Source organism: Numenius arquata, chromosome 18 (genome assembly GCF_964106895.1).
Source record: "Numenius arquata chromosome 18, bNumArq3.hap1.1, whole genome shotgun sequence".
Classification (NCBI taxonomy): domain Eukaryota; kingdom Metazoa; phylum Chordata; class Aves; order Charadriiformes; family Scolopacidae; genus Numenius; species Numenius arquata.
Genome location: NC_133593.1, coordinates 5456938 through 5572849, shown reverse-complemented (window position 1 = coordinate 5572849; position 115912 = coordinate 5456938). Strand labels below are relative to the sequence as shown.

At 53.3% G+C, this 115912-nt stretch overlaps 7 protein-coding genes across 10 annotated transcripts in view; 4 read left to right on the top strand and 3 right to left on the bottom strand.

The window, feature by feature from the left end:
* Positions 1 to 4032, bottom strand: part of TAF15 (TATA-box binding protein associated factor 15) — a 22492-nt gene extending 18460 nt beyond the window's left edge. The window contains exon 1 of the mRNA XM_074160561.1: positions 3906 to 4032. Within this exon, the coding sequence (XP_074016662.1) occupies positions 3906 to 3915 (10 nt within the window). The 5' untranslated portion in view covers positions 3916 to 4032. The remainder of the gene's footprint in view (positions 1 to 3905) is intronic.
* Positions 4033 to 6465: 2433 nt separating this feature from the next.
* On the top strand, positions 6466 to 13534 carry RHBDD2 (rhomboid domain containing 2). The gene is made up of 4 exons (XM_074160931.1): positions 6466 to 6626; positions 7880 to 8281; positions 8665 to 8815; positions 10980 to 13534. The coding sequence occupies exons 1-4, from the start codon at positions 6491 to 6493 to the stop codon at positions 11410 to 11412; spliced, it is 1122 nt and encodes a 373-aa protein (XP_074017032.1). The 5' UTR covers positions 6466 to 6490; the 3' UTR covers positions 11413 to 13534.
* Positions 13535 to 23970: 10436 nt separating this feature from the next.
* Positions 23971 to 48154, top strand: POR (cytochrome p450 oxidoreductase). Of its 3 annotated transcripts, none has more exons than XM_074160927.1 (16): positions 23971 to 24010; positions 29061 to 29253; positions 36542 to 36590; positions 37449 to 37577; positions 38200 to 38349; positions 39241 to 39365; positions 40282 to 40371; positions 41333 to 41431; positions 42104 to 42220; positions 43043 to 43161; positions 44691 to 44872; positions 45036 to 45185; positions 45737 to 46004; positions 46440 to 46585; positions 46826 to 46911; positions 47134 to 48154. In XM_074160927.1, the coding sequence occupies exons 1-16, from the start codon at positions 23971 to 23973 to the stop codon at positions 47276 to 47278; spliced, it is 2088 nt and encodes a 695-aa protein (XP_074017028.1). In that variant the 3' UTR covers positions 47279 to 48154. The 3 variants fall into 3 exon arrangements, with proteins under 3 accessions (XP_074017028.1, XP_074017029.1, XP_074017030.1); XM_074160928.1 differs by lacking the exon at positions 23971 to 24010 and adding an exon at positions 36390 to 36403 and having other exon boundaries at positions 29075 to 29253; positions 36553 to 36590; XM_074160929.1 differs by lacking the exons at positions 23971 to 24010; positions 45036 to 45185 and having other exon boundaries at positions 29075 to 29253.
* TMEM120A (transmembrane protein 120A) lies at positions 48015 to 57002 on the bottom strand. Its single transcript, XM_074160930.1, has 12 exons — positions 56878 to 57002; positions 54385 to 54503; positions 53926 to 54042; positions 53370 to 53429; positions 52538 to 52633; positions 52164 to 52253; positions 51680 to 51745; positions 51305 to 51366; positions 50961 to 51053; positions 50184 to 50248; positions 49469 to 49537; positions 48015 to 49380 (listed from the first exon to the last, which is right to left on the bottom strand). The coding sequence occupies exons 1-12, from the start codon at positions 56941 to 56943 to the stop codon at positions 49267 to 49269; spliced, it is 1017 nt and encodes a 338-aa protein (XP_074017031.1). The 5' UTR covers positions 56944 to 57002; the 3' UTR covers positions 48015 to 49266.
* A 1027-nt stretch (positions 57003 to 58029) lies between these two features.
* On the bottom strand, positions 58030 to 69032 carry STYXL1 (serine/threonine/tyrosine interacting like 1). Its single transcript, XM_074160764.1, has 9 exons — positions 68930 to 69032; positions 67511 to 67572; positions 66982 to 67108; positions 66586 to 66642; positions 65520 to 65665; positions 63761 to 63906; positions 62617 to 62711; positions 60371 to 60480; positions 58030 to 58161 (listed from the first exon to the last, which is right to left on the bottom strand). The coding sequence occupies exons 1-9, from the start codon at positions 69030 to 69032 to the stop codon at positions 58030 to 58032; spliced, it is 978 nt and encodes a 325-aa protein (XP_074016865.1).
* A 139-nt stretch (positions 69033 to 69171) lies between these two features.
* MDH2 (malate dehydrogenase 2) lies at positions 69172 to 78307 on the top strand. 2 transcript variants are annotated; one of them, XM_074160480.1, is made up of 9 exons: positions 69172 to 69301; positions 71005 to 71173; positions 71967 to 72050; positions 73064 to 73173; positions 73714 to 73839; positions 74514 to 74591; positions 75802 to 75901; positions 76346 to 76497; positions 77489 to 78307. In XM_074160480.1, the coding sequence occupies exons 1-9, from the start codon at positions 69239 to 69241 to the stop codon at positions 77618 to 77620; spliced, it is 1014 nt and encodes a 337-aa protein (XP_074016581.1). In that variant the 5' UTR covers positions 69172 to 69238; the 3' UTR covers positions 77621 to 78307. The 2 variants fall into 2 exon arrangements, with proteins under 2 accessions (XP_074016581.1, XP_074016582.1); XM_074160481.1 differs by lacking the exon at positions 73714 to 73839 and having other exon boundaries at positions 69239 to 69301; positions 77489 to 78301.
* A 14809-nt stretch (positions 78308 to 93116) lies between these two features.
* On the top strand, positions 93117 to 112628 carry SRRM3 (serine/arginine repetitive matrix 3). The gene is made up of 14 exons (XM_074160638.1): positions 93117 to 93340; positions 96464 to 96565; positions 100296 to 100430; positions 100597 to 100677; positions 101096 to 101125; positions 101534 to 101602; positions 101920 to 101955; positions 102159 to 102209; positions 102316 to 102420; positions 103015 to 103186; positions 109121 to 109449; positions 109986 to 110213; positions 110466 to 110603; positions 112412 to 112628. The coding sequence occupies exons 1-14, from the start codon at positions 93117 to 93119 to the stop codon at positions 112626 to 112628; spliced, it is 1917 nt and encodes a 638-aa protein (XP_074016739.1).
* Positions 112629 to 115912: the final 3284 nt, after the last annotated feature.

Here is a 115912-nt window from a genome sequence, read left to right as displayed (position 1 = left end):
TATTCCTCTACTTTCTACAAGAGGAAGAAATCTGGGGAAGAGGGAGAAGGGTCCAAATACACTGGATAACGTGGCTATTTTCTCTGCAGAATGAGACAGCTTCCTTTGTATTACCAGAATAGAAAATGCTAAGACCAGGAGAACAGGAGCACAGGGTGTGGGGGACATGAAACAGGTGTTGAACTTTCCTTTTGAAGGATGTGAATTCCATTTTCAAGGCATCTCTTCAAATATTTGGGACTGCACAACCCCCTCTAACAGCTATGATCAATGAACAGAATGCAGCAGCTTAATTACTCAAGCGAAGCTAAACACGCGAGTCCTAGAATCCCTTTTTAAGATGCCATAAGAAAGTTCTGCCTAGCAAAGGGCATAGACACGGCCAGAATTTGGAGATGTAAAATGCGGGACAGAGGAACCACGACATTTCCCTTCTTCTCCCATATTGCAAAAGGAGAAACATTACCGATAGCTCAAACCATGCAGCAATTAATTCATTTACACACCACCCAAGTTGTTCAGGCAGGTATTATAAATATTATTTCCAATTAATATAAACTTCCCTTATGACGGAAATTGATTCCCGAAACACATTAGAAGAATGTGAATTTCAAAATCTGACCTCAAGTTAAAAAAAACAGATAAATAAATTCATTGAAATTGTTTGACTTGTATTTAAAGTAGAGTATGTAATTTGTAAAAGCCATCATAATGAAAAACTCTACTACCTGCTAGCTGGAATTCAGTTCTTAAACAAAATGCTTTACCTTTACTGATTTAGCTTATGCCGGTATTTTATCTTGTTAATTGTATGATGATGGATTTCCTTGTCTTCCGCAAAACTGCAAATTTTTATTTGTTAAAAGCTCTAACTATGCAGGGGAAAACACACATTCCTACTGATTTAGTTTCCCAATCCAGCTGTGTGTAACAAATGCACAAAACATACATGCATTGCCCCATCAACCCTTCCAAATTCAGATGGTCCTGAGGAGGCTTCACCTCAGAGACACCCACACTCCCCGAGCTGCTCTATGTCCTCCCAACTTCTTACCCACACGGACTCTGTCGATCTTGCTTTTTATGCAGGAGTCTCAATTCCTCTTGACATTTTTGCTTGTAATTCCCACCTTCTTGTCAAAACCCAAACACTTTCTTCCTTTCTCTGCCAGTCTCACCCGTACCATCACTCTGTGTAACAGCCCTGCAATTTTCCTGTTCCTTTCAAGAATTTGTACAAATACTGTGGTGCCGCGGTCTAATAAAAAACTATCAAGAGCTGCTCTGTTTTCATCCCTGATTTCAGCCTTTCTCCCACTCACACTCTCAAATTTCTACACCTACAGCTGATTAAAAAGCTGAAACCATGAATGAATTACCATGTCATAAACTACAAACAATTATAACCATCTTCCAATCAAAACACACATCAAATTGCTCAAAGTCTGTTCATTATACCTCTCTCATCTGGTTGTAAGTCCAACCCTGCCAGTACTTACACATATAAACACATGCATATATACTTCCAAGACAAGGATTATCACCTAAGCTATTCAGACACGAAGCAGCATTTTTAATGGTGAAGTACGTCCTCAAGGCAATAAAAAAGCATCAAATATCACATTCTGTAAGAATAATATTTACCAAAAGCTGAGACAAAATATTTCATTTCACATATCCTATAAAGTGGTTTCACTCAGATGTGAAACATTCTCCTCCTTTTGCTCTGCTACACAATGATTTCCTTGCCTTTTCACAATGACAAGCATTTTAAAAAGTTTGACTCAAACATATTTATTGTTTTTAATGAGATGAAGGTCAATTTTTTACATTATTTCAATTTAAATGATCATAAAGATTACTATTAAATAGATAATGGCATTTTAAAATTATGGTTTCACTCTAAAATGTATATGCCATTAGTGCTGCTAATTAAAACAAAGAATATTAATGGTTGTACCAGAAAGAATTCTTCAGTAAGGATGTAATTAGCTTTAAATGAAAGGACTACATTTAATTCTCCTTAGCTTCTCCCTTATGAACCTCTGCCAAACCACAAAATTTTGGAAAAAGTTTGAAAGCAAACAGATAAGGCGCCTGTAAAACATGAATACGTAGAATCAGAGGAATTTCCTTTATTTATACACTTTTCTACATCCTTTGTTGGACTGCTTAGTCTACAGACTTCTGATCAATTTATTTTGGTGGGCTCAATGGGAATGAGAGTCTGTAAGTATTTTCGGAAACAACAAATAGTTTATTCTGGAAATTCCTGGATATGCAGACATTTTTCTGAATGTTTAAAAAGCTCATGGAAAAAAATTTCCTGTGAATGAAGTGGGGCACAGCAGACGAACCACCTTGCACTGTTCAGGAAGCGCATTTCTCTTAAAATAGAAAAATCTGCTGTGAACATTCAAAAAGTGAGGTTCCCATACAAAGTAATTCATATAAAGAAGCAGCATTGCTTCTGTAGTATTTCTCAACTGAAACAATCTCATGTTTGAGCATCACCATAGAGTAAGAGCAGAGGAGACACTCTCAGGTGCTTGACTGGTAAGTACCTGAGGTCTAGGAAGAAAGTGTTTTTAGTTTGCTGCACAACTTTACTCGTTTAGTAAAGACTTCATGGTCTGAACACATTATACAATAGCTTCAGATGTGTTTTCGTCTCACGGCAAATGGCTGTCCTTGCACTTTAAGAGTCCTTTAACATCCCTTGCTTTGTTTTGTTTTTATTCTCTATCATGCATATACATGGTGTGAGACAACACTAAAATGGAGTGAACCACGAAGATGGTTCACTCCACAAAACACTTACAGCCCTCCCATTCTGGGGTACGCTACCTATCCACGGCTTCACAGGGGCATCGCTGCTGGTGGGACGGAAACATTTCTGCCTCAAATGGGATGAAGAAAAAAGCACACAACATACTCATAGAAGCCCCAAGAGAAGCTGGGCTGTGTCACGTCATCTGGGGCAGCAGACATACTGTCTCCATACTCAACTAAAGGCCTCCACTGGGAAAAGAATTACAGCCAGGGCATTTTTAAGCACATATGAGGGAGGCTGTGAAGTTACCCCCTTCACTATGCTGGTATCCTCAGTGGGGGTTGCTAGAGCAGAATACAAAGCAGATGCAGCAGATACAGAGACACAAAGGTGGGTCCCATGCTGGGGGGCAAGGAGGGCATGTCCCATGGCAGGGGGGTGTTCACATTCCATGGAGGGTGTTGACCCAAAGCAGAGAGCACACAAACCACGCTGAAGTGAGTGGCATGATCAAAAGGCAGGCCCACATCTCACACCGCGGGGATGAGACACAACCCAAAGGGGGGGCCCACAGCGGGGAAGGGCCATGACCGAAAAGGAGGGGGGAGAAGGTACATGACCCAAAGGAGGGGGGGAGGGCTACACCAAAAGGGGGCCCACATCTCACACCGCAGGGGGTGAAACAACCCAAAGGGGGGGGTGGGGGTGCGCCAGACCCAAAACGGGGTGCCTACGACCCACGCAGCACCTGAGCAGGCGGCTCCGATGGGATCTTGCCCCCACGCCCCCCACCCCATTGCAACACGGGGAGAGTGTGTGGTGTGGCGGGGGGGGGCGGACTGATCACGCCCCCCAGCCACAAAGGGGCGTGGCTCCCGGGGGCGCGGCCTCAGCGGAAAGGGGGCGTGGTCAGAGGGGGCGTGGCTCCCCTCCCCCTCTCCGTCGGCAGGGCGGTAAACGGGGGTGAGAGGGGGTGGAAACGGGGCCGCGTCTTCCCCCCTAACATGGCCGCGGCCTTTTCCACCTGCGCCACATGGCGCCCGCCCACCCTCCCTCTCGCGCCCACCACACCCGTACGGGAAATATGAGCCACCGCCGCCCCCTTCAGCCCGCCGGGCCTGGAAGCACCTACCCGAAGCCATGGCGGCGGCGGCAGCAGCCGTTAACCGGGGCTGAGGGAAATAAGGGGGTGGGGGGAAGAGAGGAAAAAAAGAGAGAGAGCGAACGTGAGGGAGACCAAGCGCCGCGCCGGCCGCGCGCACACTGAAGGACCCGCAGCTCGCGCGGACTGCGGGGCCGGGCAGCCAATCAACGCGCGCGGCGCCTACCACGTGGGGCAGGCAGGCGGGGGGGAGAAGGGCCGTACCAAGTCACGGCGGAATGGGGGGGGGGGAATTGGGGGAAGTGAGTGCTCGGCGCTGTATGGGTGCGCTGGGTTGGATGAGGCTCTGCAGGGAGGCCGGGAATGGCTTAAAAGATTAAATTAGTTTAATTAATAAGCACGCACGCAGGGCACGGCCGGGGTGCCGAGAGGGAACTGGGGGCAGAGGGGGAGCTGCTGGTGTGGAAAGCTGGGCGAGCGCCGCTTTTGCATCGCCATTTGGGCCAGAGGGTGTTTGAGGCTGCCCAAAGGACAATTTACCACCCCAAACTTCACAGCCAGGAGAAGAAGCGAGATGCTAACATGGAGTTAAAGAAAACATCCAAAATCTGGAACTTAAAGAGAAAAAAAAACAAGGTTCACCAGGGTGTGACACTTAAAAAGCCAAATACTGACTTGGAGAACGGCTTTCCAAGAAGAGGGATGGTGATCTTGGGAGCCGCTTTATGACACGAGGGGAGACATTGCTGCAGAAAGGAAGATCAATGAGGAACGAACTGAAACGACGGCGAAAGCAACTTTTGATTATTTCATCCGATTGGCTTTTTTAGCAGTCATGTTTCTTGTTCCAGGTCAAGGTACCTTCTTGTGAGAGCCGGAGAGGGAAAGTTAACAGCTGCACACTTTCTGTCTGCCACAGTCTGCGCGTCCATCAGCAGGGGAAATAGCAAGTGCTGTAAAACCTTGAGCGCTGCAAGGTTTTACCCTTGGGTTTTGTGTGGGTTTTGTTGGGTTTTTGTTTTTTTTTTTTTTTAAAAAGGCAGTGAAGAGCATTCTCTGATTTCAGCTGAATGGATCGAGCAGATTTGCAAACAAGTTGGGCCATTTCTTTCCCCGCCCCGGGCAGGAGGCAAATCCCACTGCCACAACCTAAAATAAGTTTCTGCAGAACAAGCAGTGACTAGAATGATTAATTTAAAAAAAGGGGATTGAGCTCTCTGCCCGTCTTTTGGTTTCTCCTTGAAAACCTTCATCTCCTCCAGCCATGACATCTTCTCCCATGCCACGAGCCTTCCTGTCTCTGCGACAACTTGGGACCTCTCACAAAGGCTGCCTTTGCCATCGGGATTAGGGCAGATCCCAAACAATGCTCCGTAGCCAGGGGCAGGGCAGCGGAGGTGGGGAGATCATAGGGCCTCTCAGTGCCTTTGCATTCCTCAAGAGATTGAAGGATTCTCATAAATGGCATTAGTTGAGACAGAGAGACAAGCTGACGTGTCTGATTGCCTGCTGATAGATCTGTGCTGTGCTTTCCCGTTGCTCCCAACCAAAAGCTTTGAAGCTGGGGTGGGGAAAAGATGTCAGGGGGGACGATGGAGATGCGATGACTCTCAACCCTCTGCTGTTCCTTGGCTGAAAGAGACCCAGCTGCCTCAGACGCTTTCTCTGCTTTGCAAAATCAGAGGGGGTGTGGGAAGGTGTGTTTCTTCTAATCCCTTCCGTGTAGATGAGACCTCACAGGTCTCTTATTAGACCCGAGCCAGCAGCCCGCAAGTAGGGTTTTGTCTGGAGGAGGAGCTGGTGGCAGGGGAGGGTTTCTGCCACGTAACTGCTCATGGCGAACAGATGCAGGTCCAAGCACCAGGAACTGGGCAATGGGAGCCACATCCTCTGCTCACTGCTGAGGGCCTCCCACCACTCTTGGAGCAAAGCCTCCATTTCTCCCTGCTTCTCACTTTTTTCCTGCTCATCTCTCTCCACATGCAGGGGCTTCTCAGGGCAAGAAGCTCCCGTGCTGGAGCACCTCCCAGTCTGCCGCTTCCCTTCAGGCCATGGTGTGTTTGGCTGGTGCATGCACAACTTCGTAGACAAACAGCAAAGCTGATGCCATTTCTAGCAGGTTCAGCCTGGCTGGAGGAGGCCCGTCTTTGGGGAACCCCTCCATTCATGCCAGTATGGGTGGGCAGACGTGGCTCTGGTGCAGACAATCCTCTCCACCTCCATCTGCCACACCTGAAGGGAAAGGCGTGGCCTTTCCAAGCAGCCTAACCCCGCGAAACGGCAGCAGGGAGCGGCCGGGGGTGTATGGGGCCTTCCTGGCTCGGCGTGGCTGCCAGGCCTCCTGTGTCCTGTGGGAGAGCCAGCAGTAACCCAGCCTGGGGCAGGCTTCCAGCCATAGCTCACACCTCTCCCCGGGGATATTTTTTCCCTTCTGGGGAGGTAAATAATAATAATAATTAAAAATTTTAAACAGGATGGGAAAAAAAAAAACCAAACCACGAAACACCGCCCGCTCGTCTCTATGGTAACGGGGGCGCCGCAGCGCCTCGCGTTGCCACGGCAACGGTCCAGGCCTTCCGGCGGCGGCCGGAAGTGGGGCCGTGCGCGGCGGCAGCATGGCGGCGGGGTGGGAGCGCCCGCCGGCCGCCGCCGCCCTCACGCTGCTGCTGTCGCTCGGCGCCTCCGCCCCCGGGCTGCTGTGGGGAGCCCCCGCCTCCTCCTTGCGGCCCGCCGCCCTGAGCGCGGGGGAAGGTGAGCGGGGGCCGCCGGGGCGGAGCAGCCACTGGCCCCTTGCCCCCCGCGCCGGTCCTCCATTTCGGGCCTTCCCCAAATCCCCACTTTGCTTCTCTCCTCTCACGGCCTTCCTCATGACCTGCACTGTTCCCCTTGCTCTCCCCTCTCTAGGCGCTTCCCCTGACCTGCACTGAGCCTGCTGGGCATCCACCTCAGCCTATATCAAGCTGCTTTCCCCTCGGCCCCTACCTGAAAGAGGGTAGATATAGATTAGATACTAGGAAGAAATTCTTTACTCTGAGGGTGGTGAGGCACTGGCACAGGCTGCCCAAAGAAGCTGTGGCTGCCCCATCCCTGGAGGGGTTCAAGGACAGGTTGGACAGGGCTTTGAGCAACCTGGTCTGGTGGGAGGTGTCCCTGCCCAGGTCAGGGGGTTGGAGCTAGATGACCTTTAAGGTTCCTTCCAACCCAAACTGTTCTATGATCTCTGGCCCTTGGGACTATGCAGAGTGTGGGTATGCTGCTAGGCACTTGAGGGATTTGCTTTCCTCAGTCCCTGTCGTATTCCCAGAAGGATTTTTAGCACGCTTTTAATTCCCATGCTCCTGCTTACCTCCATGCACTGATTTCTTTTAGCAGTACAGTGCTCTGAGATGATGGGTGAATTCTGCCATCTCCTCATGTGGCTCCAGGCAGGCAGTCAGATTGCACCGGACTGTACTCTTAACAGCTATTTTGCTGGCTATGGGACTGAGGTTGATAGAAGGGAGATGGAGAACTCTGCCTCAGTCCTCCCTGATTGCCCAGGAGACCGGCTAATCAAAGGGCCTGGGAGCACTTCTGAGGGCTGATAACCTCCAGGCATTTTTTTTTTTGTGAGAAAAATCTCCCTTCTAGCAGTTTAAGAAGTGTTTATCTTTTGAGCAAAATCATAGTTACTGTGACAGTTGTTTTTAGGTCTCTTGCCTTCTCTTTTAATGAGGCTGAAATTTACTACAGATACTGTCGCTTTTTTCCAGGCAGCTTCCCAGAAAGCAGCAAGAGTCAGTCCATATGTCTGCGATACCCAAGATAGCACTTGTTTTAACTCTATTCGGTTATTTACACCTGGTTTTAAAGGCCTCAAGTTCTTTCTCTTCTACACCGGGATAGAAACGAAAGCGATTAATTAATCCTGTAGGTTCACTCTCCCTCTGCTCAAGGATGTCATTGGAGTAGTTTAAGACAAATTCATTGCTGCCTCTGCCTTTCTGACGTTCTGGTGTGCTCAGTTCACAGGTTAATTACCTACATCTTTGTCTACGAAGACCTGATATCCTTGACCTGTGGTGCCATTATCATCTGGTATTTTGCCGGCAGCTTTGAGAAGAATGTTGGCACTGCAAAGCACTGCTTCCTCACCATCACGTTTGCCATCCTCTCTGCCCTCCTGTACCTCTTACTTGAGCCCGTTGTCTCGAGGGTGTCGAAGGTGGAAGATGCCAAAGGATTCATGCCAGTAGCTTTTGCTACGCTGGGAGTCTCCACCACCCGCTCGCAGATGAAGAGTACTTTGTTTTTGGGGGCTAGAGTTCCAGTGGTGCTGCTGCCGTGGTTTATGCTCTGCATAGCATGGTTTATCCCCCACTCTTCTCTCTTGAGTAACCTGTGTGGACTTCTAGTTGGGGAAGCCTGTATCCTTTCTGACTGCAAAGCCCTGGACCAGAGTGGGGTCGCTGGTTCACAAGGGGGAGGACGTGCTGTGGTTCTCGTTGCCAAGATGCACCAGCTTTACGGTGTTTCCTGGGCTCTTCCTCTGCATTAAACTCCCACTGGCTTTGCTGATCCTCATCACACCCAGTTCTGTGTTTGTTTTTCACCTCACACTGCCACTTCCCCTGTGGCTTTAGTGCATGTAGAGAACATGGAGCTGAGAAGGGTGATGTATGTGAAGATGGCGCTGGGTAGAACTGGGAGAATTCTCCAGGGAAAGTGGTTTGTGGCCAGAGGGGGACTGTGTGTAGCTGTGTTGGAAATGTGTTTTGTCTGCAGTCCTCCTTAACGTTGCTGATTTCAGATGGTTTGGGCTACTGTTTCTGCTTGGATTTTCCGGAGTCGGTGGGCTCTAAGCTGGACCAAGTGTTCCCTTTCAGCCTGCTAAAGAGGATACCAGGGCTGAAATACATACCAGGGTCCTTAGCAGAGAGAAGAGCATTCCAAAGCCGCAAGTAAGTACAGAAGTTCCTGTGAAAGATCTTACAATATAGGGAAATTTGGAGGCATTAAACTGCCTTTAAAAGCTGTATTGTGCTTCTCCTGTTCATATCCTGGGTGTTAAGGGCAACATACTGACCATTAGACTTTACATTGGTGACATTACTGTGAGTAATATGTTGTCACACGTTAACTCAACCAGGTCTTTCAGTGAAAGCTAAATTGAGGTGAAAGACCTCTCATTTGCTGCAAGGGCAGTGTGTACACATGCAAAGGTATTGCAGCTGGGCTGACATGAAGGCTAAGTTGTGAAGTTTTGCCCTACATTAGGACTTACGGTGTTTGTTCCTAGCTGTATTGCTCCCTGGGGCGTGATCTTTATCTTTCCTTGCCCCACCTTGCCTCCCAGGAATGCTGTGAAGTGAGTCGTGACCAAATCTGTGTCGGAGCGGAGCATTATAAATTAAAGATGTCAGTTATGAAGTTCTGTGTAGACCTTCCAATGCATGTTTTCAGTGTCAAGATTGCTTTACTGAAAAGAAATCTTGGGGGCTGTGGCTGACGTTCAGGAATGGTTTTGAGTTTGTGTATATTACAAGCCGTGAGAACTCACTTGTATTATAAAAACCCTGGGAATGTAGGTCAATTTTTTCCCTGTTCTAAGATGCCATTTCACAGAGGAAGGGTGGTTTTCTATGAAGGGTTAAATTCTATGTATTGTTTAAGCCATCAGCTCACTGTAAAGCATTCTTTGAAGTGGAAGCATTCCCAAGTGTTTGCATCTGCCCTCAGCCATGGGGAAACCAGAGCAGAAACCCCTGCCTGCAGCAGGAGTGTACCCCAGACCCATTAGGGAACTTGCGGGGGGGGGGGGGGGGGGGGGGGAAGGGGGAGCAGGCAGATCCAGCAGCATTTGTGTTTTTACTCTCTTACTTCCGTGCAAGTTTGGGAGGAGGGACCCTCTTGCTGCGTGCTGAGTCTGTGTCTGCATCAGCCTAACGCTTCTGCTAATAGCTCTTGTGCACAGCCTCTCAGCTCTGTGTCTAAACCTGCTTTCTTTAGGTGAGATGACATAAATAGACTGTTCTGGCTCAAAGGTATTTACATAAACATTTGACTATCAAGCAGGGCGTGGGAAGGTGTTTCTAGGATGTTTCCATTTCTGCAGCTATATTTGCATGTCTCTGTGTCTTAGACACAAGTTCTGTATGTGCTTCTGGGCCTTAATTTTTATTATTTTGATTCTTATTCCCAAGTAAGAGCTCCTCACGGTTTGGGTTTTGGGTTGTTTTTTTTTTTTTCCAAATTTTTCCAGGCATCAACTTGCCACCAGACGGAAGGCATTTCTAGGAGGTCCAGGCTTTGACATTGTGTTTATGTCCACAATTAAAAGAAAAAGCAAAACCAAACCCACACCCCACATGGAAAAAAAAATAAAATAAAAAAACCCCAAGCCTGAAAACCCCAGCATGAGCCAGTATCTTATTCTTGCTGGGAATCTGGTCTTCATGAATATTGTCTTGATTGTCAGCACTCATCTTGGTGGTGTGCGTGGGCTGAGCAGTACTCCTTAAGTCCCAGAGGCTTTGGCTTCTAGGCAGATTGCCTCTCTCTTGATACATTTCGGCAGGATGAGTCATGCCTTCTGTTGGCAAAGGCTGTTTCTAAGCCTTGCTTCTGAATGATTAATTTTATTTGTAAGTCCCTCCTCCTTCCCTTTTTGCTCTATACCCTGGGCTCTTACTCGTACCAAAGGCCTTTATGGCTTCTTGATAAATAAGACTTGGCAGCTGTGACTTCTCCTGATTAATAACTTAGCAGATGTGTCATTCAGGGGAAGGCAGGGAGGATGCGTAGGGAAGTCTTAAAGCAGATTGCACTTTGGCTTGTGCGTTCCTTGCACAAAGAGACTCGGGGCCAAGAACCACTCTCGTTCAGTGGGTGTGGAACTGGTGTGGGTTGGGAGTGGGAACATCTGTCCTGGGAGGCCAGTAAACCTATTTTACTCCACTGCTGCTTATAATACAAGCTTTTCTTGTTGCAGCGGATCTCTCTGATGGATTGCAGTGACCTTTCCCAGCAGTGGTCAGGAGGAAATTACCCCCAGGGCACTTCCAGCCCTAATTAAGCAATGCCAGTTGTGAACACAGTGTAACCTCCTGTTTTCTTCCTGCCCAGGATTAACCCTGTGCCGGGCGCTTACCCCACCCAAAGCTACTACTGCTCTTCGCCTCCAGCTCTTCCTGCTTTCCAGGTGCAGCGGCTCCATGCTCAGAGCCAGGGGTTTCAACACAGCTGTGCTCCGGGATGCGGCCATGCTCTGGGACACGAGGGGTATCAGCACGGCCATGCTGCAGGGCACAGCCTCCCTTCTTCCCCCTGCCAAGCCAGAGGTGCCTTTGGAGGGTGCCACGTGCCAGCCCACGCTGGAGCCTCGCCTGGACAGTGCTGCCAGCTGGGCACGTTCTCTCCCCCGCAGCGCGTGTGCCCCACTGATCCACAGACACCTGCAGGCGTGGGCCCCCTGGCTGGGGTTCAGCAAGCATCAGGGTATCCAGCAGCCACAGTGGCTCCCGTTTCAGCTGAATTTTTGAGAATCCAGATGTACTGATCCTCCAGAAAGCAGCAGAACTCTCATATTGTGGCAGGACCATTGTGTGACGCTCACGCAGCAGTGCGTTGCTGACATCTTTACTGTTTCTGGGGTGAGTAGTGGAATGGGTTGGTAGCTCCAGTGTAAGCCGTTCCCCTGCTTCCTGGCACAGGCTATTTTAATTATATTTCCTTGATAATTTTTTTTTTTTTTTTACTTTTTTGATACTGCTGGGGAATGGGGACTGTATCACCCCTGTGTGCTTCTCATCTTTTTGGAGTCTTTTTTCGGTGCTGCATTTCGCAGCTGCTTTTCCACACTGCCATTGGAGTTATAGTACATCAGCTCCTTGGCTCAAGCTAGGAACCTAATTGTCAAAACACTGGACTAATCTGGGATTCAACTAAGCTGCAGCAATAAGGACATGTCCCACCTACTCTGAAGCTCTTAGCTTCCTGTCTTGTTTACAGGTGTGAGGTAGCTAGGACTCAAAAGAGGTTGAAATCATGGAAGCCTTAGTTTATAACTTAATATTTGAGTGGAGAAGGACAGGTGTCTGTTCTACTAGTGGTTTTTCTACAAGAGTGTGCCTGGAAGGGGGCTTGTTAAACCAGGGCTGGGGCAAGAGGACAAAACACCCTTTTCTGCCCCATAAAACACAGGTCTGAAATGCTGAAGGCCCTTCTTAGCTGCAGTCTGTTCCTTCATGTTCCCTTCATTTTCTGATAGCGCTACACTTGCTCAGCCTCTGTTGCCAGCACGTGTCGATAGGGAACCTCAGATGCATGCAAAGGAGTGGAAGACTCTTCAGTAAGGGATTTTGGCCATTTGTGGAGCAAATATATGTAAATCCAAGGAGGTGGGAGGGATCTTAACGGTGGGTTAGAAGAATTAACTGGAATGTAGCAATCCCATTGGGGGTGTTCACACTGCTCAGCTTTAGATGTCACACCCACCAGTTCTAGCACAGTCTCTCTCTGTTTTCTTCAGAGCTGGAGGAAAGGTGTGTGGGAGACGGGAGTTTTCAGCAAGGGATTTGGAGCAGGATGCGGTGTTTGGTGCCTGTAGCAACAACACAGGAGTTTGGTTGAGTTGGTGGGACTCGAGCTTTATTTCCATCTATGTTACCGTTCCATGCCCAGGAGGAATCTGCTGTCCCTGTGTCCGTAAATCAGCCAGGATCTCAACTATTGTCCTTGACTCTTTGCTTAGAGTTTTGTTGTGCTCAAAAAAAACCCCACCAAGGTGCTACATGAAGCACAAAGTGCCGTTACTGCTCTTGGAGATGTTCTTGCAGCGTTTAACCTGTTCCTCAGAACCCATGGTAGCCTCAGGACCCTCCCATGCTCTCAGCGAGCCGTGGTCAGCACAGGCAGCACTGGCAGATGCCTGCTCCGAGGCACGTACATGCCTCTCTCTTTTTCTCCTCAGTGTCTGAAGAAGCCCTGTGTTGCTGTACAGCTGCTTTCTTCAGCAGCCCTTCTGGGATGACTGGTCTAGTGGGAGGTGTCCCTGCCCAGGGCAGGGTGTTGGAACTAGATGATCTTTACAGTCCCTTCCAATCCAAACCATTCTATGATTCTGTGACTGCCACAGTTATATGTGGCCTCGCAGGGGCTTGCTTTGGGACAACACCAAAGTGAATGCTGAGGACTTAGACCTCAGATGCACATTAGTAAGAAGCTCTGCTCTCAAAGGTGGGCACCCCTGGGCAAGGGCTTTCTGCAGGAGGGTGCAGCAATTTGGGAACCAGCCTGGGGTTGGTGGCCAGCTCTGTCTCATCCCTGATCATTTCACTCCTCCATGGGATCACAAATGGACTTGTTATGGTCCTGTTTTTCCTGCTGACAGCAGTTGCATTGTTACATGTTCAGTGTGGAGCAATAGCAGGATAAGGTGCTTGTTTGGAAATTAAAAGAATGCTTTTAATACCAGGAAAGAAATGCTGGAGGTAACACTGAAATGTGAATACTCCACTCTCATTAGTGCCTTGGTTTTCCTCCTTGTGAGATCCTTGCCTCTAAACCCAGGAATTTTATCACCGTGGTTTTTTTTCCAGAAATGTGCAGAAAGGTGACGAGGACTGGTAGCAATCACAAATGTTGTATATCTTCAAATTGTAAGTTTGAAACATGATCTGAAAGACAAACTACTACGTCTCTGGGTTTGCTTTCACCTGGGGAGCTGGAGTGTGCCCCTCCAGGTGGGGAGGGGCTGGAGGAGGGCTGTGGATGTCTGATGGGTGATCGCTGCATGTCTGGCTGGTGACAAAGGACACGCACTGGGAATGAGCGGTATTGCACACTGGAAAACACTCATGGGGCTGGAAACCAGTTATTTTTCCTTTCCAACTCTTATCGGTTGATCTGGTAAGAGATTCGCTCTCCCTGCACAGCCGTCAAAGGGATGGTGTGTTTCCAGGGAGTAGTTTCATGGCTTTACAGTGGTAAAGGAAGCCCTGGCCTGTAAGAGTCACCATAGTGTCACTGCCAGCAGCGAGAACAGCCCTGAGCCCGGCTGGTGCAGGGAACAGACAGTAAAGCTTCTTCCAGGAGGTAAACTGGGTCCCTTGGTGCTGGCAGCGGGGGGACATGTCCATGTGCGAGGGACCAGGTACCAGCCATTAACCTTTTCATGCTGGGACAAGGCAACTGCCACAGCCTTGTGGGTGAGCCCTGGGGATGGGACATGGTGGGATGGGCACAAAACCACAGTTTGGGGCTTTGTCCTTCTTCTTCCAGCTCTGTCGTGAGCTACCTGGTGACCTTGGCAGATCACATGCTCTCTGTGATCTCTGTGACTTCCAGCGTGTCCCTGGGGCTGCTCCGAGTCCAGCTGCATGACTGCCTAGTGCCTACCTGTCACTTGAAATGTGTCGTTCCTGTGTTCAGCAGCCTTCAGATGGATGTTTGGAAAGATAAGGATGATTTCTAGTGAGTTCTGTTCCCTGCCTTTCCCGAGGGCGGCCGTTGCACAGTGCAACGCTGTCGTATAAATCAACTGAAGACCTTCTGCTTCTCCAGCAGTGGAGTCTAAGCAAGTTCCAGTTCCCCAGGGCTGGTGGCAAACTCGGAACTCCTCGCCCCAGGAAGGGAAATTGTTGGGAGAGAGGGAAGGGGTTGGGATGAGACATTTGCAAGCATGTTTAAGGCTGAAAAGAAGAATTAAATTTGTAATAGGAAGGTAAAAATCATCAGCTCATTGGCCCTTGTCATTTGCTTAACTGAGCTGACAGAAATGTTACTGATCGCGTGTTGCAGTACCAGGTTATTTCCTTGGAGGGGAGACAGAGAATTAAAGTTTCTAAAGCAGAAAGGGGAAAAAAAAAATAAAAATCAATAACCCCCCAGTTCAGCCTGGGATGGCTGGCCCTGGGGAACGTGCTCTCCCTGAAGGTTTGTTATTCTGTGCTCTTGGTGCGTTCCCAGTAAAGCTGCCGCTTCTTTGAAGGTCAGGATTGCTTCTGCCCTGGAGGCGGGGTGGGTGCGCAGTGACTTCAGAAAGCCCTTTGGGTTGTCCCTTCTTTTTCCTGGGGGGGTCCCTGCAGAGTGATGAGGTTCTGGGGAGAAGCACTGGGATCTGAGCTGGCCGTTCCCTGGGTAACGGTCCTGGTGGGACACCCCAGTGCTGCTGCGGGATGGATGCTCCAGGAGGGTCCAGCTCCTTCGTCTCTGCTCTTCCACACCCACCGTGGTGTGAGATAACAGGAGTTGGAGGTACATGGAGATGCAGAACCAACGCTGAGCTACACCACCACCCCGTCTGGGGGCAAGGGGGGTCCTGCAGCATGGGGAGGCTTGGCAGGAGTCACTGATGTCGGAAGAAAAATGGGTCTGTATTCACTTTCCTGTTGCTTGTTCATTTGTGGTCAGGCACACGTGAGCAGACGGTTATCTGGCATCGGGGGCCAGGTTAGCTGGGCCAGGGCACTGCCGAACACGGCCACCATGGCTGTCCCATTGAGTCCTGGCTTGTTTGCCGGTACCGTGGAGGCTCTATGGCCAAAAGTTCAGCCCCAGCCTGTGCTGGGGATGGAGGAGAGCTGGAGAGGTGTGAGCTCACACATACCCTGTGGTGAGGGGGAGAAATATGTGTGGGGGCAAATCCCCAACCCAACAGGTCCCTGCGGGCTGGCCGGGCTCGGCTTCCCCATCTGCCGGGGGAATTTGGGCTGGGTGCGATGAGAGCCTGGCCCCTTCCTGCTGGGAACAGAACGGGACGGGCTGTGCTGTAACGCCTCCTGTCCCTGCTCTGGGTACCCGAGGGGCCTGATGACCCCAAACCATGGACCAGCTCTGTCCTGCCAGGGCCAGTGTGGGCACATCCCCAACGCTGCCGTCTTTAACCCGCGGCCGTTCACCCCGCGGGGGACGGTCATGGACCGGAGTCACCCCGGGAAGCTCCTGCGGGGTCGATCCCGGAGCCAATGCGGTGGCGGTGATGCCTGGGCCGCCCTGCACACCTGAACCCTCTGCTTGGATGCCATCATGAAAGGCATCACTGCCCCAGAGCTTTTCGGGCCGGTGCCCCCTCCTTGCACCCCTCCTGTCCCCTGGGGGGCTCAGCCGGCGCAGACTTTGCCCCTTTCCCCAGGGTTTTATTGACTCTGAAGTGAGCATCGACATGGTGATAGCGGGAGGGCTGTGACCTCTGGCGTGCCAGCGCCTGGCTGGGGGTGACCCCGTGGTGGGGTTGGCTGTGGGGCTGCTCCGGGCTGGGCCCGGCGGGGCCGGGCACGCGGCTTCACAAAATAAAAAGGAGAGGGGAGAGCGTCGGACCCTCCGTGTCTGTGGGAATCGGGTTCTGGGGGTCTGGCTTGTGAAACCTCTCCTGCTTGGGACCTCTGGGGATGGTTCCGGAGCTGCTCGTGCAACGTCCCCTGGGAGCGAGGCCTGCCCGAAACATGCCAATCGCCCCGGTTTTGGTTAAATCAGGAGTGTTGGCTCACTGAGACGTGAGCCGGCTGGGCAGAGCAACTGCTCCTTCCCCATCGGGGGTGGCGGTGACCGGCTGCTGGGTGCCAGCCTCCACCCTGGGGTCCCGCCGCGGGCCCTGACACCCCCCTACCGCCCCCAACCTTGACCTTTGACCCCAGCCCCCTCCCCAGTGCTCCCTGTCCCTTTAAGGCCCCCCCCCACGCCGGGCGCGGTGGGGCCGTACCAATCGCGCCGCCGCAGGGGGGGGGTGGAGCTCCTCCAGCGAGCGCGCTCGCAGCCCATTGGCGGGTGGAGGGGGCGGAGCGTGTCTGTGTCCTCCCCCGGCGCCTGTGCACGGGTGGTGTGATCCGCCCTACGTGCCGGCCGCGCCGGGGCTGCGGGGCGCCAGCGGCGGACGGGCCCGGGCGGTGGGTGCCGGGAGCGCCGCTCCCCCGTGCTGCGGCCTAGGGCGGGGGGGGCGCGGGCGGGTTCGGGGGAGCCGGGGCCCGGGGTCGGTCCCTTGTGGCTGAGAGGGCTGGGGATCCCCTGTGGCTGAGGGGAGGCCCGGCCTGGGGTTCCCCTGTGGCTGAGGGGGAGGCTGTGCCTCATGGGGGGACCGGGTATGGGGGTCACCGGTCTGGAGGTCCCCTGTGACTAAGCAGGGGGCTGGGCTTGGACACCTGGGTCCTCTATGATGGAGAGGGGAGGGTCAGCTCCCCCTGTTTGGGGGTGGGGGTGGATGAGTGGCCCCCCTGCTACATGGGGGGGGACGGACTGGTGTGATTGGGCCACTTGTTATTGGGAGGACTGGGATGACTAGGGTCCCCTGTATGGGGAGAGGGGCTGGTGCGAGTGGTCCCCCTGTTATTTAGGGGGAGACTGATGTGACTGGACCCCGTGTTATTTGGAGGGGGACTGGGATGACCAGAGCCCCCTGTTATTGGGGGATCTGGTGTGACTGCCCCCCCCCCCCCCCAGTTATCTGGGGGGTGGGAGGATGCCCCTATCATGCCTGGCTCCCCGGGGGCTGTGGGGCAGAGGGCTTGCCAGCACCCAGGTGCCAGGATCCTTGTTGTGGGGCTGAGGAGGGGGCGGGAGCCAGCGCATGGGGCCTCCTGGTCCCAGCAGCCTGGGAGAGGGGTGCTTGGGATGGTGTCTGCCCTGCCTTGCTTCTGAAGGGCTGCTGGTACTTACCCTGTCCCAGGCTGTTGCTAATTAAAAACCTTCAACAAACCTCTTTTTCTGCTCCTTCTCTGCAGAAAGTTATTCCCGGCATCTCACTGACACCTCTGCTGCACGCTGGGCTGCCTTGCTCATGTTCCGCTTATTTCTCTTTATAAACTTTTGTGGTGTTGGAAGACTGTTTATCCCTGTCTTTTCCTGATGGCGTTGCTTTGGAGAGTGAAGTTATCCCCTTAGGGAATGCGCTTGTTGAAGGAAATAATGGAAAACCCCCTTTTTGGGAATATTAAAGCTGGAGGGGGCGAAGACACATGGATCGTAGTATTGGGAGTTAGTCATCAATGTGGAACTGATTCTTAGGAAGTCAGTTTATTTGCAGGAGTAAGCTCATTTGGTGTAGCTTGGAGCGTACTGTGGACTGCCAGTGTTTAGTCCATGGGTTAGCTTGGGTTAGCTTTCAGTGCGTGAAAAGAAATAGTAATGCTTGGAATGCATATAGGGAAGAGGGATCACTGAGGTTTTCTGCCTAATCTGGATGACTTTGGAAAACTGAAATGAGTTTGCACTTCTACAGCTCTTTTTAAAAAGCAGAAACATATATCCAGTTGGGAAGCTGGAAAAGTATAAGGAAGGATCAAGTCTGTTTCTAAATTCTGAAAGTGAAACAGTGTTCGTGGGGGCATCCCTCCTTCTGTAGGGCTTCAGACTTCACGTGGAACATAGTGAGGAGCTGTGGGACTTAATTTTTTGTTGTTGTTAGCCAGCAGAGCTGTGCTTAGTGGGGTGCACTGATACACACGTCCTTTTGCTAGGTAGAAGGGAATGTGCTTTCTTTCAGTATTTCTGTAGTTCTCTGAGAAATCATGATGAGCTGTTGTGGACATGCAAAGTAAACTTGCAGATTAATCTGCTGCAGGTGAGGAAACTGGTGTTTTGTCAGGGAAGGTGAGCCACGCTGCTCTTGGTTTTCATTCATGTGCATCTTGTGCTGATTGATTGCTCTGAAACAGCATGTGCATGGCACAAAGTGTCTGGATTCAGAGAGTCCTCTGTGTTGCGTGTGGATGTGATGGTGCACGAGAACTGTATTTGCAAAACGCCTTCCCATAAAGCAGGGAAGAAGCAGGGAGGATACCAGTGGCAGAGGAAAAAAAAACAACTGACACAACCGAGTACTTTCTTTTAATCTCTGAGTGTAAAAGCCTTGGAGCGTAAGGTGAAGAGTGGGCAGGAAGGAGGAGGTAGTGTCACACAGCTGGCTTGACTGTTAATTAGTCCTGCTCTAATTGTGACAGAGTAAAACCTTTTACTTTGTCATCACTTTGGAGTTGCCTCCTGTTTAGTCAGTAATCTCTGGGGTGGTGCCTTCTGGGTAGCCAGGGTTGAGTAAGTAAGTGCCTTCTGCAACTTTTATTTTGTTTCTTCCAGAGCAGCAGGAGGAGCTCCACGGGGCCATACAGCCAAAACTCCTTGTCTTGAGGGAAGCTTTCCCCGCTGCTTGCCGCCCTTTGTGCTGGAGCTCACAGACCCCATCAGCGCTTGCTTGCAGAGCCGTTGGTGCAAGGTAACCCCTTTCTTTTGAGCGTCGCAGGTTGTGGAGCATCTGTGGGCGCAGCTGGGTTTGGGGAGGGCGGGTGGCAGCGAAAGCCAATGAGCTGGGAGTGATGGTTTCTTTATCGAGTTCACCTGCAGTGAAAGCAGCGTGTGGAACCTTGTCCGGTCTGAAATATCATTTGATCTGTACTCTCCCCTTTGGCTGTTGCCATGCAGCCAAGATAATGTGTTTACGCAGTCCTGAAGGACTGGGGAAAAGGCTTCCCTGCTCAGGTCTGTGATCCTGCCATCTCCTCCCCATCCCTTTCCTCTGATATAACAGAAAAGCCACCCGGCAGTTACCTCTGCTGACACTGAACTTTGTTCTGCGTGACGTGTGCTCTCCTACCTCTAAAAACACAATTCGTAGAACTTGCATAAGTTGCTTTCCCAATGTGATCATTTGATCCGAGTGATGAGATTGCTTTATACACGCTATTGTTGAGAGTGAGTCATGAGCCCTGCAGTGACAGGTGCACCTCTGCCAAGATTGTTTTTTTTTTTTAATAGAGTTTGAAATTTCATATATCAGAACAAATAATTACAGGCTGCTCATAATCTCTTGCTGCTTCTCCCCAAGTAAACATGCAAGTCAATTGTGTGCTCCTGGTAGCTCACAGAATCCGGAAAGAGTGATAGAGGAGAGCTTGTATCTCTGGTGGCTTCTCTAGGTCCACAAGTCCAAAGAGTGACTGTTTGACCTACGGTGGCAGATTATTGCTTAGTTATTGGCCACTTCTGGGCCTCCAGTTACTCCTTTGGAAGGAATAAGGTAGAATTATTGGCTAATTTTCCTTTCCATTCTTGCTGTGTGGAGTAGGAGATGAGGAGCTTTGGAGTTAAAGATGGGGTTGGATTTTTCTCCTTGGAAAATCTGGCTCTGGCAGTGCGTATGCAAGTCTGCTGGGAAGGTTTAGTAACCAGCTTAAGGAGTTGTTGGGTCTGTGTGGCGCTGGTAAGTACACTGGATCTTGCTGCTTGTGAAATGCATCTATTGACTTGCTTTCACGGGTCATCGCCAGCATCTCTGGGTTCTAGCTAACTCCAGGCTTTGGAGGAGCAAGCTGATAAAATGCCTGCGAGGATTGTGCAAGCCCTGATTGTGTAACAGGGCTGTACCCATAACTGCTTGAGGTAAGAGGAGCAGCTCGTGTTACCAAGGGAAAGAAAAAGCCTGTATCAAGTATCTTCTGTTTATGTTGACCGTACTGGGATGGAGTTGGAGAGCTGCAGTTTTGGCAACTCGGGGTCAGCCTTTCCGCCTGTGACCCCACTTACTCCCTGCCTCATTTGTCTGTTGTCCTGCGGCCCTTTTTGGCACGGGGGGCGTCCGCTTTTGGTATGGAGCTGATGTGCTGGGGTCTGTGAGTGCATGTGGTTGTGTGTCATTGCAGGGGATGTGGTGGGGACCTGCCTGTATTTCACAAGTATTCAAAAAAGCAAAGTACAGCTCAGATTGCCTTACCCGTAGTGGGCAGGGAGGTTCACAGGGTGACTGCACACACTTCTAATAGGGCAGCTAGATATGTAGCCTGGGTCTGGGACCTGGAGGACAGTTCTTTTTCTGTGTTGTAAGGACTGTGCAGTAACACCTTCTTCCCTTACAGCAATGCAGGAGACAGGCATATAATGACTGAAACGCTTCCACATCCTCAGAGGAAAGCTACCTTATAATACAAAATGTCCCATTTCCAGAGGAATAGTGCTTTTCTTTAAATAAATAAATCCCTAAAACATACTGTTCTGATCTGAGGTCTTTACATTTCTTAAACCTTTGTAGGATCTATTTAACCACATCCCTGTGATGTTCTTCCAGCTGTTAGTTTCAAAGGAAGTCCCCCAAACAAGAACAGTGTTAGAGGATTTTGCTGTCCAAAATCTTCCCGATGGAAGAGGTCAAAGTCTGTAGTGCTCCTCTCCCTTTACTGGCTGCAGGCAACACCAGTTTGTCACACAAACCCCTGACAAACAGGGTGAGCAAATGGCCAGTTTGGAGGAGGATGGTTTTCTCTGAACTTCCAGCTGTGGCAGCTTTGGGTACAACACTTGCAAAAGAGGCTGCTGAAAAAATACCATATTCCCCTCTTAATCTTAAAAAAACCCAAACATCTTCAGCAGGACCTGAACCATGCAAAATCCATGCCTGAATGGGTTGCTCCTGAGATTTTTTCAGCATAGCCCTCTGAGCAGTGCCCACGGTAGTTGGCAAAAGAGTGATCTAAAACTCCTTCAGTCTTGTCCCAACTCACAAATGGTGGTGGTATTGAGACCCCTGTTCCCCTTTTAAGCGATGCCTGAAGCAGGATGCACTGATTTTGTCCCTCCCTGGGAAAGGAGGCTGGGGAACAGTATGAGTTAGCAGGGGGTTCAGTTTACCTGCCGTTCTCAGGTTTTGTTTATCCTGTAATCCTCAACAGTTGTTTTTCTGTGCTGGCTCATGTTAATTGGCGTGAAGGAAGGTGTTCAGGTGCCTAAGCCGGTGAGATGCCTCACATCCTTGTTTATAGGTTGAGAGACGGGCTTTTACCTGGTGAAAGGAAGTGTGCAAATTCAGTAATGCTGGGTTGCTTTCTTTTAAGGCAGCTTGGTGAGTTTGAACAAAAATGTGTTAGATAAAGTCTTAAGTCCATTGTACTGGGCTTACTGTGTAGCCCCACCTTGGCCTATCTGTAGGGGAGAGTTGCTTTCTGCCTCAGTAAAACTGCTTCTCTTCTTGTTCTCTTCCTTGCTTTTACAGCTGCTGTCCTTGAGTAAGACCCATTGGCCAGAAAAAAAAATATCCGAGTGTGACGGTGAAAGCTCAAATATGCAGTATTTCAAGCTCCAGTCTGACTGATGCACGCTCCACATCTGTCTCGTGCCTAGAATAGAAGCTCTGCCGATGTGTAAGCCGGTGTGTCAAGGTCTGGTTAGAAGAGACCTTGCACAACGAGAGTCATTTGTTCTCTTCCACAAAAAAAATCCAGCTTTTGTGTTTCTTAACCCCGCTGGAGGGGCTGCTGCAGCCAAGTCCTCTGTAGATTGGGGTTCCTGAGTTGGTGAAGTGCCGAGAGGACTGTGTGGAGAGGCACTTTCCCAGTATTGTGTGTGAGACTGCTGCTTTCTACCCTTCTTGATGGAGCTGGTTAAAATGGGAAGCTGTGGGCTATGCTGGGATTTTTTTTTTTTTAAATATGTGGGAAGAAAATGGTAAGGAAGCGCTAGGCGTAGCGAGCCTTCGTGTGTAGTGAAAGCCAAACCCCATTGTCGCAGCGGTGACTGTCAGCCCCGGATCGCTGCTCGTTATCACTGTGATGAGGAAAGCTCGTGTGCAGTGAGCACCAACACGGGTGCTCGAGCTGAGGCTGATGGGGCAAGGAAGCCATGAGGTTTCCCACCATGGCTTCTTTCCCCAGCGCAGCCCACCGGGACCCCCAGGAACTCTCGTAGGGTGAGGTCACCCAAAGCAGGGACCCCGTGCAGACCAGGGTGACCAAAGGCCTCTTACTGAGGGGAAATGTGATCTCTGCGCAGCAGAGCTATGCAGAAAAGCCTGATTCAAGGGCTGTTGAAGGCAGTGTTAAATAACCTGCGTCTGAGCGCCAACTTCAATGGTCTGCTTTTGTTTTGGAAAGGACCGCTTTTCTTGCCAGGTCTCCTTTTACAAAAAAGGAAGGGAAAGCGAGCTAATTTGAGACTTGCCTTGGCCAGTAACTGGCACAGGCTGGTGTAAACAGAATTTTTTATTCCAATCGGTTGCATTCATACCTGAAGAGGAACGAGAGAAGATCTATTTCTGCCCCAGGATCTCCTGGCCTAGTACCACACACCAGCACGCAGGAAAGGCTTCACTGCAGTGGGGTTCAGAGGAGTCTGGGCAGAAATGCCATCTCCACGGCAGCCTTGCTCTCTTTCTGCTGCTGCCAACCCTCCTCCTTCCTCGTGGGCTCGTGTCTGTGAGTCTCCTCTTCCTGACACACATCAGTAACCCGCCTGTCTTGTATCTTTAGTGGGTGAAAGAAGAAAATGCTTTGCTGGTCACAAGACCCTATTCCTGTTTGTAAGAAAGTCTCTTCCTTCTCCACTGCTGCGTGGAGCGATGGAGCTCGCTGTGGCTTCCTTTTGGTGCCGCTGTGCATGTGAGCTCTCGGCAAGCTGTGGGAATAGGGACCTGTGAGAGTTCTGCCGAGTGGTTTTCTTTATTTACCTCCCAGGTGTTTTAGTTGTTTTTTAAGTTAATTTCTATTTACAGTCTTCCCGTTTTGCCGTTGTTTCTAAACTCGGGCTGCAGGTCGGTGATGTGCAAAGAGGAGTTTCCATTTGCTTTGGCCGCTCATTTCCACAGTGTCTCCCCTCTGTGATGCCAGCAGAAGGAACTGATCCCTAATTTAAAACTGCGTTTTTTTTAAGGTCTCTTCTCAAGGCTGCTGCTATCCCTGATCTGTGTCGTGCCGTGGTCCCTTGCAAGGATGGTCAGAAAGGGTGATCCCTGGGGCAGGCCAGGCACGTGGCGGGGAGAGGGGGGGGGTCTGGTCATTCAAAGCCACCTGTACTTAGGGAATTAGAGTTGGTCCTTTTCCAGCAGAAGAGTTGCTCTTGCAGATCTCGTAATGCTGACATCCCCAGCCGTGCAGAGCTTCCAGCGCTAGGGATCGTGACAGCTGTGTTTCCGCTCTGTTCGCTAATGCAACCCATGTGCTGAGTCAGTGACACGAGGGTCATCATGTGGTTGCAGGGAGCAAGAGGAGCGCTCTGCCAGGGCGGCTCTGCCAGCACTGCCCCTTTGTCCCCTTCCCCGCTGTGGCTGTGTGGGGCTTTTACTGGGAGCCTGGAGTGGAGAAAGCCAGTCTGAAAGAACCAGTGGCTTTTTGAGCCTGTGCTGCTGCTAGAGGTGGTGGTGACTTATATGAATTCCTGCTTACAAGAAACCAGAAAGCATTCCTTTGGTAAGTGTCCTTGATGGATATGAATGGGGTGGCTAGCATGGAGGAACTGGCTACTCCAGGGCTTGTGTTGGTGGCGTGATGGTATTGCAAGATGAGATGCGTGGTGAGCTTGTTCCTGCAGGCATGGTTTGACTTCAAACGGGCTACCTGCTGTCCCGCTAGCAATTAGCTGAGGCAGCCTGGACCTTGCTGCGGGCTGGGGAAGGCTTGGCTGCCTGCTCCCTTTGAACGGTGCCTGGCACCGGTGCGAGTGTGGGGTGACTAATGGCATTCCCTGTGTTTGTGTCACTCATTTCCTGCTTTCCCTCGGTCATCACGGATTTTTGTGTGTACGTATTACAAAATAGAGCTTCTGCATTTATCTGCAGGTGCCCAAAGGGTGCTGATGCCACTGGGTTCCTGTTGGGAAGACTCTGGCTGTTTCTATAAGCACAGGGACATAGGGGTGCAGATTCTGTGCTGCCCCTTGCCGGGGCAGGCAGAGTCCACAGGGTGCAGCATGACTCATGGCTATCACATGGGTGTTGGGGGATCAGGAGTGTGCTGTGTTGAGCTGAACTTGGGAGATTGTTGCTGCTACAGGCTGTGATCAGCTGGAGATTGGGTTATTGGAGGTAGGAGCAGTGAGCAGACCGGGCTGTGCTTGGTCAGCAATCTTCCTTCTCCTTTCCCTCTCACATGAGCAGGGCTGACACCGCGGGTCCCACCGTGCTATTGGTGGCACAGGGCAAAGGAGAGTCAAGCACAGAGCTTGATCACTCATTTTGGGAGCAAGAGTTGCAGGGTGAGTCCTGGTCTGGGACTGGGAAGTCAAATTGTCCCGGGGTACTTGAAACAGACATCATGTTAAAAAAAGGCTACTTCAAGTTTATGAAGAGCTAACTTCCTGCCCAAGTGACCAACTTAGCTTTGGAACCAAGGCTTTTTGGTCACTAGAAGATACTACAGTGTGACTTGCAGAAAAATCCTTGCACTGGGCAGAAAGGGAGACCTCTCAGCCACGTTTCATGACTGTGATGCTGTGCTCCAGTGTGTTTTTGGGGGCATCTGTTGCACCATTTCCTAATGCTGCTGTCAGCTCTGTGCAAGAGAGAGCGGGGGAAGAATAGATCTCTTCAGGTTGCTGACAACTTGGTTGTTCAGGCACTCCCAGTACTGTCTTGTTTGTTGTAATACTGTTTTTATTTCTATTTTGGTATTGTTAACCTTGTGATGTGATAGCACCTTTAGTCCACGTGGAAATCGTGGGGGATTTGAGGATGCCTGGTGCTGACAATGCTTCCAATCCTTTGCTTCAGAGATGTGCATGAGAATTAGGAATATATTTTTTTAATATGAGAAGGAAGTGCATCTGTTTGGTAGCGTGGAGATGTGCCAAGAGGGTCCCCAGTGATCGGAATGATTGTATCAAACAAATTCCCGGGTTTAGGAGCTACATTCAGAGGCTGAAAGCTGTGCTAAAATACACCATTGCTTGATTGCAATGTTTCAAAATGTGACTTTCCTGTGTAACGTAGATGCCTTACACCTTGTCTGAGACTGATTGCTTTGCACCAGATACTGTGTGAATAAACAAGGATCCAGGAACTGGAGCCCTGATTTAAAGAAGAAAAAACCACACCACCCCAAACCAAGACATACTTCCATTTCCCCTTTTTTATCTTGATTGAAGGTACAATAAACATTGGGGATAAAATAACTGCCCTTGAAAGTGGTGTCAGGGGAACTTCTACTTCTGATTCATAAATTTATTTCTTTTTTTCCCCACCTTGAAAAAAACACAACAGTCTGATTCTATCAGGGTCCTTCCAGAGACTGTGGAATTCCCAGGATAGCTAAATTCTGAGTAAGAATCAGGTTTCATTTCACTGAAAGTTAGAAAATTACATGTATTTGAAAATGAATTGCTGTGAACTTTCAGAAAATAATTGTTACAGCCAACTAGGTAAGACAGATAAATTGAGGAATAATATTCCTGTGCTATGTGGGGTTAAAGAAATAGTTCCTGAGCTATGACAGCCTTTAAAAAAAAAAGTGAGGTCTAATTCCACATCCTTTGCCTTTCTCTTGATACATCTAAGCAAACCTTTTCCTAGGAGTGAGTAGCAAAAAGAAAAACCTGTAGCTAGGACTCAAATAACTGAATGTCCAGGACCAGGTGGTGCCCATCATCAAAATTAAAGCAGTTCTTGTGTCTCTGGTTCCATCACTAGAGAATGCCTGTGTTTCCTTCCAGAGTTAAGAGGTCAGTGTATAATCTTCATGCTACGGAGACTTGTGAATGAGGAGACCAAGTGAAGACTCTGGTCTGTGCACCAGACCCAAAAGCCTCCAGAAATGGTGCTCTTCCCTCTGGTTGTGGGGAGTGAGCGGGTGGTCCAGCTGCAGCTGGAGGGTTCCCCTTTGAAGTGCTGGAGAGCTGCAGCATGGTGAAGGCCAGGAGATAGCACAGCTTCCTCCCCCGTGTCTCTCCACGCTGTGTTCCCAGAAGCTTCTCTCCCAAGGATGCCTCCTTCCAAGGCATTGCTGCCTGGGAGAGCAGACCACCTCTGGAGGCTTGAAAAAGCAAAACCACTTGCAGCTCCTGATTGTTCCTTCTGCTCTGGGAGGCTGGAAGCTCTGCTGCTTTGGGCATGGTGATGAATTGGTGTTGGAGGTGTAGCCCTTGCTTCGCTGATTAGCCCAGGAACTCATTCCCTCGGTCCGTCTACGGGCAGCTGGGGAATGTCCACATCCAAGTTCTCTGGAGCTGGGAGGGGAGTTGCTGTGGGGCCAGGGGTGTGCAGCCTGTGTGCGTTCCACCCTGGGCTGGCTGCTCCTCACCAAAGACTGGAAACTCCTCCACGTGCTGTTTGTTACAGGGGATGCTGTTGTCCTCTGTGCAAGGAGGATTTCTTAGGGCTTGGCTGCTGTGGGTGCTGGACTTGGTGCTCGGAAAGGAAGGGGTGCAGCCCAAAACCCGCTTAGTGTGGTCCCCATCAGCCTTGGTTTTTTTACATGGCTTCCTCAGAGCAAAGGTTTGTCATTGCCTTATGTGCCATTGGAAAGGACTTGTGAAAGCAATAAAACCAGCAGCATTTTTCCCCCCACCAGTGCGTTCCCTCGGTGTCAGTTGCTGGACCTGCTCCTCATTGATTTACTGGAACACAGCACGGAGGGGGAGAGGGACCCTGCTGGGAACTGTGCATTGTTGGCAGCTGAGCTCCAGTTGTGGAGGCTTTAACTTAACAGTTTAGTCTACAGTTGTACAGAAATAACACCCAGTTCTCGCTTGGCTCTGAGATTCAGTGATGGAAAGCCTGTCTGCAAGGGAGAGAGGACAGGGTGACCTGCCTGATGGAGAGGAATGGGCAATTTGCTTGTCTGCAGTCGCATCGCTAACATTTTTCTTCCATCCTCCCTGCTTAGTGTCATCTCTGGGAACCTAATGGGAAGCTTCACAGTGGTGTTTTAGTGCCCTTCGTAGTACAGTCACTTGCCAAGTTCTCATCTAAATTAAACTTCTCGTGGGGCTGAGAGCTTGTTGGGCTGCAAAAATACCCAGTAGTCCATCCATGATTGCTGCCAGGTGGCGGTGGACTTTTCCCTGCACTCCACAGGGCTGACTTTTATAGCTGGTGGCCTGTGGCAGAGTACTTGGTGTTCTCTGGAGCTGGGCTTTTCCTTGCTGGAGTAACAACAAAGGGTTCTTTTTTGCTGAAGACCTTACCTGGTGTCTCTTGTTAGTGCATCCCTAGTTAACCATCACCCTTTTTTCCCCAGCTCCTGAATGCATTAACATAACCTTAAATTTCAGTCAGTTTTATCTCTCAGCCCAGGCACAACTTGGAGTTTGCTGCTTCTTTCAGCTCCCCAGCAGAAAGCTGCGTGGGAGCGTTTCTCTGCCAGGCACAGGTTTGCTAAACATGTTAACTGTCCCCTCATGGCTCAGCCAGGGGACATGTCCTTTCTCTCTGGTGGCACCCCCACAGCTCTGAGTCACTTTTCTGTGTGTAAGTTCAAATGTCCATGGTCTCCTGGGTTGGCAGGATGCCCAAGTACAAGAACAGAGTCACTTTGCCCTTACAAATCAAGTTTTGAGTTAATTATCTGTTTGCTTGGACAGAGTGTGTCCTTGCGTATTGGGAAGATAATCTTGCGATTGGGACTAGGGTCAGAGGAGTTCAGAGCTTTGGCAGAGCAGCGGGAGGGAGGGAGCGAGCGATGGGTGGCTGCCCAGGGGAAGGACAGGGGGCATAGGGTTAGCGGGGGACTTGAGGGCTGGCTGCTCATCCTTGCGCTACCGTAGACTCAGGGTATAGCCATGGGCAAGTCACAAGTTGCTTAAAGTCTGTCTGGGCAAGTGGAAAGGAGTAACTCAAGGAGATGGAAGTTAAACTGGGGAAAATAGTGGAGGGGACTGGGAAGCCAGAGGCCTAAAAAGAGGTGGATGGTAAATCCAATCTGCATGTGGAAATGGATAATAAATCAGAAGTATTCATCATTTGTGTTGTAATAATTTAATGTAGGGATGTTGACAGAAGTACCATGCCACGGTCCTGCTCTGCAGTTTATAAGCACAGCAGCAGGTCCGGGGCGTCATACCATCTTGCGGAAAGGAGGGAGAAAGCCCCAGATCTGTGGGGTGACTGGAAGAGCGCGATCTTCCTCCGCTAACACCCCGTGGGCTCTGTGATGAGTAAGGGCTTTAGTAAAGGCTGGTCATGAGTCCCTGTTGAGTCTTGCTGGGGTGTTAGTAGGAGCCAGGTTGGGCTCCCTGGCTGGAATGTGGGGCTGCTCTGCTGATGCTGGTGGAGGGGGAGCAGAAATCACTTCTAGTAGACCAGTGTGGATGCCATGGGAGGGGAAAAACTTGGTGGGACAGTGATATACCTTGGGATGCAAAAGTATCTCGCAGTATTGTAGTGCAAAGCCTTTCTCTAAAGAGTTGTTGGGCTGCCTTGTGCTCCTAGGAGTAAGTGTATAGTGGAAAAGCATGCTCTGAATGTCCCTTAATGCTCTTCTGTGGCACTGTGACTACTGGTGTTAATTTGTTTTTCCTTGCTTACAGTGCCTCTGACCAACATGGGGGATGCCGGCATGGAAGCGAATATCTCCCCTCCCGACACCACTGCACAGCAAGACTCCCTCTTCAGCATGACAGACGTGTTTCTCATCTCACTCATCACCGGGCTTTTTACTTACTGGTTCTTCTTCCGTAAGAAAAAGGAGGAAATCCCAGACCTCCCCAAAATGCAATCAGTGTAAGTAACAACTCCCAGGCAGCACGGAGTCCTGTCTTGCTTATGGTGGGTCCTTGGAGGCTGTGCAGGAAGTTCAGCTGGATTCTGGGAGGACTTCAGGTGATGATACTTAGTTCCAAAGTGCGTTTCTCTCCCCTCGTGTTTCTTCTGAGCTGTTCACCTCGCAATGCAGAAATCCCCGTGGAAGAGCCAGGCTGCAGTTCTGCCTTACCCCACCGTGTGGCCCAAATCAGTACTTTGCCTTTCCCAAGCGAGGCAGGAAAAGGCAAGGCAGAAAAGCCGCTGGCTGTACTTCAAAACTCTTAAGGATTGCTTTGGCTGTTCCCTGTGTTTTCTGATAAAAGTAATATTTAGATAAATCTGCAGAAGGGTGGACTTGCTCTTAAGCAGGTTTCCTATCGGAAATCTTATCTACCCTTAGCTATGAAGAGAAGAAATAGTCTTGGGGAGCTGGGAGAGAGTTCCTGGGCATGAGTTGCTTGGCAGCTCTTGTGAAACTTGCTTGGCTTTGATGCCAGGTTACTGCAGCAGCAGGAGACTGGATTTGGAAAGGGAGAGGTCCTTGTTCCACCTTGTCTTCTGCAAAGCGCTTAGGGGCAGGAGTGAGCCGCGTTGGTGGAGGTCTGGGTGCATTTGGTTCATTGTCTCAGTCACGTACCAAACTTGACATCAGTTTTCTGCTGGGCTTTTTCTCCCACTCCTTCCGTTTCCTCCTGGAGTGTTGGTAAGAGCAGGAAAGAAGCTTGAAACCCACTGCAGCAGAGACCGTAGGAGCTGGCATTGTGCAATACCTCTCCCTTCAGTCTCCTGGGATCTGTTCCCTGCCTGAGTGCAGTTTGCCCCAGAGAGAAGGCAGCCTCAGCCTTAGCCCAGCTCTGTGCTTTCCAGTATTCGGCCTTTTGCAGAAGGGAACCACACAACGAAGGGGAATCCTCTGGGTTTGTAATGCCGGCTCCAAACTCATTGTAGGCCCCCCCAGTCCTGAGGGGGTGGTTGTGAGGCTGTGCCACAAGGAGGGAAAAGCGATGGCTGACTGCTCATAGTAGGTTTGAGATTTAACGCATACAGTTGCACCAGAAAGGCGTCCTGTGTGAAGTGGGTTTCTCCCCATGGCGCTTAAAGGGTGCTGCTCTGGCAAGAAATACTTGTCAGCCTTTCATTTCAAAGGCCCACACCATTACAGCCTGGTGTGGAAAGAAGCTGTGGCAGGACCTGTCCGTAGGCTGCTCGGATGAGGACATTTGCTGATAAGCGAAGGCATTTCAGCAGGGGGGATTGATGCTCCTGTTACCCTCTGCGTAAAAGCTAAACCAAACACAGCAAGCAGTTGTGGGTCTTGTCTCAGACTTATACATCCGCCTTATGCTGCTTTCAGTTTTCAGGGCTCGTTGTCCAGTGTTTGTGTTGTAGTTCGGGTTATAATTGAAAAGGAGCAGGTTTGGTCACATCGTTTCCGCTTTGGGCAGATGTGGTGGCAGAGCCCTCTGCTTGAAGGCAAGCCTGGGATGGATACCGTGTCTGTTGTGAAACCCCTGGGTAATGGGAAGAGAGCACTCAGCTCAGAGCAAACCCTCAGGCAGGCTGCGTGCAGTGGTGTTGCCAGAGGATGGAAAGTAAGTTTTCTGGCTGGGAAGGGTTTAAAAGGAAGAAATATCCCTGGCTGTGGTACCTTGTGACAGAGCTCCTGCATGCGAGGCCGGTAGCAGCCCATCTCTCTATGCTTCCGTGGCTTTATCTTGGGAATTTGTTTTGTTGGATCGGCCGGATACTTTCCCTCATGCCTGCAAGAGAGGGCTGTGTGTGTGTCAGTGTGTGCAGTCGCCTCTGGAGGTTGTAACAAGACTGGCTGTGTTGCGATGAGAGCTGAGCTGGCGGGAGAAAGGGCCCTATCAATCTGAAATTAGATCCTGACACGACGCAGATCAACTCAGAGAGCTCCCGTGCTCACCGTCCTTGTGACTGTTTCCACCCATCACGTGCAGCTCTTCCAGAGGCTGTCATGACCTTGCAGAGAAGTCATGCTGCAAAGGGGCTTGCTGACCACCCCGGGGGGATGTTCCCACCTTCTCCTGCTGCAGGACTTCAGCATATGGGCTTCTGACTGAGACTGGCTGGGGGTTTTGGCTTTGAGCTGACTCACGGGGATTTTGCTGGCGTTTCCTGCGTGGGGTCGGTGCTCACTTCTCCATCTGCGTGGGAGGCGGCTGGCAGGGAGCACTGTGACACTGCTTCTTGTGAGAGCTGTGGAAGAGCAGCTCCTCCCGTCACCGATAACTAGCAGGGAGAGATGAGGTTGCTTCTGCTCCAGACCTCGTCTGACACAATTGCATTTTGGAAAAGTGACAGGCAGGCAGGCAGGTGAGGAAGGAGAGGAAGCTTTCACATATTTTTTTTCCCCATACATTAAGTCTGACCCTGCCATTGCCTGCTGCAGCCCTGCTGTGGTCCGAGGGCAGTGTGGACCCACAGGCCAAGGCTGTGGCTGGTGGCACATCCATCCTCTGGGACGGAGACAGCAGCTTCCTGCAGCTTTTGCAGCGTTATTTTATGGGACAGTTGAAACTGGGCGGGAAATGAGTGGGGGGGGGGAAACAATCTTATTCAGCCTTGGGTTTCCTGTCATCCTTGAGTCTGGGGTGGAGTTTCCTTTCTGGTGAGCAAGTAAATCGGCAAGATAGAGGATCACACTGTCAGCTGCTGCCTGTGGCTAGATGGATGGCAAGCTGGTCCATGGGCAGGCCCATCTGCAGGCAGGGAAGCTGCCCTGGACCCATGAAGGCAGAAGGACCACAGTAGGGCTGTCTCTGGCTGAAGTGGAGAGCCTTGACCTTAAGAGATGTTGCTTTTCTTCAGCATGTTCTCCGCAGCCCTGCCTTGACTTGCCAAACTGTCCTGAACTGCTTTATCTGATGGTACTGGTGATGGTTTCTCATCCTGTCACTTTGGCTCCCAACTTCAGCTTCAGCCTCAGAAGACTGGAGGATGGAAGTGTTGAACAGCAATTCAGAGGCGTCATGGTGGCTGCTGCTTTAATGGCTTTGCTTGCAACGTGGGATAGCGCAAGTGGTCTCCGACCTCAACGCAGTGTCCAGTACCTTGGTGCCCTCCTGGGGTTTTTGGGAGCTGCCGCTGAGCAGCATGCCTCGCTCAACCCACATCAGCTCAGCAGGGCTTCCAAAGGAGATGCTGCTGCTGCAGCTGCCCTCGATTGTGGAAGAACAGACGCATGGTCAAAATACCCTGTTTTGGATGGCGTTTGGGCTGGCTTTGCTCTGTGTGGCTCCACCAGCCTGCGTGGCCTGGGAACGGTCACGGTCTTGCCCTGACGATGTGTCTTGGGTTCAACTTTGGCTCAGGTGCTTGCTGATCCCTTACCCTCGCAGCCAAGCGGACCCGTTCTCCTGCCCGAAGCCCCCGGAGAAGGGGCAGAGCCCAGCACAGGCAGAGTCTTGCTCCGCACAATCAGTGCTGAACCTGTGTTGTGTAACGCGCGCAGGCGTGGGGCAGACCGGGATACCGCCGGCTGAGGATTGCTTGTGTTTTGACCGTTTTCAGACTTTAATTGAAACCACCGGAGCAGCCTTCCCCACAGCCTGCTCTGCAGATGTCATTAGGGAGACCGGCTTTCAATCGCCACGCAGCCGAGGCCACCGTGCTTCCTCGCGGTGGCATTGCTGGGGAATGCACTAATTTATTTTTATTCTTTGGCTGCGCTGCCTCTGCATGTTTCTCAATCACAGATTTCTTTCCTTTCTTGTGTCCCCACTCCGGAGTTGTGCAGACTGTCACCCTGGGGAGACTCAGGCGAGACATCGATTGGTACGCTGGGTGTCACCCCCTCCTTTCTTCTCTCCCTTTTTAACATTGTTTGTGGCAGAAATTGGCTTATCTCTATTCTGCAGCTATAGAGAAATACATTCCCTGGTGCTTGTAGGGCTTCCTGCGGCAGGAATTGCTCCAGCTCCTCAGCCTGATTAGCTCTTTGCTGCCTGCGTGTGTGTTAGAGAGAGGGAGACCATCTCTAATTTAATTTAATAGGATCCTGAAGAGAACAAACTCCTTTGAGCTGCCTTCGTAATGGCACTGCCATAGTTACCCGTAGCGCTGCTCACGCAGTGTCTGGAATAGTTTCATTCAGCTACAGCATCGACTTTTTTTTTTTTCTTTTTTTAAAAAAAAGAATATATATAAAAGCAGCTGTGATATAAACAGTTTCCAAGGTAACAAGACTGGGGGAGGGTTTTGTGTCCCGTCCCCCTGCTCCACGCGGATGGGAGAGGGACGTGTGCTGCGGAGGATCCTGGGAGGTTTCATTCTCCACTCCTAATTCCTTTCTGCCACTGCTGCCAGATGTTGCAGTTTCTCAGGACTGCGCGGATCCACTTGGTAACTTCCAAAGCCCTGCCACCAGGATCTGAGCGGACAGGACCATTCCGGCTATGACCCGTGCCGGGACCTTTTGTGCTGGCTCTCTTCTCCTTAACAAAAGGCTGACGCTTGGCTTTAATGCCCAGGAGGAGCAGAATGGAAAGGCCTGCGTGCGTGTTGCTCCAGAGCTAAGTTAGATCCGTCCGTCCTCCCCCCACACCTCCCCTTGCAGACAGACACGGCTGCCCTGCGACTCTTTGTCTGCTTCTTCCCTGCCCCAACCATGGGCTGCGTCTACTCGGCTCCGCAAGAAGAGGCGGCTGTGGAAAGGTGAGTTAATCTGCCCGATGGGATGGCTCTGACACGGAGTGTTGCTCCTGATGCCCCAAATCTGGGCAGAATGGGGTGCCTCTCCCTGCTCAGGCAGGAGGAGAGGGAAGAGGAGAGGCTGTGCTCGGAGACGGGCTGCTCCAGAGGAGACCCTGCTGTCGGCGCTGGGTTTCTGTGCCACGTCCAGACTGCGTTCTCACTTCTGGATGTACGAGTGCTTTTGGGAGGAAAGCCACAGGCACAGGAGCTTTCTGAAGGAGAGGGGTTCGGCTGAGACGGAGACTTTGATATCGTTGCTGAGCTGTTGGTAACTTCCTCCCCCTTCCTTTTTTCCCCTTCTGAAATCGAAGTGACAGAGAGCCCTGGGAGTTGCTTGTGCCGTGGGCTCTCACCAAGGGTGGGCAATCTGTACAAGCTAAAGACTTGCTCCGATAATGGAGTTAATCCCTTTTCCTCCACCCGTCACTTCTAACTCTCTTAGTTGCTACCCTGAGCTATCTAAGCTGTAAGAGCAGTTGTTGCTGAAAACATGCTTTTTCTTCTAAGTTTTCCTGGCTGAGTGGTGAAAATGAGTGTCGTGCCTGTCTTCAGCGTTTGTGCTTTTTTGCAGCTCAGATTTTTCGAGCCACCCTGATGAAGCAATCTCAGGGACTTGTGTAGCCTTTTTTCAAAAGCCAGACTCGTTATTTCTTCTGTGCCTGAGCCACAGACTGTTCTTCACCACAGCGCTCCAGTGCAGCATTGCCTCCTTTGAAAATGGACGAGCTCCATGTGCTGTACCCTTTTCTCTTCCAAAGGGAGCTTGCTGAAAGGATCTAAAACTTTGTTTTTCCCCTTCTTTAAAAGCGTTTTGTTTAGCAGTTGACCCAACAGCTATTTTAATTGGACCTTATTTGCAGAGGGCAGTAAACCGAAGAGGTTCACCAGGGAGCCCAAAGCTAAGAGACTCAGAGAGCTGAGTCTGAGCGGGCTGGGGACGCAGCTCTCCTGAGTCCCTGTCCCGGCAGTGGCATGGGCAGAGTTTTGGGGCACTCTCGAAGGTGCTTGTGATATCCCTGTTCACAACAGGGAGCAAATGACAACATGGGGAGATGGTTAACTGCTGGGAGAGCAAAGTTTGGGGTGTGGAACAGCACTCCCCTGGGATCATGGCAGCCTTGGTTAGCTTTTGGGTAGGGTTTGCTCATCTTCTGTGTGCTCTGTATGAGACCATGTTGGTGCTTGGAGCTGTCAGACCTGCTTATGGAGCTCCTTGATACCTTTGGGTAGAAGAGGGTGCTTGAGAAAGTGCTTTCCTGAACGTCCCCCACCCTCCCGCTCTGTCTGTGTGTGTGCGCTCTCAGCAAATGTCTCTGCACATCCGCAGAGATCCCTCCCTCTGGGCTGCAGAGTTTAGGAAACTGTTAGCGAGCTCTGCACATTCTCACATGGGCCGGAGCCAAAACCATTTTTTTTTTTTGCCTGGAGGCTTCTCTCTTCCCACAAGAGACCCAGCCTCGCATTCTTCCATTGTGAAAGAGAAACGGGAACGGGTCCCACGTTCCTCCTCCCCGCTACTGAAGCTCCAGCGGGGAAGACAGCGAGTGAGCTCCTGGCACTTGTCCTCCTGCCCTGCAGGGACCCCAGCGCCTAATCTGACTGTGGCTAGAGCCACCTCTGCTTGTGGGACTCCTGGGGTCCCCGGGGCTGGGTTGCTTTCACCTTGTGACACTGAAAACCCATGGGTGCGCTTAGGATGGCAAAGGTCTTCTGGCTCCCCACCGAATAGGGTAGCCATAGTGGTGTGAATCTCCGCCGCAACATTTCTGGTGCTGCTGTGATTTGTCCCTCTTTTGAGACAAAGCCACCTCCCTGTGATAATTCAAACTCCCTCTGTGCCAGAGATGGAAAGAGCATGGGAATGAGCCCTGCGGGACCTTGGCAGGCAGCGATTGTCTTGCTGGAGGCTCTGTGGGTCTGATCAGCTGCATCTGTCTGCTCTGTGGGGCTCTCAGCTCTGGGACTCACGTCTGGCATGTTGTTTTGAGGTTGGAACAGCTGGTTTTTAGCCCTGTCTGACTTCAGGCTTGGGGAATCCACCCTGGGGGGCATGGCTCAGGACTGATTCCCTGCCTGTCCCCTGCGGTATGGGGAAGCAGGGAGCTCTTTGTTTCCTTCTCTCCCACCGTGGCTTGGCCCCTGAGATTTATCTGGAGACCTACTCTTTTATCTTAGCTCTACGAGATCCTTGTAACTTACTGGGCTATGAAACCTCTCAGAGAAGTTGATAAAGGTTTCCTGACGCCTAGGGCTGAGTGCCTGGGCTTTGCCTAGGGGGGGATTTACCAATGGAGGAAAAGCAGGGGGACAGCTCTTCCCCTGTGCTCTGAGAGTCTCTGGTCCATGGCTGTGTGCAGAGGAGAGGCCCTGCAGCTGAGCCATGGGCATCCCTGGGACAGGGTAAATAAAAGTGGTTGATGGGGACTTGCACCACTTTGGGTGACCTTCTGAGATCTGGGGTGGTTTGGGGGCCTCTTTTTCCTCAGTTGCTTATTCCTGACCTTAAATAATGAACATGCTCATCTGAAAGGAGGTTCCTCCTGTCTTTCAGAGCAGCTCCAGTGAGAGACAGCAGCTTCATTGAGAAGATGAAGAAGACGGTAAGCTGATTGCTCTGGCTACATGGGGTGCTGGGAAGGTGGGGGAGCTCGTGTCCTTCCTGGTTTCCTCTGGAGACTGTCCGGCTCCCAGCAGGGGGGACTGGTTTGGATATAGACACAGGTCTGCTGTGAAGAGCATCCAGAGGAAGGCTGTGTGGGCAGGCAGGAATAGCTCTTTCAGTCTATGCCCGAGAGTTGCTCTCAGAGGAAAAATTAAAGTGAAAATTTGGTGCAAAAAAATAAGTGTAAAATGAGATCAAAGTCAGGAGGGAAATGGCAGAGACTTTAAAGTCATTGGCTGGCAGCGGTTTATCTGCGTGGTTGGTTCCCAAACTGTCTCGCTCTGGAATGGGAATTGTTGTACACAGAACTAGCAGCTTTTGACTCTGCTGGACTGGACGCAAGAGGAAGCAGAGGAAGACGAAAGGGCTGGATATATTTTCCGTTTTACTTCAAAGTATCTGGCTTGCAGCAGAGCAGGAGCTCCGGTGCTTAGGCACTTTACCAAGGCTTAGGCAAGTCTTGTTTTCTCTTCCAGGGAGTTCCCTGTTTCCAGGAGTCAGTCCCTGGGGGCTGAGAATAAATCTTGATGGTTTATTCTTTGCTTTGGGTTTTAGTCTGACCTGAGTCACCTCTCTGAGATTGACAAGTCGTGTTCTTAGTAACAGCTTAGCCTTGAGTTTTCTGTCGCAAACCCGGCGTGGAGTCCCGTATGAGTGCGGGCTCCGAGTTGCCTTTAGGTTGCAGTCCAGTGCTCCTGTTCTTGGGCGTTTTTTTTGTCTCTGACAAGATGTGTTTTCTCCGTGTGTTTGCCAGATGAGTAATTGCCGTTTAACAGGGTTTTCTTTTTCTCACCAGGGGCGAAACATAGTGGTTTTCTATGGTTCCCAGACGGGTACAGCAGAGGAGTTTGCCAATCGCCTCTCCAAAGACGCTCATCGCTATGGCCTCCGGGGCATGGCTGCGGATCCAGAGGAGTATGACTTGGTAATTTAGCTGTGAACAGTCTCAGATAGGTAACATCCTTTGTGTCCCCTAAAAAACCAGGAAGGACCTAGCCAAGGGACAGTTGTCCTTTTAGTAGTGTGATTTAGGGGAGAAGAGGAAATGGGATTGCCCTGAGAGGTGCAGAGGTGGACTTTGTCCTTGCCAGTCTATGGATTTGGGGTGAACACTGCTACGCAACTGAAAGAGGAAGGTGGCCTGGAGTGTTTGGGATCGAGAGTCATCAGTGGCAGCATGAAACTTGCTTTGTACTCCTTGTGTAGTTAGCGTTAAACCCAGAGTGCTGCAGTCCTGCACAGAGGCATTGACATTGTGTTGCTCTCCAGGGTGAACAACAATCCTGGGCCCTTAAAGCCTTGTGTAGAAAATCCCATTGCCTTTCTGGTGGGATAGAAGTATTGACTTGCAATCCAGTGAGAGTGGTTAGCTTTTTTTACCCTGCTATTTTGGCTGGGTTTCACCTTTTCCAACCCTTTTTGTAATTAGCTGTTTGACATTATGTGGTGCTGCTCTGCACGCCAGAAGTAGCTGTACTGTAGGAACAGACTTGCCCAATAACCACGTTGTGGGATTCTTGAGGGCTTGTTCTTTCCTTTGGTTGTAGTCGGACCTGAGTCGCCTCTCTGAGATCGACAAGTCCTTAGCTGTGTTCTGCATGGCCACTTACGGCGAGGGGGATCCCACGGACAATGCCCAAGACTTCTACGACTGGCTGCAGGAGGCGGACGCTGACTTGTCGGGTCTCCGGTTTGCAGTAAGTGGCTCGGTTCCAGTTTGTGTTGAATTTGGGCAGGAAAATCAAAAGGCCTCCCCTGTGCCTGCACGTGGCTTGGGTAAAGGCACACCATGACGTCTGTGCCTTGTACGCCTGTGTTGGATGCGGTCTCTATTGTCTTCCTCTCCAAGCTTCCTGGACGCTTGCAAACATATATCTGGGAGCTTTAAATGAAGATGTCGGAGTACTCTCTCCACTTCCTAAATCACAAGGGTTCACTGGTAATGTCTTGCCACAAACAGCCCAGCAGGCATTGAATACAAGGCCTGTAAATGAGTTACAGGCTGATGATGCTGTTCAGAAGCTAATTGAGCAGCCCTGGGCCAGATCTTCTCCCGCAAATTAAATCACTTGGCGGAGCATATAGCTCTTTTCCTGTGTTGAACTGAATAATTGGCTGAGATACAACCGCCTCACCTAAACCCCGGCCAAATTCCTTAGGCAGCATAATAATTGCAAATGAGGAGAAAATCCACTGCTGGAGATGTTAAGCTGCTCTGTATAAAGCAGTGAGCAAACATTTGCTGAGCGGTTTGTGGGAGGCAGGGGACAGCAATTAGTCTCTAGGCGGTCCAAGCTCTTACTGGTCCCTTGAGGAGATGGCGCAGGCAGCTCTTGTACGTGCGTCCTCTGGACATGCCTGAGGCCTGGCTGCAGGGAGGTGGTGGTGGCTACTGGCCACGCTCCGGTGGTAGGTTCTTACTCAGGAGGTCCACAAATAGCTGATGGGGAGCTGGGGGAGGGTCTTGCTGTCTATTTTCCATGCTTTTTCTTCAGCATCCTTTGGTGGGTGCTACTGCCAGAGGATGCTGGTTGAATGGGGAAAATCCAGCCTCTGCTTCTCCATGCTTAATCAGCGTTCCCTTCCAGGTCTTTGGGCTGGGGAACAAGACGTACGAGCACTTCAATGCCATGGGAAAGTATGTGGACAAGAGACTGGAGGAGCTTGGAGCGCAACGCATCTTTGAACTTGGGCTAGGAGATGACGATGGCAAGTGAGTAGCGTGGCTTGAGAGGCTGGTGAGAGCTGGCTAAAAGCATCATGGACGGGACCTTGGCAGGGAGTTGGTTCTACCACTAAGACAAAAGTAAACTCTACAGGGCTAGTTGTGAGAGCTGACATGTCTCTGTGTGTCTGTTCTCTCTCCCACAAGTAGATCCCTGTACACTTAGGACATCCTAGGGTATCCTGTGCCTGGTGAAATCCCATATCATCTTTAAATGACCATAGTTGTACGCTTGGGGAGGCTTTGCAGCTTCTGCCTTTGTCCTGCTGCAGCTCCACTGCGAGCCCAGCCTATCTGGATAGGCTCACTCATCCCTGTGGAGGAGACAAACTCTGTCTTTTTGTGAACTTTTGTTTTATGGTGAAAGGCAGCAATTTTCCAGTTTGGACAATGATTTTTTTTTTTTTTTTTTTTGACCTCTCTGTGCTCACCTGAGCACCCTGCTGGTAGTGGCTTAACCTGGGAAATTACATCAACCTGTGACTTTGCCTTTAAGGGCTGCAAGATCTGATGAGAGGGATGTGCTGTGTGTGGGATGCTCTGAGCCCAGAAAAATAATCATTGCCATGGTGGAATCTGCATTTTGGGAAGGTGACCTAATGCCAGGAGTGGCCAGGGGGAAGCTGAGTTGCCTAAAGACCGAGCCTGAAAAGCAAAGCCTTCCTTGGCAGACCTGGTGAAGGGAGGGGTGGCTGGTATAAGTTCCTTCCCACCCACATAGTGATTTGAAGATGTTCTTCTGATCTGTGGGCATGTGGAGATACCAAAACTGCCTGGGTCTAAAGGCAAATGCCTTTTCCCATCATGAAGGGAGGAAGTCTATAAGGATCTTGGATGCCTCCTCTGGGAATGCCCTTTGCTCCCTCTAAGGCAAGTTATTGAATCTTTCTTTTGCCCTGGCTAGCCTGGAAGAAGACTTCATCACCTGGAGAGAGCAGTTCTGGCCAGCGGTGTGTGAGCACTTTGGGGTGGAGGCTACAGGAGAAGAGTCCAGGTGGGTATGGGAGTTGGTTCTTTTGGGTGCCAGAGAACTTGGCCACCTTTGACTGGTGGCTGGGCTGTCAGCCCTGAGCTGCCGTCCCCTTTGCTCTGTGCTTCCTCCCTTTCCAGACTTGAGAGGGTGCATGCATTTTGGGCACCTCAGTACAAGAAAGGTACTGAGGTGCTGGAGCGGGTACAGAGGGGGGCAAGAAAGCTGGTGAGGGGCCTGGAGAATAAATCATAGGAAGAGTGATTGAGGGAGTTGGGACTGTTCAGTTTGAGGAAGAGGAGACTGAGGGGTCACCTCATCACTCTCTATAACTACTTGAAAGGACATTGTAGAGAGGTTGGTGCTGGTCTCTTCTCACAAGCAAATAGTGATAGAACAAGAGGGAATGGATTCAAGCTGCAACAGGGTAGGTTTAGACTGGACATTAGGAAGAAATTCTTTACAGAAAGAGTGATCAGACACTGGAATAGGCTGCCCAGGGAGGTGGTTGAGTCACCATCCTTGGATGAGTTTGAGTCGCTTAGCTGTGGTGTTGGGGGATATGGTGTAGGGAAGAACTTTGTAGAGTAGGGTAGATGGTTGGACTCGATGATCCCAAGGGTCTTTTCCAACCTAGATGATATTATGTGGAGTAGAACAATGAGTGGGGCTGTTCGGACTGAGCCTGTCCCGGTGTGAATCTGAACCCAGCTCTGGATTTCTGTTCTGGATGGGTGATGAGATGGGTTTGGTTCCTCTATGGATGGCTTTCCTGGGTTGTGATGCTCCCTGTGGAGCTTATGTTTCATCTTGGTTTGGGCTTTCTGCACGCTCTGCCTGCTCCCTGATCTCTCGAGGGGGGTGGAAGTTGCATTTGGTTTTGAAATGCCATAAATCCAGCAACGCAGATGATGGTTCCAACTGTACCTTCTGACCTTCTGACCTTTGACTTTTTTTCTCTTTTCTCTCCCCCTTCCTCCTCTAGCATCCGTCAGTATGAGCTGGTGGTGCACACAGATGTGAACATGAACAAAGTCTACACTGGTGAGATGGGTCGTCTCAAGAGCTATGAGAACCAGAAGCCGTAAGTGCCAAACCACCCTGGGCAGGGTGTACGTGGGCCAGGCTTCAGCTGATGGATCCTTTGTGTTTGTAACAACACCTGCTACGCAGGCAGTGTCATTTCTGCAGTGCAGCCATGTGGCAGGTTTCTGCCCAGGAAAAATGGGCTCAGATCTCTACTGGGACATGCAGGGATTCCCCAGTTAATGAATCATCAGTATTTGAGAAGGTGGCAGTGTTCACACGTGCTCTTTGGCTGGTGACTTTGCAGCATCTGTTTTGAGGTCACTCAGAGCCTTTCCTCGCCCAGGGTAGCTAATGAGTGGTGGTGGTTTGCAGTATTGCTGTGGGAAGATGAGCTGTATAAATTAATTCCAGCCTGAAATATTTCTTTGAGATGGGATTTCTTTGAGTCCTTCTGATCCATTTTTGCATCACATGTTCTTAATGAGACAGCAGCTCTTAACTGCTGGGCTGTGCTTAGAAGGAAAATTATCTGTTTCCTGTGCCAGTGTGGGCAGCAGCAGGATCATAGTTTGGTTTGTGCTGTGGTGTGCTTTGAAACGTGAACCAGGACATCCCTGGGCTCCAATCATGGGAGCTTGCTCTGCCTGCAGAGGGAACATGTCTGGATAGAAGCAGCAGCATGAGCCTGCAGGAGAGTAACCCAAAAGGTCCTTGTCTTTCCTTCCAGACCGTTTGATGCCAAGAACCCCTTCCTGGCCCAGGTTACGGAGAACCGCAAACTGAACGAGGGCGGAGAGCGACACCTTATGCACCTGGAGCTGGATATCTCAAATTCCAAAATCAGGTAGTTCCCCATGGGAGAGTGGTCCTCTATTTTGTAGGAGCATTCTGCATCAGGAGCAGAAAACAAGGATGTGTGCTGGCCTCATCCAGCACTTCAGAAGGGGACCTTATTCTCATAATTACTTAATGCTGCCCCTCTGGGCTTCTGTACCACATATCAGGTACCCCATGTCAGGACCTTCTCCCAGCTCTTTCACTGTGCCACCTGGCTGCCCTGTGCCCCTCCAGAGCTGGCCGTGTATGCCCTGAGCAGTCCCAGCTGCAAGAATTCTCTAGAGTCATTCAAAAAATAAGAGGACAGTTGAGCTATGAGAGAGGGGAGAGCTGGCGATGGCTCGTGCCTAGGTGTTTGCCTGGCTTAGTGTACAAGCATAAGGGAAATAAAGCCCTGTTGTTAAAAACCCTCTTGCTGGCTTAAATTCCTCTGTGTGTGCTTGTGAGAAAGCTATGAATCCAGGTGGCTTAACATAAGAAAATACTGCAGAGGTTTTGAGCCGCTTCGCTCCTTGCCTATCGGGGAGTTGGCCTGTCCTTGCTGGAAGTCTGGCCTCATTGAAGTCTTGGGCAAAACTGCTGTTGTTGTGGAGGTCCCTTGTGAAAAACCTGGTTCTTAAAACCATTGTTCCACAATGGTCCTTTCTGCTATGACTGCCGCCTCTTGAGGGTCCCTGGTTGTGCAGGGGCTGTGTAGCAGCTCAGATGTCAGTGTTGTCCTGCTGCCCCTTCCACCAGCCCGCTTGTCTTGTGGCTGAGCAGCTCAGGCTCAAGGTGAATGAGAAACAGTGCTGGTGTTTCATCTGCTCTCCTCTTGCTCTCATGCCAGGTATGAGTCTGGGGACCATGTGGCGGTGTACCCAGCCAACGACTCCTCTCTGGTGAATCAGATTGGTGAGATCCTGGGCACAGATCTGGACACAATCATGTCCCTGAACAATTTGGATGGTGAGTGTCATAGAATCATAGAATGGTTTGGGTTGGAAGAGACCTTAAAGATCACTGAGTTCCAACCCCCCTGCCCTGGGCAGGGACACCTCCCACTAGACCAGGTTGCTCAAAGCCCCATCCAGCCTGGCCTTGAACCCCTCCAGGGATGGGGCAGCCGCAGCTTCTCTGGGCAACCTGTTCCAGTGCTTCACCACCCTCACAGTAAAGAATTTCTTCCTAATATCTAATCTAAATCTCCCCTCTTTCAGTTTAAAACCATTACCCCTTGTCCTATCGCTCCACTCCCTGATCAAGAGTCCCTCCCCATCTCTACTGTAGGCCCCCTTTAGCTGCTGGAAAAACCATGGATCGCCCCTGATCATCAGCAGTTCGTCAGCTGTGGCCTCTACCCTTCCCACCAGAGGAGGGAAGTCACCTTCAGGTCCCGTAGGGCACTTTTGGGCAGAGGTGTCCCGTGGCCTCTCCAAATGCAGTGCCATTTTAGCAGCAGTGGCACAGAGCCCGCTTGCCGAGAGCCGGCTGAAGTGGGTCAGTTGTGAAGCGTATGTGGTGTGCCCGTTCGACAATGAATTATGTAACGGCACGCTCCTAATTACAGAGAGCATCAGCCCATTAGAGCATCCTGATGGGCCACAGCCGCCCCGGAGCTCAGCGGGTGCCTTCGTGTCTGAGATGCTGTTATTCAGTCCTTGGAGGAGGCTTAGGCGTGGGGACTGAGCTGCCAGGAGGGAGCACTTGTGCTGGTACAAAGAGCTTTTCTTGGGCAGCGTTCCCAACGGAGCTGGGCTCTGGGAGGAGGGAGATGGCAGCTGCTGCCCGTCTTGCTCCTGAAGCAGTGCAGCCTGACCCGAGGCATCGGAAGGTGCTGGCCCGGAAGCCCACGAGCTGGCTCCTGGTTTCCAGAGAGCCAAGTGGCTTCAATGCAGCGCTGGAGCCTGCGGCTTGCTGTGCTGTGTCCCAGGCTGTCTGGCCTCATGCTGTCATTCCGGTCCCTTAATGGGGCTCCTAGTCTGCTAAGCTGAGTGGCTCCAGCCTCAACTGCTGGCGCTTACCTTTCCCAAGGGGGCTTGTGAGCACAAGTGTCCGTGGCTGAAGGAGACTAAGGACGCTTTTGAGGCTAGATCTGGAGGAGATGTAAGCGTGTAAGGCCAAATAGCTGCGCAGAACAGGAGTTGGGCCGGGAGTTTGCTGGGTGCGTGGATATCTTGGGGCAGAGCACCCCACTGGGGAGCACAGGCTTTGGGTTTTTTTGACGATAGACTGTCGGGCAGCATCTGGGAAACACAAAACAGGCTACTGGGAGGCGTAGCTGCCTGGAGAGGGAGCTGCTTCAGTGCGGGATCGAGGCTTTGGCCAACACTGATTTAGCCCTAGGGCTGCTCTCTCCTCCCTGAAGCCAGATCCCCTGCTCTGTCCTCGGCTCTCATACGCTGCGTGTAGCTGCTGGCATGAAGTCTAACATAACAGTATGCGGTCACTGATTTTTAACTATTTTTTTTTTTTTTTGTCTCTCTTCTCTCCACCAGAGGAATCCAATAAGAAACATCCCTTCCCCTGCCCCACGTCCTACCGTACAGCCCTGACGTACTACCTGGACATCACCAACCCGCCCCGCACCAATGTCCTCTACGAGCTGGCCCAATACGCCACGGATGCCGGCGAGCAGGAGCGCCTCCGCAAAATGGCATCGTCTGCTGCCGAGGGGAAGGTGGGAGCTGCGGCCTTCCCAGCAAAGCTGCTGGGTTGAACTGGGTGCTGGGGGATCCCCCAAAAGGGATGCAGGACTGTTGGGCACCCCATGCGGAGAGCTGAGGGGGTGTTTGCCGGCTGTGTAGGGGAAGTAGTCATGCGTTTGCCCTCCTTGCCTGCAGGCTCTTTACCTCAGCTGGGTGGTGGAGGCCCGGAGGAACATCTTGGCCATCCTGCAGGACATGCCCTCGCTGCGTCCCCCCATCGACCACTTGTGTGAGCTCCTGCCCCGCCTGCAGGCCCGCTACTACTCCATTGCCTCCTCTTCCAAGGTGAGCGTGCTTCCAGCAGGGACTGGGGCTGCTGGGTGACCCCGGATGCAGCTCCACAGTGCCACTGTCCCCCCTCTCAGCTGGGGATGGGACAATGGGGGATTTGCCCTGGTGACACTTTCAGTGAGGGGGGAGGCTTTAGTTATCTCTGTGCACGAGAAGAGGGGCTTATCCCAACTTCCACTGGGTCTGCAGAGGGTCCCATGCTGCAGCCAGCTGTGCCACCCTCCCTGCAGCCCTGCTGCTCTTCACCCAGGGCTTGGAAACAAGGTGACATTTTAAGGATTGGTCAAAATTCACTCTGTTTTGTGCCTGAAGCCCTGAAGTTGGTGGCAATATTGAGGGAAGCTCAGTGGTCCTGTGGCGAGTTGGGCGCAAGACAGAAGCCCCATGTGGGGCATGCTTGGAGGCTTGATCTGCCAGGGGAGGAATAGCTGTCCCAACACTAACGATGGGTTAAACTTCTTCCCATCCGTGTCTGAGCTGTGGGGTTGCCCAGGACCTCATCTGGGGATCCTTCTCTGCCTACTGCTGACATCTCTTCCCTGCAGGTTCACCCCAACGCCATCCACATCTGTGCTGTGACAGTGGAGTACGAGACCAAGACGGGACGCCTGAACAAAGGGGTGGCCACCAACTGGCTGAAGAACAAGGTGCCTGACGAGAACAGGAGCAACTCCCTGGTGCCCATGTACGTCAGGAAGTCCCAGTTCCGACTGCCCTTCAAACCCAGCACGCCTGTCATCATGATCGGGCCGGGGACTGGCATAGCCCCCTTCATCGGCTTCATTCAGGAGCGAGCCTGGCTGAAGCAGCAAGGTGGGTGCCCAGAGACTTCCCTGTGGACCGGAGCTCCTTGGGACGGTGCTCTGCAGGGCCAGTTGGTGTCTCCAAGGTGCTGCTTGTGCTGCTCACATCGCTGACAGGTCCAGTCAAAAGCAGAGCAGGGTGAAGAGCAGCTGAGTGGTTTTGCCCAGCGTGAAGGCGCTTTGTCCTCCGCTCTTGGCCACAGAGGACATCTGGGGGAACAAACAGAACCGAGCCATTTCTCTGACCTCTGCCACCACATCTCCAAATAACCACAGTCAAGTCACTCATTTCTAAAGCATAGGGGTACCTCTGGGAATCAAGAGTCTCAAGCTTCCTCTTACAAACAGAAGCAGTTGCACAGCTCTGGGTTGGCAGGACGTGGGGAGGGCAGGGTTGGGGGCTGCGGGGACTCCATCAGCTGATGGGTGCTGTGTGACTCTGCAGGCAAAGAGGTGGGCGATACGGTGCTTTACTATGGCTGCCGCCGTGAGCGTGAGGACTACCTGTACCGTGAGGAGCTGGCCCGCTTCCATCAGGAGGGAGTCCTCACCCAGCTGAATGTTGCCTTCTCCAGGGACCAGGCCGAGAAGGTACCTCCCCAGTCCCCTGCTCGTGCTGCCCAGCGTCACTCCCAGCCATGGCAGTGGGGGAAGAAAAGGCTTCAAGGGCTGGAGACTCCCAGCTTGGGGCCTTGAGCCCACTCCTCTGCTGTCCCATGGAGCCACGAGCATGGGCTTGGCTTCCCCTCCCTGGCCAAGCTCCCTGTGACACAGCTCGGTGGTGCGGGGGCTCTGCCCCCCTCAGCTCACCTCTACCTTGTTTCTCGCCAGGTTTATGTTCAGCACCTGCTGAAGAAGAACAAGGAAAACATCTGGAAGCTGATTAATGAGGGGAACGCTCATATCTACGTGTGTGGGTAAGCCCAGTGGCAGGGAAGGAAGGGGCTTCGGGAAAACATTCCTATTATTGGGAAAATGAGCATGACTCAGTTTACCCACTTGTTACAAGCCCTGGAAGGATTGTGCTGTCCTTGTTCTGGAGGAGGGCGTGCGGCTGGGTAGATGGGGGCTGGGGTTTGGGTGTTCAGAGGCGACCAGACTCTGTGTTACCACCTCACTCATTGTCCTCTTGCTTCCAGTGATGCTCGCAACATGGCCCGGGATGTTCAGAACACCTTCTATGAGATTGTGGCCGAGTTTGGGAACATGAGCCAGCCCCAGGCCGTGGACTATGTAAAGAAACTGATGACAAAGGGCCGGTACTCTCTGGATGTCTGGAGCTAAGAGCAGGGCTGGCGGGGCTGGGGAGACAACGGGTCCCCAGGCGTGGGCCCGCAGGAGATGGAAAGTGCCTGCTCGCCCACTGCTGCTGTGGGTGACAGCGTCGTCCCCAGCCCACAGCTACCCCAGTGTCACTCCCAACTCCTTTGGCTACAGCAGCCCTCTGGGGTAGGCTGTGTACCCTGGGGGGTGGAAAGGGTTGAGAGGGGCAGGGGGTGTAGCTGAGGCTGTTGTCCAGGAGCCGTGGTGCCCCTGGTACCCCAGCAAGCACCTCATGGCACCAGGGTTTGCCTTGAGGTCAGGGACACAACTGATGTGGCACAGGAGGGACAGATGGTGCTGGGGGAGCTCTGAGGTCCTTCCCCGAGGTGTTGCCTTATCCCCTGGGGCTGGAGACTACCCTGACAGACAGCCTGGGGACAGCAGAGGGGTGGAAGAGCCGGCAGCTGCCTGTGAGGGCCCGGTGTGGGGCAGCGATCTGTCCTTGCCTCCCTCCCACCCCGTTTGGGCCATCTCTAGGATGTGGGGCTGCAGCTGGCTCTGGGCACAGAGCTGCCCCACGCCACCAGGACCCCGCAGGCCCCCTGCTCCTCTCCCCCGGTGCCCACCTTGGCTCTGGCTCACAGCCAGGTCTGGGGGGCTCTCAGCCCGCAGGGGCCCTGCTTGCTCCCTGGGGTCCTGCAGCTGGCAGCTCTCCTGTGCCCAGTCCCTCCCTCATGCTGTGTACGGTCTTTTTTTTAAATACTGTTTTTATTTTAACATCTTTGTGATTTAATCATGGGGAAAAAAAAAAAAAACAACAACCAACTTTCAGGCTTTTCCAATGACTGTAAATTATTTAAATACATTTGCCCTTGCAATAAAAATACTGTTTCTGTCGTTTGCTTCCTGCCCTCCCTCTGCTTGGGAAGAGGGAGGCAGGAGGAGCGATGGCTGCTGACCAGGAGAGAACCTGGGGAGCAGGCGGCAGCTCTGGGTTTAGGCTGAGCTGGGGGGGCTGAGCCCTGGTGGGGTGGGTGGATGGCTCTGGACTGAAGCACAGTTTCTGGTAGTAGCATAGGGCTTCTCTTCCCCTGGTCTCCAGGGTCACCGAAGACCTGCTGGGCCCTGCTTTGGCTAAAGCTCTGGCCACAGCCCATGGCGTGGGGCTCTGTGGGCCAGCAGGAGGAGCTGGAGATAGTTTTATTTCCCTCCCCCTGATGTGGTGTTGGGGGACCACTGCTGCACGAGCCAAAACCACAGAGCACGCAAGCTGTTCTGAGACCACCCCAGCAACCTGAGGCTGCACCTTCCCTTTATTTTTGCATGTGCATCCCCCAGAGATGCAAGACCAGGGTGCTGTTTGCCCAGCTCCAGCGTGAAGCCTGGTTCAGGCTCGTGGTGCTCCCACCCTGCAGCTCAAAGGTGCTGGAGGAACTGGGGTATGACACAGCCTGGAAGCTACCATGTGTGGATGGCCTCTGGCTGTCCCCAAAAGCAAATAGGGCTGCTGGGGGAGTCACTGCTCCCAGCTGATGAGATGCGAGGGCCTTTGTACGTCTGCCTTCAACACCCCAGGGGCTGCCCTGGCTTCAGGGCTGGGGAGAGATGGAGGAGAGTCTTGACCATCACCCCTGGACCCTGCCTTGTCCCAAGGGAGGTGATGCACCCCGGGCCTCCCCTGCCTGCAGCGGGGTGGGGACCGCAAGCAGAGCTGGTCTCAACCCAAGAGAACCATCCCAGTAAGTGTCCTGAGGGCAAAGAGGAGGGGAGCAGCTGTCCCAGGCAGCCAGGAGAGGGGTTGCAGGGTGCTCCTGCCTCCAGGTGAGTGATTCAGATCCAGCACCGCAGCAAACGCACAGCCTGTTGGTGAGCAGGCCCCAAGCTCTGTCCCACACCCAGGCTTCCAAGGAACGGGGTGAGACACCAGAGTCTGGACGGCTTTGAGGAGATGGGGACGGGTAGATGGAGCTGGTGGGGAGAAACAGTCCTGGTCCCCACACTGCCCCCCTTCAATTCTGCTTTGTGTCTTTGTTCTTGTTCTGCAACTTCTGGTGGACAACGCGGAGGGTGGTGAAGAAGTTCCCCAGGAAGAGGATGAGGAAGGGGAGGCCGCACATGAGGACCTGTGGGAGCCATGGAGGCACAAGTTAGCAGGAGGGGCCTGCCTGGGGCATCCCCCTCCCCAGGGCAGCAGCCTGGGAGCCCCCTTACCTGCCACTCCTTGCATTCCGGGTGCTGGATCATGTGGAAGAGGGTGACAGCGTTGTAGAGCTGCCAGAACTGCAGGAGAGAGGAGATTTAGGGGCGTTTCTGCTTTCAAAGGCTTGAGCCCACGCTGATGTTTATCCAGCAGCTCCCTCTGGACACGAACCCCAGGCAGACCTCGTGTGAGGCCAGTCTACCCCAGCGCCCAGTGAAACCCCATCCAGGATTGGGGCCAGAGGACCCCAGGTGGGATATCTCCCCCCTTTCTTGCCACCTTCTGGAGCCCAACAGCCAGGAGGAAGCCTCAGACCAGCCTCCTGCTTTTGGCCATTGGCCTAAACGATCTGACCAAGGAAGATCTGACCCTTCAGCACCAGCAGCTCAAGAGCTGAAGCTCAGGAGGGTTTTGGAGGGGTTCTTGGAGCCAGCCCCTCGGCTGTATTTTGCACCTCACTTGAGCACTTCGCAGAACTACCCCAGGTCCTCCTCGCCTCACAAGCCAAGTCGTGGAGGTGGTGGGTGCTTTGGAGGAAAAAAGCAAAGGCTGGGCACTTGTTCAAAGCATTTCCCTGTCCCTGGCATCCACCTGTACAGCTGCAGAGCCTACAGGGACCTGGGTGATGGCCAGGCTGCCAAGTGCAGCTGGGACTGTGGCACTATCTGCTCCCACCTGAGGCTCTGGCCTCTAGCAAGGTCCCTGCAAGGATTGGTGGATACTCACATGCCCAAAGAAGAGGAAGGGAAGCAGGAACGTGAGGCCTCTCCACATCCAGGACTGGAAGCCCTCTGCAAAGGAGGAAGGTTTGCATGGGGACCTGAGAACGTGCTACCTGGGGGGACCGGACGGGGCCCAGCTCCTGAGGTCATGGGCAGGGAGGTTTAGTGGCCACTCCGTGCCTGGCTGAGGGGGGTCCTGCCACGCTAACGCAGCCTTGCCGCGGGCACTTGGACTCGCAGGGAAGTGCCAAGGGCAGGCAGGGATTCCTAGCCCTTGGCTAACATGGGCCTTGGAGGAAGCTGCTCTGGTAGAGCAGCCCTTGCCCGTAACTGCTGTCCCTCAGCCTGAGCCCTCCCTGTCACAGGGGATGGGGAGGTGTCAGCTCACATGTATGTGGGGTGCTGGAGGGACGTTTCATGTCTGAAGCAGCTTCCTGGGGGAAGCTCGGAGGCCAGGAGCCACATCCGCTGCTACCTCATGTCCCAAGGGAGCCAGCTGTCAGCTGGTGACCCCAGGAGAGGGGAATCCAGCCTGTAAGATGCTGCTCTTCAAGTTTTGGCTTTATTTGTAGCTTTTACCATTTCTGCCACTGATAAACCACAGTCAAACTAACCTCGAAACAAAAATAACTGTCACCGTTGCCTTTAAACGAAACCACAGCTCCCAGTTAGCCAAGCACCAGTCTGGTGCTGGGAGGGAGGCTGCAAGCAGCCAGGGGCCCTGCAGCAGCGGCAGGTCCAGCTGGGCTGGGACAACCAGAAAGGGAAAATCCTGGCTTACCCACAGTCAGATCCATGTTGTGCCTCTCGCCCAGCGCTCGGAGCCGATACAAGCACCCACTCTGATAGTAGTACTGGAGGAACTGGACAAAGCCTGCAAGGAGAGCGTGGCTGCCATCAGCAGGTGCCCGGGCATCAGCTCTCAGCCCCAGCATCAGCCTGGCTCCGAGATGATGCTGCGCACAAAGACCGTCCCCAGTGCCAGGGTGGTGGAAAGAGGCCGAGAAAAAACCCAGTGAGAGCTGTGAGCAGCTACAGCTGCGTCTCCATGTGTTGCAGACATGATCGAACCCCAGGCCAGTCACGGTTCCAGTCCCCTGTCCCAGCATACGTGGCAACACTTACTCTGGTACATGGAGAAGGAGAGGAATTGGTTCCTGAACATCTGGTACATGAGCCCATCCGGCCTGTGGAGAGACGATGCTGGCTGGGGGATGTGGGGCTGAGATGGGGTGCAGCCAGCCCTGCCTGCCCCACAGCTGGGGCAATGGCCACCTCCCACCAAAACAGGGGGACATCCCAGCCCAGGGACCCTGCCTGCTGCACACGGGTGCTGACGGCTGCTTTCGTTTAGGGTGCTTGGGCCTGCTGTGGAACATGTGGAGTTCACTGTTGGATCCCAACATCCACAGAGCAGGACGATGGCTATGGGCTAGGGCAGAGAAGCTTCATCTGAGCTGGCCACAGCCCAAGCAGGCTGGGGGGGACACGCAGACTTACCATGTCAGCATGACACCTGAGAGGAAGGTGGAGACGTAGTGATGGAAGACCCACCAGCCTTTGATTCTGGAAGGCAGACACAGGCAAGGTGCATCAGGTCTTGAGCACAAATCAAGACCCAAACGCACACCAGCCGAGCAGAGCTAGCCCAGTGCCAGCCACCCCCCAGCTCCCAGAGCAAGGCGAGGAGCAAGGCTGGTTACAAAACAGCCATGCACGGAGCAGGACCCAGTGCCTCCAGTCCAGGTAGCACCCAGGTGCTGGGGCTCTTCCAACCGCTGCTCCACCTTCCCACACCACCTCCGAACGGGGAGTTCCTCCCGCCCAGCTCATATAGCTCATTACCAGGGTTTGCTACACCCTGAGTAGGAGGGAGCTGCTCCCTTGGGAAGTGTGGAGCTACGCAATGGGTCCCAGCTCCCCAGCCTTGCAGAGAAGGACCAACTCGCTGCACGCCCCCCCTCCCCAAGCCCAGGGGACTCACTTGGATCCGTTGTTGATCAAGATGCTCTCCCGGATGGTGAGGGTGCAGTAGTACCACACCAGGAGGAAGTTAAAGACGGCATCTGTCACCCTGGTGTCAAACAAAGCAGGGTGTAAAGGTAGCAGCAGACGCACCAGCCATACACTGGGGGCACATGCACTGAGACAGCCATCGCTGCAGGATGCCGAGCCACCCTGCAGCCAGGGAGACCTGCTTCTCCACCATCCAACACGGCTCCAAAAGCCACCCCACCTCCAGAGCAGTGGCCAGATCCTTTGTCAGGATCTTCCTCAGCTCTGGACCTTTCAAGATGGGAGAGGAGGACACAGGGGCCCTAGGAGGAGATCTCTGCCCAACATTCAAGCCAGACTCACCTGGAGTTGAGGAGGAACCGACAAGAGAAGGACACGATGAGTAAGATGATGGTGAGGTAGAGCTTGAATTTCTCATACTCATCTTTGTATGCGAACCTGTAGGGAAGGACAAGGAGAGGCTTGGAGCAAGGTGGCTGCTGGAAGTCTCAGTTCTCCCATCCCATCTGGCTGGACAAAAGTGATGCCTTGTTGGGAACCTGTGGGACATGCTCGAGAACAACCTTGTCCCCTGGGTATTTCTCAGAGGAGAGCATGCCAGGCTGCTTTCAGACAGGTGACACAGCTTCAAGTCACCCCCAACCATGCCAACCTGGCGGGTGGCTCTGGGAAGCTGATCAGGTTAGCATCTGCTCAGCTCGTCAAGGGGAGGCCTGGGGAACTGAGGGAGGAGGATGTGGGCTCCTGGCTGGGCACCTCCGGCATTAGTGTCCCAGTGTGTGGGGGGGCTCTCGTAGGTCAAATCCAACCATTGGTGTTTCCCAAGGGAAGAGGAGGGGGCTGGCCAGTGGCTGCATTAGTCTGTCTCTCCTGGAAGTCCCTAATATGAGGGAAACCTGGACACAACTTTGGTGGAGGATCCTATTTAGCTTGTCAGAGCTAATGGTCTGTCCCAGCCTGGTGGCAGGAGCGTAAGAGGGGGTCAAGGACTCAGCTGATTCCTGGAAGAGAAGCAGGGGACAGCCTAGGAAGGAACTCTGCACCAGGCGGGCCAAGCCAGCCACGTGTCTGCACGCGCGGCAGCTCAGCCCGGGAGGAGTCGTCATTGTTTCCTGGTGACAAGGGGACCCCAAGCCAGGCAAAGCCCGTGGCAGCAGTGACGAGAGGGCCGTACTTGGCCTGCTTGCTGAGCAGCGTGACGTTCACGTTCCCGAGCACCAGACTCAGGTACAACCTGTGGAGAGAGAGCAGAGGCGTTAGGATGGGCGCCTGCCTGGGAGCTGGCAGCGCTGCCACAGAGGAGAGGGCAGAGCTGTCCCCTCTCATGCCACCGCTGAGGCGGTGGGGCTGGGAACAAGTCCCCAGCTGTTTTCCACTCGGAGCTGCCAGGCAGCGTGACTGGCACAAACACTCTGGCATTTCCTCCCAAGGGCAGGGGGACGGGCAGCCGAGCACACCCCCCACCTCCTGCAGGCACCGGGGTGTTCGCTGGGGCTCCCCCCCACGCACGGTCACCCTCCAAGGGCAGGTGAAGGCCACGAGCAGGCAGAGGATTGAGAGGGGACGAGGGCAGCGCTGCAGAGGCTCAGCCTGACTCCTGCCCCGGCGTCCTCTGGGGAGCAGCACAGCTGTGACACCACCGGGAGCAGGGTGACAGCAGGTTTGTGCCTTGCAGCGTTACAGCCGGAGGGAGGACCTGGTGTTTCACCCAGAGACGAGGCGCCTCTTACCCGTTCTTCTTTGGCAGATAGGCCTCCATCTCAAAGAAAACATTCTGCCTCTCTTTTATCAGGTTCTGGGTCTCTTGGATGGACTCCTTCTGTTCGGGATTCACATGGGTTTTGCATCTGGGGGAGGAAACACAGGTGCTGGCATCAGGATAGCCCCCATAACACAAACGGCACGTGCTGGCACTCGGTACAGGACTGTCTCAGACAAGGACACCCCAAGGACAGGGAAGATGGACTGGAGGCAAGGCCACAACTCCATCTGCAGGGTGAGCTCCTCTGTGTCAGGCTGGGATGTTGCCCAAGAAAAGGAAGCAGGAATGGGAACGAGGAGAGGCCAGATGGGTCTGCTCCTCAAGGAAGGATGGAGAGAGCTTTGTGCGGGACAGTGGGGCAGTTCAATAGCCCGGTCCTTGCTGCTCTCCCCTCCTGTCCCACCCTGTCACAGGACACACTACTCACTGTTTGAGGGACAATGACAGCTCCTTCAGCCGCTTCTTCTGCCGTGCGATGGAGCTGGAGATCCCGTCCTGGAGCTTGGTTAGCTCCTCAAGTTTCTGCTTGTACAGCTTGTGATTATCCTGGGAAGGAGAGACCAGCATGCATTACAGCCCAGCCATCCCTGTCCTTATGGGGACATCTGTTGATGCCTTGGTTAAAAATTGTCTCTAACTTCCCCTGCACAGTAGGCTGGGCAAGACAAGAGGTGGCTGCAGAAGGTCAGGTATGTCTGGGGACAGCCTGCAGCCATCCCTGCTTCCCTGGAGGCAGAAGCAGCTGCTGGGGACATCCATCCCCAGTCCCAAGGAAGTTACCTACAGGTGCAGGCACATCCCCACGGCACAGCCTGGTCCTGCCCTCGCACAGGGCTTGTGTCCAGCCCCCCTCCAGCTGTGGGCTGTGAAAGCCCAGCTGGCAACACGGTCTCGCTCCGGGGGTGCTCCCGTGGTTGGGAAACCATTGACTGCTCATGGGGGATAGGAAAGACTTGGGGGGAGAAAACACTGCTGAGGTTAGGGCTTCAACCGAGGGCCACAGCCACCCAGAAGCGGTGGCTTTGACTGCTGGGACGGGACGAGCGGCTCACTCTGCCTGGAGGCTGGTGCAACACCGACTCATGGCTTTGGGGCTCCATCCTGAGCAACCCCCAGGGCGCTGGAAGGAGCCCGTCAATGAACTGGACAAAGGGGACGGACTCGCAGCAGGGCTGCAGCCAACTGCCCGGCTCCTCGTGTGGCAGTAACCCAACCGCACCTGGGTAAGGCTAGATGCCATTCTTCCGCTATATTTAGAAAGGAAAGGAGAGAGCGCGCTGGATCAATGCTCCTTCTTGTCCAGGTCAGCTGGAAAACAGCCTCACCTAGACCACAGGCAGCCTGAACACCACCTCCACCAGGGAATTAAACATTGCTCGCAACAACCCTTGGACTAGACCTTGACGCACACACATTTTAGCCTCCATAGCTCTTATCGAGCACTTTATCAGCAGATCGCAAAGCTGTTCCCAAAGGAGAAAGGTGAAACCAAGACACAGAGGAGGGAAACAACTTGTTCTCCCTCTGGTGACAAGGGTGGCAATGATCCCAGACAGCCCCGGCTCCCCTCGCAGTGATTTATGGCCCCGATCTCCCCCCCCAGGACACTCCCTGCTCGACCATCAGGCTTTTCTGATCCCATCTGGAGTCACCTCCTTCTCCTGCTCTGGAGTTAACTGAGAGCAAGTGGCTTTTGCGACAGCCCCTTTAGCGGTGCCAGCCTGGGTCCCGCTGCTCCGAGCACCACACTCGGACACAGCCCGGATGAGGAGCCACTCCAGGAGAAGGTTTCTGAAGGAAAGGGCCAGCACTGCGTGGCTGCACGCAGGGTTCAAAGCGCACAACCCAGGACATCCACGCAACCCCTATGGAGCAAGAGGAGGTTTCTCAAAGCCTCCCTTGCCCCAGATCTGGGCACAGCTGTGGCGTGACCACAACAACATCCGCTTCGCCCCACTCCCGGGGGGGAAGGAGGGGGAAAAGGGAACTGGTGCAGATGCAGCTGATTGATCTGAACCGCAGCAGAAGATGGTGAGCCAACCTTTTCCTTGGCTGACCCCAGGCTGAGCTGAATCCTGCCCACTCCTTCCCCCGGCAGTGAACACCCTGGGGATTACACAAAGCAGGTGGAAACATCTCCGATACTGGTCACCTTTCCTGGCACAGAGGACCCGGCAAGCCCTGGTAGCACCAGAGGGAGGGTGCCCGGGGTTGAGGGAAGCGTTGGGACAAGGTGCCCGGCTGTAATGTGGCCCGATTCCTGGCTGCCTCCTCTCCGTGGGCCACCTCTCCAGCCAGGCTGGCTTTGGGCTTGCTGGAGCCGGGCTGAGAGGAGCGATAAGGAGTGTGAAACGGCAACTGCATGCCTCATTCCTGGCCGTGCCATGCCAGGCAGCGCCGCTCCTAGCCTTGAAGAACCCGGAGATCTCGCCTCTCCACGCCACGTCCATCTCAGGCTGGATAATTACACTGACCAGCCCTGGAAAGCCCCTGCTCTCGCCAAACCCCCACGTCCAAGCGAGGCTTTAAGCAGCTCCTTGGTGGTGGCCCGGCATATCCTCGCCCTGCTCCAAAACCCTTTTCCCAGAAGCACAAGGGCTTCTTGATGAGTCGCGACCGAGGGCTTGGGGCAGGGACACACCGGGAAAAGCGACCGGGATCCGAGCAGGGAGACCCCGGCTGCCCCCGGTACCCGTTCGAGATGCTGCCGGGGCACCCGGCGACAGTAACCCCGGGGTACCCCGGCTCTGCGCCCCCTCGTCCAAGCGTTAACGATCCGGGGGTGAGGCGAGCCCTGATGCAGCCGCGGACCCGTCCCTCCGCGCTCCGCCCCGACCGGCGGCTGAGCTCCCCGAGCCCGGGCCGGGGTCTCCCGGGGGGGAGAGGGCGGCCGGTAGCCGTTGTGTCCCGGCGGCTGTACCTGGATGCCCTGGTAGCCGTCCTGCAGCTCCTCCCACTCCCGCAGGCACTCGGCGACCGAGGCCATGGCGGCGATGGCGGCGGGCGAGCGGCCCCGGCCCGCGGCGATGGGCGGCCGCCGCCTCCCGCCCCGCTTCCGGGCACGCCCCTCCGGGGGTGTGGCCAAATGGGGCGTGGCGGGCGCGCGACAGGGGGCGTGGCCAGTTTTATTCTGTTTTTCCTTGTAAATAGCAGCCCGGAGCAAGGAGGGAGAGGAGAATGTCACAGCCGTGTCCCCGTCGCCGTGTGAAGCCCCAAGGGCCGGGCCGCTGTCAGCTGGGGCGGGTTTTGGTGTAAATTCACCAACAAAAGGGTAAAGGCTGCGTCCCTGACCGCACGTATTTGAATTACAAACCGGGGGGTGGGGAGTGAGGGATGATCTAAAATGAAAATCCCCCCTAAATCCTCAGCACCGAGTGCAAGGAAAGGCCAGGAGCGTGTCCTACTGTAATGTTTTATTTTGTGATGTCAATGCGAGTAATGCGCAGTGAGGCAAGAGAGAGGACAGTTCCGAGTTCAGGTTTCACGAAGCGGGATCGATGCTTCAAAATCAGCCCAGGGTTGGGTTGTTCTATTAGAAGGTGGGAAGTGGGAAGCGTGGTCCTGCTCGGCAATCCAACCAGCGAGTCTGCGAGAGGCCACATCTGTGTGGGTGGCTGAGAAGGCACACGCGGAGCGGAGGGACTTCTGAAAGAGGGAAATCCTGTCCTCACCTCTCCGGGCTGGAGATGGGCGCAGTCAAGCTCTAAATTTACCATCCCAGGCTACGGATCGACCAACTTTTTCAGAGATAACCCTAATGACTTCCCCATACCTGGGGTAAGGAGCATTCCCGACAATGTGGTTATAATCCCCTTTGCTTACAAAAGAGACAAGCAGTGTGTAACGGGCCACATCCTGCAGGATTTGCTTTCCCCAAACTGCCACCTTCTACAGCACAGGAGAGTTCCCCAAATGGCTCCAAAACTTGGCCCAAAATAACGTGGAGCTGAAGAGGAAAGCCTTTCCATTACATTAAGATCTTTTTTCAAACGGTGTTCCAGTTACTTTCTGCTGACACGATGGCAGGGACAGGGAAGCACCTTTCCCCCCCAGGTGTTGTCTTTGCTACCTGTCAGTAATTTGGCTCAGAGACGTCTGTGATCGTGCTCCTGTAGATTTTGGTTTCCCAGTCTGAGAGCTGCTTCACAAAGCCCCGGTGTGGCCTCATGTTCGTTTTGCATTTCAGAACGTAGTCCCAAGCTCTCTGTAAACACAGGGAAAACAAAGAAATGTTGGGAATTTGTACTGAAAGTGAATATCAGGTACGTACACGAAGCAGCTTCACTTGTAGACGACCCAGCTTTGTATTTACTCCATGTTGGCCAGCAAGAACCTGCAGATAAGTCTTTGGCTACCAAAGCAGGGACAGACTGGATCCAAGTGACAGACTGTCACCTGCATACTCTGCTCTCCTGGGTATGGGGACAGCTCAGGCTGGTTTCACTACCTGGAAGGTACCTTGTGTTATTTTACACCGATGGAGCAACACAGCCCTGGATTTTTACCCTGAGATGCTGTTTTTCCATGGATGATAAGCGAAGCAGTGAAGTATCAGCTATTCACAGGTGAGCAACAAAGGTTATCATGTATCTGGACTGGTGTGACCTGATGTGGCAGAGTAGCTATGAAGCTTCAGTTATGTCACTGCATTAAGTACAGCCATCTAATTATTTGTTAGTTCCGTGTAACCAGCTAGAAAGTCTGCTTCACACTGGGCATATCCATCAGCATTTCTCCGTTTTACTCCAGCAGCATCCTTGGGTTTACCCAGCAGTGCTCGTCGTCCTGCTTTAAAAAGAGACTTCCCCCCACACTTGGAGCATTGCTTAAGCGTAATGAGACCAAAGGTTAGAAGATAGTGCTCCATTGGTTTGTTTTTCTAATCTCAGTGATTCTGCAGGCTCCAGGGCTGATCTTTCAATATTTACTCTTCTGGGCCCACAGTGTGGGTGACTCTAGTTCCCCTGAACTCAATAGATCTACTCACATATTCATTACTTATAGAATCAGGGGCCACACATCCTGAATCTGCCTTTTTTTTTTTTCAATATCCACGTCTTTCGAAGCTTTCAAAGATCTTTGCCTAGATTGGGTGAAGGATCACAAGGGAATCTGTTGCGCTGCTTTTGGCTGCAAGAAACAAACTTGGCTGCCAGGGTAATCCCCCCAGGAAAGCTTTGCCCGGCCAGCAGTGGGCAAGCACCGTCCAGGCCAGCCGCAGCACGCCGCTGCCCTGTCAACCTTTTCTTCTTCTTTTCATCTGGCGCTTGGCAAGATGCTGAGCCAACCTGTTGATACCAAACTGAGAGAAATTGCAAGGATCAGCCTTTGACTTTTGCACGGCCATTGGAATCACTTCCAGTAATTTAGCATGCAAGGGAATGGTTATCAGTGTGCAGGAGCAATCGCACCCAGCGTTAGTAGCAGAGATGAAATAGTGTCTGCAGCCCCGTTGGCACACTCAGCCTCAAATTACCCTTTGGCACACAGCGATGGGAAGAGATTTCCTCTTATGTTGCAAATGTTTGCACAAAATCAATTAAATGATTAGATACAGGCCCAGCTTCAGTGAAGCTTGGATTGATCCTTTCAGGCTCCCAACAGAGGAGCTTCTGTCCAAACAAGGACAGGATTTTTAAGGAGACGCCTTTCAGTTCCCATGGGAACTAGCCTGGTCTGTGCTAAAGAGGCACCACCAGGAGATGGTGGCTACAGCAGCACCATGCTCAGGCCCTGTATGCAAAGGGAAAAAGGACCTGGCACCTGGGGAGAGGCCACCAGGCTGTTGCACATGCTGGGTCATTCTCAGCCATTGGTCATTATTTTTCTTTATTCAGAGCTACGGAACAAAGTGTACCAGCCATTTAGCCTATACACCCTTCCTGGGCTAGTATTATCCCATTCCAGACTTCTCTACAGTACCACCTGTGGCAGGAGATTGCTTCTGGAGAAATAAAATAGGCTTTTGGAAGAAGTCAGTGCTGCTGAGCCCAGCAGTAAATCAGAGCCCTGCAGGCACTGGGTTCTGAATTTCCCTATAACCCCATGGTATTAAGAGATGGGATTAATTCCAGTAGCTTCCAGATACTCTCTTTCTCAGACCCAGGGGAGCAGAAATGCTAAGATTTGTAATCACAGCTTTATTTTTATAGCCCTATAGTTAAGGAGGGAAATACAAGAATATCGCAGGTGCCAGGGTAAGGACTCACAGATCCAACATCACCCCTAAGCCACCTCCTTAACAGCATAAAGAAGCTGCAAGCTGATATGATAGAATCTGTTACTTTATCAGGTGGTTAGTCTGCATGAAAGCACAGATAATGTCTTTCTCATTACTACAGTAATGAGGCTTCAGAAACAGAAATAAATTGCAGACCCAGCCAGTATCGGTAGAAAATATGTCAGTGATGTACCTTCAGGGAAAACTGGCAGGAATGCATAAGATAGGCGATGGTTACTGTGCTGCTCCGGCTTATTCCCAGGCTGGAGAACACCAGCACTGCTCCGTGATCCAGCTGAGCGTCTGAGTAAAGAAATGTCAATCACAAATTAGTGATTTGGGAAATCAAGCTTCCAATTGTACAGCCAAGCGCTACTTCGGTGACAGCTGACAGGCTGGCAGCCTGAGCGACAGGAGCCCTCATGAACCCTGACAGCAGCAGATGGGCACTGCCAGCTCCCGTTTCTGTAAGCGTTTGCCTTTCTTAAAAATGCACTGAGTTAAAACGTGGGTTTGAAGAGCAGAACCATGTGACAATGACCAGTCAATGCTTCACTACAGATTAGTGTCACCTTTACATCAGATAATGAAGAAAAGTGGCCTACCATGACCAATTGGCTGTGCTCAGCATCACATCACCTACTCAAAGTCCTCCCAGAAAGGTTTAAAGGTATTGGAATTTCTGATGAACGCAAGCCTAGCTGTTTGCCACTGAAGAAGGAGAAATCAGCTGTCAAACTGGAAGGGACTTAGTCTTCAAGTCCCTTACCCCTCTGTGGCGATCACCAGCAGGAAGCATGTACATGCCAGCTACAGCGCTGATTTTATGATCTTCTTATGATGGATACTTTGCAGTGAAAATTGCTAAGATCAGCAAACTCATTTTCTACAAAAGCCAAGCCCACTTGGCTTTCAGAGGATGCTGTCACTCACTCCTGACCACATCAACTCTGCTATCTATGCCTGAAAGGTTGCATATTTTATTAATAACCTTTTGAATTCTTTTCCTCTCTCTCCAGAGCAGACAGCATGACATGTTTTTGGAATATCAGCAGCTGAACTCTAGAATCCATAGGGCAAAACTGTCAAGAGATTGTGGGGTTTTGTGGTTTTTTTTCTTGAAGCTCTAAACCAGAGTTTTCTGACTTATTTCTGTCATGAGATACTAGTTCTGTTCTAAGACCTGAGTAGAAATGGCTTCACTCCAACATACACCTGGCATGAGGACACACACACTCCTCTGAGAGTATGTGGAGAGCTTTAGTCTTGTGTTCACCCATAACCGTTCCGGTTTAAGTAATCTACTCTAGACTGTCAAGTAAACAGTTAGACTATCAAGTAAACAGTATACACTTCCACAAGAGCTACAGCTAATAAACTCTTATACTCTGTTTTGGAAACTTCCACTAACTGATGTGGGAAAGACACTTTCTTCTGAAATACTAGTTGGGAAAAAAAAACACTAAAACAAACTGGGTCGAAATGAAAGGCAAGTAAGTGGATTTCGATATTTGGGTTTCGATGCATGCAAATCATGACATTCGGCTCAGGACTAGAAAATTATATCCTCAAATTTTGTTTCCTTGTTTCTTTATTCATGTTCAATTGTCATTTCTTATTTTGTACTTGGATGATAAGGTCCGCAGGGACAGGGTTGGTTTTTTGCTTGTGGGCCTGTACAACACTCAACTCAGCAGGGCCTTGGTCTCTGGCAGGTGGTATTTCATAAGCGTGATAAAAGATAACGACACGGTTGGGCACCATCACAGGATGGAGCTGCAGGAGCTATGCCTGCTGTGCTGCTGCAGGCTCTGAGCTGGAGAGTATGTTTTTTCTTGCCCTATCTGATGTAATCAGCTGAAGGCAGGTTCATGCCGTCCAACCTGAAAGTCTTCCCAGGCCCTACGGTGGGTCTGCACTGCAAATCACCAAGGTTAGCAGCGTCTTGTGGTAAGTTCTCCAGTGCCTGTCACACTCTTGTTCAAATAAAGCTCTGGTGGTTGAAGATCTGGGCTGGTAAGAGTCAAAGGGCTTTTCATTTAAGAACACTTATTTATAAGTAAATAAAATAAATACATAAATTAAGAAAATTTAAGAGCAAAGGAATAGGAGGGAATCCTATGAAGCCCTGAAAGACATCCTACAGCAAAGCCTTCTCAGATCTAGCGCAAAGCTCGCTATTATCAGAGAGCAAGGTATTCTTTAAAGTGAGTAGGACCATCAGAGTCAGATGCCATGTAAAATCTCCTCTCTGTTCATCAGGCTGTTAGTAAGGCAGCTCTGGTATCCATTAGGGTGTGAGCTTGCTTGGGAGTACGCTGATCTTTAAAGATTACGACCCTCCTGTCTGAGCTTCCTGTTGGAGTGAATTGCAGTCACTCCCATCTAATATCCTAGAGTGAGCAAGGTCTCAGGAATTCCAGATTAGGAACAACTCACCTATGAAATGACAAATGTTGCCAAAGTTAGAAAAAAGATCTGCTTCAGGCGAATCTGGAACAGATACATGGAGGTATTTGCCGCCTTCTGGAAACCTGGAAAAAGAGCACACAGTGTGACACGGACCAGAGAAGCAGCTTTGAAAAAATGTGTTTGTTGGAGGCGAGCTGATAATTTTGTTTGCTGTTACATGTGTGAGTTTTTCATCATCCTCATCATTAACATTATGATAAGGGATTTGTTATGGTAAAACACTGAGGTGCTTGTAATGCAGAACCAGTTTAATTACTGATTTTCCGTTCCACGTGGTATCAGCATTGATGTCTTAACTTAACCTACAGCTTCCTTTATCTGAGAGCTGAATGAAAACAGATGAACTGAAAGCGAGAGTGCCTTCACAGCATGCACATCGGCAGTTTAGTGAACGTAGCCCCCCAATTCACTTCATGTGGTTTTCTATGACAGCAGCATCCTCCTTTCACAAGCTCAGAGAACTCAACTCAGAGAGTGAATGGAGAAAAACATTGGTGAGGAATTTCTGAAATGTGAAAGCACGTCATGCACAGGGCATGGGAAGACCATCCATTTGAATATTTTCCTGTGGAGCCAAAAGTGTGAGAAATGTCTGCTGGGGTAGGTAACTGGATTTGTAATTTACTTTGTTTTGGCCACCAGCTTGAGAAATGGCACTGGATTTTTCACTGTGTGAAATGGCATTTCCAGCATGGCCTACAGACTGAGCACAATGCTCGTGGGCAGATGTGGGTAAGGAACAATGTGAAACATCAGTGATTTAGCTTTTACGCTGATGTGTTTGTAAGATTTTGCTCTGAAAGGCATTCAGAGATATAGGTTCTTCCCAAAGGATGATGGTATTTGATAAAGTCCCAGTCTTCCTCTCACCCAATCCACCCATGTCATGGTAGAGGGCTGCAGGACTGCGCTGCTGCTGTGCTAACTGGAGTGGAGATCAGAAAAATGAGCATGAAATAGCACTTGAATCTGCAGTTTTCCTCCAACCAGGGGTTTCTTAGGAAGTCCACAGCCACTGACTCCTCTGCGAGTGGGCTCTGGTGCTGTGCCACCTCACTTTTTTCACAGGCACAGACACTGGTGAGGGTACACCTTGAACTATTTAACTTACAGTGTGGCATGCTGTTCAGAGATGTTGACTTGTGTTTTGATCTTCAGATCTTTCTGAATCTGTTGGTCACAGGCCTGCTTGAAATTCCCCATATACAACTTTGCAGGCAGTATTTCTACAGGGTATGGCTGGAAGTTTTCTAGTTCCTGCCAGAGAGAAACCATAGACTGGGTTTAGAGAGTGCATTTGCTCCTATTAGCTTGGTAAGTTCTTAAACAGAAGTCGTGTGAAGAATTGAACACACAGTTAGTGAACAGCCCATAACACATTCTAGTGTGATGATTCATTTAATCACCTGGACTTTCTGTATATTGAAGTCTGCTAGATTTAGTGATAATAATTAACAGCGGTGCTGTCATTGTGGCATTACTTGACACAAATCCTAACTAAGCAGGAGGCGGCGTATATTCTTTACATTGTCTGGAGGGAGTGCGGCATAACAGGTTCATTTGATGTTCTCCCCGGTTACTGTTTGCAGGGCTAAATGAAATCATCTGCCACCTGCAGAGCTGCAGGTGGCCTGTAGTGGCACAATGGAGGTCTGCAGCTGCTTCTGCCATCTGCAGCGTGAAGGCCGAGAACAAAAATAGACGACTAGTTGACAGTGCCTCTACATCCCTACCTGATACTCGGCTAATGCTACAGCAGAACAAAGCAGCAGCCTAAAAATATAAAGCAACAGAGAACAACAGCTTAAACTGAGAGGCAAGAAGGTACTCTGTGTCCAACTGAATCTGATGGGGAAGTTCAGCAGTTTGCTACCCATCAGAAAGCAGCACTAAGTGCATTGATTTTCTCTCCTGCACTGTAGCATCCCACAGGTTAGCATTGTGTCTTAGAATCATAGAATCATAGAGTGGTTTGGGTTGGAAGGGACCATAAAGATCATTGAGTTCCAACCCCCCTGCCATGAGCAGGGACAGCTCACAGTAGAGCAGGTTGCTCCAAGCCCCATCCAGCCTGGCCTTGAACTCCTCCAGGGATGGGGCAGCCACAGCTTCTCTGGGCAACCTGTTCCAGTGTCTCACCACCCTCACAGTAATAACCCTCTTGGGCTATTTCATGTGAACCAGAAGTGAAGAGGTACAAGAGAAGCAAAAGGTATGTTGTGATGAGATGCTCTCTGCTGTCCAGTACCCTCAAAATCTGCCCTGCTTCGGGTCCTCTCCTAGATGTGAAACAAGGGTAATTGTTTCTCATAAGCTAAATAGATCATTGTTTGTAGGTGAAACCAAATGATTAGGATACCAGTGTTCCAGTGGATGCCTGTTTTCTTTCTGGGCCCGTTGAAACAATGCAGCAGCACTCGCTTTGTGATCCTTCCCGATGAAAAGCTTTATAGACATGGAACATAGTGCTTGATTGGAATTGTACTTCTGTCTGAAAACATTTACTGTGCAACATCCCAGATAACCACGTGTGAGAGAGGAACTTGCTTCTTTTCATCATTTGCTACTATTTGTTTAGTTATCTGTACTCTCCAGCAGGCCAGTTTCGGGGTTATCAGAGAAACCTTCCCAGGTTGTTTTCATGAGCTTTCTTTCACGCAATAGAGGAAGGATAAAAAGGCAAAGTGTGGCTGCAAACGAATTAGTAGTGAGACTCGGGGAAAGCACAGTAACCCAAATCATATTTTAATTCCTTTGTTTGAAAATACTCTAATAGCAGGTTTACAACACCATTTAACTTGAATTCATTAGCCATCATCAGCTGAATATGAATGCTAATGTCTTCTACTTGCAAATTACTCTCATCTCACCTGAGGCATCCACAATATCTTCTGAGTCCTCAGAAAATGATAGCAAGCTGAAAAATACTTGTATCCTCCCTTCAGGACCAGCACGGGATGACGGGTGAACTGCTCTAAGCTTCTGGCGTATTGGATGGCAGTTCCTTCCTCAGCATCTAATGAGATCAGAAAGGTATTTGCCAGGGCAGGTTTAGAGTGTCCCCAACAGCACTGGGGGTTACATCTGGACAACTGACACCGACAGCAAACTCCTTTTCATTTCATCTAATGGTCTGTAGAAAGCATTGTTAAAAGCTAGAGTTATTCTTTAACTGTTGCTGCAGGTCAGTAACACGGCACGCTGCTTTTCACCTCTTGTCCTGATCTTTTATTTCTCTCCTGGTTTCTTTTGTAGGTCAAGATAAAATTGTTGTTTTTTTCCTCCCCATTATTCTTTGGGAATAGGGAGGTATTATTAATTTTAATCTAATAATCTTGGTTTTATGGAGGCCTTTTTTTTTTTTTAGTCTGCTTTAGGCAAAGGGGGAAAGAAAAAGGAATAAATTCTTCACAAGGGTTTTAAACACTCCCCTCAGTGAAGCAAATTACACGAGCTGGCTGTTCCCCCTACTTCTCCCAAGGGATCCATCCCGCTTGCCTCTACTTATGTCTGCTTTAGAAATAGATCAGCACAATAGAAACCCACTTCTGATCCTTCACACTTCCCCTTGCTACCCTCAGGTCTCATCACTGAGCATTTATGAACATGCTTGTTTTATTCACTCCCCTTACACTCCCAGATTTAAAAAAAAAATAAATAATGTAAATCTTTGCTAAAACTACAGTAGCCTTTATAAAACTAATAGGAGCCCAACAAACATACAGAAGTGGTTCTGCATATGGCACAACTCCTTGCCAAAGGATGCGTGAAAGCTAAACATTTCTATGGTTCAAGGAAAACTGAACAATTACATGGAAAAGTTTCCAGCTCTTGACATTTCTCGCTGAACTCCATCAAATCATCACCCCCATTAAAGTCTTTTAAAATATGATAATGTGAAAGCCTTTTGTAACTCTTAAGGAAGGAAGTACTCACTCTGTGAACATGTGGAACTTGAGTCAGTGTTTTCAATCTCTGAAGAAGCACTGCTCCCTAAAAGGCAATCGTTGAATCGTTGAACAGGCCCAATCTCAGTGAAATGTGAAAAAGAAAAAGAACCCACCCCCCACATGCGACAAGGAGTTTCAGAGGGATCAGTCCACTGGTAGAAAACCTGGCCTGCCAGAATGCTTTGAAATAAAATCTGGATTTTTGAAGCCTAACAACACATGCAACACAGTGAAAAAACCAGAGGCATAGCACAGATGTTTTTTTTTTTCAAATAAAACTGGGTAAATTTGCATCTCTTCCAATAAGGCCATAAAATTAAATGAGGAAAGGGAATAATATCTATCTGGCAGTGAGGTCTTGACTGACATGGGTCCTGGGTACCTTTTTCTTTCTCCTCTTCCTCATAGTCACAGCAATCCAGAGAGCTGGTCTCGCAGTCATACACCACACAGTATCTGACACACCCCAACTCCTCTGAATCCGGTACCAGATACTCCCCTGTAGGACTCTACCAAAAATCACAGAGGAATTGTATCAGGATGGGTCTGGGGCTACGTCTGTACTTGATGCTGAAAGACCTGGTTAGAATTCCGAAATGACGCAAACTACACCAGATTGCTTCATCAGTCACAGCAGGAAAGATGCCAGCACTATCCTTTGTGAGACAAGGCTACAACATGTTCATTCTTGTGCAATATTTTTCCTGATATACAGCTCCTATGTGCCAATCCTTTGGGCTACTGAAGGCACCTTTGCTTTGTGACAGAATACATCCCCCCAGTGGCAGAAATGGAACATGGCTGGAACAGGCAGGGGAGGCTGGGACAATTCCCGTGGGTTTTAAACCAATTTGGGCTTACTGCTAATTGCTAAATCCAGGGATGGCTTCCACACACGGTAATCCCCTCACCTGTTCAATCCTGCGTGCTGTAATAATATGGCTCTCATCGTATTCACGCTGAGTACGGACATCTGAAAAAAACAACCAAGACAGAGCAATTGGCTTATTTGATGCTTTAAAGGTAGAATCCTATTTGCAATTCAGTCAGTGGGAATTCAGGCACTGACACCAATCAGAGAAAGAGATTCATTTTTTTAAAAACTGAAACTTTCTGATGTGGATATAACGAACATCAATACTGATGTGAGTCTATGTGTAACATGAAGTGATGCCAGCAACTTTATTCCTGACCCAAGTGTGATACCGCAGCATCCACAGCGCCAGTCTTGAGCTCAGTTCTGCTCTGCCCTGTGGCGTTGCCTGGCCCCACTCGCTGGGACGCTCTGAGCTCCTGGTATCCAGCATCTCTACCTCTGTGCTGCCCTGGAGATGGGGAAAGGGGCACTGGAGAGACCCCAACCCCAGTCCCAAACTGGCTGACTACCTATCATGGTTTAACCCCAGCTGGCAGCCAGGACCATGCAGCTGCTCACCGAGTTCTCCCTCTTCCCTCCTGAAGGGCAGGGAGAAGAGGGAGAAAAGGAGGAGAAATGGAAATAAAAAAACCTCATGGATTGAGATAAAAATAGTTTATTAGAACAATAACAGAAAAGGAAGATAAAAATAATAATACTGACACAAGTCACTCTCACCACCCGGTGAATCAGTACCTTCCCAAGCAGTGATTGTGGATTTCACCCCCTGGCCAAATCCCATTTATGTACTGAGCACGATGCCTATGGTACGGAATACTCCATTGGCCATTCTGTTGTTCTGTCTATGCTCCTTCTCAGCTTCTATGGGAAGCTGAAAAGAGTCCTGGAAAAGTATAAACATCGCCTAGCAACAACTAAAACAACATGCATTATTGGCATTCCTTTCACAGCAATCACTGGAAAGAAAATTAACTCTTTCCAAGCTGAAACCAGGACACTCCCTCACCAAAACATTTAACAATACCGCAGTACCAGGCACCCTTTTCACGGTAGTGGCACCATGCAAGATGCAAATGCTTATCAGCAATCTGCGCAATGGTCAAGACACTGTGTCCACCTCTAAAACCTCTCAGGGCAGGTCAGAGAAGGAAGCTGGATGCCAAATGCAAGTGAAAAGACAGCAGGAGGCAAAAAACTTCCTCATTCACACTCTGCTGTTGGGCTAAGTGCCAGGAGAGGCCCATGGCCATACATATTTAGTGCCGCTGCTTTCTGCTGAGCGTACGGAATGAAAGCCTGTAACTGGGATGGGAGAAACTCCCCAACAGCAAGGCTCCAGCAATTACAAGAAGCCATGCGTGCTCTTCCCTGCAGGGTCAGAGCCCCAAGACCCCATCTCCCCAGGCTGCCGGCCCAGGCCAGGGCAGGCCGCAGGCCCTGCCCGCGGGCTCACCCAGCAGGCACAGGTAGTGGGGCTCCGCCAGCCGAGGATACCGCCGGTGCTGGTTGAGGATGTTGTAGAGGTGTCGGGGCTCGCAGAGCTCCAACCCCGCCATCCCGCCACCGCCGCCACAGCCCGCCCGCCTGGTTGCTAGGGAGGGACGCCCGGCGGTCGCTAGGGGGTGACGCCAGAGCGAAATCTCGCGAGATTTCCCAGGGCGGGGGAGGAGCCGAAGGGGGAAGTCTCGCGAGAGTTGGTGGCGGTCCCGCGCAGGCGCCGCGCCCTGGAGGTCGTTGGAGTCACCGCCGCCGCCGCCGCGCCATGCTGTCCCGTCTGGCCCGTTCCGCCGCCGCCCTCAGCCGCGGCCTCGCCACCACCGCCCAGGTACGCCCCGCCGGCGGCAGGTCCGGGTCCCGCACACCCTGCGGGTCGGGGACGAATCCGGGCCCTCCCCGGTGAGGGGGCGGCCTGGCCCCGCTGGCGGCCTTAGCGGGGCTGAGGGCGGTGAGGGAGATGAGGAGCAGGGTTTGTGAGGGGGTGTCAGTTCTGGGGGGATGCCCTGTCTCTGCCCGGTGGGACATCCCTGCTGCCGCTCGGCATCCCCGTGCGGCTCTTGGCCCAGAGCCCCTCTCCAGGCAGGGGTTACCTGGGCGGCCATGTCAGTTAGCGCCAGATGAGCTTCTCTTTTCTGATGGGATGTCAGGGGTGACGCGCAGTGTTGTGTTGCTGCTTCCTTCCTCGACTGAAATACGTTGCTGCTTTCAAAACGTACTGAGAATTAAAGGCTGGCCCTTGAGGGGGTTTAACCGTAATCCTTAATAGGCTGAAATCCTTCCTCTTGATACCAGGAGGGGACGGCTGCTACGTGGTGGGTAGATGGAGACTGACCGCTATCTTCTAACCTAAATAGTTCCCGGTGGCGTATGACAGAATGATTATAGTAGCTATAAAGATATGCTTTATGAGAGAGGTTTGTGTAATTATTTTTATAGAAATTAAATTTATTAGCAGTACGGTTATTACTGCATGGTATCAGCTCAGTCATAAATACAGGGTATGGCAGTGCCTTTGCTTCCCCTGGGAGACTCTTATGTCAAATTACATTTGTTGCAGTAGCAAGAAAACTGAGCTGAGGTTCGGCTGATCTAGCTCCTGGGTAGTTCATTTCTTGTGACAGCACAATGATTAAGCTGTTCATGCAGAGACTTGGAGCTATTATGGCTTTATCTGGTAAGACAGTGTGATAGAGAACGACCTTATCAGTGGTAATTGTATTACCATGTTATATCTCTGCAGAAGCCTCCGATTGTCTATCGTGTTGGCAGAGTGTTGCATTTTAAGATTGTTCTGGTCTTTTAAAGTAGCTTTCCTCTCATCTGGCATTGCTTTCTCTTCAAACAGGAGCACAGGCATTTTCAAGAGAAATAACTTTCTTCCAGGGAGCACGTTAGAGTAAAATTGGTTCACTAGGGCAACAAAGGAGAGTTGATTTTACTTACTTCTCAGTCCCACTTGATCAAAGCTGGAAATTATAGTCTCTTAATGTTCTCAGGGCTCGATCTTGAGGTAGCTGCAGGTACTATTTTGAATTTATTTCGGGCATATACATTTTCTTCATGTATATACAATGGTTATTACAATTATTGTAGTCCATTAAATGTATTGATTTGCCAAATGGGAATGCATATTGTTTTATACCGGCAATGAAAACTAGAAAAACTGCATAACAGATTGTGTTCTAAGTCATACCTAGGCCCCCAGGGTAGCAGATATCAGTCTTGGGTAGACGTTTCCATCTGAAGAAAGATGATACTTTTGGTTTCTTTGCCTGGCCTTGCCTCCCTCTTCAGCTTGAGATTGCAAAAGAACATTTTCCTCTAACTTGTCGTACCAATAAACCTCAAAGATCTTTGGGAGGCTGTTGTGATGATCGCTGTCTGTGCACTGGGGCAATCAGTTTGCATAGTGCATTGTGAAAATTGAGAAATAGAACTAAAAGTAAAGAAAGCGTGGTGAAATCCCCAAGGTCACTGCTGCAGTAACTACCAAAATATCTCTAACATGTGTTTGTCCTCTTCTTTCCTCAGAACAATGCCAAGGTAGCAGTGCTGGGGGCCTCGGGAGGCATTGGCCAGCCCCTCTCCCTTCTCCTGAAGAACAGCCCGCTGGTGAGCAGGCTCAGCCTTTACGATATCGCTCACACTCCAGGCGTGGCAGCTGACCTCAGCCACATCGAGACAAGAGCCAATGTTAAAGGTACTGCGAGCCACTGGAAACCATCTGTGCTCTGAAGGGGTCCCCTCGGGTGTCTGTGACATGTGGAGATGCCCGTTGCTGTGCTTGTAAAGGGGTATCTTCACATAATTCTGAAGCCTAATATCAATTTCAGTAGCTTTTTCTCAAGCAGTCCATGACTAAATAGGGTTTAGCTGGTTAGATTGATATGTATGGAGGTGAGAATGGTCTGTTGTTGCACTATTGAAGAGGAATTCTTAATAACTGGCAGGAAACGTTCAGTAAAATCATCTTGGAAAAAAGCTTGAGCGTTGAATTTAAAAGTTTGGCTACAAATAGACTTAACACCTCCTGCGTATTTACACAGATTCTGTGTGCTTCTTTTCTGAAGGGACAGCTGTCAAGTTCTGATGAAATCAAAGAAAACTTAATCTGCTGATCTTTGTTTTATTTGAAGATCACTAAAAGGTTACATTTTACTTGCATGTGTCTTTGTGCTATTCTTTGGGGGCACTGGCTGTAGTGCTAAGCTAGGGGTTTTGGACAGTAAATATACATAACGGGAGGAACCGAGGGTTTTCCAAACAGATGAATGTGAGGTTTCTGCCACTCTTATTCTTTAAGTTTTGAAACAAGGGAAAAACATCAAATAGGGTCCATCCATAACTGTATTTCTTTGCTTTTCAGCATAAGTCTGAATTGAAGGGTACATTTTAAAAAGGAATTGGGCGTCTCTAGGTGTAATTTTGTGCTTCAAAGTGTCAAGTAATTAATAACTGGCAAAAATATGATGCCTGAATGTCTTCCATTTCAGGCTTCCTGGGACCTGAGCAGTTGCCAGAATGTCTGAAGGGCTGTGATGTTGTAGTTATTCCTGCGGGAGTCCCTAGAAAACCAGGTATGTTCTTTGTTAAAAAGCCCCAGGGCCTCATTGAAGTATATCTCTGCAGTACTGTTAGTCAAATAGGGATGAATATGATGCTATATGGTAGTGTTGGCTTGGGATGTAAGTGGTCTGTTAACGACACTGACCTAGAGCTTGTTGTGGTATCAGGCACCTCCTTTAGCCTCTGTCTTAGACTGTCCCTTGTAAAATGGGCAAAATTGATTTCTGGAGTTCCTGTGTAAGGGTGAGGTGCAAAGACTTTTCATTTAACTGATCCCAAATCTCCCTTAGTGTTTCTTGCCCAGAGAAATGCTCTAGTAAAAAAAATGGTTCTTTGTTTCATTTCTAAGCAGAATACAAATAGTCTGTTTGTTTTGTGTTAATTGTATGATAACTTCTCAGAGTCTCTCTGAATGAATGGCCTTAATCCTTCCTGGAATGTCTCTGACTTGCTCCATTTCTACCCTGTTTTTCAATATCCTATTCAGAATGTAATGAAATTCCAGACTTTAATGCCGAGCTCTTCCTAATTCTTCATTTTTCATGGCTAAAGTCGTTACTTCAACACAAATGAGAGGTGGGCACTTCAGCAGCTAGTGGTGTTTTGCACTGAGCAGTTGGCATTCACACTGCAGCTGTGGAGGTGACTTCAGAGGGGGAGGAGGATTCATCTTGGGAGCAGTTATGCTGCTCTGAGCACCACTGGTCATACTGGTGTGGGTCAGCACGGGCACACCGTGCTTCAGGCTGCCTAAGTGAAATACATTCAGACAGTTGACAGCTGGGCTGGTGGCTCCTGAAAAGGGCTGATCTATCTGAAAGGGCAGTAATCTTTTATTAGAGAGGAGTTACCTTTGGAGCCGATTCATTTCTGCAACTCCTAGAGTTTTCTCTTGATCTATGAAACCAGAAGCTAAAGTTGATATATTTCTGTCCAGAGCAGAATATTGTTTTTTGATTGAGTTGCTTGCCTGTTAATGAGTAGATTATGGGTAACTTAAAATATTGTACTGGATATGTTTTAGGTATGACCCGTGATGACCTGTTCAACACCAATGCTAGCATTGTTGCTACTTTGACATCTGCCTGTGCAAAGCACTGTCCAGAAGCCATGATCTGTATTATTTCTAACCCGGTAAGCATTTTCTGGAGACCTTGAAAAAAAAAAGTTAAAAAATAAAAAAAAAATCCAGCCTGAGAATACTAGAGCAATCTGTGAGTTGCTGTTAGTTTTGACCAGTATCTTTAAGGTCTGAAGGGTATTTGCAGAATAGAACTAAGAGCCTTGTGCTACTAACCCATTTTTCTTGGATTATATTTAAGTCAGATGAAACTTGGATATAAAAGTGCTTAATATCTCAATATCTGTGTTATCGTTATAATTATTGTTATAATACATGCTGGTGTATTAGCTGGAGTAGAAGTCTTAGCTCACTAAGGGAAGAGCCTTTATAATGTGAATGAACAAATTTATTGTCTTAATGGTTACTTAAAATGGAAGATCTTTATACCAGCCCAACTGTAAATTGCTCTTCAATTAAGGAATTAAAGTAATTGGCTACAGTTGGCTTCAAGTTGGAAGCATGCTTCGGGTTGTTTACGGGCCTGTTCAGTTCATGCATTGGCTTCACTATTTTACTGGCTTTAATGAATGCTTGCCTATTCTTGCTTATAGGTGAATTCAACCATCCCAATAACTTCAGAAGTCTTCAAGAAGCATGGTGTGTATAATCCCAACAGAATCTTTGGCGTTACGACACTGGACATTGTCAGAGCGAACACTTTTGTGGCTGAACTAAAGGTAGGTCATAGTAGCAGATGCTGCGGGAGGGATATGGTGTGCTTTGGCCATCAGAGCTATTAAAAATGCTTTTAAAATCACTGCACAGAGCCAAAAGAACTCAGATTTCTGTGGAGCTAGAGGCGAAGGCAAAGATTCCCTGTTTCCATTCTCTAGAGGAGCCTGGGTATAGGGTTTCTTGCAAAATGTGGTTCAAGAGACTTTGACCTTTCCTTTTCATAACTGTCACCTGTGAGCGAGCTATGTGTTTGCTTTAATTCTGTTGGCATTTTCAACCCTGCTGGTGCAACCGGAGGAGAGGGTTGAATTGTAGTATGTATTTGCAAGTCAAACTATCTGTGCTGCGTGTTACAGGATATTTTGCAAAGTATCAGAAGGTGTAACAGGTTACTGCTCTTAATAGCCCTGGCAGAGTTTGTACTTGCGTGGCTATTTATCTGAACTTGCATTAGTAATATCCTGTGACTGTCTGAAGTTATCAGAGTAACCTGGAGTTCAGCTCTCTAGATCTGACTTTGTCCCTGGAATGTAACTGCCTCTGAAACTCCTGCCCCGTGTAGCATTTGGGTTATAGATGTGTCCAAAAACCCTGAGCGGAAAATGAAGCAGGCCGTTTTTAAATGTGTTTCTTGTCCATGTGCTTCAGAAACTGGAAAGTTTCATGTTTCTCTTAGGGCTTGGATCCAGCTCGAGTGAGTGTTCCGGTTATTGGTGGCCATGCTGGGAAGACTATCATCCCTCTGATCTCTCAGGTAAGTCACAGTAACTGCCATGTGTTAGGTGTTACACTATATGATATTCCTCATCAATACGTTAAGAGCTGATGTAAAGTGTCTTTGTGATGGCATGTAAGGTGCTAAAATACAGCAGAGACAGTCTTCCCTGCTCTTACGACTGCTTTTGTTCTGAGATGAGCTACAAGATACTGGAAGGCAGTGAGCTAAATCTAAACTCTGAGTGGTTTAAATAGTTCCAGCCTTTCCCCTTTAAAGGAGTTTGGGATAAGAACTGAGGTGTGGTGTGGGTGTTCAGATGTCTTGGCGCTGTTTGTTTTGGTTTTTATTTTTTGTGACAGGCATTTCATAACGTGAATACCTTGCTTCAGCAGGAAAATGAAATTGATTTTGCTGTGGTGGACTAGAAACACCACTTCAACAGGCAGCGTTGAATTGAGGAGGCATAGCTCGAGCTGTGTGGGGAGGCCTGCTTCAGTAATGACTGGTAGTTGGAGGGAGGCTCCCTTCATGCATCTGAGCCAGAACGAAATGCAGTTCTAAAGCAGGCTGCAGCTTTGTGGGGAGATGGCTAGGGTATGGTTAAGGAGCAGGGGAGATGGCTAGGGGATGGCCAAGGAGCAGTCTGTGAAAAGGGAAAAAGCTTTTCTCTAAGTGAGGAATAAGGATCCTTCACAGTGAGGGCTTTGGAGCAGCTGAGTACTGAGAGGGTGCTGTCGTTAGACAGTCAATCGGGACAGCAGCAGCTGTGCTTAACGTACTTGTGTAGCTGTGTCTGAAGGTTCAGTAGCTCGGTAAATACTGCTGGCAGACTGGATCCTTTGTAAGGCTCTTGACTTCCGTAATGCCACAGTGACCCAAATACTTACAAGGTGGCTTTTTGAAATTCCTAAGGTCTGCTACATGCTTGGAGGGCATCCGTCTGGTGCAAAGGACTACACAGAAGCAAGTAACCATGGCAAGCCCTGGTTTTGCTGTCAAGCTGTGGTTTGTTCTTGAGCAATCTGGGCATGGGTAGGTTCCTGTTACAGTCTGTGCAATAGCCAGCAGCCTTGGTGAACACTTGCAGCTGGTCAGTGTCACACAATCTGTGAGCTGGGGTAGCCAATTTCCCAGTTGAGAACTGTTGGTAACAACTGTAATGGTACAAAAGGCATTGTGCGGATGGCCTTATGCTGAATCTGGAGGGGTTTTGGTATTTGGTAATAACTTATTTTTTCCAATCTAGTGCACACCAAAAGTGGACTTCCCTCAGGATCAGCTGGAAAAGCTCACAGGGAGAATTCAAGAAGCTGGTACTGAAGTTGTCAAAGCTAAAGCAGGAGCAGGTTGGTTCTTGACAACAGCTTCCAAGTAATGCTTGTGGGCCAGCTGAATGGATGCAGTCCTCTTCAGTTTAATCTTATTTACAACTGCGGTGCAGAATTATGAACTGCTGGTTACAAACGTAGCTGCTCTGCCCTGTCAGCAACTGCCTGAACTGTGGTACTAGAAGCAGCTCAGTATGTAGGTAAGACTAAACACTAACTGATCCTACACCGTGTATGGCTTTAAAAAGAATCTTCTCTATCAAATTAAGCTGTTCTTTCCTATAAATCTGGTCAACTAAGTAGCATGTAGCTGCCGAAAAGCTGCTGCTTTATCCAACTGGCTGTGGGTGTGAAGTCAGTGACACTGCAGCTCTGTAACCATATCAGCGTGGAAGCCTTTGATGCTAAAGAAAGAACGAAATTTCGATGTGATCTGTTCTAAAAGTGGTTTAACTTTTACAGGATCTGCCACCTTGTCTATGGCCTATGCTGGTGCTCGATTTGTGTTCTCTCTGGTGGATGCAATGAACGGAAAGGAAGGGGTTATTGAATGTGCCTTTGTTCGATCAGAAGAGACGGAGAGCCCGTACTTCTCTACACCTCTGCTGCTGGGAGTATGTACTTTAAATGATGGGGCTTATAAAGAGCAGCTACTTGTTTAGTTTTGTAGTTTTACTGAGTGATTTCAGTTTAGTTTTAATGCTGGTTATCACTGAAGTTAACAGCTGAGCGTGCCTTTAAGAGTTCTTGAATATTTGGGCATTGTACTTAGGCATATATCTCATGCTCGACAAGGATGCTGCTGCTTTTATCCGCTCTTAGACTGCGGGTCGCTGAGTAACCAGAGATTCAGACTGGTCTTAAGAGGTCACGCTTGCCTCAAGTCAGTGCCTGTTTATGAAGGCTTTCATATGATTAACCAGAGTCAGCAATCCTGTCTCCTCGGCTTGATCTGCTACCAGCAAATCCCTCAGAAATTGAGGCACATGGGGAACTACAGCCTGGATTAGGATTAATAGATTGCTTGCAGGACCTCTACTGAACGCTGAAAGAAGCGTTCCTTTTGTCACCCTTACCCTGTGGTTGGAGTGGAAAAAAGGATGCTGCGGCCCGGTCATGACTGCTGGGATGCAAAGGATGGTGCATAATGTTTGAAGGACTGGAAGTAGAAGGGTATTAAGGGAGAAGGATTTGGATGTAGGCATGAGATCTCAAAAATCTGGAGTGCATCTGGAGCAGTTTCAGACTGCAGGCCATTGGCAAGTGAAGGGCATATGTCAGAGGAGAGAAATTCCCTTACCAAACGGTAGGTTTGAAGATAGGAAGAGGCACGAAGGAGTAGTTGATGACAGTCTCCTTTTGAAGGAGCTGATGGGCGAGCTTCAAGTTTCAGACTTGTGAACAGTGAATGAGAAGTTTGTGAAGGCTGTAGAAGTTGCTGCAGGTAATAAGAGACTTCTGAGCCATGCCAGGGTTGGCAGACTATAGATGACAGAGGTGCCAGGCTGGGTCTCCATCTCAGCTGGATAATACTTAATCAGAGCTGTTAAGTTACTCTCTAGGTCATTTGATGAATGGTTAATCCTTAAATCCTCTTTCCCTCAGAAAAATGGAATTGAGAAGAACCTAGGTATTGGCAAGATCTCCCCCTTTGAAGAGAAGATGGTTGCTGAGGCCATGTCTGAGCTGAAGGCTTCTATTAAGAAAGGAGAGGAGTTTGCGAAGAACTTCAAGTGAAGAGTTGATGACGGAGAGGCATTAACAACTTCCTTAATTTATTAAGGCATCATGTCACTTTACGACTTCTGATTCAAAGCTCATGCTTTGATTGAAGTCCGTCTGTACGAGCTTAATGATTGTTGCCAGTGCTGAGTTTAATCATCAATAAAACAGCCTCATTTTTTCAGTGTACCATCTGGAATTGTCCTGACGTGCTTGTCTTTTGAAGGCAGAAGCTGTAGGTCTCTGAAAGGTCATCGGTGTCTGTAGCGATGAAATAGTCTCTTAAAGTGGCTGAATCGATCGCTGTCAACTCTGCTGCTGCCGCTTGGGTTTTGGCGTGGGCTTTGGCGCAGCAGCTGAGAAACTGGGTATGATGAAACAAGATCAAGATGGGGTGAAGAGGCTTGAGAAAGGGATAACGGAGTGAAGTGATCCAAGAAGTGGGTGGTTTTTTTTTCAGGAGGTGAAAAAACAACAACGTTACCTTGTGTTGCCCTAATCGCTTATGTAATTTGATTTTAAAAGAGTTAGTAAAAGAGCACAGTGGTTGAAACGTCAGTTCCTGCTCTAAGAAAATAATTAAAATGCTGAGAGTGACTTCTTCCTAGTTAAGAACAAAAGCCTTGATTTAGCATCTACATAAATTTCTTTTACATTCATCCTCTTGTGAATATAAAAATAAATGTCTGCAAGAAAATGGTGATGACGCGTTCTGTTGCTGACTTCTTTGAAGGTAAGCTTTAATGAAGGAAGCTATTAATTCGCCCTCCGTGCTCTGTGGGCTGCTTACCCTGTTGCTTTGAATTGCTTTAATCCACGTAGGTTGAATTCTAAGTTGATCAGACTTTTGTATTTTGATGAGATGAAGGAAACGCCAAAGCCCAGCGCCTCTGGAGGAACTGAGGGGAGCGCTGGTTTGAGGGAGAGAACCTTGTGTAGAAGCTTGTCTTATGGAAGAGATCTAAAAGTCGTAGGTGCTGTTCGGTCACTGGTTGTTTTTTTCCTACTGTTTGTATTCTAGCTGTCTTTTGAGCTATTTTTATTTTAATCTAGTTCATACAGAATTGAATCACACAGTTGTGACACTGAAGATGCCTCGAGAATAAAGCGCTCGGCTCTTTCCCTGCCTTGTGGAAGATGTAGGCAGAGAGAGGACAAGCCAGCGTGGTTCTTGTCACTCCTCTCTGCAGAAATTCAATGTATTACGGCTTGGTTTCTTCACAGAAATAGTAATGAAGCGTCGGCAGTCATTACTCAGCAGGCTGGGAACAAAGTAATTATTAGGTGGTATTAATAGAATTAAAGATTAAAGAATTAAAGATAGTATTGGAGCGGGGGCGGGGGAGGATGTTGGAAGTGGAAGATACAGGAGTGACTGGCCAGGCCTGGGAAACGCAGCTGGATATTGTGTTCGATGCAATAAATGGGAAGCGTGCGACAGACTGGGGTGGAGCAGGTCGCTGGATGTAGGGATCCTGTCAGCAGTTTGGTATCCAGAAATAGGCAGCACAGGCTATTTCGCATCAAGGTGTGTGTCCATCTGCTGGAGCTAGTGGTCCGCACCCCCGGCATGTGTGCCCAGGTGGTCCAGGGCAACTATGACATGAAGAGGCCGAGCTGATGGCTGCAGGGAAAGCCTTGCCTTACAGCCGGGAGGGAAATAACACACACTTGTTCTAGTCCTGCTATTTTAAATTCAGCAGATAGAGCAGGTTTCTGAGGGTTGGAGTTTTTTAGAACTTGAGGTTCATAGTGTGGCTTAGGTTATCCTGTCTTTTTCCTGTGTCAGCGGTCCAAATCCAGCGATTCGGTGGAATTGCATGGACAAGCAGAAAGGTTTGGTTAGACTAGGAGGGACTTGGGGACAGGACGGGTAAGAGGAGCTGAGGTGGAAGAGGATTATTTCCCAGCACCTGCTGACTCATAGATTCTTCAGGGTCTCCTTCAAATCCCCTTAATGGTAACAATGTCCCTTCCCTTTCTGCACTGTAGTTTTTGGGTTTCTTCCCATGCCTCGTGCTTGGAGTTGCGGCCATTCCCTGTGCCTGGAAATCCGCTCTCAATTTGGGAAGGGAACTGAGACACCCTTCTTGTGGCTTTCTGCAGTGAATGACCAGGGGGATATTAGATGAAGGTGAGAAATGAACTTGTGTAAGTGTCCCCCGCTTGGCCAAAGACGCTGTCTCCCTGGCCGAACCCTGCTGAGCTGGATAACTTAATCACCGTGAAGACTGAAGATGGTTTGCAGAGGTAAGTGTGGGACATCCCACCCCTTCTTTCTCTCTGAACAGAATTCCCAGAGGAGGAAAGGAACGTGGATGAACCTCAGGAGAAGCAGGAATTAGCTGGGCGTAGCTAGATAAGCTGATATTTTGCTGTGGACGTTGGTTCCTGGTGCTGCTTCTCTAACGAGAGACACGACCTTCATCCTCTGTCCTGTGAGCTGCTGTGGCGTGGCCACCTCGCTGACTCACGGCGCAGCCTTTGGTTTCTACCTCCCGTGGAGGGGAGTAGCCAGGCTGCTGTGACCCTCTCGGAGAGGAGGTGAAAAAGCTTCTCAGAGCTCTTGAGTTTCACCCCAGTTCCTGAGCGGACTTTTGTCTCGATGGTCTCTAAGCATCTGACACCTTCCATCGCAGCATCGTTTATGTGCACGGAGCTGCCGCCTCCTCAGGCAGCTCTGCTCCATGCTGGAGCCCAGATGTCAAGATACAGAGATAGGTATTAAGAGTAATAAGTAGAGACGCTCCAGATGGCCAGGTGTTGGTCACTCGATCCCACCTGCCACTCCTGTGCTGCAGGGGCAACACGGTAGAGTGCGGGAGAGGAGAAAACGAGGAGAAAAGCAAACGGTGAGCGTTATGGCTTGAGCCTTTCATCCTGATCAACCTCAGCGTCCCAGGGGGGCTTCAGGTGGGATGACTGCAGGCTGGCAGACATGTCCCCCTCATTCCTGGGAAAACTTTTCCCTTCCTGGCTCTGCTTGAGGGCCACTTTTCTGGGGTGGGGGTACAAACCTGCCACCCCTGAGCCCCATCTCACCCCGGGAAGGCTCCAGGCAGTGGGAACCGGGAGATGGCAGCAGCAGCTTGCCTTTGGGTAGGGCTGGTACCCCCGCAGCCTGGGGACAATTGCTGGCATTTTGGTGATATTTAGCAGGAGAAGCAGAGGAAACAACAACAGGAAGACAGTTGGGTGCAGCCTCTGCCTTGCCAAAGCTGGCTGCCATCCCGGCTCTGGGAAAAGAGCAAAACCAGGGGGGACTGGAGGTACCTCACAGGGATGCTGGTGTCCCCCTGTCACTGCTGCTCAGACTCGCTTTACTGGGGCTGGTGGTTCACAGCAGGCTTTGTGTGGCTGATCCTCTTTCGGAGGCTTCACGCTTTGCTCAGCGAGCGTAGCGAGTTCCTTGCTGGCCGGCAGAGCCAGCTCCTACTCACCTTCTCCACAGCAGATCCAGCAACGGGCCGAGATGCCCCTCCGGTGTCCCAGGCACTGCTTACGGGCAGGCTCAGCCATGGCAGGGGTATAAAACCTCCCTGCAGTGAAGCAACCCAGGGATGGGCTCTGTGCTCCATGCCGAGCATCCTGTGCCCAGGGTGGTGGCGGGTGAACGGGGAAAGGAGAGGTGAAGATGCTCCCTGAGGTGGGTCAGGCACAGTGGGGGCACGGGCAGATCTCCCTGCAGCCCACTCAGCTTCCCCCTTCCCTTGCAGGGCGATGGCGAGAGGCTTTAATGAGAGCAGGAGGATCAGAAACCATCTGACCTGTGGTTTCAGCTTTGCAGAGGCCTCTCCTTCCCCCCGCTCCCCTGCCTCTCCCCCCTCGATACGGGCAGCGTGAAATCACCACCTTTGCATTTGCTGCTCTTGATTTACTAAAATGCCCGTGAGCTCCCGGTTCCCTCCCGGGTGCCTCAAAGCAGATCTGGAGCGCGGTGCCGAGACGGGAGGGTTTGTTTGCATTTACAGGGAAACCTGTTAATAAAAGGAGACCAAAGGGACTGCTCTTTTCCTGGCTGCGGGAACAGATGGCTGGATAACGCAGTGCAATTAATATGCAGGGACTCCTGCCGGGGCGGGGATTTGATTGCCTGTTAGGAGAGGTTAGTGCGCTTGAGCTGAGCTCTGCCCTGGCACCTGCTGCCCACGGGGGTCCTTGGGGACCCTGGGACAGATCGGGTGGTGTCGTGGAGGAGGCTGTGGGAGCTGGGGAAAGACACAGTGGGGGACTTGTGGCCAGTGGTGGGTCTCTGCTTCTCCTGTGCTGGGTGATGCTCCTTTGGGTTTGTAAAAGCAAAGGCTGGCTCTGGTGATGAACGACTGCTCGGAGGCACTTTCAGGCTGGAAGGGGTCTGGTGGTTCATTATTTTTATTTTTTATTTTTTTTTTCTCCTCCCGTACTCATTTCTCCTTGAGTCAGGAGGTGCCAAAGGAAAGCAGCAAGCAGTGGCTCCTGAATGAGCCAAGGGAGGTGGGTGACAGGACGTGGGGGGTCTCCTCACCGCGGTACAACTCGGATGCAAAATGTTCCCCAGGGCTTCAGAGTGGCTGGACAAATCCATGAGGAAGAAAAATCCCTGCTGAGGGCTCAGAGGCTTAGAGAGCCCTGGGGAACCGGAGAAGATCCAGCAAACTCACCTCAGCAGCAAGCGGGGCCGCATGGCCACAGGGTCAAGCCCAAATCGATGGGAGCCTCCAGCCACCGGGCCACAATCGAATGGCCCAAGGTCACCCCGGATGCACGTGGGGCTGTTCAGACACACGGTCCTCATCACATCCTGGGCTCTTACAGGACAATTGTGCCTCCCAGCACCTTCCCCTTCACGCCTTTGCTTTGCTCCCCCCCATTTGCTGGCGTTTCCTTCCTCCCCGCTCCCTCCCCAGCTCAGACGGGGTTTGCTGAGCATCAAGAAAGTCAGCGCCGGGCTTTGATCAGGGGCTATTGCCTGTGCGGTGCCAACAGCACGCTCCCCACATGGCAGAGCCGCTCCTGGCTGCCCTTTCTTCTGCGTCGGGAGGCGGCTGCTGGAGATGTCGAACCTCAGTACGAATCCTTGCAATTAGGCCTGTTCTGCTGCCTGCCTCGTTTGATCTCCTTTAATTATTTATTGCCTTTTTTTTTTTCTTCTTCCCAAATCCTCAGTTTCTTTCAAGTGATTATTTTTTTTCTCCCCCCCCCTCCAGTCGCGGCTGGCTCTGCCTGTTTGCTTGCAATTACCATCCCTTCTCCCCTCTCCTTCCATCTCTCCCCTTTTGTTCTCCACCCGATCATCCCTTCATGCCACTCTCTGGTTGCACCCCCCCCAGCTCTCTGCCTGTCTGGCAGCTTTTTCATGCTGTTTTTCTCCATTTTTCCTCACCTGGATAGCTATTGCATTTCTCCATCCCATTCCAGGCATGGTTCTGGCTGTGTTTCCTGCCAGTGCCAGCTCTCTGGGTGGGATTCTGCAGCCTGTGCTGGGCTAGTGGATCTCCCACTACCATTCTCCCAGGTTATTGCCCAAAGCCTGATGTGGCCCCACTGCAAAGCCCTGGCTCTCAGCAGCACCCAGCCGTGCCTGGGGAGTTCCATGGGTCTGCCGTCCCCCCATGCCAGGGACTCCCCACGCTGCTCTTGCTGCTGTGGGGGAGCCTGGCTGCATCCCCCCATCCGCTTTGTTTCCTGGGGCCTGATGTATTATTCAGCGCTGCGGATGTTGGAAAGATAACGGTGGTGCAAAGGGCATAGGCTTGCCTTGGGGATGCTGGATTTTCCCTGTTACTGGCTGTTTTTCCCCTCCAGTATTAAACCAGGAGAGGTCCGGACCACGTAGGAGGCTTCTCCTAGGAGGTGGCATCTGCTCTCACCCCGGGGGGACAGGGCAGGGACAAAGGCAGGAGCAGGGGGAGGTAGTAGCAGCCCTGGGGGTGCTCCGGGGGCTGCACCACAGCTCCCACACCTGGCCCCACCGCCTGGCCAGAGTTTAATAGAGCCAGCCCAATGCACAGCCAAGCCCTGTGTTTATATAGTCCCTACAATAACAGCCTAGAGAGGCTGCAGCCCCTCTCTCAGCACACCCTGGCAGAGCAGCCAGGATGGTTTCAGGGTGGTTTGGGCAACTCAACACTTGCCTTGACCACACTGGGTAGTTTTGTGGAGACTTTGGGGTGGTTTGGGTACCCCATCCCTTGCCATGAGCACAGTGCAGGGTTTCAAGGTAGTTTTAGGGAGGTTTGGATACCCTGTCCCCCACCAGGACAGCGTGGTATGGGGAGATTTTGGGGGGCTGAGGGTGGCCCCAAGCATTGCAAGTCTGGTTCAGTGCTGCTGCAGGGGCTTTCTTTATGGTCCTTTTGGGGATTTTTCAATGCACCTTTTCTTTTTGCAGTCGCCCCACTCCCTCCTTGCTCCATCCAGGTTGCACCCTCCTCCTCAGGCCAGATCCTGCCACGCTGCTGCTCATCACCAGGCTATCTGGGACCAGAGCTGGTGGCACTGGTTATACTGGGAGCTTTCCCCCTTCAGTTTCATCGCTTCCTGGCCTGCAAGGAGGGCGAGTGCTCAGCATCACTGAAGGAAATGAGAACAGAAACAGGCTCGTTAACACCAACTCACCACTTGTGTGACAGTGCTGGGCAATGTCCCCCATGGGGACCTGACACATCCTGCATCGCTTCAGCCCCCCTGAACAGCCTGAATTCCCCTGCACCCCCTGGGATGGGGGTGCCCCAGGTAGTCTCAGGCAGCGCTGGTAAATCAGCTGGGAACTGGGAGGGGGTGGCCAGGGCTGGGCTGGCACTGGGCAAGGTGGGACATCATGGCGAGTGTGGGATGGGATATGGGATACAAGGTGGTATACAGGATGGGGTGGGATGGGATATGGAATGGGATGGGATAAGATGGGATGGGCTGTCTTGGGATGGGATACAGAGTGGAATACAGGATAGGACGGGTTGGTATACAGGGTAGGGTACAGGTTGGGTTTTTTTCTGGCAATTACATCCCCCAGGTGTGAGCATCTTTGCCAGGGCAGGAGCCTTGGTGGCTGGTGTTTGGCACTGTACCCCAAGGTGAAGCTCCGGGAAGGGGGGGGACACACGGATGCTGTGGGGTGCGGGGGCTCTGTGGAAGGAAGGGAGGACTCTGGAAGGTAAGGGGGGCTCTATGGAAGAGGAAGGGGTCGGTGGAAGGGGTCTCTGTGGGGTGCGGGGGTCTGTAGGGTGCGGGGTCTCTGTGGAGGGGGGGGTGTCTCTGCAGGATGGAGGCGGCTCTGCGGGGGCAGACGTGCCCTCCGGCCGGCAGGCGGCGCTGTGCGGCGGCGGCGGCGCGCTGTCGCGGCGGCCGGCTCTGTGTCGCGGAGCTGTCCAGCACTTCAGGAGGGGCCGCGCTCGCCGCGCCGGGAGCCGCGCCGGGAGGGGCCGGGCCGGGCCGGGCCGCGGGGGCCCAGCGGGACCCAACGGGGACGAACGGGGCCGGGCCCAGCGGGACGGCGCAGGCAGCGGCCGGCGACGGCGGCTCCGGGCCCGGCGGGGCGGCAGGGCGAGGTGAGGCGCGGCACGGCCGGGCCCGGGCCTGGCTGGCGGGCCGGCACTGGGCGGGGGGTGAGAGAGGGTGCCTGGAGGGGCAACGGGAGCCCGGGTGGCGGGATGGGGAGGGGGAGAGGTGCAGGGGACTGGGGACCCCCGAGGGACAGCGGGGATAGGAGGCGGGGGGGCCTGTGATGCTCCCTGGGGAAATGGGGGGCTGTGGACCCCAAAGGGATGGGGGGGTTACGGTGCTCCTCAGGGGGTGGGAGTTGAGGGTCCCCAAAGGAACACGGATGGTCGGGCTGAGCAAGGGGTGCAGCGCTTCATGGGTGCTGGAGGTGGTTGGGGATAGGGTGATGGGTGGCAGGGACACCCCAGGGTTGTGATGCTCCTGGAGGTGTGGATGGGGTGAGGACCCTGGAGGTGAGATGCTTTTTGGGGCACGGGGGGGGATGTGGATGTGTTGGGTGTGCACTGGGGATGGCTGGGGGGCACCCCACATCGCTCTCCCCTCTGCTGTGGGGAGACAGGCTGGGATGGTGGCAGTGAGCCACCCCTTTCGGGTTCCCAGTAGACTGATAAGGACAGGATGGTGATGAGCCCCCAGCAGACACTGGTGCCTTTTGGGGTGTGGGTGGGAAATGAGGCCGAGATAACAGCCCCAAAGCCCCTCTCTCTGCTGTGCCGACCCCCAGACCAAGCTGCAGAGGGGGGCTCTGTGGTTCCTGCTTTGGCTGGTGAGATTTCAAACCCTGCGGGTGTTGCGCGGGGGAAGGAGAGGGGCAAGGCTTGGCAGCCGGGCTGGTTTGTCTTTTGGGAGTGTTTTCTGCTTCTTCTTCCCAGCTTTGGGAGGTTTGTCCCCAGGGATGGCCAAGCTGAGCCACACGGGAGGCTGGTTGGGGAGGGGTCGGGCCACTGCTTGAGGGGAGCAGGCAGCTTTCAGGGGACCCTGGGTTCATTCATCCCCTCCGGAGCAGAGGAGATTTCAGACTGTAGGTGTTTCTTGGCTTGCCTGCGGTTCCGGCTGCCGCAGGGGGGGTCACTTGGGGGCTGACAGGGTTTGGGGGTGTCTCAGCTTGATGGCAAATGCTGAGGACCATCTCATGGGGTGCAGGCACTTGTGCCCCATCTGGTCTCTCTGTCCTGGCATATGGGTTCATCTCTGGCAGGAGCACAGGGACACCTCAACAGGGGGGATTTTGGGGACAAGAGTGCGTGGTGCTTGTGTCCCAACCCGCAACATCCTTGCTTTGTCCCTCTCTGCCAGCGCGGCATCACACGATGCCACCCCTACATCCCACCTGCCTCCCTGCTGCCCCAGGGACTCATCCTGGCAACACGTGCAGGGAGAGATGGGGGCTTTCGGAGCCAGAAGTTGGGCAGCTTTTAGGAGAGCCATCGGTCCTTGGTAACTGTTGGGGATGGGGAGTGGGGGGTGTTCCAGGCAGGTGGAGGGGCGCAGGGCTCTTGGTTGGTTTCAAAATGGTGCTTCCCCCCCGCCCAGGCAAAGGGTCTCCTGCCCCAGGGGCTTGATCTGGCAGTGGGTGGATGGGTGGCAGCGGGTCCTGGGGGCTGCTGGAGAAGGGGGGGAGTGGAGGGCACCCACCCCATATCTCTGGGCAGGGGGAGCCTGCAGGGTGCAGGTCACCCCATGGGTTTAGTTCCGGCTGCTGGGGTTCTGCTGGCTGGGGGGGTCCCCGATCCTAAAAGCCCTTCCTCCTCCTTCTCCTCTCCAGCTCCCGTTTTCCCGGCCAGGTGGCCCGTGGCTTATATAATGTGCTCAAACCCCAGAATAGCTCCTCCCGTTACACAACTGCCCAGCCAGCCACGGTGGGGAGGGGGGATCCCCGGCTGGACGCTTCCCCTGTGCCGGCCATCACCCCCTCTACCTGCAGTGCTCGGCCCTGGGGGTCATTTGCCGGGGTTGTCTCCCCATCAGGGAAGGTGACCCTGTTGTGACAGTCTTCCCCCCTGCTCCTCTGTATGCTCAAAAATTGCTATTATTATTATTGTTATTATTTTCCCCTCCTCCCCCCTCAGAAGTGATGCTGGGCCGTGGTGCTGCCTGTGCCTCCTCCTGACTCCTTGCCCAGCAAAACAAATGGCCCCAAGGATGTAAAACCTCGGGGTGTGGGGGGGGACTGGCTGTTCCCCCCTCTGTCCTCACCTGTTATTTAAGCACCTCCGGGTTGGGGAAGGTCTGTCAGGGCAGGGAGTCCTCAAGCCCTGCCTGGTGGGGCTACCTGCAGGTCCCTTGGCTGCCAGCGAGCAGCTGCTGGTGGCTGCGGTGGCCCCAAGGGGTTGGGGACAGTGTGGCTGGGGGTCCCATAGGGGTACCCATCACCCGGACCTGCTGCCCATCCTCCCAGCACCAGCGGGGGGGGTCCTGCCATCATTTGGAGGTGTTTGTCCTCCTTTCCCTCATCCCTGGCTTGGGAATGGGATCACTGCAGAGGTCCCAGTGTCCCCTGGGGATGGTCCCCATCATGGTGTGACCCTCTTCCTGTCAGCTCTTGTCCAGCTGGAGCTGAGAAGGGGGCTTGCTGGGCCTCCCTGTGGAGCCCAAGGGGTTCAGGCTGGGGGGGACCTTCAGCCATGGTGTTTTGGCGACAGGAACAAAGCCTGGCTCCTCACCCTCCATCGGTCCCTTTTCTCCAGAGCATCTCCCAGGGGAGCTGATGGATCCCCGCTGCCCACACCCCCGTGTGGTGTCCGGCCAGCTGGGGGGACTGGTCCCCCCATCCCTACATCCCCAAGCTGGGAAGGAGCCTGGTTGCTTAGCAACTGTTTAGCTTCTCGACCAGCCTCCTCATCTATTTAAAATATATATATATATATATATATGCACAGACGTAGGTATGCAGAAGCAGCAGCAAGCCCTCGCCCAGCTCATGACCCCACCCCCCTCGCCAGGCAGCATCCTATATTCTTTATTAATTGCTTTAAAGTCTGCAAGGCATCAAATTTTGGTCAGGCAGCTGGAGCAAAGGATGCTCCAGGCTTGGGGTAGGGAAAATATGGATGGAGGAGCTGGGATGCATGTAACCAACCCTTTCCTTCTGCCCCTTCCTGCGGGCAGGATCCCTGCCGGCTCAGGCTGGGAGGCAGCACTAACGAGCCCCAGACCAGCTATGTTTTAAAGCCAATTTTGCCTTTTTTTTCTCCTTCTCAGAGGTCTGACTCATGGTTTTTGGCACTCGGGGGCTGGTGAAAGGCAGCTCTGGAGAAGGTCGGCCCAATTAACGGCAGCAACCCCGGACTTTTCCTCCTTGTAATTCTGGCCAGGTGTTCAGATGAGGCCGGCTGCCTTGCTGTGATGTTCTGGTGGTTTTTTGTGTCAGGAAAAAAAAATCCTTCTCCCAGCTGTCCCCTCGGCACGGGCAGGGAGCAGCCTGGGACAGGGCTGTAAATGCTTTGGGGACAGAGTTATGATTTCGGTAGGTGGTGGTATGCCCTGATGAGACCCTGACGGGCAGGGGAACCACAGGGGCCACCCCTCTAAGCCTTTCTGGTGGGGCTGGAGGGTCCTCTCCTCAGCTGGGTTGTCCCCTGCTTGTTGGGGCTGAGCTCTGGCACGCTCGAGGCATGAGTGGTCCATGGAGCTGCCGCCCCAGGCTCGCTGCCTGCATCCCTTGCCCGTATCCCCGGCACACAGGCGCTCACCGTTGCCCTGGCTGGTGCAGCTGGATGTGGTGAGAATTAATTGAGCACCGGCCGGAGGCGGCTTTAATTAGAGCTGAGGTGGAGGGGGGAGGATGCCCAGGCACCGCTGCCGCCTTTCCCCGCCGAGGGGGAGATGCCGGGAGAGCATCCAGGCACCGCCAACCCCCCGCTGCCATCCCATTCCCACCGGGAAAACGGCTTCATCCGCATTACGGCGCGGCAGGGCCCTGCGGCGGCAGCGGGCAGGAGTGACGGGCAGATGCCTCCAGCACAGCCCCATGCCCGGGGTGCCGTGGGCACGGCTGGGGAACCGAGCGGTGCCCGTGGGGGGATTTGAGCAGAGTCAGCCGGAAAGGGGCTTGTTTCTGGGCTGGAAAATAAAAGGGCAAAAGCAGTTTGGTGAAATAACACTTCTTTTACTCCTTTTCCTTGTTTTCTTCTTTCCCTTTGGGCTGGAGGTCCTGAACCCCTGAGCTTGCCTTCAGTGCCCAGGCTGGACAGCCCCAGGGCTGGGACATGGGGACAGCTGTGTCCTGGGGCCACCCCACCAGGTGCCTGGGGGTCCCAGCCCGCAGGGAGGGAGCTCAGTGCAAAGCTTGGCTGGAAACCAGCAGCCCCAAAGCCCAGCAGGATGGCGATACTGGTCCTTGCACCCCACACTGGTGGGGCCTGTGCTGGCCGTGTGACAGGGGCACAGCGCGGTGTGTCTGTCCTTCTGCTTGTCCTGGCCCCCACCGGGCTGGCAAAGGTGGTGCTAGGGTCCTCCCTTCTGCCTGTGGTAAGGCATGGGATGGGGATGGAGGATGAGGATGGAGGATGGGGAGGAAGATGGAGAATAAGGATGGAGGTTGGAGATGGAAGATGGGTATGCGTATGAAGGATGGAAATGGAGGATGGGGATGAGAATGAAGAGGGGGATGGAGGATGAGGATGGAGCATGGGGATGGGGCAGCTCTGAACATTTCCAAAAGCTCTGATCCAGGAAGAAGAAAGCACCTGTGAGTTGAAAAGCCCCACAGTGGCGTGTGGAGCACCAGTGAGGAAGATCAGGATCCCAAAACACATGGTTGAATGGCTCGGCACAATGGGAAGAGAGGGATTTGCTTGGGAGTTTTCCCAGTAGCTCCAGCCCATGGTACTGGGGGGGGGTTGAGCCCTCCTGGGTGGCACTGCTGGGATTTGGGTGGTGGGGACGGATGCCAGTGACTGTCCCCAGCCGCATCCTGCAGCCTTTAGGAGTCTGTGGGGACACGGCGCAGTGCTCGCCCCAAGACGCCTCCTCTCCCTCTCGGCAAGGCAGCCGGGCAGCGGGCTGCCAGTGCTCCATGATTTGTGGGTAATTACTGCAGATAATGAAATATTTAAACATCATCTTTATTATCGGGGGTAGCGCTGAGCCAGGCAGGAAGCCGCTGCCGGTCGGGCAGGGCCGTGTTGCCATCACTGATGGGTTTAGTGACAGGCTTGGTGACAGCACGAGGTGGCAGAGCCGGGCGGTCCCCTCATGGTGGCGGATGGATGGAGGTTGTGGTGGTGATGGCCACCCTGTGTCCCCGAGCTGTCCCTTGCGAGTGCAGGGCTGCCCAGGTGCAGGGTGTCACTGGGGGTCTCCTTTGGGGACAGGGAGGGCACAGACCCAGCCTGAGGGTCAGGGACTTGTCCCCATTGTCACCAGAGATGTAGGACTGGCTCCGTTTTCCACCCAGGGCATTGCTATTGATAGCGGGAGGGGGTTTGCAGGTGGTTTTTCTCTTCCTTTGTTTTCCTGCCCGAGCTGTGGCTGAGGCAGGGTGGCTGGTATCAGCTCTCACGGCGGATATCGCTCACAGCTGAGGGGACACCAGAACAGTCTCGTGTCCCTCCCTGGGTCAGCTCCACCTGGGTGGAAGAGGGATATCTCCAACCGCATCCTTTTTAACGGAGATGGAGAGTGTTTCCCGGTGGGATCTGCATGCCTCCCCCACCATGCAGCCCTTGCCCAGCTGCCCGTTTATTTCACGTGCTCCTCCATCTACCTGCCCGGCTGTATATCCCACACGCTCTCAAGGTTTCACAGCAATGAATTTACCCACTGCCGGGCTCAGGATAAAATTAATTCCCACTGGGGAAAAGCAAGCCGAGGCTGCTGTGGAAAGCATCCTCTCCTTCCCTCTCTTCTTCCCTGAGCCCCTCAGTGGGTGAAGGCTTCCCAGTGGGGAGCTTCCCCCATTCCCAAATTGCCTTCCCGGTTTTTGACTTCATGCCCTGATGAGAGAAAGAGGAAGAGGAGCCCCCAAACCAGGCTTTTCTGCAGCATCTCTCCTGTCTGGGGGCCCCCTGGGACACGGAGGGGGCTGAGGTCAGGGGTCCCCCCTGGGCAGGGAGGGCTAAGTGGGGCATCTCCTTGCTGCAGAGTATCATGGGGCTTGAAATGTGGGTGCTGCCCTGCCTGCTGCAGGCAAGGGGGGGCTGAGGGACCCTCTGGTTGCTCTAACAGGGCTGAGCATCCATGGGGTGCAGAGCCCCGGCTGGCTCCTGCTCCACTGGCAGCATCTCCTGCTGCCTGCTCTTCCATGCCCCTTGGGAAATAAAGGCTGCTGGCTCCTCTCTGCATGGTAATAATGGGGGGGGGGGGGGGCGGGGGAAGGAATAAAAAACCCTTGTAATTAAGCAGTCAGCTGCTGTCCTCCCTGGGCAGGCTCGTCAGGAGATAAATGAGTGTGTGGGGTAGCCAGTGGCAGTGGGAAAGCCGGGGATGTCCCTTGGGGATGCCACAGGGTGCGAGATGCCTTCCTGCCAGGCTGGGACCCCTGCCACCCAGGGGAGGGCTCTGAGGCTTTTCCTCTGCTCAAACAGCAGAGAAACGTCCTCAAAGCCCCTCATGGGTGATCTCTGTTCCCACCCTGGCTCTGTCCCACCTGGCACAGCCATGGAAAGCTCTGAACCGCCTGACATCCCGCTGGAACGGCACAGTGGGGAGCCCTCCCTGGGATCAAAACAGTGCGGATCAGTCCGTGGTCCGTCTGTCCTGCCTTAACGCCCATGCTGAGCTGAGGGGTCCCTCCTTCCCCGGGCCAGCGTTCAGCCCTGTCCTCCTTGGGCAGCATGTGTCAGACACCCCGGGCATCGTGGGCAAGGGTTGGCAGCTTCCAACCTGGGCAACAACTTACAGGCAACACCCGTCCTTGGAAAAGCCTCTCCATCAGGGTCCCTGGGATGGGAACACCCCAGAGAAGCGGCTGCTGATAAAAGCTGTGTCTCCGAGCCCAAAGCCAGCTTGGAGAGCGAGGGAGGGTGCTCTGCCTTCACACACCCCCCCTGCCCTCGTTTCTCTTTGTGCAGGACTTTGCAGGAGAAGCCGGTAAAGCCCAGGCGGTGCCTCTGCAGCCTGGCTGCCACTGGTAATTAAGGCAGTGGATTTCCAGTGGAAGCATCCCGTGCTGGGGAGAGGGATGGTGCTTTGGGCAGGGGAGGTGAGGCATCGTGGGATGGGGAGACCAAGGAATGGGTGCTCAGCCGTGCGCTGATGGCCTGAGGTTGCTGAGACAGGGTTGTGTCTGTCTGGATGATCCAGGAGATTTGGGAGCATCTCTTGCCCCAGGCTCGGGGAGCATCAGCCGGAGCCTCAGTGTGCCAGAGCCGCTCGGGAACGCTTGTCCTCTTCTGAGGGGTTATTTTTGGAGCCAAGTAAGGACACATTGACTGTGGTGGCGGAAGAAGGAGGCAGGGACATGTGAAGGTGAAAGAGCAGGGAGAAGGCAGGCGGGCAGCAGCCTCTCCTCCCCTTGCCGGTGGATGCTAGAGGGCATCAGCAGGAGTTTGCTGGCTGGATCAGACATCAGGATGCCCCCTCCCATGGCTGCATCCTCACCGGACAGTGCAGCTGGGGGTGCAAGGGGATGTCTGAGGTCTTTGGGTCCATCCCCTTGCTGGATGGGGACTACGCTTGGGAGGTGTCCCCAGATGGCTGTGAGGATGGATGCCTATCCCTCCTGCACTGGCTGACAGTGGCGTCCGGGGGGCTCAGAGGGACCTCTGCCCTCCTGTCCCTTTGCTACCGTATGGCTCCAGGTGCCACAGACCCACACTTTGCCAGGCTTTCCCTGGTACAAGGCTGACACGGAGCATCCTCCTCTCTCTCCCATGAGGCAGCCCTGGTGGCACAGTGATGGGAATAGCCCCAGCCTTGCTTTGCAGATGGGGAAACTGAGGCAAGAGGCAGGAAGGGCACTGGCAGAAGACCCATATCTCTCAGTCATCATCCCCATCAACCTGCTGAGAGGGAAACCAGGGCAGGGACTGACCCCCAGCTCTTTCTCTCCCTCCCAGGCGCTGCTAGTGGCGAGGCCGCCCACGCCAGCATGGCTCTCTACAACAATGGGGCCGATGTGCCTTCCCCCCAGGAAGCCTCCAATGGCTTCTCGCAGCCCAGCGCCTCGGGTACATGGCACAAGGGCGAGGAGGAGGTGCGTCTGGTGGAGCCCAGCCTGGTGAAGAAGGCTCACCGGGAAATCCTGGACCACGAGCGCAAACGACGGGTGGAGCTGAAGTGCATGGAGCTGCAGGAGATGATGGAGGAGCAGGGGTGAGTGGCTGGGGATCGGGGCTGGGCTGGAGACGGACCCCATGTCTTGGGATCCTTTTGACCCTCTTGCAACTTGTTCTGTCCCTTTTTCTTATCTAAAAAAACCACAACCTTGACGTGGCAAATGTCCCCAGTTGGAAGCAAATCCACGTTTGGGTGAATTAGGCAGCTTTGGGGTGGACTGGTGGGTTGATTTTTGAAGCTAAACACCTCCAAGAAACGCAGATCTAGGAGTGCGTCCACACACATGTTGGGGGCTCAATCCAGCCCCTCCGCTTGGAAACTGGGGCTCCCAGCTCGTCATGCTGGGAAAGTGGAGGCAGAAAGGAGGCAGCCATCAGCACTGCCCAGTCCGTGCCCCTCACGCCTGGGATGGGAGATGGTCCTTCTCTGTCTCTTGTGTTGGGGAGATGAGGGAGAGCTGGGGTTTAGTCCCAGGAGAAGCTGTTTTGGTGGTTCAGTTTGTCCTGCCTTCCTTCTCTCCCCCAAATTTTAGGGTGAGAGGATCCTCCCCCATCTTGCCATGCCCCTGGCTGTGCACCGTGAGCTGCTCCACAGCCTTTGCTCTGCCCCAGGGAAGCAAAGGGCTGGGGGAAAACCCGAGGGGAGCTGGAGAGCATCCCTGCCTAGGTGGGCAGGAGGGGCTGGGTGGCCAGCAAGGAGACCCCCACCCTGCCAGACCCGTGGCTGCCCCATAGCTCTGGCACCAGCCGAACAGCCTGATCCCCCTGACAGCTCCCTAAAACCTGATGGATGGAGCAAATTCTTCGGCACAGGCGGCTAGAGCGGGATTGGTATCAGCTGGGGAGAAGGAAAATGGATTGAGGGAAGGCTTCGCCAAGGCTTTCATTAAGAGCGCAAGCGTGACCTAGAATTAAATTGTCTCACACAGACTGGAATAATGATTGTTCCTAATTTGTCGTTATGGAAATAAATAAGGCTGACCTGGCGCCTTGGGGAGCCTGGAGCCTCCTGTCAGGTTCCTGCACCCTACCAGGGATCTTACTACTAGTAGTATCATTAGTGCAATGGGTAATAGCAATATTGCAATTGGTATTGTTGTTATTGCTGTAATTGCCTTTGCTATTATTAAGGCTATTAATAACGATGATGATGGTGATACACCAAAATGATAATATAATTACAGTAATAATCTTGGTCAACCTGGTTAATCCTCCGCCCGCTATTCCCCTCCGCGCAGGGCTCTCCGGGGGGGGGTTGCACGGGATGCGCTTTGCACCCCTGAGGTTTCTGCCTGGACTGGGGGCCACATCCTGGCCACGGCCTCGGGGGAGTTGTCACCAAGGGCAGGACCCCCGGGATGCATGGGTGTGACAGCAGAGGAGGTTTCGTGGGGATTTAAGCGCTCCCTTGTTCCCTTAAATGCGGATGGCTCCTCCTGCCTGCGCTGTACCCGGCTGCTGCTTGCCCTGGGCTGCCTGTGATGTTATTCCCTGCCTGCAGGCTGGATTTCTTGTTGGGAAAAGAAGCATCAGCATTTTTTTTTTCCTTTCCCAAACCCATTCTATGTGTTAAATGCAAAACCAAAATCCCTCCAATGGGGTTATAAGCAGTGCAGGAGGGAAGGGGCTGGTGGGGTGCTCCTGCCCCTGTCACAGGATCGCGGGGGGGGTTCCTCGCCCTGGCCTTGCCCCCTGCGGATTTGCTAACGGGCCAGCCACGGTGGCCCATCTGTCACCTCCTGTTTGGCCTCGCATCCCCTCTCTGAGAGCATCGGCTGTGCTAGTAATATGCTGCAGCAAATGCTCATCTTCTCGGGCAGACATCTTCCTGCTGCTGCTGGCTGGCTGATAGCCATGGGATGGCCAGGGCCGGTGGCTCTGTCCTCTGGGATGGCCACGCTCTGCCTGGCTGGCTGCCCCACCATCGAGGGTACAGTACAGAGCTGCATTTGTGGGTGCTGCCCTGTTTTCAGGGCCCCCCATGCCCAGGCAGGGTGCAAGGAGAGGGGAAGCAGCCAGGCTGCCTCCATGCCTGGTGAGCCACCCTCCTCCTGTGCAAGAGTCCTGGCTGGCTGGGGAATTAATGAGAGCCTTTCAGCGCAAATGAGCTTCTTAATATTAATTTCCCCTCTCCTCGCTGTTCCCCTTCATGGGCACCATAGCGGGGTGGGTGCTGCCATGTGCCCCTCTGCACCCAAGGGCACCCAGGGACACCCATGGCGCTGCGAGGGGTGTCACCATCCCCAGCACAGGTTCTGCGAGGTGCCACGGGGCTTAGCCAGGCCGTGACACCCAGTTTTCTGGGCTCGTTAGCGGCGATGCTGATGGGACATGATGGCGAGGAAGGGCTGCAACAGCCCCTGTAGATGGTGTGGGCAAGGACAGGGCCAAACCCCTTCCCTCCCAGGGTGGCAGCGTGGTGGTGTCAAGGGGTCCCTCTCCCTTAGCCCTGTCCCCAGGGAGGATGCTGAGAGCACTGCAGGTCCCTCCACTGCATCCCTCCGTTTGGATGTTTTTGGTCCAGGGGGATGCTTGGGTGCCCTTGTGCAACCATGGGATGCGGCACAGGATCACCCACCCAGGGCTGCCACCCGTCCCTCCCTGGGGACACCTCGGGGATGGCTGGAGCGCCGTGGTTTGCTGCGGCTGTTCTCAGATGCCAGGGACAAAGTGATTAGAGTCTCTCATTAATAACCCTGCAGCGGCCTGAGTCAGCGTTCGGCGTTAGCGCAGAGCTGGCTCGGCTGCTGGGGCCCCGGTGCAGCGCGGGGACGAGTGAGGGAGGCTGATGATGGGATGGAGGTACCAGACATGAACCTCAGCATCACCAGCAGTGATGCTGGCACTGCCGGGAGGGTTTGGTGGGGACGTGGCCCAAAATCTGAGGCAGCGGAGCGGAGATGGCAACATCAAGGTCATCTTCTTTTACCCCTTCCTGATGTCCATTCCTCTGCCAAGCACCGCGGAGAGGGTGGTGGCAAGGGACCAAGCAGAGGGACCTCCTCTCCTCCAGGCCCTGGTGACTGTCACCATGCCATCCCTCCTTCTGACTGGCCCCTCTGGCCACATGTTGCTCCCAAAGGTATGAATGCCCTCAGCAGGTCCCTGGGGAGCCCATGCTCCAGCCGTGGCAGCCCTGACCCTGTCTTTGCCCACCCAGGTACTCCGAAGAGGAGATCCGGCAGAAAGTGGGGACCTTTCGGCAAATGCTGATGGAGAAGGAAGGCGTGCTCACCAGGGAGGACCAGCATGGACGCCAAATGTAAGTGAGGCAGCTCCGAGTTGGCCCTTCTGTGCGTCCTGCCCATCTCTCATACCAGAGAGGCACTTCCCAGGTTGCTTCCAAGTATTGATGGGGGGGTGGGTGGTTGGATTGATATGGAGAAGGTATATATAAGGATGGTTGGATTGATGGATGGACGTAGAGAAAGTAAATAGGGATGGTTGGATGGATGATTGATTTGATGGTTGGTTTGTTGGTTGGGTGGTTGGTTGATCAGTTGGTTGGAGGCTAGGTTTGCCTCTCTGAGGCAGTATCCTACCTCTGGAGAGGTTAGAGGTTATCTTGCTGGTCTTTTGGAGACCTCAGGGTGCTGTACAGAGAGGCCAGCATTGCAATGCTCCTGTCTCAGATGATGAAACCCAAGTGCAGAAGGTGTTGGTGCTTGGCTCACCCCACCAGCTGGTGGCAGAGACCAAGCTGCAGGTTTGCTGTGCCTCACTGCTGCTCCTGCCTCTTTGGGTCACCTCTCCTGCTCTTCCCGGGGCTGAAATCCTCCAGCCCCAGAGCTTCTGCCTCCAGCCAGGCAAGGGCACCGGTTTCCAGTTCTTGCTCTTAACTCCATGATGCAGAGAATAGTCCTCCTGTCTCCCAGTGTGAAGCTGGGGTTAACTCAGCTCTGCTGGCGATGGCTTGGCAGGTTGGCTGCTGAAATATTAGTGTTAGCAATAATAATAATTAATAATAGTAATAATAATTTCGGTTGCAAGGGGCCCGGGATGGATAGTAGGACTTGAGCCTGCTTCTCACCTGGGTAGGCCCAGAACCTGTGTCTCCATCAGGCTGGTGTGACACCAAGGATGCCCATGGAAGAAGCTTCTCCAAGGAGCTCTTGCCTAGTACCTCTAGCTTCCTAATCACTCCCCACGCTGCCTAGTCCCTGGGGGCTGCTTCTGCCCAGGGTGGGGGCTTGGGGCTCAGGTTAGGTGTCCAAAGCAGCCCAGCTCCTGCTGGGAACGTGCCACTCGCTCCTCCTGCCCTGTGCAGGACTGTCCCCAGCCTCGCGAGGGTCCACCCTGGCTCGATGATGATTTATCTGCGCGATGCTTAATGGCCCAGGCAGCATGGCTGGCCCGGCGCACACCATCCATCAGCCTGGAAACCAGGTCACTTGGGACAGGAATAGATGCTGCAGGTTCACTGAATATTAATGCTTCATTAGGGTCAGGAAATAGGGCGAGGGGGGAGGCAGGGAAGCCGCAGCGGTGGGGAGAGCCTTCATCCCACCACACCACCGGCACGCCGGGCAGGGAGGGACCCAGCTCGGCTGTGCCCAGTCCAGGATGGGGCTCATGGTCCTGGGGACACACGAAGCATCCAGGGTCCTCCTCCAGGCAGGAAAAACCAAGGCATGGGGAAAAACAACCTGCCCAGGTCACCCTGGTGCGGAGCATCAAGCCCAAGTGTTAACAAGTGGCCTTTGCCCGTGGGGGCATGAGTCATCTCCAGGGCATCTTCCCGGGCAGGCTCGTTAGGGCTGATGCTGTAACGAGCACATAGGGAAGCTGAAGGTGCTTTAAGGTTACCCAGGCAGCCCTAGCTATCACCTTTGCAGGCTTGCTTTTGAAAAACGAAGGGTAATCATTAAAGATTAGCCCAGGGGCTATAAATAATAATGCTGAGCTGGAAGGAGCAGTCTCAAAGCAAAGGATTGCTCTGGGGAGAACAAAGCCAGAGGTGCTTGGAGGAGGCTGGTAAGGAACTGGGTCCGAAGGAGGTGGCTCTTCAAGCAGCAGGGACCTGAGCTGCTGAAGTTCCTGCCAGAGGATGTCCTGTGTGTAAAAATGTCTGCACTGGTTGAAGAGGCTGGACAAGGGAGTTAAATAAACTTTAATTAAAGAGCCACAGCCCTTGTGGTGGCTGGGAGAGCACTCAGGAAAACATCTCATGGGCTGGTCCTGCTCCAGCACCTCTCTGGACTTTTACAGCTCGGTCTTTGGCTGCCAGGACTATGAGCCTGAACCAGCTGGTCTCGTTTCAAAGCAGATGTGGAAGCTCAGCATCATCTGCAAAACTCCCCAGGGGAAACTGAGGCACTGAGCAGAGCCGTGACCACCTGAGTCCCTGGCTTGCTCTCTGCACTCTTCCAGCTCCCGTCTCCATGCGTGCACAGCCTGGTCCCCCAGGAGTAACTGCTTGATGGACAGGCTGGTGGGATTGGAAGCAAACGCGAGTGTGTGCTGGGAGGGGAGGGATAATTGGGGCAGTGCAAGCCCGTCTTGAGCTGCTGAGCACAGCTAATGGGTGAGATGCTGGCAGCCAGCTCTGGCATGGAGCACAGAGAATCCAACAGGGAATTATCCCTGCTTGCTCCTCTCTTTTCCTCTTTTCTCCCCCTTCCCATGGTTGAGTGGGTGGTTGAAAGGCTGTTCCTGCCCTTGGGGCACAGCCAAGGCAGGAGTCGCTTGGAGAGGACCCAGAAAACCATGGCTGTGGCACAGAAGAGAGCCCAAGATCCGCTTGAGCAATCACCTATGGTCAGGAGGAGGACGCCTCACTTGTCATTTTGGTCCAAATCAATTTTAATTGGGTTAAACAGCCCAGGGCCTGCCTGTGACCAGGCATGCCAACATGCGCCGCTCTCAGGTCTGCCCTCTGGGACAGGGAGCATCCCTTCTCTCGGCTGAAGACGCTGTCAGGGCTACCAAGGGACCCGCGCCACAGGGGCTGCTCTTCACCAGCATCCCCAGCCACACACCTCTGGGCTGGGAAGGGCAGAGGAACCCACATTTGGTTTCTGAGGGCAAATCTCCTTTGGGAATTGGTGCCCAGGCACCCTCCAGGCACGGCCCCATCCATTATGGTTCCCTCCAGGACACCTGGATGGCCCCATCCCTCCTGGGGTGAGATGTCCTACATCCCCCAAGAGCAAACAGGAGGCTCCCAGGGGAGTTTGATGCTGCTCGTGGGGCTGGTGGCAGAGGAGGTCCGGGGAGGTGGGGGATGGCAGGGAAAGGCTGGGCAGGGACTCCTGGGTCGCTCCTGCCTGCCCAGTCCAGCTGCCAGGCCTCTGCTCGCAGCCCTGGTAGTCAATGGCAACCTCCAACTGGTTTCCATGGCAGCGGGAAAAATTAATGCTGACGAAGTCACTCAGGAGGGAGAAGAGATGCTGATGGCTCCAGGCCTGATGTCCCCCCACCCCACCTCACCTGGGCCAGGGGGGACATCACCCATCACCTGCCTGAAGCTTGGGTGCTGAGCCGGCAGCACACTGGGGCCGCTGGCCTCAAAGCCCGGATCATCCCAGGCAGCAGCTCCCGCCAGCGGGCAGATAATCCCCCCAAATCCCCCGAACCTCCTGCCAGCTCCTCTCGCCCTAATCTGGCCCCACCGCCTACCTGGGCTGACCCCAGCCCCCTGCTCAGTCCTGGCACTTGGGCAGTGCCAAAAGGGGCTCCAAATAATGCTGAGCCTGGGGAGGTGATGGCCTGAGCCCCAGGATGTCCCTGTGCCAGCCTGGCGGGGATTTACTGCAAGGGCAGGAGCCTCAGAAAGACCCCCACCATGGGGCTTTGCTGCCTGCTCCCTTCCAACCAGCAAAATTCTGTGATTCTGTGGACCTCAAGTGAGGTGACCAAGGCCCCCTGGGGATGCTGTGGCGGAGGGGATGTTCCCCACCTCCTGGGGATACTCTGGGCTTCCCTCCAGCAACTCCGGTGGGAGACGGGGAACGGGGAGCTACAAATTAATCCTGTGCTTCCTCCTTCGGCAGCGTGATAGAAAACCACCACGGGGCAGATGGGGAGGAGTACGCGGTGGAGTACCCCGAATACGGCGAGGGCTGCCTGCTGCAGTGCGACTGCTCGGCTGAGTGTTACCGTGAGGACAGCGGCCACCGCGAGTATAGGTCCGGCTGGATCCATAGAGGGGTCTTTGGGGAGCGGGTGTGTGCAGGGGGGGAGGTCTGCCCAGCTGCCAGGTCCCTGCTGGGGGACACGGAGGCCAGGAGACACCCCCCCCCCCCCGAATGGTTGTTTCTTCCCTCCGTGACCCTGTCTGCTTTCTCCTCGCAGGCTGAAAAGGCGCTCGAGCAGCTCCACCTCTCCTCCGCCCAAGAAGAAAAAGAAAAAGAAATCGGGTCACCGCCGGAGCCGGTGAGCCCCCGGCTGTCCCTGCACTGTCCCCTCTCCCAGGAGGGCAGCTCTCCTCCCGGCTCACCCCCTTTCCCAGGCTCTGGTGGGGCAAGTCCTCCCAACTTTGCGAGTCAGTGCACCCCAAATCGTGCATCTCCAAGAGGTGCAATGCATCTGCATGCACAGACAGTGCAACATGCACACACGTGCGTGCACACACGCACAGTGCTGTGGGACACGCTACCAGCCCACCCAACTGCATGCACTGGTGGGATCTTACCCAGTCTGTGCTGGGAAGGAGCCGGCTGCCACAGAGCAGATTTGGCTCCCAAGAGGGTCTGGCTCTGTCTACCCGCTGGTCCCCTCCCCGGTTAGTGCTGGCCACCTGAGCAGGATGCTGTCCCTAATGTCCCTCTCTTCTCTGCCTTCCCCATGGCAGCAAAAAGAGGAAACCTGGCTCGGAGCGCAGGTGAGTGCCCACTGGGCTGGGTGGGCTGTGGGGTCCCCACCGGGCATGCAGGGCCACCGGGCAGGGACTGGCCTCCACCACCCACTGTCCCCATCCAAAATCCCAGCAAGAACTGGCCACACCGTCTCCTGCTAGAGGCTGTGGAGCCCACGAGGTGGCAATGGGACACAGTGGGATTTGGAAGCTCCAGCACCAAAGACAGATGGAGCCCTTCTGCCAAAAGCCCCTTTTTTGTCCCCCACCCCAAATTCCCCCAGGAAATAACGTCCATGCAATGTTCATGCATCCCATGGGTGGTCCAGGGAAAGTGGGGTGCTGGGGGGTGGCGGGATGGGGCTCCCCTGGGCCATGCGATGGGGCTGGAGGCTCCCTTGCTCTCCCCTCAAGGACACCCACTTCCCCCCCCAGCTGTGACAGCTCTTCACCCATCCGCAAGGAGAAGAAAAAGAAGACTGGAAAGAAACACAGACGCGACAGGTAGGATGGACACCATGTTGTGTTGGGGACAGCGGGGCTGGCTGGGGACAGTGGGGCTGTTTGGGGACAGTGGGGCAGGTTGGCGGCTGCCCAGGCCTTAGGACTAGGGTGGGATGGAGTCGTGGATAGGGATGGTTGCTGACGGCTCTTCATGGGTCATCACCTCCTCACAGCAGACGTCCCCTGCCCCATCCAGCAGCAGATCTCAGGGCCACCCCCCTGCCCTTGTCCCCATCCCCTGGAGCTGCCTGGCCTTCGCTCCCCCCCTGGCCAGCTCAGCGTGTTTCCTTCAGCTCTGCCTCCTCTTCCTCCCTCAGGTCTGAGTCGGGGTCACGGAAGAAGAGAAGACACAGGTGAGAGTGATGGCTGCCGGGAGCCACCCCGCTGCCACCAGCACTGGCTGCAAGCTTCACCCGTTGGGGACCTCCTGTCCCCTGCCCTCCCGCTGTCCCTATCCCCTCTGCCCACAGGGAAGGACCCATTGGGCACAGTGGGTACGAGCCCCCCCCGGGTGCTGCCCCACTCCCATCTCTGCAGCCTGTGGCTCTTCCCACAGGTCCCGAAGCCTCAAGAACAAACGGAAAGAGAAAAACAAAGAGCGCAAGAGGTGAGGGGCCGGGATGGTGGGGGGAGTGGGGCGGTGTGCCCTCCTGCCTGCCCCCCCCGCGGCGGCTCAGCCTGCCCCTCGGCCCCCCCGGCCACCCTCTCTGCAGGTCCCGCAGTGAGTCCCCAGCCTGGCGCTCCCACCGGCGCAGCTCCTGCAGCTCCCACAGCGCCTCGCTCTCCTCCGACGACAGCGGCTCCAAATCCCCCGGCAGGTAGGAGCAGCCCGGCACCCCCACCCCTACCACCAGTGGCCCCCCCAGCCTCTGTTTTGGGGGGGCAGGGAGGCAAGTGGAAGAGGCGTCCCCATGTTGGGGACCCTTTGGGGGTTGGAGGGCAAGGAGGAAGGTGGCAGAGGTAACCCAAGGATGGAGACCCTTATGGGATGGAGGGCAGGGAGATGGGTGGCAGAGGTGTCCCTGGGATGGGGACCCTGATGGGATGGAGGGTGGAGAGGCAGGTGGCAGAGGTGTCCCTGGGATGGGGACCCTGATGGGATGGAGGGCAGGGAGGCAGGTGGCAGAGATGTCTGTGGGATGGGGACCCTTGGGGGGATGAAGGGGAACGGGACGGTGCTGTAGCATCTTGGGGGAGTTGGGAACATGGTTCTTGGCCAGGCTTTCAATTTTTAACTAGAGAAAGCAGAAAACACCAATTATCACCCCATTTCTTGCATCGGCAAAGCCTGCCCCGCCATCCCAGCCTGGGTTCATGGCCGGCAGTCCTGCCGGAGCCTGGTGAAGGGCGATGTTGTGCCAGGGTTGGGGTGGGGGGTGGATGCTGGTGTCTCACAGTGAGGTGCCCCGCAGGCTAAGCCCCAAGCGCCGGCAGGATGTCCCCAAGGGCAGCAGCGCCCGCTCCAGCCGCAGCCCGTCCTCCCCCTCGCCCCGCCGCTCGGCCTCGCCACACCAGAACGGGCACAAGGGCAGCGCCCAGAACGGCCGCCACAGCCACGGCGCCCTGCTCCCGGAGCCCTCGGATGTACGTAGGCTTTTCTTGGATCACCGTTCACTTCCCTCCTCTCCTCCCTCTGCAGGATACCCCCCATCACCCCGGCTCTCCTCTCCCCTCCTTTCCCCAGCTCACTCGGCTCCCCCCTCGCCCAGTCAGGGCACACGGGGGAGATGCGGGGTGCAGGCTGAACCCCCCCCAGCACCCATCAACCTTCCGCTGGGTGCACGGTTTCCCTGGGGGAGCCAGCCCATCACCTCAGGAGGGCAAGTTTCCGGGCGGCCAACAGATCATCCCTCCCCCAAAGCCACACATGCGGATGTCACCCCACCCAGGGATGATGGCTTGGCAGGCCAGCGTCACCTGCCAGTGTCACCACCGGGCTCAGCACCTCCCTGGGGGTGGATTGAGCCCAGACAGGCAAGAAACGGGTAAAGCTGGAAAATTCTCATTTCCCCACCAGCCCCAACCCTCCCCAGCGCCAAGGTGCTAACACCAGCGCTCAGGAACCCAACACCCAGTCTGGGGACTGGTGTTAGGCCAGGGTGGGGTTTGGAGGGGGTTTGGTGCTGGGTGCTCAGACTTTAGGAACTCAGTGTCCCCAAGGCGGGTGACATTGGAGCTAAGTGTCCCCGACCCTGCCTTGGCACCCCGGGGGTCCTGATGAAGCCTGGGGGTCTGCTCCCACAATGAGTGGGGCAAAGCCCTAACCCAGCGAGACCGGGGAGCTAGTCCCAGTTTAACCAGTGCTGGGGTGGTGAGGAGCCAGCAGAGGGCTGGAGGCAGGGCTGAGCGAAGGCAGCGTGCTGGGGGACCCCACTAATTGGGGGGGCACACAGGTCCCCGCTCACCCCAGGGGGCTTTATTCCCACAGACGAGGTGCTGCGGGGATGCTCCCACGCTGGCAGCACCCAACACCGACACCCCAACACCTGTGGGGCCAGGGGCACCCCAGAAAACAGGGCCAGGAACCCCCCACACCATATTCACATCCCCTTCACCCTCCCCAGCCCAGCACCCAGCGCCCCCCAGCAGCACCCAGCACCCTGCCCACCTCTCCGGGGCACCTCTCTGCTTTCTTCTTTCCTGTGGTCTCAGCTGGGGGGTGTGTGTGGGGGGTTCGGGTGCCGAGGAGCCACCCGTCACCCACCCAGGCGCCCGGCTCGCCCCCCTTTCCCCCCCCCCGCCCACCTCCCCAAGCACCCAGCATCGCCCAGGCCGCCGAGCTCCCTTGGCTCCCCGGCACCAGTGGGACTTTTCTCCAACAACTTTCTCTCTCTTTCTCTCTCTCTCTCTTCTTTCTCTCTCTGGTTTCTATTTTATTTTTTTTTTCTTTTTAATCCCATCTGTGTTTTTCTTTAGCCTCCCATTTGAAAAAAACCCAAACGGTAATATACACTTCCATTTCTTGCTCAGCAGAAGCAGGGACGAGGGGGAGGGAAGGGCAATTGAAACGTGCTTTTTTTCCCCCCCTTGTTTTAGTTTCCTTTCTCATGATTTCTTTTCTTTTCCCTTGTGATGTACAGAAATGCAAACAATATATATCTCTCATATTTTTTTTCCTCCCCCTGTCGTCGTCGTGTTGTTCTAGAATTTTTTGCTTTTGTGTGTGTTAATGTGGAGAAGAAAAAAAAAAAAAAGGCAGATGTGTTTTCTAAATATTTACGACCGCTGAACATTGTATCTCCATTTTCTATATTTTGAAGAAGGAATTTAAAAGGGAAGAGAACCAAGCAGCTCTACACCCCAAAGGTAGCGGGCTTGCTTCGATATTGTGGAGCGAATTGCCCGTTGCCTCCTTGACTTGGCTACTGCCCCGTTGCCTGGGCTGGCGGCCGGATCCTGCTGCCGTGGGGGTGGTTTTCCTCCACCGCTGCAGGATGAGGCCGTTGGGTGCTGGGTTATCTGCCCCCCCCCAAGCCGAGCACCCTGCGGCCATCCTGCACCAGGTGCACGCATCCTGGATCCCAGCAGGATGGATGCCGAGCATCCTTGGTACCCGCCCCCCCCCCCCCCCCCCCAGCCTCCTGCAGACCCCCCCAAAAACTCTGGACTCAGCCCATCCCCTGGGTGAGCCTAACCCCCCAGCACCCCCAGAGCCGCCGGGAAGAAGGGGTGCCCCGGGGCGCTGCACGGTGTTGCCTTCCCTTTTAAATACCCGATCCCGTCTCCATCCATCCCTGCTGCCTTCCCCAGCCTTCCTCCCGGGTCTCTCCTCCTCCTCGCCCACACGCACCCTCCAGCCCCTCTTTCTTTCCGGTTTTCTTTGGGGCAGCGCACCCCAACAACCCTCACCGTGTCCCACCTCCATCCATCGCCTTCCCTGCATGTTATCCGGGACTTTGCCATGTTATATAGCGACTTTTTAAGACCGAAACGCAGCCGGGTTACAGACACCAGCCAGCAAATCACCCCCCCGTGGCCGCCCCACTCGGCGGCTGGCCACAACCTTTCCATTTCAAAAAAAAAGGAAAAATTAAAAAAAAAAAAAAAGCTAACAAGACCAATTTTAAAAATAATTTAAAAAAAAATTCTAAGCAAAGCAAACGGGATTAGCCGAGGGGTCTGGATCGCCGTACTAAAGAGTCCTTGTCTTTTTCCCATTCTGCCCTCCAAATGTGGAGATTATTGTTTTCTTTTTTTATTATCGCATTCCTGTCACTGCCAATTGCGAAGGTAGGTATTTTGTCCACCTCTGCACGTTCACTTCTGCAGATGAGCCTGTTGAAAAGCACCGTAGCTTGATTTAATGTTATTTTCTCTTTCTTTCTGACTTTCTTTCTCTTCCTTTCTTGCTCTTCTTCTCTGTCTCTTTTTCATTTTGTCTCTTTTTGGTGGCTATTTATATATATATTTTTTTTTTATTTGTATGGTTTTCCCCAGTTAGCTGCAAAGCCATGCTCTTCTCTTACGTTCTTTATTTTTTTTTTTTTTGCCCTGTCCACGTAATATTTTTTTTCTTTCTTCCCCCCTTTTCTCTTCCCCGTCTCCTCGTGCCGTCGGTAGAATGCATTTCTGTGTCTTTCAGCCCTCCGACTTTGTGTTCGTTTCCATCCAGGGGCCGAACACGGCTGCTCCCTTTCAGTCTCCCATTAGGGGCTGGGTAACGAAGGCGAAGATAATTAGCGAGAAATAGGGGCAGGGGCCAGAGCTCACGGGTGGGAGCAGCAGCAGATCCTGGGCACAGGGGGTTTTGGGGTGGAGGGATGGGGCAAGAAATGAGGAATTGGGGGAGATGTGTGGGTTTAGCCCCTCCTTGGGCCATGACAGAAAAAAAACAACCCCAAACAATCCAGGGAAAATGCTGGGGGGCTGCGATGGGGAAAGGTTGAAATCTTCCTCCGTGGAGAGAAGCAGGTCCAGGGCATCTCAGTCCCTGAGGAGCAGGGGACAGTGTCCTAGCTCCGGCCATCCCATCTCTGCAAGCCCCCAGAGTGTTTTCTCTCTGGGGAATGGGTGAGCTTCTGCCCATTTGGATTTGTTTGGGATGCTTTTCCTTTTGTTGCCTTCCTGCACGTCTGGGCAGGAGACCCCTCCGCCCCAGGGGTTGGGTGGGAATCCTGCATCCTGAGCCCGTGGCGTAGCCAACCGGCATGGAATTGCTGCCCTGGGAAAGAGGAAACCCCTCTCTTTCTCTCTTCTTCTTCCTCCTCTTCTTCTTCATCTTCTCTGGTTTTATTTTCCCCTGCGTGGATGCTGGCTCAGCTGAACCCCCCGTTCCAGGGCTGCTGCATCCCCTTGGAGGGGTCCGTGTCCCCCAGTGCTTGTGCCATGGGCAGAGGTGCCCATTGCCACCAGCCTCCCCCCTCGCTGGAGCAATTGCAGCAGCAGCAGAAGCAGGTTGTTAAAAAAAACCACCCCAAATCCCCCCCGTTTTGGCTCCAGCAGGCTGGTGTGCGGCTGGAGGGGTTGGCTTGTCCCTGGGGACAAGGAGGTGATGGAGGACACGCCACCGGTGGGGTGTGGGGCAGTTTGTGCGACCCTCCTCTGTCTCAGGATGCTCAGGGACACGGTGGCCTTATATCCCTTTTGCAGCATCTTCATGGCGGTCCCCAGGATCCCACCCCAGCGCCTCGCCCACTTCTCTTTCGGGAAGAAAAGCGGCATTTAGGAGGTGGCGGGGCAGGCAGACAGAACCTTGTCCTTGAGGATGGGGTGTGTTTGGGGCAAGGGGCCTCTGGGGAATTGGGGTCACCGGCCCCCAGCTTAGCCCCAGGCGCGGCGACACCACCCCAATCCCCCTGAAGCCTGTTAGATCCCCTGGGCCGGGCTCAGCGCCACCCCGCGCAGGATTCACCCCTCCAGGGATGCTCAGGGACCCAGCACCGGGCTGCGATCGGGAGAAGGAGACCCCCAAAGCCCCCCCAAGCCCCTCCCCGAGCTGGGGTTTGCCAGCTCAGTCGAGGCCAGCGATGCAGGAGCCGTTTCCACCCATCTTTTTGGTCTAGTGGTGTTAGCAAAGATGGGGGAAAAAAACCACCCAGGCGGCGGCTGCAGCTCGGAGGAGCTCAGATATTTGGGAGCCGCTGCCTGCTGGACCCCGGGGCCGGGTAAAAAACCCCCCCCCCAGCTCTCAGCAAGAGCCCGGCACGGGGGTTTGGCCGCGGCAGTGGCCCAGGGTTTCATCCCCCCCCTACCCTGTAGGAGAAGTGAGTTGGTTTGTTTTATTTCTCCTCTCTCTGGCTCTGTCTCTGTCTCTCCTCCTTCTCTCGCTCTTTTCTTTCTCTCTTGCATTTTTGTGAATCTAATGATGCACTTATATTGCCCCGCTTTTCCCTTCTCTTCATACCTTACCTACTAAAGGAGGAAATGCCACTTTTTTGGTAAGTGGATGTTAACCAAGAGGGACTTAAAAAAAAAAAAAAAAAAAAAAAAAGCATATAATGGAAAAAAAAAAAAAAAAAAGGAAGCAGAAAGCAAAGTCTGTGTTGAGTGCTGATGAGGACTTAGCAGTTCCCTGCAGAGTCGCAGCTAACAGCTCAATGCGTGTCCCAGGAAGAGCTCAGAGACATTCGTTTATCTCAGTAACGAGGACATTTGTGAAGTTTTGCTTTGGTTTTGGTTTGGTTTTGGTTTATGGTTTTGTTTTTTGTTTTTTTTTTTTGGTTTTTTTTTAGTTTGATTTGATTTGGATGGTTTTTCTTCTTTCTTTTCTCGGTTTCTTTTTGCCTTCTCGCCCCTGCCCGCCCCACGCCCCCTGCCTTGCCCTCCATTGTCGGTCTGTGCCGTCTTCCTCGTTTCTTGGTTTGTTTTAAGCCAAAAGCCGTACTATCTATAAAAACTACACATATCTGAACATATATCTCTCTATATATGTGCATGCCTCTGTGTGAGCAGATCCCCCCGCCATCACCTCCAGCCCTCTTTGGTTTGACCCCTTCCCCTCAGCTCAGTCTATTTACTCACCCCCCTCCACCTCCCCATCTTCTCTCATCTTTTCTTTTTTACCCCCATTTTCCTCCCGTTGTTTGGGTTTTACCCTCCTTTTCCTTCCCCTTTCTTGGTCGAGGCGGGTGGGTGCCGGGGTTTGCTTTATCCCCGCTCCAGGTGTTTTTTGGGGGGGGGGAGGGGGTGGGGACAGCATTGTTTCTTACCCTTCGAGCTCTCCCTCCCCGACGACTCGGGGGTTTCTTGGATTTAGTTTTATTTTTGCTCCTATCCCACCCCTTCCTTTGGGTTTGGTTTTCTTTTCTTTTTTTTTTTTTTTTTTTTTTTTAAATTTTATTTGAATTATTTTATTTGGCATTTTGCATGCGGAGGTTTGCATGACCCACGTTGTCGAGGGCGAGAGGAAGGTGCAGGGTAGCGTCTGTGTAGCCTGCCTTATGCGATGTGCGTTGACGTTGTGAACCGCGCCCCCGGCCCGGTGCCCCCCGTTAAAATCCCCTTTCTCCTTCTTTCTTCTTTTCTTCCCCCCCCTCCACCTTTCCCCCCTTTCTCTCTCTCTCTCTCCCCCCTTGCCAGAGGCCGGCCTCGGCGTCCCCCTCTCCGCGGGCTCACGGCAGGACGGACCCTCCGTCCCCCCGCACCCGGGGGGGCCGACATGGTGCCCGCAGCCCCCGGTCGCCCACGCCGGAGAGGGCCAAGCATGGCCACCGGCATCGCTCCCGCAGCTCCTCGCCGCCACCTCGCCACCGTGGCCAGAGCAAGGGACGGCCACCGGCCCCCCGGGAGCCCCCACCGCCGCCGCTCAGCCCCGCCGGCTACAGCAGCGACTCAGAGGGCTCGGCGGGCTCCCACCCCTACCACCCACCGCTCGGCCCCGACAGGAACCACGGCGCCCACGCCAAGAAGTAAGGGGGTGTCCGTGTTGGAGTCGTGCCATCCCTGCCAGGACATGGGAGCTGGTGTCTGATATTTGGGGTCACCAAAGTTTGGGCACGCCGGTTCCATCTGGGCAAAGCTCTTGGGGTCAAGCTGGGGACCAGGGCGGGGTTGGGGTGCTCAAGGGATGGGGATGGGGATGAGGATGGGGATGAGGATGGGGATGGAAATGGGGATGGAAATGGGGATGGGCATGGAGATGGAGATAGGGAAGCTCCACAGTGGGTCAATGCCACCACACTGCACAAAGGGTCATTCCCTGCAAGGGATTATCCCAGCATGAAGGGCAGTGCCTGGATGGCTGCGTGGGATTATAGGGTGCAGGATCCCAAGTGGGTGCGCACCCCATGCTTTATAATCAGGGATGCAGCCCAGCCAAAACTTGGGGTTATGTAGGTGCATCCACTGCTCCCCCATGGGAACCTGGGGTCCCCAGCTCCCGCAGGGACACCCTGCTGGCCATGGCAGATGAGATGTGAGGAGGTGCTGGGGTCTGCCTTCACAGGGTGAAGGAGAGGCACCACCGGGGCAGGCCCAACAGCAGCTCGGAGTCATCGGCCAAGCACTCCCGGCACGCCTCGGAGCGGAGGAAGAGTCCGTCACCCAGCCCCGGCCAGCGCAGCAGCTCCTGGAGCTCCAGCGGCTCCCTCTCCAAATCCCGCTCCCGCTCCCGGGAGAAGAGAGCAGGACGCAGCCGATCCCGCTCCCCATCTCTGAAAAAACCTGCCAGCAGGTCAGCCCCTGGGAGGACTTTGGGGTGGGGGGCATGGGTACCAGCAATGGGCTCAGAGAGCACCCGTGCCTCAGGGTGGTCCCAGCTCCCTCGGGGCTCAGGGAGGGGGTTACATGTCATTGCTCATCCCGGTGGCACTAGAAGTGCCAGCCCCAGGTGGGGGTGTCACCTCTGTGGGGAGCTGCTGTCCCTGCATCCCCCCTGGGACCCCAGCCCACACCCCTGACCCTCTTCCTCTTCCTCGTGGTGTAGAGAGAAGGACAATGAGCCCCGAACACGCCACAGTGACGCCGATCCCACCCGCACCCGGCGCCGCTCCAGGAGCTACTCTCCCATCAGGAAGAGGAGACGTGACTCCCCCAGCTTCATGGAGCCCAGGAGGATCACGAGGTGGGTCCTGGCACGTGGCGAAGCCTCTGCTGTGGTCACTAGCATGGCCTGGGACTGAGCTCTGCCACCAGCCAACACCAAAGGATGTGTGGATGAGTGGGTGGACGGATGGATGGATGGATGGACGGGTGGGTGGATGAATGGATGGATAGCTGGATAGGTGAATGGATGGACAGACCTACAGATGGATGAATGGATGGACAAATGGATGAGCAGCTCTGCGGGTGGGTAGATAACCCTGATGATGACCAGCTGGGCAATTCAGCTGGCCCAGACAGATGGATAACTAGACTGCCTCCAATATTACAACCTTCTGATCTCTTCCTATTTTGAGGCATGAAAATAGGAATTCATTTTAATCTGCGTGTGCATATTCCAGCAAGACGATCGGCCACAAGCGTTTCTCTCCCCTGCCCTCCAAAAGCTGGTTTCTCCTCCTTGAGATCCTATTGACTCAGGATCTCGGGCTGTTAAGACAGGCAATATTTAGTGCCAGACGAAACACTGTGCGCATATATAGTACCTCGTTAGCATGCAGCGCTGGCGGCGGTACCGGTGGCAAGCTGAGATTACCTCGTTCCTGACCTATTTGTCTCTCCAGCTATCAGCTGGGAGATCGGGGCCGTGGGGCGGAGGGGATGGATCTTCAGAAATCAACTCTGGCTCGCTGTGGGAGGGTTTGGAGCTGCAAGGAGGGAGGACAGGAGAAATACTGCTCAGCCGCTGGGTTAGAGCTCCCTGCAGCCCTCCCCGATGGATGCCCTGTAAAGAACATGGGCTGGGAAAACGGCTCCCAGCCCAGAGGAAGGTTTTCCAGCCTGGGTAGTTCCATCCCCGAGCTGGGTTTTGCCAGGATGTCCCCAGGAAGGTGGCAGGGCTTGGCTGGAGGATACAACCCACAGTTCCTGCAGGGACTGTCCCCTCATCCCTGTCACCCATCCCTGGGATGGATGGGGATGGCAGACCCAGCTCTGGCTGGGGTTCAGGAGGAGCAGAGCATTTTCTGTGAGGCTTGGAGGATGCTGCGGGGAGGGGGCAGCCAGGGGAACACCCCCAGCCCCCCTTGCCTGCCCTGTAGCCCAGCCAGAAGCCCCAGGGCTTTTCCTTGCCCTCCTGCCTGTCCCCAGTCCCTGTCACTCCCTGCCACCCCTGGGTCCGGCACCGCGTGGTCCTGCCTCAGTGATGCCAACTTCTCCTTTTCCATTTCATCCCAAGGTCCCTCTCGGAGAGCATCGCCGCCAGCCTGGCTCCCAGGGTAACCTTCCCCCTTCCTCCTCCTCTTCTTCCTCCTGGACCCCTCTGTGTCGCCTCTGGGCTGTGCCTGTGTCTCTCTTCAGTCCCACTAACACCGAGCCGGCAGAAGGGGACAAGGGGCCGGCTCCTGCACTGGCTCCACATGTCCCCCATGTCCCCCCATCCCCATGTCCCCATACTCCCCATGTCCCTCCTCCTCCTCAGGCGCCAGCAGGCCACAGCTCGCCTCCTGCTAATCCTGAACGTCTCTTTTTCAGCAGCTTTCAATCTTTGGTGTCGGGGAAACACAAAAGCCACATTAACCTGCTCACTTTCTGCCCTCGCCACTGCCTAATCCAGGACTAACACCCCGGGGGGCGGGGGGGGGTGGGGAGGAGGAAGGGGATGGAGGTGGGAGGAGGGGGAGTGATGCTGAGCGGCCGCATCCTGACACCCCGCAGCCGGTCTGAACCCTGCAGGGATGCTCGGCCATGCCCGGGGAGCCACTACCGGACACCCCCCACTCCCCAAGCTGCCGCTGGGGACCTGACTCAGTTTCCCTTTTCCATTTGCAGCGCTCGCAAGCGTCCCATCCCCTACTACCGACCCAGCCCCTCGTCCTCCAGCTCGCTGAGCACCTACTCCTACAGCCGCAGCCGCAGCCGCAGCTACGACAGCTACAGCACCAGCCGCAGCCGCAGCCGGACTCGCAGCCCCCCCAGCCGCTCCCGCAGCCCCAGCCGCAGCCCCAGCTACAACAGCCGCAGCAGCTCGGAGAGCGCCGGCTTCTGAGACCCCCGGACACAGACACCCCCCCCCCCGCCATCCCGGCTGTGCCCCCCACCCCCTCATGCCACCTGCGCCCCCAGGAGGGACAGAGAGGTGGAAAAGAGCTGGGGTCTGCTAAGGATGGACATGGCAGCAGGGGAAAGCGGGGCGCCAAAAACTCAAATGAGTCCTTGCATCGCCCTAGAAGGGGGGTGATCCCCTCCCCCCCGGGGTGTTTTGGGGGTCAGGATGGGATAGGGGGAGGATATCTTCTTATTTCTGGGAGCACCGGGGTGGGGTGGGATGGGGTGGGCGAGCACAGAGCGAGGGAACAAATTGCTCAGCAGAGACCTTGGGGTGAGCGGGTGGGGTTGGCTGGGAACCCCCCCGGGAGCCCCCTGTGCTTTTTGGGGTTGGTTTGACTTTTTTAGCACAAGCGTATCCTTTGCAGGGGTGGGGGGGGGTGGGGGGGGGATTGGGGCAGGAAGGGGTTTCTTCAGGCTCAGCTGGAGAGTGTGATGCCAGCCAGCCATGAGCCCCGGCGTTCCCCCGGCAGAGGAGTCATGATGTCCCCGTGGTGTCCTGGGGGACAGGGGCACCATGAACGGTTTGGGCCCCCCCGCCCCCGGGCCCAAGCACACGCCGAGCCACGGATGAACAAAACCTGGCACCCAGCAGCACCCCACAAGTCTCTTCCTGAGCTGGGATGCCCAGGGTGAGGGGCCACCCCTGTGGGTTGATGCTGCTCGTCCTGGCTTGTCCCTGGCACCTATCCATCTCATCCTGTTCTGGGGGGGACCAAGCCATCACCCCCAGGAGGAGGGAGCTGCACGGCTGAGGGCTGGGCTGGGGATTTTCCACCCCCCGAGGCTGCATCCACCCATCCTCCGGCTTCAGTATGTCATACCCTGCCTTTGGGCTCACAGCCCCCGGCCACCTCCTGCTCTGGGGCCGAGCAGCAGCTTTTAAAACTTAATTACAGAAAGAGAGAGGCAGGAGGATCCTGGGCTTTTCCAGCAGCCCCTCTTTTGCAGGACTTTGCTGATTTTCCAAAAAAACAAAGAAAGTCCCCCCCCCGCCCCCAGCCCCCGAGTGCTGAGGATGGTCCTGGCCCCCCCACAAGGCTGTTGGTGTTTAATCCTCATGGGCCCCGTGTTTTCCGGCCGGCTGGAGCAGGACGATGGGGATGAGCCTCCCTGGGTGGGAGAGCAGCTGCCTGGATTAACCCGCTGCCCCTGGATGAAAAGCCGGGCTTTGGCAGTCCCACTTGACACTGGTTTCCAGCCAGCTGGGATCCGGGGCGGGGGGGACTCTGTGGTTTCCAGCTCAGCTGGTAATGCGACAGCCTCGTTAGCTGGTGGCCTGATGAACCGGAGGTCCTGAGAGAGAAGAGATGTGAGCGGAGGGACACTCCAGTGTCATCTCCCAAACCCAGCTTATCGAGGAACCAGGCTCAGCCATGGGCTGGGGATTCACCAGCCCTTGGAGAAACATCTCCAGAAGCTGGGCTGTGCAGGATGCCAGCCCCTGGGTATCCTACCCACCCCCTGCTCTGCTGGCAAAGCCCCCGGTCACCCTCTGAGCTGCCCGGACAAGCAGAATCATTAGGAATGGGGTGAACAGGTAAGGAAGGGACATGCTCATGGCTCTCTGTGGCTCACTTGTCCCCCTGTGCCAGCCCTGGGCAGGGTGGCAGCTCTGGATGTGATCTTGGCAGGAGGAGGAGATGAAGGGTCCAGCTCCCCCCGAGCCTGGGGAGACGAAGGGCATGAATGCCCAGCATCCCTACAAACCCATGAGCCACGCACTCCAAAAACCATCCCACCCCTCTCCAGCCACTGCTGCAAGAGCCCCTGGACACCCCGCAGCCTCTGTCCTCCACGTTGCCCCACAGGGAAGCTCAGACTGGCCAGGGGAGCCCCTAAACCCTGCTGGGAGAGGGAGGGGGTCCTCTGAAAACATCCAAATTCAAGCCGCTGGCTGGTGGTTATTTTGCCAGTGGCCACAGCCCCCAGCCCTGCAGCCCCCCGTGGCTGCGGCTCCCAAAATCCCAAGACTCGACTGCAGCGCCGGCGCAGACAAGCCAGCACATCAGGGAAAATTTCCAGTCTTCCTCTTTTACAGTCTCTGTCTCCTGCCGCGGAGGGAGCTAACTGGAACAAATACTCTGTAGAAATACTTCAGTATTTTCCTCTCGCGCGTGTGCTCTCTCTTTTTTTCTGGGTTGTGAGTACAGCTGTAGATTCAGTGAGCTGGTTCAATTATAATAAAATATACAGTATATATTGTAAATGACCCTGCCGGGCACAGAGCAGTTTCTTCACGGGGGAAGGAGGGGGGGGGGGGCAGCACAACAGAGTTAACTTGCTCCCTCCGTGCAGGCTTAGTCTTGTCCAGCTCTCCAAGGACCTATCCTCCTCTACCCCTGCCCTCTCTCCAGCCATCCATGGCTTGCTCTTCACCGGTGCATTAGCCTCTGGCTCCTGCAGAGCAGCACTGGGCACCAGTTGTGTCTGATTCCCCAGAGCATCCTGCTCTGGGCAGGGGGAAACCCTCCAAGGAAGCCTTGCTGCTAGGGCAGAGGTGTCCCCTTGCATCCTTCCCATCTTCTTGCAGCCCTCCTGGCTCCCTGCATCCTTCCCTGTATCCCTCCTATTTGCCTGCAACCCTCCCATCCATCTCAGCTCTCCCTGCACCCTTCTCTTTATCCCTCCCTGCATCACTCCCATCCCTCCCTGAATCTGTCTCTGCATTCCTCCCATCCCTCCCTGAGTCCCTCCCATCCCCTGCATCCCTCCCTTCATCCCTCCTCTCCCTCCCTGCATCCCTCCCATCCCTCCCTGCATCACTGCCTGTATCCCTCCCTGCATCCTTCTCTGCATCCTTCCCTGCATCCCTCCCATCCCTCCCTGCAACACTCCCTGCATTGTTCCCTACCCTCCCTGCGTCGTTCCCTACCCTCCCTGCCTGCATCCCTCCCCGCATCCCTCCCCATCCCCTCACCGCCGCACTCCCTGCAGTGCCTCAGCCCTCCCTTCTCCCCCAGCCCCAGCAGGATGCGCCCCCCGCCTCCATCCCCACACGGCTCAGCTGCCTTCAGCCCTTTCCCCCACGCAGTGACAACAGTGACAATGCTGGGCTCTGCCTCAGACAAACGGGTTTGGCAGGGGCTGGCGGGTGGCTGGCATCCACTGCATCCATGAGTGGGGGGACACCCCCCAAATCCCCTGCTGAGGCATCCCCCCCCCGCGTCCCTCCTTACTGTGTCCCTATCTGTGCCCTGTGCCCCATGGGGAAGGCTCCCCAGG

Bases quoted from the DNA above. Each gene is read 5' to 3' on its own strand.
- RHBDD2 (XM_074160931.1), top strand. From the start codon at position 6,491: ATGGCGGCGGGGTGGGAGCGCCCGCCGGCCGCCGCCGCCCTCACGCTG. The intron at 8,282-8,664 runs GTATCCTTTCTG...TGCTGATTTCAG, and splicing joins ACTTCTAGTTGGGGAAGCCT to ATGGTTTGGGCTACTGTTTC. The intron at 8,816-10,979 runs GTAAGTACAGAA...CTTCCTGCCCAG, and splicing joins AGAGCATTCCAAAGCCGCAA to GATTAACCCTGTGCCGGGCG.
- POR (XM_074160927.1), top strand. From the start codon at position 23,971: ATGAATTCCTGCTTACAAGAAACCAGAAAGCATTCCTTTG. The intron at 39,366-40,281 runs GTGAGTAGCGTG...TGCCCTGGCTAG, and splicing joins CTAGGAGATGACGATGGCAA to CCTGGAAGAAGACTTCATCA. The intron at 45,186-45,736 runs GTGAGCGTGCTT...TCTTCCCTGCAG, and splicing joins CCATTGCCTCCTCTTCCAAG to GTTCACCCCAACGCCATCCA.
- TMEM120A (XM_074160930.1), bottom strand. From the start codon at position 56,943: ATGGCCTCGGTCGCCGAGTGCCTGCGGGAGTGGGAGGAGCTGCAGGAC. The intron at 51,054-51,304 runs GTAAGTGTTGCC...CTCTCCTTGCAG, and splicing joins CTCCTTCTCCATGTACCAGA to GCTTTGTCCAGTTCCTCCAG. The intron at 49,538-50,183 runs GTGAGTATCCAC...TCTCTCCTGCAG, and splicing joins CCTTCCTCTTCTTTGGGCAT to TTCTGGCAGCTCTACAACGC.
- STYXL1 (XM_074160764.1), bottom strand. From the start codon at position 69,032: ATGGCGGGGTTGGAGCTCTGCGAGCCCCGACACCTCTACAACATCCTC. The intron at 67,109-67,510 runs GTGAGGGGATTA...GATTTTTGGTAG, and splicing joins CAGCACGCAGGATTGAACAG to AGTCCTACAGGGGAGTATCT. The intron at 58,162-60,370 runs GTACATCACTGA...CTGTGTTTACAG, and splicing joins CCTGCCAGTTTTCCCTGAAG to AGAGCTTGGGACTACGTTCT.
- MDH2 (XM_074160480.1), top strand. From the start codon at position 69,239: ATGCTGTCCCGTCTGGCCCGTTCCGCCGCCGCCCTCAGCCGCGGCCTC. The intron at 69,302-71,004 runs GTACGCCCCGCC...TTCTTTCCTCAG, and splicing joins GCCTCGCCACCACCGCCCAG to AACAATGCCAAGGTAGCAGT. The intron at 76,498-77,488 runs GTATGTACTTTA...TCTTTCCCTCAG, and splicing joins CTACACCTCTGCTGCTGGGA to AAAAATGGAATTGAGAAGAA.
- SRRM3 (XM_074160638.1), top strand. From the start codon at position 93,117: ATGGCTCTCTACAACAATGGGGCCGATGTGCCTTCCCCCCAGGAAGCC. The intron at 96,566-100,295 runs GTAAGTGAGGCA...CTCCTTCGGCAG, and splicing joins GACCAGCATGGACGCCAAAT to CGTGATAGAAAACCACCACG. The intron at 101,603-101,919 runs GTAGGATGGACA...TTCCTCCCTCAG, and splicing joins AAGAAACACAGACGCGACAG to GTCTGAGTCGGGGTCACGGA.